This window comes from Coenobita brevimanus, chromosome 55, assembly GCF_032717465.1.
Source record: "Coenobita brevimanus isolate Jiangsu-jjx chromosome 55, ASM3271746v2, whole genome shotgun sequence".
Taxonomy (NCBI): domain Eukaryota; kingdom Metazoa; phylum Arthropoda; class Malacostraca; order Decapoda; family Coenobitidae; genus Coenobita; species Coenobita brevimanus.
Window position 1 is genome coordinate 19,095,905 of NC_137008.1, and position 144,179 is coordinate 19,240,083.

Here is a 144,179-nt window from a genome sequence, read left to right on the forward strand (position 1 = left end):
TTCACCCGTGTGTTGGTGGATATTGTGGGCCCTCTTCCTAAGACTTCTTCAGGATTTTCTTATGTGTTGACCCTGATTGATATGGCTACTCGTTATCCTGAAGCCATTCCACTTAGAAATATCTCAGCAAAGAACGTGGTTAAGGAAATGCTAGGGTTCTTCACAAAGTTTGGTCTGCCCAAGGAGGTACAGTCAGACCGGGGAAGTAATTTCATGTCAAACGTTTTCAAGCAGTCTCTGAAAGAGTTGGGCATCACTCAGATCACGTCTTCAGCTTACCATCCCCAGACTCAAGGAGCGTTAGAGAGATATCATCAAACACTCAAGTCGATGCTCAAGAAATACTGTTTGGAACATCAGAAAGACTGGGATAAAGGTCTTCCATTTGTTGTATTTGCCGCAAGAGAATCTCCAAATGAATCACTGGTCTTCTCACCTTTTGAACTACTGTTTGGCCATGAAGTAAGAGGACCCCTTAAGCTACTCAAGGAATGCTGGTTGTCGGAGGAAGATGACGTCAACCTGCTGGAGTATGTGATGAAGTTCAAAGAACGGCTGTCCACTGCTTTACAGCTGGTGAGAGAGAATTTAGGAGCTGCTCAGGAGAAGATGAAGACTTGGTATGATAAGAAGTCCAGGTTACGCCACTTTCAGCCAGGAGATCAGGTTTTGATTTTGCTACCGGTGCATGGGCAACCTCTTCAAGCCATGTTTAGTGGTCCTTATTTCGTGGAGAAGAAACTCAGTGATGTCAACTATGTCATCGGCACACCAGATTGTAGAAAGAACAAGCAACTTTGTCACATCAACATGCTAAAGTTATATCACAGGCGGGACGAAAATAACCCAGTCTACACTGTAGCTGTTCCACCCGAGTCTGCAAGTGAAGTTCTCCCATGCAGCATGAGCCTGAGTGGTAGTTTGGGGAAGAATCCTGATATCATGAATGATCTCCAGACTAAGCTTTCTCATCTACCTCCCGAGGAAAGGCAGGAGTTTTCGGCATTACTGCAGGAGTACCCGCAAGTGTTCCATGCTACTCCAGGAAGATCCACAGTGTTGATGCATGATGTCGATGTTGGAGATGCAAAGCCAATTAAATTGCCTCCTTACCGTGTGAACCCAGTGAAAGTTCCTCTCATCGAGAAGGAGCTTGGCTACCTGTTGGACCACAAGATGATTGAGCCCTGTCAGAGCGAGTGGGGTTCTCCTGTCACTCTAGTCCCTAAGCCAGGTGGGTCACAGCGGCTTTGCATCGACTACAGACGTGTTAATCAGATAACCAAAACAGACACTTACCCTCTCCCTCGCGTGGGAGATTGCATAGACCAGATCGGAAAGGCTAGGTACATAAGTAAGTTTGATTTGTTAAAGGGATACTGGTAAGTACCTATGACTGAACGTGCTAGGGAGATCTCATGTTTTGTAACACTAGGAAAGACTTTTGCATGTTCTGTAATGGCACATGGTATGAAGAATGCACCAGCCACATTTCAGAAGCTCATGAATGTTGTAACAGAGGGTTTGGCAGGGTGTGTTGTTTATATTGATGATGTATTAATCTTCAATGACAACTGGAAAGATGACCTATGCCATGTCAGTAAATTTCTTGAGCGTTTGGTTCAGGCTAAACTTGTAGCTAATTTATCAAAGTGTGAGTTTGGTCAAGCTAAAGTTCAGTACCTTGGGTACGTAATTGGTGATGGACACGTTGCACCACCAGGAGCTAAGGTTCAGGTTATAAGTGATCTTCCCAGACCTAAAAGTAGGAAAGAGCTACAAAGATTTTTGGGAATGGTAGGTTATTACAGATTTGTTCTTAACTTTTCAATTCTTGTATCACCACTTACAGACCTACTGAAAAAGGGAGTTAAATTTGTCTGGACCGATAACTGTGAATCCTCTTTCAACAAACTTAAAGCTATCCTATTAAGTCAGCCAGTGCTCGCTACTCCAAATTTTGCTAAGCCTTTTGAGATGGCTGTTGATGCAAGTGATACAGGAGCTGGGGCCGTTTTGCTGCAAGAGGATGATCAGGGTATTGAACATCCTGTATCTTATTACAGTAAGAAGTTCACTCCACCTCAAAAGAACTACTCAACTATTGAGAAAGAGCTTTTGGCCTTGATTTTGGGTTTACAGCATTTTTCATTTTATTTGTGTTCTGGTTTTGACCCCATAGTCATTTATACCGATCATAACCCACTGAAATTCCTTAGTAAGTTTAAAGATAAAAAAAAGAGATTGACAAAATGGAGTCTGCTTCTTCAGGAGTATTCATTAGACATACAACATGTCAAGGGGAAAGAAAATGTTATTGCAGATTGCTTATCTAGACTTTAGACAGATTGTTTTAGAGTAATAAGAAATTTCCTTTGTAAATTTCTTTTTCTTTGTGGGGAGGTGTTACATAGCCTATGATTTCATCATCTTTTGTGTAATTCCAAAGTACAGTATGCTGCATGTTTGATCACGAGCGTGTTCTACCTCACTCCCCCCTTCTACCCTTATAGTAAAATAAGTCGTTCTTTCTGTTGTTCAGAGGAGGATTGTCAACTCTTTGTCCCCATGGCTTCATTTGCGCGTCCTTCTTACAAGTTGTATCAAGCTCTGCCGGCCCCTATATAATGAGCTCAGTCTCTACATTAATTGCCACTTAGATCTACTCCTCATTTTGCTCACATCTCTGTCCTCCCCTGTATAGTTGTTATTATTGTGAGTGCTCAGGAAGTCTCCAGCCATCTAACTGCTGTGTAATTTGAGTATGAGTGTTATTACATTTTGTTCTTGTACTGTATAGCATAAGGTGTTAATCTGTAGGCCTAGTGAGGTTTTTGTGATTAATGTAAAGTTTGGATGTCAGTCATTATTCATAATATTTTGTATCTGTAATAATATATCTTGCATTCACTGAGTATTATCTGATATTTTCATTTTATCAGGGCTGACTTAGATAAATTTACTCTTGCTAATTTCGTGTTAATAGAGGCTATTGCAGTTAATCATATATTTAACCTGTTTTTTGCCATTGCATTATTCTTATGAGTCTTGAATGTTTTGTTGTTAGTTTGAGCATTAAACTTTAACTTGTAATTTTACCTAACTCTTTTTTTGAACCTGGAACTTTACGGGACAGTAGTGATTTTTAGTATTCTCACTTAGAGTGTACATTATCTTTCTCTGTTCCGTAACAATATATATATATATATATATATATATATATATATATATATATATATATATATATATATATAATGTGTTGCACGGCAGACATGAACCACACCGGTGGAATTGTCAGCAGGCGGGGCATCAAGGCTGAGCAGGACGCTGTGGTGGTGGCCAGGCTTAGAATGGCAGGTAAGGCCTCACTTACCTTTGGTTTATTTTCTCCTTGGCTTAACAGACTTAGGCCAGTATTTTTGACAGTAGCCTAAGCCCTTTAGAGCCAGGTGATTTCCGATTTTGTTTATTTTTGCAGTTACTAGAGGAAACAGGCATTTTAGGAGTTGCCGCTTATGTTATTTTTCGTTTATAATGTTTAATTTACCTCCCCGGCTCTAAATGTCTATCTTTATCCGAAAATATTAAATGCCGGGATGGATAGGATAATCTGGAGATGTTTCGGGATTCAACAGGCCATGAAAACACGGTATTACCTCTTCTTTATCATTATTTCTATCTCGAATAATTAATATTTTCTTGTACGCAGTGTATGTAATCTGTGTGTACGGTTTAGAAAAATTATGTGAATATCACGGGAGATAATGATGAGGGTTGGAATGCAAAATAAATCGCTACAGAAAATAAGATGACGGGGATTATGGCTCCTCTTCTCTCTGACTTACCAGAGTTTGTAACACTTCGGCCCCAGTTAATATCTTTAGACCTTTTCCTTAAAAATTAATTTTGCATATTCGCCATAAAACTAGATTCTAAAAATTTTCCACTAGGCCCACCCATGTCATAAAAACACTGTCGTTAATACCATCACCCCAGTTTTGAACGAGACAGCCCAGTATATATTCGGTATGAATGGCAGGTAGACTATTAGTGCCGAAGTGGTGAATCTGAGAGTATGTCGGACGAGGACTACTGGATCTGAGTGAACGAGCTATCAAGTATATGACTAAAGTTGGGCAAATACAGAAAAAAAGAAAAAGAAATCACCGAGGAGGCGGTGTTTGGATATCATCAGCCAACGAGAATAATTGATCCTAGCACATCTTCATAAAGTAAGAATCACCTGCTTTCATTGTCAGCCTCATCAGCTCTGTGATGGGGTTTATTTTTCATTCTTGCTGCTACCAAACAACTTCCACAAGACTAGCGGAGGACATCTAGTAGAAAAACTTATGAAGAGGGCTGCATCTAACCCGTCCAGTTGGAATGACCTCTACTAACCGGATCCAATAAAAGTAAGAAGAATACTGCACACACACACACACACACACACACACACACACACACACACACACACACACAACCGCTGTGAAAGGTTTATTTCTGAGAGGAGACAGTGTTACATAATCCTGTTGTTTTGCACCAGCTGCAGTTCTGAGGTTACTGATTTTGCAACAAGTCCAGTTGGTTGCGAGTGTTAGCGTTACTGCTTATTCTATACTCAGGGTGGACATAAATAATTTGTAAAATCCGAGGTCGAAGAAAATCATTGTCATTATATCGTTCGTTCATGTCCTCTGCCAAATCAGTGCTTTAGCAAAAATAACAACAACATTTGTATTATGGCCCTTCTCAGTACTCAGAGTTCTGTTCTGGTCATCATCAGCGGTATAATCACCATTGTCTTCTGACGGTTCATGAGACACATCACACAATTATTTGAGCGTTACACCCAACAAAATGTAAGTAGAGCTGGCGTTAATGTGGCCGACCTTATGACATCATGTATGTTACCAAGTGATCTTTTGGATTTCATGAACGGAACGTGTCACTTGGCCATATTATGATTACAATGATCTTTTTAACACTAAAACTAGTCATCCAGCTCTTTTGGAACTCGATTTATGGCAAATTCTGTACTTGACATTAATACTCCGGTTAATCTTGACCTTGAAATATTTGCTCTTAAAGATTAAAAACTATTTCCATAAGGTTCCACCACCATAATACCAAAGTTCAGGTTTTTGTTCACAACTGCAGGAAAGTCGCGAAATTTGAGTTTTTCCTCTGACTTTTCAAGCTGATGTCATGGTGCACTTTGGCTAAGCTGAAAATAGTGTACCACCCTGGTGTTTTGTTCCCTCAGGAGCTATCCCACTGGGTGTGAGCAATGTGCCTGAGCTGGGAATGTGGTGCGAGACATTCTGCACTATGTATGGCCGCACCAACAACCCTACGACGTCACCAGGACACCAGGGGGATCCTCCGGTGGCGAGGTACTGGTACTTTTCTTCATTCTGTTATTCATACTTGGGCATCATGCTATTAATTTTCTTGTAGCATACACGTAGCCTACATTATATCATGAAATATACATTAGGCAAGCAAGTTTATTGTTACCCATGGTGGTGTTAACTCCTTAAATCCGTTGACGTATTTTACATTCTGTTCCTGCAAAACCAATTCATATTACTCAGTTATGTAAAGACTTTCTGAATTGTTTGAGTTAGCTGGATATAGTCATCATTAGCCCCATTCTCAAAAGGTTTCTCCAGTAACGTATATTGTTATTTACAGTTGATCTTTTAGTCATATTCTGAACATTTTCCCGTAATTCCAACTATCATATTTGCTTTTTCATTTTGATGATGATGATGATGATGGTTGTTGTTATTATTATTATTATTATTATTATTATTGTTGTTGTTTTGTTGTTGTTGTTGTTACTGTTATTATTGTTATTATTATTATTATTGTTATTATTATTATTATTATTATTATTATTATTATTGTAACTTATTATTAATATGTATTATTATTATTATCATTATGATTACTATTATTATTATTATTATTATTATCTGAAACTATATTTACCAGTTTTTCTTTTCTGTGTCATGTGTAAAATGGTCATGAAAACAACAGACAATAGTGTTCACAATAATCTGCAAGTGGGAAAGAACTCAGTGAGAGATTGTAACAATGAGGTTCACATGACCAGGCTGCCTTGTTAAGTAGCTGCGGAACTGCTCTGTCCATTGGCGCTGATGTGGGTGGCGCTGTCAGAATTCCTTCCTTCTGCTGCGGCACCTTCGGCCACAAACCTTCTTCTGGTGAGTAAAAAACTTCCATTGATGCAAGAGGGACTGTGTAGCCTTGCTGAGGTGCAGACGCATAAGTCTTCTAATATGTCTGCTCTCAACCAATGTAGGCCAAAGATTTTTGGACAATATCAATTAATAGTACTGTGTTTATGGGCAGGGTGGATGTCATCAGAGGATGTTGGTGTGTTAATAAGTGCATATTTGTGGGTGGGATGAATGCTGTATAAGGGTGTGGGTGTGTTTAATATTGACGTGTTTGTGGGCAGGATGGGTGTCATTGGAGGGTGCAGGCTTATTCCCTGATGCCCTGAATGACAGCATCGGCATCCTGAGTGGTGGGTCCAATGTGTCGTTGCGCCCGTGATCTCACCCTGGCGCTCCAAGTGATGGCCCCTCACGCAGCCAAGGATCTCGCAAGCAAGGTACAACACACGGACCTCAGGGACTTAAAGTTCTGGTGAGTGTTTTCTTGTCTCTTGCAATGATGTATAGCAAAATGGAAGTGTATTGAATAACGCTTCAATTTTTAATTGGATAATTATGAATTTTCTAAACAATATTCTGAAAAGAATGTTTGGCTCCTAAGATTGCATAGGCTAATTGGGTTTCGAATGGCATTGCTCACTGCCTCACTGCTTGTCATGATAGGGTGTAGTGAAATCTGGGACTGTAAGCTCTAAAAACCAGTAAAGTGTGCTTTGTGAGCACGGGACGAGTGAGAGTCATAATAATAACTTCACCTTGGTGTAAACTTTTAATATTTGTGGATAGGAATTTGAAGAATAACAGAAAAATAACTGAGCTAAAATATATGCTTTCTCACGTCGCATGTTTTCGCCCTCTCTCACATTTTCTCTCTGGATGTGAATATAGCGAGGAATCGCAGCATTAATTACATGCACAATGTTCAGTTCTCTGCCCCTGACTAGCCATGTCAAACAGCTGTGCCGGTAAACGCTTGGCTATCTATTGAATGAGAAAACCCTGAAATGGGGAGAGTGGCCTTGCTGATTTCACCCCCTAACCATTCAAAAAAGCGTTCATGTAATGTTATGAGCGTAATATCCGATATTTAATTGTTAGAACTCATGCAACAAAACAGTGTTACAACAAGAAATTTTTTCTTAATTCAGTTTCATAGTGGAGCAGTCAATTGGAGCCCTTGGTACATTCCCTTGGAAACATGGCATTCCAAGGGGTTCCTTTGGTCTCATGAGTAAACATATAGCCCAAAATAAAATTTATTGAATGTATTTACTACCTGCCGAAAGAATCTCCTCTCTATCTCACATAGCAGACAAGCTATTAGACTCTGAAAACCATTGCAGTCGGAATGGGCTGGGTCGTGTCGGTCTCATCATTTTTCATCTGGACGTAAACATTGCTTCTCGAGCATTGAAAGAATTTCATCTCTATCTCATATGCTAGAAAAATTATGAGCCTCTGAAAACCATTGCTGCTGTGCCGGGCCAGGTCGTATTGGGCTGCTCATTCCTCTGCTGGACATATCTGAGTAAACATCACTTCATTCGCTGTGCTTGCTCACTCATAATAAACAAAATATTAATCACAGGAAGGAAGAAATGATAGAAAAGTCTTCTGTGATGCCAAGGCTCAGTCTGACTGGGCTGTGTGTGAAATAATCTGGGGCATGTATGTTAATTCGCGGGCAGAGAGAGGGAGCGCGACTGAGTGGTATTTTTTTTTTTTTTTTAGGTTCTTTATTTACCATTCATTACAAGCCCCAACACTCTGGGAAATATATATATATATACTCATGAAGCCTCCGTGGTACAGTGGTAGAGTGTGCGTTTCGTACACGGGTGAGCCAGGGTTCGCACCCCGCCAGGGTAATAAACTTTGGGAGTGTTCACCCGGCCACGTACTGCATTGGCGGACATGAGGGGTGCTGTGGTTGAACCAGTGTCGCTTACTGTAAAAGTATGCTCGTACCCAGTCGGCTTGTGTGGGCTGATTACACTTGGTTCACAGACTACACACACATCCAAAGCCACTCCAACACTACAATTACACTTACAAGCACTTCTCACCCTACATACAATCTCTACCAGACAGCCTAAGCCACTTGGTTGAGATACATTGGCTGTATCGTCCCGACTTCGGTCGGGATAGGCCGGTCCTGCAGTGGATACTCAAACGGCTGATGATGATGATGATGTATACTCAAATGTTCCATCATTGCCCTAGTGCCAGGTCATTACAATGAATGGAATTCAGGATGAAGGGTGAGGATGTCTTCGAGTACATCAAGATTTGCGATGAATTAGGTACACAAAGCAGAAAACAATAATTCGGAGGGTCTGAAGGAGGCAATAACTTGACTGTTAACGATGTGATGGGATCATGCTTCATCCATGGGATTATGACAGAATTTACATGGCCTGTTGGCGGCTGGTTGTCCAGTGACTTCCCCTGAGGAGTGATACACTAGGCGAATGTGGGCGACGGCCACACCACAGGAGCAGGTGAGGGTGGGGTGTTTGCCATAGGTGTGTCTCATGCCACAGTAGTTGTCATACTGCTGGATGGTGACACTAGTGGGACGTTCAGCATCAGTATGTAGGGCAAGGTCCTCCCTGGACTCCTTGAGAAGGACTCTCTGGACAATCGTTTTGGACACTGAGAGGCGGATGGCAGCTAGGGGTAAGTTACAGGCAGCTTGGGTCAGACAATGTGCCTGGTCGTGGTGCAGATGTGACCAGGATGGGCTGGGATCCAAATGAAGGAAACCATGATACCAAGAGCATGTGAGTAATGGAGGGGGAATAAAGGAAGGCGAGGAGAGGGGAGGGGACTCGAGGGGGAGGCTGTGAATTAGGGCAAGGGCATCTTGGGAATCGCTCAAGATGAGACCTGGTAGATGTTGAGAGGGCAGAGCGTATAGCAAATAGTTAACACCGCATACTACTGGCCCAGTTGGGAAGGTGGTGGGAAGCGGAGAAGATGGGGTAAGCAGAGTTAGTAAAGGCAATGCAAGTTGCTCCCTCCCGGCCTTTAGCGAGGACAGAACCATCAGGGCAGATGTGGATGGGATGGGAAGGGTATGTGCGGGCTATGGGGTTAGTGGTTTCAGTGATGGAGGGCTGTGAAGAGACTTGTAAACGGTCAGAAGCAGTGGCAGAAGGCGTGTCGTACACAGCAGGAGTTGTACATGTCCAGGTTTTTTTTTTTTTTTTTATGCGAGGAAGAAGGAACCAAAGGCCATGAGCCCGCAGTAACAGTTCCCTCCAAGAGAAAAACAAAATACAATATAGAGCCAAATTCAAGATCCGATCATTTTGAGATGTCTGGACACACTGCGTTTGAAAGACTGGAGATCATAGGCAGCAGGAAATACAGACAGAGGGAGACAGTTCCAGAACTGACCTGTTGCATAAATGAAAGACTGGGAGTAACGGTTAACTCTTGCATTAGAGAGTTGGACAGAAAAAGGATGAGAGTTTGCTGCCAGACGGGTGCTACGCACCCGTCATAGAGGTGGAGGAATGCAAGCAGAGAGTTCAGAGGAGCAGTGACCATTAAAGTAGCGATAGAAAAGAGATAAAGATGCAACAGTGCGGCGAAGAGACAGAGGTTGAAGGGAGTCAGTAAGAGGAGGAGAGTTAATGAGACGAAAAGCCTTTGCCTCCACCCTATTGAGAAGAGCTGTATGTGGGGAGCCTCCCCACACATGAGAGTTGTACTCCACACAGGGCGGATAAAACCCCTGTATAGAGTCAACAATTGTGCAGGGGTGAAGAAAGTGCGGAGTCGGCTTAGCACACCCAATCTCTTGGAAGCAGATTTTACAAGAGATGTAATATGATATTTCCAAGATAAGTCCTGAGTAAATGAAACCCCAAGCATGTTCAAGGATGATGCAGGATTAAGCTGAATATTATTAAACATTAGTGGGTATACCTGTGGAAGATTTTGTCGGGTTGATAGGTGTAAGAACTGAGTCTTAGATGCATTAAAGACAACCATATTATTTTTACCCCAGTCAGAGATACGAGCCAAATCAGACATTAGGTGTGCCACAGCCTCATCCCTTGCTTGTTGAAGTAACTGTTGAGATGGGTGTTGCGGGAACCGAATGGAAAGGTGAAGGGTGGAGTCGTCAGCGTATGAGTGGATAGGGTTAGATGTACAGCTTAGAAGATCATTGATGAATAAAAGGAAGAGAGTTGGTGATAGGACAGAGCCCTGAGGAACACCACTGTTGATAGATCTAGGAGAAGAACGATGGCCGTCTACAACAGCGGCTATAGAACGACCAGAAAGGAAGCTAGCGATGAAGGCACAGATAGAAGGATAGAAACCGTAGGAGGGCAGTTTGGAAATTAAAGATTTATGCCAGACTCGATCGAAAGCCTTTGAGATGTCAAGTGCAATGGCAAAGCTTTCGCCAAAGTCCCGAAAGGAGGATGACCAGGAGTCTGAAAGGTAGGTGAGAAGATCGCCAGTGAAGCGTCCCTGACGGAACCCATACTGACGATCGGAAAGAAGGTTGTGATAGGAAAGATGCCTTAAAATTTTTCTATTAAGAATTGACTCGAAAACTTTTGAAATACAGGACGTTAAAGCAATTGGACGATAGTTGGAGGGTTGGGAGTGGTCACCCTTCTTTGGGACTGGCTGAATGAGAGCAAACTTCCAGCAAGAAGGAAAGGTACAAGTTGACAGACAAAGGCGAAAGAGTTTACCTAGGCAGGGTGTAAGCACAGAAGCACAGTTCTTGAAAACAACAGGAGGGACCCCATCAGGCCCATATGCCTTGTTAGTACTGAGGCCAGTGATGGCAGAAAATACATCAACTGAGGAAATTTTAATGTCAGCCATGAGGAAGTCAGAGGGGGGAAGTGATGGAGGAACAGCACCGGAATCGTCTAAGGTAGAATTGGAGGAGAAAGTCTGTGCGAAGAAATCTCCTTTATCAGTAGAAGAAGTAGCTACAGAACCATCAGAGTAGAAAAGAGGAGGGAAGGATGATGAGGTAAAGTTGTTAGAAAGATTTTTGGCAAGATGCCAGAAGGAGCGGGAAGAATTCGAGTCGGAGAGTTGAGAGCATTTAGTATGGATGAAATTATTTTTAGTAGAGCGAAGAACAGACTTAGCACGATTCCGGGCAGAAACGTAAAGATGGTGTGATTCAGGGGTGGGTTGGCTCCGGTACCTTTTGTAGGCCCTCTCCTTGTTGCGGACAGCATTAGAACAAGCGTGATTAAACCAAGGCTTTCTTGCATTAGTCAAAGGATATGAGAAAGGAATGTATGCTTCCATGCCCGAGAGAATAACCTCTGTAATGCGCAAGGCACACTCAGATGGCTCACGGCCATGGAAGCAATAATCATTCCAGGGAAAATCAAAGAAGTACTGCCTGAGGGCCTCCCAGTCCGCGGCTCCAAAATGCCACAGACGACGTTTCACTGGAGGGTCCACAGGCCGTACCGGAGTGATAGAACAGGTTAAGGTAATAAGGTTGTGATCGGAGGAGCCCAACGTAGAGAAAAGATTAACAGAGTAAGCAGAAGGATTAGTTGTGAGGAAGAGGTCAAGTATGTTGGAGCTCTCTCCAAGGCGGTCAGGGATACGGGTAGGGTGCTGTACAAGCTGCTCTAGGTCATTAAGGATAGAAAAGATGTAGGCTTGTTCACCAGGTGGATCCGTGAAAGGAGAGGAGAGCCAAAGGTGGTGGTGAACATTGAAATCTCCAAGAATGGAGATTTCAGAGAAAGGAGAAATGGATAGAATGTGTTCCATCGTAGAAGTAAGATAGTCGAAGAATTTTTGATAGTCATTAGAATTAGGGGATAAGTAAACAGCACAGATATATTTAGTCAGAGAATGACAGGAAAGCCAAAGCCAGAGTTTGGAGAATTCAGAAGAATCAAGTTCAGGAACACGAGAGCAAGATAAGTCGTTGCGTATATATACACAACAGCCACCTTTGCCTTTGAAATGAGTATAGAGAAAGTAGGAGGATACAGAAAAGGGTTTGCTGTCAGTTGCCTCAGACAGCTGAGTCTCCGTTAGAAAAAGAAGGTGAGGTTTAGAGGAGGAGAGGTGGTGCTCAACAGAGCGAAAGTTAGAGGAAAGGCCACGAATGTTGCAGAAATGAAGAAGAAGAGAGTCAGACCGTGGTTCCAGGCACCTTGAGTCGTCACCGGGAGACGGGCAGATGGTGGGGCATTTATGGTCCCCCTGGGGACTCCGAGGCTTGATAAGACGACGCCATTTTGGTAAATTTTGAATAGGAAGTGTAGTGTGTACTGTCCATGTAGTTTGGTGTAGATAGTTAGAGAAATTTGTACTGGAGAGCATGCTGGCCTACTCTCTGTGTAACTGAGACACTGAAAAGTTCAGCAAAGGGGGATGGTCAGGAACTAGTCCTGAGGGCTGATGAAACGGGAGCTCCAGCACTCCCTGTCATCAGCTTTCCATCCACCTCGGGAGTACTGCCCTGCTCGACTGGTGCTACAGGTAGGAGACAAAAGGTCAGTAGGGATGGGAGTGACAAGATCAGCAAAGATACTGGTGGGATCTCAACCAGCAAGCTGGAGAGGACAGTTGAGTGCTGGATGAATTCTTTTTAGCAAGGATGCCAGGCCTGGCACGTGAGTGTGCTGGATCCGGGCGAGGTGAGTGGTATCTGAGAGAACATCAACCAGTTAGGAGGAAAAGGATGGAGCCAGAGATGGAAATGTGGTCAGACAGCAAGTGGCAAAGCAGACTCCAAGTGTATGAATGCAGTCGGTAATGGGACACAGATTGAGTTCTGGGAGAATGTTGACTTCTCTGGCAGACCTGGACCAATGGAGAATGTGACACACTGCCTGATTTTGTGCCATTTCAAGTGGTAGGAGCTGTGCTGGGGGGACAAGAGAGAGAGGGATAGTATGATAATCAAGAAGAGAGCAAATATACAACAGGTAAATTGATTGAGTGATTGGGATGCTAACCCCATATGAGTCACAAGTGAGCGTGTCAAGAAGTTTAAGTCTGCAGTGGAGGAGGGTGCAGATAATGGCGACTTACTGGGAGGAGTTAAAGAGAGAAGAGAGAGGAATTCCAAGATATGTATAATCCTGTACTACCTCAAGATGAGAGCCAGGAGGGTTATGATTGTGCAAGCAATCTTAATAGTGAGGGATCGGGCAAACAGTTTGGTTTTGGCAGTGTTGATAATCAACCCACAATCAGAAGTAGCCTGGCCAAACTTAACTAGGAGACATTGAATAGAGACGGGGGACAGGGAGAGGATGCAGGTATCATCAGCATAGATTAGGATCAGAGGGAAGTCAGGGATAGGACCTAAAAAATGGAGGAGTTTATTTATGACAAGACTGAAGAGAAATGGGCTAAATACCCCACCCTAAGGTGTGCAGAGATTGAAGGGTCAGTAAACACTGACTACCCCACAAAACAGAACCCAGGAGTGGCATTCGGACATGTAGCTTTCCAGCCAGCAGAACAGGTGGCCAGAGACAACCAGGTGGGCAAGTTCGTCAAGGATGACGTCCTGGTTTGTGGCATAAAATGCAGCTTTGAGGTCAATGAAGGCTGTACAGGAGGAGGATGTGTGGTGAGTGAGTAATTCCACAAGGCAATTTTGTATGCTTTGGCCTGGGAGGAAACCAAAGGGATGGGAAGAGAGCTGGTTCTGAAGAAGATCATGGAGCCTTGCAAAAAGAATTTTCTCAAGGACTTTGCACGTGCAGGAAGTTAGGGGAAAGGGACAGAAATCAGAGAAATTAAGCTTAGGGATGGGGATGATGGTGCTACGGGTCCATTCTGCAGGAAGACTGCCTTCAGAAATGCTCAAGTTGAACAGCGTAAGGAAAGGATTGCCAGGGACTTGAGCAATGAGTCTTAGTGTGGCATAGGTGATCCCGTCATCACCCGAGGCAGTTGCCATGCCTTGCAACAGCACAAGGCACAACTCATCACTGGTGATGGGATGATCATCGAGGGGAGAGGGCATGGAATGAGCCTCTACAATGAGTGCTAGCTTGTTGCCGCTAGCGCCAAGAGGCAAGCCCTGATGGGGGGAGGCAGGGATGTCATCTGAGATTGGGTGGACCATTTATCGACTAGGTTGTTGACATATTCCACAGGACTGTGGTGGAAAGGAGGGGAAGGGGACTCACGTGACTGAACAATTGTTAACAAGCCTCCAGTTCCTAGATTGAGGAATGTGTGCATTAATATGCTGGAGAAAGTCACGCCAATACACGTGGCGAACTCTGTCTTTGAGGTTGCAGGAAGACTTTGCTCCAGTGAGATAGGAGTGGAGGTTGTGAGCCATGCAGTCAATGCAGTGCATGACCACCACTCACCGCACGTTCTCCTTGCTGCCACATAGACGGCGATCCTGTACCCACTCCCCAGCCTGGTGGGCAGAGGATTTTGTGTGGTTGACTTGCAGCACATAATGATTATAAAAGGTCTGTACTATGGTAATTAGGGAGGTGTAAAGCCCAGTTGATTGTGGTGAACGAATGACTAGCAAACCAGGTGGTTAGCATGTCCTTGAAAGTGGGTTGCAGCGGGATAGGGGTATAAATCTTTTTCCTGACATGGCAGTGTTTAATGTTTAGGATGGGAATGGGAATATGTGGCAAGGATGGCATTGTGGTCGGAGATAAGAGTAGAGACAGTGTCAACAGTGACAGCATGTTGTACCACTTTGCTATCTAGGATGAGATTGAGATAACCTCCCCCAATATGAGTGGGATGAGGAGTGGGGGAAGGATGCAGATGATGGTTATTGACAATGTGACGGAGACGATGACCAGCAGGAGAAACACGGGAACTGCCAAATGACGGATGAGATGCATTAAAATTGCCTAGGTTAAATATAGGTGAGGAGCAGTGGGTAGGGAAAGTGGTGGGGTCACCCCATTGGACTGAGATAGACGTTACATATAGACAAAGATTCATCATTGACAGTGAGGTGTAATAAGTGAAAGAGGGAGGAGCATGAAGAGAATGGTGATTTGGCAATAAGAGTGTGAGGAACAGAGTTACGAATGTATGTAACCAGGCCTTGGCCAGAATGGGTATGATACCAGTTTACCCCTGAAGCCTGGGTGGGGGTCTTGGTCAATTTGAGTGAAGGAAAGCTTCCTGAAGGCGGATACCAGCAGGGTGAGGAGATGAAGTATAATGAGGAAGGTCAGCCAGGAGGAGATGGACACTTTGTTTGTTCCAAGATAACATTTTGTATTGTCTGGGTTTGGGAGCCATTAAGACAAGAGGGGAGATGGAGAATTATCATGAGAGGGATGGGGAACACATGGTTGGGAAAGTGGAGGAAAGGTAGAGTAGGGTGGGTGGGGAGTTAGTAGAGAGGGGGGTCCCATATGTGCAGTTGCTGTGAGAGAGGGAGGTAGGGGGAGTGTGGAGGAGAGGAGGGGGTGGCAAAGAGACGAGGATGTGTGGGGAAAAGAAGAGGGTGAGGGAACACAAACAGAGGAGTCTTGCATGAAAGGGTGAGGCTAGGACACAGGTGGAGGGACAAGGCTGGATTGAGGTGAGACGGGAAGGAGGGAAGGAGCAGGGATACCAGCAGGGGTGGTTGTTACATTGGAATTGGTTTGTGGGAGCTGTGATGTTGGCAGAGAAGGAATATTAAGGTAAGAGAGTACATAAAAAAGGAGACTGCGTAGTTTATCGTACTGTTGTTGCAGAGTTGCAGCTGAAGGTCTGATTGGTGGGTCAGGGTGTGAGAGAGGGAGGGGTGAACAACTTGTTGTTGGGCACGGGGAGGGGCAGAGGCTGAGGGGGAGGAAGGAGGGGGCATGGTGTTGAACCAGCGGAAGAAGGGTGTATCGGCTGATGATCATAGGAGCAGGGGTGGTGGTGGGGGCAGGGGCAGGGTGGACCGAGTGATGACTTGGGCAGTCCAGGTGCCATGCAGTTACGCCCTCACGCCCGCACCAGGGACGCTGGAACTGCAGTGAACATAGGAGACAAGGATGAGCAGCCATAGGGTCAGTGGGGGGCTTGCAGTGCAGGGGGTGGGGGCAATTCTGGGAAGTCAGGTGAGTGGGGATCAGGTGCACAGAGACTGGGAGAGGAAAAAGTGGCGGAGTGCCTGACAGGGCAGGTTGTGGTTGAATGGAAGGCACTGCACATACCACGCAAATCTGCAGACCAGCAGTACCTTGAGATGTGGCTGGACTCATAACAGCAATAACACAAAGGCTGTGAGGGCATGGCTTCTACAAAGGTACAGGGTCGAAGGAGTAGCTCATAGCAGAATTCGGGAGAGGGGGAGTCCTCTCCCTCCCATACAACAATGGCACAGTTGATGGGTTCATCCAAAGAGTTGTACAGGCAATGTGCTCGCTTGACACCTAGTGTGTTGTGTAGGACATTAACAGAACTATCAACTGCCAGGTGTTTGACTAGGCACTCCGGGAATTTGTGTGTTCGAAGGAGTGCATCATGAAGTACAAATTGGATGCCAAAAAGCCCTCAGTTGTTAGGGTCTGGATGAGATCAGGATAATTCATATAGACGTAGATGATAGGAGGTGCAGGGGGCATAAAGTGAACAACTTCTGGATGTCGAGTGATGAGGTAGTGGATGGAAGTACGTTGGCCCCAGGCATTATAAACAACAGGCGTGCATGTGTAGGGGAATGCCAGAAGCACATATTGGTCTTGTGGTATGACAGAAGGGAGCCTCGGGCAGGGAGCAGGATATGGGTCCACAGGACAGGTGCTGGTGGTGAGAGCAGAGGCAGTCATCAGGGCTGGAGGAGTATAAATTTATGGCAGAGGGCCGTTCTGGTTGGTTGACATTCGGCGGCGGGGTGCTGAGGTTAGTGACCACAAGTTCAATATGCTCCATTGTTGGGAAACATGAGGCACTATCATCATCATCACCACGAGTACCATCGAGCTTGATGCATTTAATTGTTCCAGTAATAGGTTTGTTGGATGCAACAGGATGACCAACAGCCAGGGCTGAAGTTTGGGGGAGTGTGTGAGATGGTGCACAGCAGCCAAGGGGGCCAGCACTGGTTGCAGTAGCAGTTTGTGTTGTGGCACAAGGGGGGATGGCACCATGCTTGAATTTTGCATTGATTTTCCCTTACCTGTAACCCTGATCTTGCCGGGTATTAATGATACTAACACTACACAATGGGGAGGAAGAATAATCCAGAAGGCCACCCCAATGTCTGGGGGTAGAGAGCACATAAACGTCCGCATTCAACCACGGTAGGGGTAAGACTGAGAGGTAAGGGACTGAATATTTTATCATAATTTATGGCAAAATTACATTTTCAAGTAAAATATAAAGAAATTGATGCCAAAAGAATATAGGGGACACACATATATTCCAAACACTGCTGCTCTTAGTAATAATAATCTTTATTTCACCCCCTCAGCATAGAAAAAACGTTCATTTAAAATCTTGAGCGTAATATCCGATATTTTGTTAGAATTCATGCAACAACACATAGTGTTACAACAAGAAATCTTCTTAAAATCAATTTCATAGTGGACCATTGTTAGGACTCCATATTATAATTACAAATCATAATAGATAAATAGATGAACAGATAGACAGAGAGACAGATAGAAACAGGAAGTCAGATGATGAGAAGGTATTGTTTCTGCGAGAATCGAGCAATGCTAAACATACTTACACACTCTTAATTCAAGGAATGCTTTATAGGCACACGACAGCACCTCGTGACCATACACACACATACATACATACTCACACACAGGCTTCTAGAACTTTCCAACCACAGTGTAACACACGTGACACGACCCCTGCTACACCAGAATTTAGGAAGCAGAGGCAGAAAGAGACAGGTCATAGAACAGGCAGGTACAAGGGAGAAGGGCTTAGGAACATGGAAGAGAGAGAGAGAGAGAGAGAGAGACAGGGAGGTAGCTCGCGGGACTCTACTTAACTTCACTCGTGTGTGAGAGACTTTGTTAATATTTCCAAGACAAATAAAAATAGTCCCATACTATTCTTTACCTCTCCTGTCATTGCATGACAAATGGGAATGAAGATTATCTACATACAAACTACTCACGTATAACAACCGCTCGTCCACAAGTCAAATATATCTATAACTTCTCTACAAGTTTATACAGTCTTTTTATGACACCATGACAACTGAAGCCCTGGCACATTTCGTTGGAATGCTGGGATTCCAAGTTTATTGCCTCATGACTAAATATATAAGTAAAAACAAAATATACTGAACGTATCTACTGCTTGTTGAAAGAATCTTTTCTCTATATCACATAGTAGAAAATTTATTAGCCTCTGAAGACCATCGCGATCGGGCTGAGCTGGGTCGTGTCTGGCCACTCATTTCTCAGCTGAACGTTGAGTAAACATCGCTTCACTTGCTGCACTCACTTGCCCGTAAATAAGTATAAAGACACTGGAGCACAGACTGTTGTAACCCAATAACATCACTCTAAAGGATGAAGTTTTGGTTATCCTCTGATCATACATGTATAATAACGTGCTGGAGGTTGAAAATGAGGTGTCTGAAGCTGTACTGTATATTTAACAGTATTTTTTTACGTACACCCGAAAGCACTAATTTCTCCCCCCCCCCCTAGCAGCCGGAGGCGCGGCCAGTGAGTGACCAGGCGATCGAACACCCCACATTCTCCGCCCCTCCCCCGACCCCAGTGTATGCGTTGTTGGATAGATGTGGAACGGCCAAAGCTGGTGATGTTACAGTTTGTCATGATTGTTTCTATAGACAGTCAGAACCAGTAGGGATAAGTATATAAAGGCGTATAATGTGTAATACTGTGCTGTTATCCACAACATATGAGAAAGGCACAAAAATGAAAGAAGACGTACAATGTACTGTGTTATTGTCTATATACTTATGCCCTATATTTATAATGTTACAGATAAGTATATTATAGTTAAAAGCATCTGTTGAAAGATATGATGTCTTTTTTTCATCCATTCTCGCTCCCACCTCCACCTCCTTTCTCTCTGGGTTCCTGTCTCGTTCTCCACCAAACGCCTCTTATACCCTGTCGTCCCCCACTCCCATCTATTGTTAACTAGCATAAAAAAAGATATTGATGAAATGATCCGCCACGTATCGATCATATTAATATTATCATACACCTCTGTGGTAAACACCAACAAATCAATAACATACAATACTTCGGTATACCTGCCAGCTGCTTCATCTTGTTGTAATCAGCTAAGTGATATAGGCACTGCAAGTTGAGCCTTGTGTTCGGAGAGACGTAGGCCTACGGTTGTTTATCGTTTATATACTTGCCCCTACTGTTCTGATTGTCGATTAAAACAATCATGACACATTGTACCATCACCAGCTTTGGCCGTTCCACCTCTATCCAAGAACGCTTACACTTGGGGCCGGGGCGAGAGGGGGTGTATGTGCGGTGTTCGATCGCCTGATAGCTCACTGGCCGTGACTCCGGCTACAAGGGGGGAGGAAAAATTAGTGCTTACGGGTGTACCTCAGTGTCTGTAAGTGCAAATTCAGTCGAGGAAGAGCTGTCATTGAAATTTCTTGATCATGCTGAAAGTTTTCTTGCGAATGTTTGTGAACAGTGAACTAGAAGAAATCTTGGAAAATCAAAACTTCAAACAAACAACATTGCTCAAATAATGAGTATTGTGATATCCCCCCCCCCCCTCATTACAGTGTTCGTTCTGTTGTAATTTGTTACAGTATGAAAGAAATCAATGCATTACCAGTTATAGAAGGATGAGATACAAAGAACTACAAGTAAAAGTATCTGACTCTTTTACATATTCCTTTCAGCCTTAGTAATGAATGCCATGGATAGTCAGCTGAAGGGGAGGGAATCTGGCCCTTAATCCCTACCGGTTTGCAGACCTTATAGTTTCGATGCGGTATAATTACAAGAAACTTATGATGGATAATTATATATGGAGTTTGCACACTGATCCAGCTGTGTGTGATGAAATATATATGGATTATGATCAAGTTGCCACCTCAGGATTTTTTTTTTTTTTTTTTTTTTTTTTGTGGCTGCCTGATTGCCTGATTGCTCACATGTGATGATATGATTGCCTATAATTTACTGTGTGTGGGTGTGTGTGTGCATAAAATTTTGAGTGAAAGGTGAATATACTGATGCCTTTTTTGAGGTGGTGTGAGGGTCTGGACACGCCCCTGTACTCACCACTGGACCCTGCCCTGCGCCGCGCCCTCACCGCCGCTACACACTACCTCAGCACCACCTTTGAAGCCCCGCTAGAAAAGGTACGAGATGAACAAGTGATGTTAACAGATTTGCACTCAGCACTTAATACTGATTATTTGTCTCAGATTGGGCACCTGTTCCATTATTATTATTTTTTAAAATCATCGAAGTACTTTTTCGCACTAAAATTTACAGTATGTCTGTGTCTATCATCCAATCCTTTTTTCCCATTAGTAGCGTAGGGGCCCAAGGCTAGGTTACCATTTCTGATAAGGACTTACCAGCCACGCTCGCCTCTGGGTCGAAATATGTGAGCAATAAACCCGAACCACCCTTCACATTAAAACCCTGACGGGCCCTATCCGGTCGGAACGCTTTAGCTCACCAGACCAGCAGGAGTCCATTGGTTTCTATGGTTATCATCGAACGTAATAAACGATTTCCTGAATTACGACAAACCAGTTAACGTAAGAGTAACCTAATGGTTGCACTACATGGAATCGACGTTTGGAAACTACTCAGTTATGGAATAGAGGCAGAGTGATTCAAGGCATATCTTTCTTCCCTAATAAAATTGCTTGCGCATTAACAGCTAATATTTCTACAACAAATATGACACCAAGAACATTGTGTGTACTTTTTGAGTATTAAGTATGTATTTATGCATCAGCTGTAACCCATCTTAAAATGTATTAATTATAGAGTTGGTTTACGAAGAAAACTCCACAGGTCCAAGGGATTATCTGAAAGAAAAGTCTTTCAGAACTCAAGAGAAGTATTTGATTTAATTATTCAAAATGCATTTATCAGTTTGAATTGAAATTAGAGCACTCAGTGAGGGCATACCATTGACAAGGCAGCATTATACCCTCTTCATCTTACTCCATTCATTATATTCACAGACATAAGTATTTGAGAAAGTTCAAAAAGGAAGAGTCAGTATTGTGTCTAAACTCTTGGCAAAATTTAAAGGTCACACATTAACAATTTGGATTGAAATAAAAATGCTTTCAGTGGGTTACACTGTCCTTGGACACCATGTCTCTATATCGGTTCACTGTTTGCTGATATTCATGGTTTTCTTGGTCTTGACCAGTGACCATCTCCCTTCCCGAACCAAAAAAGTATCGTTAGTTCCTATGATAGCATGTAATCATTATTCGAGATTTGGTACAGTTTCATTCAGTGGCCCTTCCACATCGTTGCAGGCAAACAAACAGACAGATAGATAGAAAGACAGAAGATTGAAACAAAAGCTATTCTACTTGGTAGTTATTATGGAGGCGTAATTACAGAGTTAAAGATGCTTTTCACCCATTCAGGTTTTAAGTAATGCATAAAAAAAAAGTATATAAATAAATAAAAAAACGAAGAAGAAAAGATAAAAGGTCTATATATATATATATATATATATATATATATATATATATATATATATATATATATATACAGTATATATATATATATATATATATATATATATATATATATATATATATAGTCCGCTTTTTTTATCCAGCAACTTTTTACTCTAACGTGACGTATAATTGCCATCTCTCAATCTTGAACGCTGAAATATAACAACAAATTAGCACAAGACTATGTTGCTTGTCAAAAAGCGTTGTGGAAAGAATGGAGGGCCGTAGTATTGTCTTTTTCTGCCACTGACCTACGCGAAATAAGCTACAGAAGGCCAAATACATAGACCAAGTTAAAAAGGTTTACTTTATTTTGTCTGCTCCCAAAGTACTTTAATCAATTTAGTAAAGGTTACGAGTATCGGATGAGTTAATGGGAACATATTTATCCTCACCGATTAAAGAAGCTCTGTAACAGCTTTTCCCGGGGTGGTGAACAAAGATAATAATCCTTCGCTAAGCGACTTCTTTTGTTTATAACACCTTACTGAACATTTCTGTGTTACTTAAGCCCATAAATTTCCTTTGCGCTGGCGGAGGTAGGCTATACGCTATCTGAGATTGTGTAACGGGTCAGACTAAGACTGTAAAATTAACTGACTATAGAAAGAAGTAAAAGTATTGGTCTGGTAGGAAAGAGGATTTATTGCAGTAAATCATTAATTTATTGGTGATGATGGAGGTATGCCATTTGTGACTGTTTTCTGGTTTATACTTTTGCCATTATTCGTATCACAACCAAATACTTCAAACCAGAATAAAAAAAAAAAAAAACTATATGTCTATCTATTGCCCCTCTCGCATCTCCACTCCTCTCCATCTCATCCTTGGTCTCCTCCTCCCTCTCCCCCCCTCCACGTCACTCAAATACATTCTCTAGTCAGTCTCTCGCTCTCCATCCTCTCCACATGGCCAGACCACCTCAGTGTGTTCCTCCTAACGCTTCCTATCATATTCACATCCACACCACAACGCTCCTTCACTTCCGCATTTGTCAGTCTCTCCATGTGCCTCCACATGTTCCTTTCAAATAACTCGTTTTCATTGCCCTCACTCTTGACTCGTGTCCCTCCAGCAAGGTCCAAGCTTCACTTCCATATGTTAGAGTTGGTATCACAATACTGTCATGCAGTAAGTTTTTCACTTCCATGCTCACTTCCTTGTTTCTTATCATTGCATTCAAAGAACCAGGAACCTTTCTTCCTTGTTGTACCCTATCAAGTATTATAAAATAGAATTATGAATGATAGCTATCTTAAAAGTGCTACGGAAATTTGCTTCTCTTAAAATTGTTGTTAGCGTAAAAATTGGCTAGGATACTTTATAATATAAAAAAAAAATCGAAATTATTCATATTACCTATTTGCCATGGGTGCTTGTGTCTAGTTATAACTGGTTAGGATCTCTTGTACACTTGGCACCTGATTTGTTGCATGTGGGTGTGGTGGCAGCTGGAGTGGCCGCGTGACATGAGCATTGCCTTCCTCATGTGGAATAACAAGATGAGAGATGACTACAGAGGCCAACCCCCCTTGACCGTTAACATGACCAACAGAAAGGTAAGGACATCAGACACTTCATAATATTCAGCCCTCGTATCCTACAAATACCGTTCACTTGAGAGATTTTCGCCATTACACAGGTTATATGTAATTCAGTGGCAGTATAAAGCTGGGTTCCGGCTCTGTATCCTTCCCATACCACGTCTTCGTGACCTTTTCTTGATGAACAAAGGAAGGAAAAACAAATTAAATGCGTTTAAAAAAAGCATAAACCAAACTACATGCATTCTCAAATATTAATGTGTTATACCTCAGCATTCAAAATGGAGAAACAGTAATTTAAGCCCAAGCTAAACTGAAAACAGTATACCCTCAAAATGTTCTATTTACGGTATCCTAGCCTTGAGTGGGATTCGCAAAAATATTTGCGATCGATCCCCTGTCGTAACTGAGATTATGTTTTTACAGGAAGAACTAGACAAGGGAAGATCTTGGACTCTTTTCCTTGATCGTCCTGCAGAAAACAGTTATAGCCTGCAATAACTTTCGTCTCGCAAATATGATATATTTGTAAAGTCAGAACAAGAGACGAAGGAAGATTCTAGCCTCCATGTCCTTCCTGCTAATCAAAATCAGGATTACGGCAGGGAACTGATCGCAAGTGCGTTTGTCTGTCCCAGTCCTGGCTCCCTAAACCATGATGGGATTGCCTTTGCTTTACATCCCAAATAATTAAAGTTGAAAGTTAAGTGGCCGGGACTAGGTGGCCATCAAAAATAAATACATATCACAATGCATAATGGAATTTTTTATTATCCTATTACCGTTTATAACAGCAAGCACAAGTTAGTGTCTTTTCAGACCACATACATGGCAGTTTCAGGTACATGGTGGAAAAAATCATTAGGAAAGAATTTAATAACTACTTTGCCTATAAACCCCTCTAAAATGATAATCAGCATGCTCAGTCAGTTCGGTAAGAATGAAGACAGATATATAATAATTTCCCTTTTGATAAGCCAACAGATTTGCTGAGAATACAACCTACACTTAGTTATAGAGAAAATGAAGATAATTTTGGCTTTTTCTCTATTTTTTGAAATAAAAAGGTCAAACAACGGTAAGGATGGCATGTACTCTCGTATTATCGTCTACAAAGGCCAGCGGTCCTGGTTTAGAATAAAACAGCCAGGGATAATTAAGTGAAAATTTCGAGTGGATGTCACTGGGTGGTGTTACATAATCGAAAAACCTTGAAATACTTATTTATGAATCTAACTAGGAATAGCACATGACTCGGACAAATTTGGGCATCACACCATCAGATCTTTTAATTCGGCAAAAAACGAGCGAGCGAGCGAGCGAGCGAGAGAGAGAGAGAGAGAGAGAGAGAGAGAGAGAGAGAGAGAGAGAGACCGCCACTTAAAAAAAGAAAAAAGAAAAAGTAATTCCAGTTGGGAGAATAGGCTCTATATAACATAGTATTTCCACTTGACAGGGGGAAGTGAGTCTGCTGGTAGAAGGGCTGCGGTGGTTGTGTGGGAGAAGACGCTTCACCTTACCCCTCTTGATGATGGCCACCATCCGAAAGCTCCTGGCAGTGAATCAGGACCCTCAAGACTCACCGCACTACTGGAAGCCAATGCAAGAGTTCCTGATGGTAAGTCGGCACGAACTAAGGAACCTGTTTAGCTTGTTTCAGGTTTTTCCCTTTTACGGAGTTGAACTATATTCAGTGATATTACGTATGAGCGATGTTCCTTTATCGGGTTTGGAATAGCTGGTAGTTCTCATTCATGAAGGCAGGCTGATGCGAAGTTTTTTCCTCCCTTAGCCGAAGCCTTAAAAATTAGAGTGCATTATAAGGACAGCATGTCAAGTAGAGAAATAAGAAGCATCCGCCAGTTCTTTGCTGCCTCAACGTCGATGCTTCCCTTGGTTGCAAATTTATTTATCGGAATTGTTTACTATGGATTGATCTTCCATGCTCCTGTCTTACATAAAACTGTCATATACCGTATACAATATTCACAACAGCCCTTGTACCGTACTTTGCCACAGCCTCTCAAGCGATATCTCGGGACTTTACAGTAGTGTCACCTAAATACTCCTGTTTAGGGCGGGGACAGATTATGGAAAGTAGCACTGTATGTATTGTATGTTTGGTTTGGATAGCACTTAGTTAAATGCAATTACGAGCTTTCATGTACGTGTGTGTATTACGGAAGTTAGATTCAGTATTACTGTGCGCATAATTATAGCTCCTGAAATGATAGTGAAATTGATAAATGATAAGGTGGGCTGCATGTTACTTTTAAAATATACAAGCGTGTTTCTCGTTCATAATGAATGGAACTTTGTATAGTGGTTAAGCTTATGACAAATGATTTTTGGCGACAAAATCTGAAAGTATGTTAGGATAAGAGAATGACCGTTGTCAGGAAGAGAGAACGGGACTCGCAGTTTTTTATGCTAGTGAATGGGTTATAAAAGAGATGCAAGGTAGGGCAGTGGATGTTGAAGCGTCCCTAATGAGAGAGGGCATGTTTGGAAACACCCTGTACTGTTGTTTGCAGATGATACTGTGTTGTTAAGTGAAGATGAAGGGGAGTTGCAAGGCTTGGTGGATGAGTTTGGGAGAGTGTGTAAGAAACGGGATCTAAAGGTGAATGTAGGGAAGAGTAAAATTTTGGTCTTCGAGAGAAATGAAGTAAGTGGATGTACAGTGAGGTTGGATGAGGAGGAAATGGAAAATGTAAATGTGTTTAAGTACTTGGGTAGTGTGATGAGTAAGGATAGAAGTTTAGAGGGTGAAGTGCTTGAAAGGGTACAGTAAGAAAGAAAGGTTGCTGGTTCCTTGATAGCACTGATAAGAAACAGGGAAGTGAGCATGGAAGTGAAAAAGTTACTGCATGACATAATTGTGATACCAACCCTAACGTACGGAAGTGAAGCTTAGACCTTGTTGGAGGGACACAAGTCAAGAGCGAGAGCAGTGAAAATTAATTATTTGAGAGGAGCCTGTGGAGTCACATGGAGGGACAGACTGACAAATGAGGACGTGAAGGAGAGTTGTGGTGTGGATGTGGATGTGATAGGAAGCGTTAGGAGAAACACACAGGTGGTTCTGGACATGTGGAGAGGATGGACAGTGAGAGACTGACGAGGAGAGTGTATGTGAGTGAGGTGGAGGGGGGGAGAGGGAGGGGAGGCCAAGGATGAGATGGAGGGATGGAGTGGAGAGGTATATGAGAGAGGGGGGTGTGAGATGGGAGCAGGGCAGTGAAATGGTGGGGGACATGGTGACATGGAGGCGATTTGTTTGTGGCCACCCCTTACGGGATTAAGGCTCTGGCACTAGATAGATAGAATGGGGGACTCTGGAGATCATCTGCCACAGATGTCTCTCACTGTTAACAGATTCTTTGTCCTGAGCACTTATTCAGATACCGAGATTTTTCTCTGTTGCTGTGAGAACTTGTGTGGCAAAATACCATCATTCACTAATGAAGTATTGAAAAAGCTTCGTAACAGATATATGACAGAGGAGGCTACATTGCTCTCGTTGTTTTATTTCCCCCAAAACTAAGCCAGAATTTTGAAAGCCTGGCACTTATATATTTCGTATCGTCGTTTGTAATGATGTTGCTCTAAAGCTGAGTTAAATCTGGCCTCCTGAAATGTTCAATATATACTGTCGTTTTAGCCAAGCACTTCCTTTGTGTCAGTCTCTCTTTTGGCGGAAGTTTAATGATGATGTAATAAATTATTCTACATCATCCATCCGAACTCAGAGACAGTCCCCATTCCAAGATTTGATCATGACGTATCCGCTAGGAAAACACGCTATCACAACTTTCAAATAAGTCGTATCAAATCTTGGAACGGGGACTGTCTCTGGGCTCGGATGGCTGATGTAGAATATTTTAATACATCATCATTAAATTTCTGCCAAAAGAGAGACTGACACAAACAAAACAAGTGCTTGGCTAAAACTACAGTATATATCGAACATTCCAAGAGACAATATTAACTCAGCTTTGTAGCAGCTTCATTAAAAACGACGAAAAGAAACATGTATGTGCCAGGTTTTTAAAATTCGGGCATTGTTTTCAGGGAAATAAAACAACGAGAGTAATGTATTCTCCCCTGTTATATTATTGTTACGAAGTTTTTTTAATGCTTCAGTAGTGTATGATGGTATTTTGCCACACAGGTTCTGACATCAAAAGAGAAAAATCCCGGTAATTTAACATGTACTCGAGGCGGACAAGCTGTTAACGGTGGTGGCCCCTAGCGGTAGGCAGCTTCACAAGTTCACCATTAGGAAGGACTGCGTGAGATAGAAGAATTCAGGTGCTTTACCCTGGAATGGAAACCCTTAGTTTCCAGAACACCATTACCAACCCATGGTGAAGTATACCCATTTTTAGGAAAGTAATATAAAATACTTCTAATAAACTTTTATTAAATTTTACAACATGCAATGAAAGTAGACCTCTTCTACTTTAATTTCCCCCAAAAAAACTGCGCTGAAACTGGAAATTTAATGGGGTGACTTGAAAAAAGTAGCTAAATATACATGATTATTCTAGTGACTTGAACAAAAAATTCCAGAAATTGGCTAATACTGGACATGAAGAGTTGAGCATTCGCACACAAACTTGGTGCCTAGGAGCCTCAGCAAGGATACCCAGTGTCTTCCTGCCTTCAATCAGCACCGTGCTGGAGACAGACAAAAAAAAAAAAGTATATTTTTTTAGTCAAAAATGACATATATGCAAAAATATTTTTTTACAGTTATTTACCCCTGTACATGAACAAAAACCGCTATTTCATCATAACTAAGGCTTTGCCTATTCATTGAAAAAATAAATCCATGAATTTCTATTTTGTTTTTTTTTTCCCAAAGGGTGTGTGAAAGGAGGAAATTGAAAGTAAATGAGAATAAGAGTAAAGTGATGAAGTGTACGAGGTTGATAGATGGTAGGGGGTTGAATATAGTTTTGAATGGTGAGTTGCTTGAGGAGGTAGAGTGTTTTAAATATCTAGGGTCACATGTTGCTGTGGATGGAAGAATAGATGCAGAAGTGAAGTTTAGAATAAATGAAGTAGGAAAGGTGCTTGGAGGAATGAAAAAAGTGTTTAAATGTCGTTCGCTTAGAATGGATGTAAAGAGAAGGCTGTATGAGGGTGTTGTGGTACCGACTGCGTTATATGGGGCTGAAACATGGAGTATGGGTGTAGCAGGAAAAGTTTGAATGTAATGGAGATGAGGTGTCTGAGGAGTATGTGTGGAGTGATGCGTATGGATCGAGTGCGAAATGATGAAGTGCGAAGGAGAACTGGAGTTGTTCAGGAGATGGCTGGTAGAGTTGAGCAGAGGGTGTTGCGATGGTTTGGGCATATGGAGAGAATGGATAATGAGCGATTGGTAAAAAAGATAACTAGATCTGATGTGAGAGGTGTAAGGCTGAGAGGAGGACCACGAATAGGATGGATGGACAGTGTGAAGAGAGCGTTGGATGCGAGAGGGATGTCTGTTGAGCAAGGAAGAGTGGCTGTGCGTGACAGAAATAAATGGAGAGAAATTGTGAATGAATAAGTGATGACGCAACCCTGAGGGGATATTCTCCCGCATTTGGTCTGATCAGCTCGTCAGGTTAGGTGCGGGTAAGGGGATGGGTCTGTTATGATGTGGCAGGGGTAAACCAGTTCTGCTGTCGGGCCCTGCTGCGGATGTCACTGATTGCATTGCGCAGCTGACCCTTGTGCAGTGTGGTGCGGTGAGGATCTGTCCGTTCTCCCCTCTGGGGCTAAGATGCGAATGAATGTGTTTGAATGGATGAGTAAATGGGGAGTGTGTCGTCCTGTCTTGGCTACCTCCCTTTTCTTGGGGGAAGCAGCCTAGGTATATAGATAGAGATAGAAAGATTTTCCCAAAGAATAAATGCTCCTAATTTTGTTTGACATTACTTGATTTTTATTTATTCCTAGTCTAAATAAGTATTGCTGACAACTTCCCAGCACATTATCACTTACCTGGAGAGATACGCAGTCAGTGCAGACATGGTGGTAGTGGCAAGGGCACACAACCTTTCTGGTATACACTGTCGCAAACGGAAGGTTAAAATCATCCAAAACTGTCTGTATGGAAAAACCCGGCCTGCTTCAGCCACAGACCGCATGATGCTCAGGTCATGTTCATGTTCCCAGGTGATTTCCACCTGGGGTTTGCGTTCCATGGTTAAGTAAAGGGAGTTCAGAGCAGAGTAACCCAAAGAAATAAAGTGTAATAAAATCCTTGTATTCAACGGAAGTCTACACTGGCAGGAGGAAGCAGAATATATGTGTATTAGCGCTGTCATGAACATGTCGATGTGAGACCTTGGCATAGCGTATGAAAAATCAAAGCTGAGAACAGTAGGAAGTGGACTGTTATTTAGTGCTTAGGATGTGTGTGTGTGTGTGTGTGTGTGTGTGTGTGTATGTGTGTGTGTGTGTGTGTGTGTGTGTGTGTGTAGATAGAATAAAATATAAATTCATAAAAGATATGGAGTTGGGAAGTAGAGAATGTGCGTTGAGATGGTATGGTCATAATGAGATTATGGTCATGAATACCCTTCAGAAAATTTTGTATATGACTGAGTTTTAGGGAAGACAATATCATGGAAGATCAAAAAATGATAAACAAATATGATAAATGAATCTGTAACTAAGGGAAGCATCGATGCTGAGGGTGCAAAGAACTGACGAATGATTGAAATGTATAGAGGAAATGTGCACGGTGGTGGTGCACATAACAAAAACTGCCATTTATGATGCTGAAATATATGTTGTGGTTCTGAAAGGATAAACTGGAGGATGTTGGTATTGTGTGGAAACATGTGGTTCTTTCAATGGTGAGGGTAATAAAAGTGAACCTGGTATATGGCGCTGAAATATAGGTTTTGGTTCTATGATTCTGACAGGATAGACTGGGTAAGATTAATATAGCGTAGAAATATATGGTTCTACCAGGGCAGACTCAGTGAGAGTGGATAAAACTGTTAATATGCTGAAATTATAGGCTGTCCTGACAGGGTAGCCTGGGTGAGACAGGGTTGTTGCTGACGGGGTACTGTGTGGATATATGTGCTTCAGATATGATAGGCTAGGTGTTGCTTAGGTGCTGCTGCTGGGGTATGGTGATGGATTATACAATATTGTTCTGAGGAGATGGGCTAAATGAGACTGGGTCGCTTCTGCTGGGACGCGGTGTCGATGGAAGTACAATACTTCTAATCTGGTAAGCTTGGTGATATTGGGGTGCTGTTGCTGGGGTATGACGCCGATATGTTTTGTTTTAACAGGGCACCCTGGGAAAGACTGGGGTGCTGCTGCTGCCAACACTACCACAGCTGGCCTTCCTCCACCACGAGTTCGCGCCCAACATGCTCGACATCGGCCACACCTGCATCTTCAACGCCACGGAGATGCCCGTCACTGCGGTGCCCCTCGGACTTTCCAAGGATGGGCTGCCTCTCGGACTTCAGGTGGCTTTCGTGATCTCGCAGCACCTGTTCCTTTGCAATATATTCTCTCCCTTACAGCTTAATATCCTCTTGTATGCTAGTGGTGCTAAGTATGTCGATAACATAACGATATACTGTACCGCAGACAACGGACAAGAGTGTGTTAAGGTGTATACGCAAAATAAAACGCTAAGGAAGAGGTGCTATAAAGCTACTATACCATATCTGTCTATCTATCTGCTTATTTTTGTCCATATATCTGCCTCTATATCTACTATCCATTTTTAATACTCTGGAACCGTACTCCATTTACTTTATAATGTGGAGAAAATGTTTCTACTGTGGTCACTAAACTATATATTTTAGAGAGAGAGAGAGAGAGAGAGTTTAATAAAGAGATTAATAGATAGATAGATATAGATAAAGAGATAGGTAGACAGGCGGATTAATAGATAGAAAGATAGATACAGATATAGATAGATAGATAGAGATAATAGGAATATTATTTTATATAAGGGTCTTTTTTCTTGCTATGGGTGGCCGATTTTGTTCAGCATAACAGAGATTTCCGAGATGGAGGACTCAGAGATTCCAGTTATTCATTAATCCTTTCATTATTAAGGTACTCCTATAATGCTGGAGAAAATCGTTTCAATGTAGAAAATAAAACTGAAAAACGCCTCCATCTACAAAAGACATCACCATAATTGCTGATTCGTGCATTAAAGATATTCGTATAAGCTTGCAAATGCCATACAATCGCTGGGGAACTCTACAATCGAAAATATTTAAAAAATTGTTTTACGCCAGGTATCCCTGAAGGGGTAAGGCGTTGCCCCTGAATAGAGGACTTTTGGAATGGAGCGTGCAGCATTTTATGACCGGATACCCTTCCTGATCTCTACCAAGGACCTTTGGGTGGATTCGATCCTCCGACTCTCCGGTCTGAGCAGAGCGCTCTACTGTCTGAGCCACGGCTGCTATAATTAAGAGTATGAAGAGGGAAAAAATATGAACTTGGTGGACAGAGATTACTCGGAGGCTCCTATCTAACATGTGTCTCTCAAAAATGAAGTAAAAAAAAATCTGGAGGTAACAGGAATACTGATTACCTCTTCAGCTTGAAAACGCCCTATTATTAATGTCTACCTGTTCAACAACCGTCAGTGTACACTTGTCTGGATTTACCTCCATGAAACAACGTTAACAGATAATATAAATATATATATATATATATATATATATATATATATATATATATATATATATATATATATATATATATATTGTTACGGAACAGAGAAAGATAATGTACACTTTAAGTGAGAATACGAAGAGTCACTACTGTCCCGTAAAGTTCCAGGTTCAAAACAAAAGAGTTAGGTAAAATTACAAGTTAAAGTTTAATGCTTAAATTAACAACAAAACATTCAGGACTCATAAAGATAATGTAATGGCAAATAAACAGGTTAAATATATGGTTAACTGCAATAGCCTCTATTAACACGAAATTAGCAAGAGTAAATTTTATCTAAGTCAGCCCTGATAAAATGAGATACCAGATAATACTCAGTGAATGCCAGATAAATAATTACAGATACAAACTATTATCAAAAATGACTGACATAAAGAACCCCACACGAATTACAAAAACTTCACTAGGCCTACAAATTAAACTTATGCTATACAGTACAAGAAAAAATACAACAACAGTTATACTCAAATTACACACAGCTGCTAGATGGTTGGAGACTTCTAAAGCACTCACAATAATAATATCTGTACAGGGGAGGACAGAGATGTGAACAAAATGAGGAGCAGATCTACGTGGCAATGATGCAGAGACTGAGCTCATTATATAGGAGCCGGCAGAGCCTGACACAACTTGTAAGAGGGACGCGCAAATGAAGCGATGGGGACAAACGGTCGACAATCCCGCACTGAATAACAGAAAGGACGACTTACTCTACTATAACGGTAGAAGGGGGGGACTGAGGCAGAACACGCTCGTGATCAAACATGCAGCAACTGTGCGTTAAAATTACACAAAGGATGATGAAATCATAGGCTATGTAACACCTCCCCACAAAGAAAAAAGAAATTTACAAAGGAAATTTCTTATTACTCTAAAACAATCTGTACATGGCATTACAGACCATCCAAAGGTCTTTCCTAATGTTACAAAAAATGAGATCTCCCTAGCACGTTCAGTCATAGGTACTTGCCAGTATCCCTTTAACAAATCAAACTTACTTATGTACCTAGCCTTTCCGATCTTGTCTATGCAATCTTCCACACGAGGGAGAGGGTAAGTGTCTGTTTTAGTTATCTGATTAACACGTCTGTAGTCGATGCAAAACCTCTGTGACCCACCTGGCTTAGGGACTAGAGTGACAGGAGAACTCCACTCGCTCTGACAGGGCTCAATCATCTTGTGGTCCAACAGGTAGCCAAGCTCCTTCTGGATGAGAGGAACTTTCACTGGGTTCACACGGTAAGGAGGCAATTTAATTGGCTTTATGCGTCTCCAACATCGACATCATGCATCAACACAGTGGTTCTTCCTGGAGTGGTACGGAACACTTGCGGGTACTCCTGCAGTAATGCCGAAAACTCCTGCCTTTCCTTGGGTGGTAGATGAGAAAGCTTAGTCTGGAGATCATTCATGATATCAGGATTCTTCCCCAAACTATCACTCAGGCTCATACTGCATGGGAGAGCTTCACTTGCAGACTCGGGTGGAACAGCTACAGTGCAGACTGGATTATTTTCGTCCCGCCTGTGATATAACTTTAGCATGTTGATGTGACATAGTTGCTTGCTCTTTCTACGATCTGGTGTGGCGATGACATAGTTGACATCACTGAGTTTCTTCTCCACGAAATAAGGACCACTAAACTTGGCTTGAAGAGGTTGCCCATGAACTGGTAGCAGAATCAAAACCTGATCTCCCGGCTGAAAGTGGCGTAACCTGGACTTCTTATCATACCAAGTCTTCATCTTCTCCTGAGCAGCTCCTAAATTCTCTCTCGCCAGCTGTAAAGCAGTGGACAGCCGTTCTTTGAAATTCATCACATACTCCAACAGGTTGACGTCATCTTCCTCCGACAGCCAGCATTCCTTGAGTAACTTAAGGGGTCCTCTTACTTCATGGCCAAACAGTAGTTCAAAAGGTGAGAAGCCCAGTGATTCATTTGGAGATTCTCTTGCAACAAACACAACGAATGGAAGACCTTTATCCCAGTCTTTCTGATGTTCCAAACAGTATTTCTTGAGCATCGATTTGAGTGTTTGATGATATCTCTCCAACGCTCCTTGGGTCTGGGGATGGTAAGCTGAAGACGTGATCTGGGTGATGCCCAACTCTTTCAGAGACTGCTTGAAAACGTTTGACATGAAATTACTTCCCCGGTCTGACTGTACCTCCTTGGGCAGACCAAACTTTGTGAAGAACCCTAGCATTTCCTTAACCACGTTCTTTGCTGAGATATTTCTAAGTGGAATGGCTTCAGGATAACGAGTAGCCATATCAATCATGGTCAACACATAAGAAAATCCTGAAGAAGTCTTAGGAAGAGGGCCCACAATATCCACCAACACACGGGTGAAAGGCGCCTCAAAAGGGGGAATGGGAACTAGAGGTGCAACCTTTTCGGTCTGATTACACTTCCCCACAACTTGACAGGTGTGACAAGACTTACAATACCAGGAAACATCCCTGAAGATACCTGGCCAGTAGAAGTGTTTCAAAATGCGTGCCACAGTCTTCCTCACTCCAAGGTGTCCTGCCAAACTGGAATCATGAGCCACTCGAATGATATCCTGCCTACAAACACGAGGGATAACAACTTGATGTACAACCTCCCATTCACAGTCGGCTGATGCTGTTGGGGGTCTCCACTTCCTCATAAGTACTCCTGACTTTACATAATAACAAGTAGAAGCACCGGCTGACTCTTCTTCACTGTAAGCAGAGTTAGCTAGACCTTTCAACTCAGGGTCAGCAACCTGCAACTCAACCAACTCTTGACGAGACAAATTATCAACACTACGGGGTACTGCCTCATCTGGTGAGTGGTCCAAATTAGCAAGAAAAGTGTCAGCTAGGGATAACATCATCATCATCATTATCCTCTAAATCACCAGTAACTTTAGACTTAGCCCTAGTGACAGCACATGCAGGGAACACATCAGGGACATCACAATCCTGGGACGCAGCCACTGGCTCACTAGACAACTGAGGAGCTGGACACACTTGACTTCCACCAATATCATTTCCAAGTAAGAAAGTTACACCTGACATTGGGAGTGTCTCAACCAACCCAACCATAACAGAACCATTAACAAAACCAGACTCTAAATTCACTCTGCACAGAGGAACAGAGAAGTAATTATTCCCTACACCTTGTAAGATTACAGTTTCATCAGAGGAATTAAAATTAGAGCCTAGAACACTGGTCAGCATAAGGGATTGGCAAGCACCTGTATCACGATATATTTTAACTGATTTCCTGTCATTACTGTCCAGAGGACTGACAAAACCATCAGACAGGAAATTAGCACATGAACTCTTGAGAGTGTCACCCACGTTACTGCTCAAAAGAGGAGCTCCATCATGAGAATTTAAGTTACCCCTCAAAGCAGGTTCAGTTAACTCAGTTAAAGAATTCTGGGAACTCTCAAGAGTGGACACTAGACCAATTGACTGAATATTTAAAGACTCCTTTTTGTTCACATCACGCTGTCTCCTGAAACATCTCTCCGTAGTATGACCAAGCTTACTACAATAAGTACATTTACTTTTCTGAAATCTAGAGGTGAAGCTGGTATTTACTTCCTGAGAAACATCATCTTTATTCTCTTTCCTGTTACCTGTACTCTGAGTAGAGGCAACGTACTTACTCTCAGCTTTCCCTTTTTCTCTAGAATATCTCTTGTGAGTGAGAACATATTCATCAGCTAAAACTGCAGCATCAGACAAATTATCTATTCTTTTCTCATCAAGATATAGGCTTACATCTTTATAAATACACCTTTTGAAGTCCTCCAGCAAAATCATCTGCTTAAATTTGTCAAAATCAGAATCCACATTCTTAGAATTTAACCACTGCTCTCACAAATCTTCTTTGATTTTTGCATACTCAACATGGGATTGCTTATCTTGCTTGTAAGTTGTCCTAAATTTTACTCTATAGGCTTCAGGAACAAGCTCATAGGCCTTAAGAATCAAGCCCTTAACTACATCATAATTATCAGACTGATCCTGAGGCAAAGATGCATAAGTCACTTGAGCTTTACCGGTGAGAACAGTTTGAAGGAGTACTGGCCAATACTCCTTAGGCCAATTAAAACCTGTAGCTACCCTCTCAAACAACTGAAAATACTTTGTTAAATCAGATTCATTAAAAGGAGGGACAAGTTTAACATTTTTAGCCACATCAAAATCATCAGAGCTAGATGATCCAGTTCCACCTTGTTTCATGCGATACTCATGGTCTGCCTGAATCCTGGCAAGTTCAATTTGTGCCTGAGCCTGTACCTGTGCCTCTTCAATACGAGCATTTGCTTCCTTAACACGAGACTCCGCCTCCTTAGCCTTAGCCTCCTGCAGAGCTAGCTGTAACTTAGCTAATTCAATCTGCGTTTGCTCATTTGGAGGAGTTACATTAAACAAGCTTTTATTAATCATGCCAACAATTTGATCTTTAGAATGATGAGAGTGAACTGCAATTCCCAATTGTTGAGCAACAAGCTTAAGTTCATTCTTTGTTCTGTTTTCTATATCACACACTGTTTGCACATTTGACAAAAAATCTTTGGCTTCATCAAGTGTAGAAATAGTAGCCATCATGAATAAGTAACAGTCACAAAATATCAAGCAATATCCTTATGATAATATCCTGAATATCCTGATATGAGGTCGCCAAATTTATGTTACGGAACAGAGAAAGATAATGTACACTTTAAGTGAGAATACGAAGAGTCACTACTGTCCCGTAAAGTTCCAGGTTCAAAACAAAAGAGTTAGGTAAAATTACAAGTTAAAGTTTAATGCTTAAATTAACAACAAAACATTCAGGACTCATAAAGATAATGTAATGGCAAATAAACAGGTTAAATATATGGTTAACTGCAATAGCCTCTATTAACACGAAATTAGCAAGAGTAAATTTTATCTAAGTCAGCCCTGATAAAATGAGATACCAGATAATACTCAGTGAATGCCAGATAAATAATTACAGATACAAACTATTATCAAAAATGACTGACATAAAGAACCCCACACGAATTACAAAAACTTCACTAGGCCTACAAATTAAACTTATGCTATACAGTACAAGAAAAAATACAACAACAGTTATACTCAAATTACACACAGCTGCTAGATGGTTGGAGACTTCTTGAGCACTCACAATAATAATATCTGTACAGGGGAGGACAGAGATGTGAACAAAATGAGGAGCAGATCTAAGTGGCAATGATGCAGAGACTGAGCTCATTATATAGGAGCCGGCAGAGCCTGACACAACTTGTAAGAGGGACGCGCAAATGAAGCGATGGGGACAAACGGTCGACAATCCCGCACTGAATAACAGAAAGGACGACTTACTCTACTATAACGGTAGAAGGGGGGGACTGAGGCAGAACACGCTCGTGATCAAACATGCAGCAACTGTGCGTTAAAATTACACAAAGGATGATGAAATCATAGGCTATGTAACAATATATATATATATATATATATATATATATATATATATATATATATATCTGTATATATATATAGTGTGTGTGTGTGTGGGGGGGGGGTCTGCAAAGCCCCTATTCATTTTTAGCAAGCAACACAGTCATGCGCGTGCATCGTAGCTGAGATAGTTCACCCCTCACCAGCGATTACTCTTTTCATCCCCCTATCTGTAATACGTAATTCAATTAGTTAAACATGTGATTAATGACGAAATTTTGCAGTGAAAACCCAGCTTTGCCAAATTTCCTGATGAACAGCCGAATGATGTTAATGGCTTCTACCTTTGTAAAGTTTATATCATACTAGCAAATCGCCCAATAACTGATGGTAAAATCATTATTTAAAACGCAAAGTGGTTTACGAGGGGAAGAAGCAAGAACGATTGCAGTAGTATACAAATCTCGAATAATATTCTGAAGAGCAACATTGTTCATAACAACCAGAGTTGAGTGGCGTAAAAAAAAAAAAAAAAATGTATCTCTACTACCAGACCCCTGAATCCCGTAAGGGGTGGCCACAAACTAATCGCCTCCATGTCGCACTGTCCCCCGCCATTTCAATGTCCTGCTTCCAGCTAACACCCCCATCTCTTGTATACCTCTCCACTTCATCCCTCCATCTCATCCTTGGCCTCACCCTCCCTCTCCCCCTCCCTCTACTTCAATCACATACACTCTTCTCGTCAATCTTTCACTCCCCATCCTCTCCACATGGCGAAACCACTTCAGTGTGTTTCTTCTAACGCTTCCTATCACATCCACATCCATACCACAACGCACCTTCACTTCCTCATTTGTCAGTCTGTCTCTCCGTGTGACTCCACATGCTCCTCTCAAATAACTCATTTCCATTGCTCTCACTCTTGACTTCTGTCCCTCCAACAACGTCCAAGCTACACTTCCATACTTTAAAGCTGGTATACAATACCGTCATGTAGTAACTTTTTCACTTCCATGTTCACTTCCCTCCTTTTTATCACTGCTTTCAAGGAACCAGCAACCTTTTTTCCTTGCTGTACCCTTTCAAGCACTTCACCCTCTAATCTTCCATCCTTACTCATCACACTACACAAGTACTTAACCCGTCACGTCCCGAGGCTTTCCGCACCTATGACATCCCCCAGTCCCGAGCCTTTTTGGAATTTTTTTTTTTCTGCTAAAACTTCCGCTTAGGTCGAGAAACAAAGGAAGATCATAAAGAAAGTGGTCCCTGCGGTCTATAAGTGGTCTGTACAGGTGCGGTTTCCCCCCGCAGGTATCGTATTCTGTAATGGGCTGGATATGCGTTTACGTTTTCTATGGTAAGGAATAATGGGAGAAACAACACACAACACCTCTACATTTATTGAATTTGAACTAATAAACAATAACAGTAACAATATAATGGATTTCAGATACATATATATGAAAAATAAGCATTGTACCATCGCGCGAGCATAGCGAGTTTGGTCCGAGTCGTAACATGCTATATGCTAAGTGTCTGGTATGAGTCAACCTATCATTTTTTCTACTTGTATACTTGTGTTTCAATGACAATTGACCAATTACAACTGTTTGTAAGTGTTTTCAGATGTTTTCATTCATTATGATGACATGCAGCATAAGTTTAGCGCACATCAGCTTAGTAAGCGCACTCGCTATGACTCGTATTTCAACATACCAAATTGTTTTATCACTTTCCAATTATTTTCCCCTTTACATAGAACCTTTCCTCCACCACTGTAAAGGTTTTCAATTATTTTCATTCATTACGAGGGCATTTAGCGATATGCTAGCGCATATTCACGTAGCAACCACGATCTCAAACACTCGTGTTTCATCATCTACTTTATTTATTCACTCCAATTATATTTTCCCACTTACATTACACACGTTTACACCCCTAGAATGCACTGTACATACTTACTGCCATTATTTATTCAAGTGAGCGTGAGAATATCGCCTGAAAATACCCTCGCAAGGAATGTTTCGTCATACATAATACTCACACACTTATATACTAATTCACTCACACACTTATTTACTAATTATTCACTTTATCACTTGCTGACTTTTATTTTGACTAATACGTGCCTTATTCATTCGACTGAGCGTCAGGAAATCTTATCTTTATACACACGCTATGAATATTTGACTTAGAATATACATCATCATATACAATAATTTGAACTTATATTATACCCGTAAGAATGTCACATAATAATAATTATATAATTACGGGCCGTATTTATTGCACTGAGCGACAGAATATCGCATCCTACAACCCTCTCTATGTAAGTTTCAACTTGGGGCAGATTTATATACTTACACCCAATGTTTTCACTTATGTTCTACCCGTAGGCACTTTATACTAATATTTGGAGATCCACATGACTGATAATTTCACTGAGCGTCTGTCTGTCGCATTTACCTCATAATTTCAGCGTCCTTTCGCATTCACACCATGCTAAAATTGCATCAACGTGTGATATTCACTAAAACATGGGTGAATACACAGACCCACGTCACACTGCACGCACTCATAGCGGGTGTCCTTCCTCTGTGTCGTGAGTCTCACCTAGGAATTACTGCACACGTGACACCTGCGCTGGGGCCTAGGTCTGTTGGGCTGGGGAGGGATAGGAATGGGGAAATGGCGGCCGGATATTCTCTGGGGAGTCTGGGTAATAGGGGCAGTGCGGGGGCGCTGCTGGAGCCTTTCAACAGCATACTTAGCAAAGATTTCTCTTGTGAGCTCCCTCACAAACCCTTCAAATGTTTCCTGAACTCCTGTGGTCATGGCGTGAAGGTGGTGGCAATTCGGAGCAGTGATATCTAGTAAGTGAAAGAACAGTTTCTTATACCACTTCATCGTTGTCCTGGCACACTCTACCGTCGATATCATGGAGTCAGACTGGTCCACGAGGCGCATGTTTATACGAGTATTGTAATCCATTACACACTCAGGTTTCCAAACACGACGCCTGCTCTCGCTATGGTAATCTACAGAATCAGTACGGTGCATCAAGGGGCGGTGAACCGTGGACAAGAGGCTTACTTCTCTGTTGTGGTTCCACATTGTTGCAAGGATGTTGTTGGCTTTGAAGAAGACAACCTCACTCCTTGCAAGTTTCCGCCCTACCTTGACCATGTGACGCCGGTTCACCTTTATGGTTCCACAGACTTCCGTTTCATGTGTGTGAAGATAACGAGCGAGAAGAGGGCTAGTGTACCAGTTGTCGAGGTAGAGAACGTGACCGCGATGAAGGTAGTCTTGTATCATCGTCTTTACCACTGCTCCCGAAAGTCCAATACTTCGATCTTCTATTATGTCTGTCTGTGCACCGGTGTACAAGACTATGTCTTGCACGTATCCAGTCCTACAGTCACACATAACAAAGATCTTGAACCCAAAACGGTGCCTTTTGCTGGGTATATACCGTCTGAATGAAATATTGCCTCTCCACAACACGAGACTCTCGTCTATGACGAGATCTCTATAGGGATAAAATGAGGATCGAAAGGTTTGCCTGAGGTGATCAAAGACCAACCGAATTCGCCTCATTTTGTCAGTGTTGTTTGCATTTGCAGGGTCATGAGCATCATAAAAATGGAGGCGACTTAGAATTTGTTGAAACCGATTACGGCTCATCATTTGACCAAATATGGGGGTAAACATAACAGGGTCCTTAGTCCAGTAAGCAGGAATTCTATTCTTTCTTATAATACCCATCAAAAGGACAAGGGCAAAAAATAAGAACATTTCTGGAAGGGAGACAGGGTAATCATAGATCATAGAATGCCTACTCCTTGTTCCCAATCTTTCACTTTCTAGGCGCTGGGCGCTTGCAAACAGGTTTGTTTGATAAATGATCTGATCTACGAATGCCTCACTGAAAAACAGGTGGAAAAAATCCAACCTGGTGGAATTACTGTGAATACCTGGTGCAATGCAGCCAGATCGCCCTTGCTCAGTGAAGGGGTGAATGAGGGGAGAAAAATCACTCCCATCCTCCCAATCCCACGACACAAATCCCTCGTCCCCATCACCGCCTTCGTCTGGGTGGGGAGGAGATCCTGGTTGGGGAGGTGGGGGAGAAGGAGTACGGAGGGCTTCCCCACTGTCACTCCTCTTCCCTCTGCCTTTACCCTTTCCCTTTCCCTTACCCTTACGGCCTTGAGGAACATTAGGGGGCTGTGGGGATGAAATAGTTGAATATTGGGGAGCAGAAGACGTGCTGGGGAGTGGTTCCTCCCCACCTTCCCCCTCCATTACCACACCACGTGCTCTCTCACGCAACCTAGCTCGACCACGTGTTAGGGGATATTGGGGAGCATAAGACGTGCTTTGGAGTGGTTCCTCCCCACCTTCCCCCTCCCTCACAACCCCACGTGATAAGGAACGCACCCGCACTGGCCCACGTGATCCACTCTGCCGCCTCACATTACGTAGGGAGAGCAATGACTCACTCACGTCACTCTCACTTTCCCTAATCCCAGGACTTTCCATTTCACTCCCCACTCCCTCCACTTGACTTCCTAGCCCCCCAAACAGAATGCTAGGCCCATACCTGCTCATACGACGTGGTGTGCGCTCTGGGCCACGATATGTTATGACCTCCCATCCATACCACGTGGCAGCACGTCCCACGGCTCCGTCCTCGTCCTCGTCCTCGTCCTCGACCTTGAATTCTCCTTCCAAAGCACGCTGGGGATAGGGATAGGATATACCATGTGCCTTCTTTGCCTCCTGCCCCTCTCTAGCAGCACGGTAAGTCACGTACTGCCGCTTCCTGGGTGACGGAACTTCCTCGTCACTGCTGGTGGTTTCTTCCTCCTCTGGCTGCACATAATCTTTGTCCATCTCCTCGTCATCCAGTGGGGAATCACTGTCGCCGGTAAAGGTGTCCAGGGCGACTTGAATCTCGCTCTCTGAGAGACCTCTCTTAGCCATGTCTGAGCAGGACCGTGGCTACCAGGTGAGTGGACGAGTGGCGGGCTAGCGCGGGTTGTGCGGGGTCGCTGAGTGTCCCCGCCTGGTGGCAGGTAGGGGAAGGTCAGGCGAGGGTACGTACCGCAAATCAAGCGCGAAATTTGAAAATTGTCGTAATTATGCACATTGCAATTGCATGACGTACTGGTACATCGCCGGGACTGGCAAATGCAAATCGTTCCAACGTACCCATACGTCGTCGGGACGGGGCGGGTTAAACTCACTCACATTTTCTATTTCTTCCTCACCCAACCTCAGTGTATAATCACTGACTTCATCACTCTCGATGACCATAACTTCACTCTTCCCTACATTCACCTTTAGTTTCCATTCTTACACACTCTCCCAAACTCATCCACCAAGCCTTGCAGCTCCCCTTCGTCTTCACTTAACAACACAGTATCATCTGCAAACAACAGTACAGGGAGTTTCCAAACACTGCCCTCTTTCATTAGGACCGCTCCAACATCCACTGCCCTACCTTGTATCTCTTTTCCATCCCCATCCAAATACAGATTGAACAACCATGGAGACATGGCACATCCCTGTTTCAATCCAACATTCAAATAGAAAAATTCACTCAGTTCACTATCCACATGCACTGCAGCCTTAGCACCCTCGTACATACTCTTCACGGCATTCAACAACTTCCCATCTACTCCATGTATTCTTAATACTTTCTATAATCCTTGTCTATTCACCCTGTCACATGCCTTCTCCAAATCCATGAAGGCCACATACAACTTCTTTCCCTTCTCTAGAAACTTTTCAACTAAAGATCTAAGAATGAATATCTGATCTACACAACCTCTTCCCTTCCTAAAACCACCCTGTTTTTCTCCAACGAATTCCTCTGTCATTTCCATAATTAGGTCAATAAGTATCATGCCATATACTTTTCCTGTTACACTAAGAAGACAAGTGCCCCTATGATTACCACACACTTCTTTTTTCCCTTTTCCTATGTACAGAGGATTAATCAAACCTGACTTCCAGTCCTCCAGGACTTTACCTTCCTCCCAGACCAATCTCCACATCTTCCACATCCATTCTACCGCTATCACTCCCCCATGCTTCAGCTTTTCACGACACGCACGCCACCAATTCACGGAGCTTTCCCCATTTTGACTTTTCTCATTGCTTCTGCAACTTCCATTCAACTGATTTCTTCCTCTCTTCTCACATGCCTCCGTCTCGCAGGCATTCCCCTGCCATATATATATATATATATATATATATATATATATATTCATTCATTCATTGCCAGACGCCATTTATCCCACACGGGGTGGCCAAGGGTTTAGAGTTAATTGTTTTACAGGGAGGGGCACTAATCCTCCACCAACCCCACTTGACACGTAGGGATGCCAACAGCATCTGGTGTTCCCAGGTGGTCACCCATCCAAGTACTAACCAGACCCAACGTTGCTTAACTTCGCTGATCGGACGGGAAGCGGTGTACTCAACGTGGTATGGCGATATATATATATATATATATATATATATATATATATATATATATATATATATATATATATATTCACCATCATCTGAACCTCCTTTCCCACCCTAGAGCAGGGTCAGGAGTTGCAACGTCCAGACAGCTTAAGTCTGTCCAGTTCAATGGGTCATGCTTCCACCCACTCATCATTCAAGCCCACGGATTTCTGGCTCCATTAGATAGGCCAAAATACTTTCACCACATTCTGTAGCTTCACATATACCAGTCTGATAGAGTCAATCCGAACGCTGTCACGTAAAAAAGGGGTGCCAAATCCCTGGTTATGCACTTCTCCGTACAAAAGTCATCCAGCCAATTCGGTCTCTTGTCAGTCCCTTAGCCTTACCAACTCCCATACCTCTATTCCTCATACACTCATCCACCATATCCCTCCACCTTCTTCTTGGCCTACCTTACCTCCTCCCTCCTTCAAATTCGCTGAGATATACCTTTTTCTCCATTCTATTGTCATTCATTCTCTCCACATGACCTAACTGTTTCAGTACACTCTCTCCGATTCTGGTGTCCACACACTTCCTCACTCCTCATCTTTCACGAATCACATTATGCCGTATCCTATCCACTCTCTGTACTCCGCATACATTCCTCAGCAGTCCCATCGCTACTGCTCTTACTCCTGAATTTTCATTTTCATGCCACACCATAGTTTCACATCCATATGTTAAAGTTCTCAATACCACTCCATCATGTAAGCCTCCAGCTGCAACACCAAAGCTTTTTTTTTTTTTAAGCTTTCATAGCAACAGCTACTTTCCTTTTTCCTTGTGTCACTCTAGTTTCCACTTCTTTTGCACGTTTTCCTCTCTTTTCTATCACTGTACCCAGATATTTGATCTCTCTTACCAATTTCAGTCTCTCTTTATTCACTGTAATATTACACTGGGAGTAACCTTCCCTCTCATTAACCATCACTTCACTCTTTTCTTCATTTACTCTCAAGGCACGACGCTCACAGACATATACAAAACTCTGCACCAGTCTACCAAGCTGTTGTCCGGTATCTGCAAGTAGCACTGCATCATTAGTATACAACAAATTTGAGATAATCCATCTATCACAATTCATTACCAGCTCCACTCCTCCTTCCATTACTTGTGTTTTTACTTCTTTCATCATCCCATCCATATATATATATATATATATATATATATATATATATATATATATATATATATAATAAAAAAAACATGTTTGAGTATCTACTGCAGGAATGGCCTATCCCGGCCGAAGTCGGGACGATACAGCCAATGTATCTCTACTAAGTGGCTTAGGTTGTCTAGTAGAGATTGAATATAGGGTGAGAAGTGCTTGTTAGTGTAATTGTCGTGTTGGGGTGGCTTTGGATGTGTGTGTTGTCTGTGAACCAAGTGTAATCGGCCCGCACAAGCCGACTGGGTGCAAGCATACTTTATTATAGTAAGCGACACTGGTTCAACCACAGCACCCCTGGTGTACGCCAATGCAGTACGTGGCCGGGTGAACACTCCCAAAGATTATTACCTTGGCGGGGCACGAACCCTGGCTCACCCGTGTACGAAACGCACACTCTACCACTGTACCACAGAGGCGCTCTCTCTTTCTCTCCCTCTCTCTCTCTCTCTATATATATACACTCGTATGTACTGAACAACCATGGGAGTGTGTGGTGAAATGCTGAAGCATGGGGGAGAGATAGTAGTAGAATGGATGTGGAAGATGTGCAGATTGGCCTGGGAGGAAGGTAGAGTCCCGGAGGATTGGAAGTCAGGTAAAATTATTCCCTTGTACAAAGGAAAAGGGGAAAAAGAAGTGTGTGGTAATCATAGGGGCATTTGTCTTCTTAGTATAATAGGAAAAGTGTATGGTAGGATACTTATAGACAGAGTTAGGGAATGAACAGAGAAATTAGTTGGAGAAGAACAGGGAGGCTTTAGGAAGGGAAGAGGTTGTGTAGATCAGATATTCATTCTTAGATCTTTAGTGGAAAAGTTTCTAGAGAAGGGAAAGAAGTTGTATGCGGCTTTCATGGATTTGAAGAAAGCATATGACAGGGTGGATAGACAAGGATTGTGGAAAGTGTTAAGAATATATGGAGTAGATGGGAAGTTGTTGAATGCTGTGAAGAGTATGTACGATGGTGCGAAGGCTGCAGTGCGTGTGGATGGTGAACTAAGTGAATTTTTCTCTTTGAAAGTTGGGTTGAAACAAGGATGTGTCATGTCTCCAAGGTTGTTCAATCTGTACGTGGATGGGGTAATAAAAGAGGTACAAGGTAGGGTAGTGGATGTTGGAGTGGCCCTGGTGAGAGAGGATAGTGTTTGGAAACTCCCTGTACTGTTGTTTGCAGATGATACTGTGTTGTTGAGTGAAGACGAAGGGGAGCTGCAAGGCTTGGTGGATGAGTTTGAGAGAGTGTGTAAGAAACGGAATCTAAAGGTGAATGTAGAGAAGAGTAAAGTGATGGTCTTTGAGAGAGGTGAAGTTAGTGAATGTACAGCGAGGTTGGATGGTGAGGAATTGGAAAATGTGAGTACGTTTAAGTACTTGGTTAGTGTGATGAGTAAGGATGGAGGTTTGGAGGGTTAAGTGCTTGAAAGGGTACAGCAGGGAAGAAAGGTTGCTGGTTCTTTGAAAGCAGTGATAAGAAACAGGGAAGTGAGCATGGAAGTGAAAAAGTTACTACATGACAGTATTGTGATACCAACTCTAACGTACGGAAGTGAAGCTTGGACATTGTTGGAAGGACACAAGTCAAGAGTGAGAGCAGTGGAAATGAGTTATTTAAGAGGAGCCTGTGGAGTCACGTGGAGAGACAGGCTGACGAATGAGGATATAAAGGAGTGTTGTGGTGTTGATGTGGATGTGATAGGAAGCGTTATGAGGAACACACTGAGATGGTTTGGCCATGTGGAGAGGATGGAGGGTGAGAGACTGACGAAGAGAGTGTATGTGAGTGAAGTGGAGGGGGGAAGAGGGAGGGGGAGGCCGAGGATGAGATGGAGGGATGGGGTGGAGAGGTATATGAGAGAAGAGGGGGTGGGAGTAGGGAGCAGGGCAGTGAAATGGCGGGGGACAGGGCGACTTGGAGGTGATTTGTTTGTGACCACCCCAAACGGGATTGAGGCGTCTGACAATATATATATATATATATATATATATATATATATATATATATATATATATATATATATATATATATATATATATGTATATATATATATATATGTACTCGTATGTACTGAGCAACCATGGGGACATCACACAACCTTGTCACACGCCCACAATGATCGTGAAGCTCACATGCCTCAGTACCACCATAAAAACTTCTGACGGCACCTAGCAGCTTACTGCCTACATCGTACATATGGAAAACCTTCCAGAATCCTTCTTTCTCGTATGCTTTTCCCAGATCCATAAATGCCATAAACACCTTATATATAGTCCTCCTAAAGTGCCTTCTCCACTATCTGTCTTACTGCAAATATTTGATCCACACATCCTCTGACACTCCTAAAACCACCCTGTTCGTCACTCCGTAGGACTTCTAATCTCTCTCTTACTTAATTGTAATTCTTCCATATACCTTCTCTACCACAATCAATAGACTTATGTAACGTTGATTCTTGCACTCACTCCGCTCACTTTTATTTTTTGTATTGGGGTACAAGCACTGCCTTTTTCCATTCTGCTGGCACACTTTCTCTCATCCAAGCCTTCTTAAAAATCTTAAACAAGTATATATATATATATATATATATATATATATATATATATATATATATATATATATATATATATGTATATATATATATATATATATATATATATATATATATATATATATATATATATATATATATATTGCCAGACGCCATTATTCCGTAAGGGGTGACCATTTGACTTTGAGTTATTTGTTTTACGGGAAGGGGCACTAACTCTCCACCAACCCACTTGTTGACACGTAGGGAGCACATTTGATTTGGTTATATGGTTACCACACAGCGTTGTAAATGGTTTCTCGTCTTACAGGAAACCATTTAGCTTGTCACTCAGTGTAAAGCAACTTGTAAAGGAAAGAAAAACAATAAGAAGTGACAGGAAAGATGAAAGAAATAGGAAGAGAGGAGGGCAGGCACAGAAAAAGAATGATAAATGCTAAGGAAGAAGTAGGCAGCACTACATCAAGTGAGTTATATATATATATATATATATATATATATATATATATATATATATATATATATATATATATATATATATATATATATGTATATATATATATATATATATATATATATATATATATATATATATATATATATATATATATATATATATATATATATATATATATATATATATATATACTGTATATATCTTTGGCTCCCAGGTTTCCTATGTGAGAGACTGCTGGAAGGGTGCTAATGTACAGCCCTTCGCCTGTCGGCTCATAGTCGCAAAAGCTCATTGGTCCCTACCCCGGGGTTCCCTTCTCTATTGAAATTAGAAAATGCCCAGTTCCGTTCTATATTGAGGACACTGGGTGCCAATGGGATATATATATATCTATATATAATATATATATATATATATATATATATATATATATATATATATATATATATATATATATATATATATATATATATATATATATATATATATATATATATATCCCATTGGAGCCCAGTGTCCCGAGTACTGGACAGAACTGAAATTTTTCAAGTCTTTATAAAATAGGGAACCCCCGGGTAGGGACCTATGAGCTTTGCGACTATAAGCCGATAGGCGGAGGGCGGTACGCTTAGTACCCTCCCAGTGCAATGCCTCGCCCAGCACTCCTGTGATCACATATATTTATATATATATATATATATATATATATATATATATATGGTAGATGGGGGCGCTCACCATCCACTTACTCGATATAGTGATGCCCTCGGGTGTCTGCCCTTACCTCTCCTCCATCCTACTTTCCTTCCATATTCTGTCTTTCCATCATTCTTTACTCGTCCTTCTGCCTCCGGTTGACTTTACACATCCTCCTCTGTCTTGCTTTCCTTCCTTCATTCTTCTTCCTTCTGCCTGTGGATGACTCTACAGCGAGTACCGTAACCAAATTTTGGCGCCTGATGGTTTAGTGGGTGATTACGGCGCTCCAATCGGATTGAGCCGGTGAAGGTTTATATCCAAGGGGTGGTTGGGATTTATTGCTCTCATGATGCCACTCAGGAATGAGTGAGGCTGGTCACTGTCATCTTAAATGTCAGGACCAACTTGCCTAGCCCCGGGCTCTATTCCTCATGGAACAACGTAGGATTGGATGATGGATATATATATATATATATATATATATATATATATATATATATATATATATATATATATATATATATATATATGGAGAGAAGACGATGAGAGGTGTGCTGGCAAAAAGTGGGAGAAACTGGCTCAGTGAACAAATTCGTGGGGAAGAATGGGAAGGGCCTTTGTTTAGCAGTGGACATGCAAAGGTTGATGATATATATATATATATATATATATATATATATTACCCCTCTCCATTGGGAAAGACATAGGACATTCATCTGAGGGACCCTCATTTTGCTTCAAAATACAGTTGAATTGCCCCTTAGGTAGGGGGTTCTAAATGGGCATTTGTGCATCAAGCTTCTTGTTGAGCCAAATGCAAGCACAGTTCTGTCTACTGCTAAGTTGTATATTTCGGAGATTATGAGCAGCTGTACATACTTTAGGCTCCTGAATGAGCATGTGGAAATAAGCAAAACTAGCGTTCAGCCATTGAATCAGATTAATAATATGCTGATGTTATGATATTACTGCGTTTGGTAGTGGAGATGATGATGGCGGTTGTGCTATAATTGGTAATAATGGTTAGTGACAGCAATGACAGTGGTTGTGGTTAATGGGATATTTTTCCTAGTAAGTTCTGGCGTAAGATAATTATGTGTCCTTGCCCCCACACTTTTCAACGCATATATTGACTGGGTACTGGACTGGGCTGTGAATCAGAAGTCACTGTGGGGTATCAATTGGCACTGATGATGCAGTTATCCTAGCGGAGTCGCTGGAGATACTACTGAGTGACCTCAAGAAAGAAGAGAGAAACCTGTATTTTACACAGGAAAAATCATCTGAGAAATTACCAATATGCCGGGAATCGAACCCGGGACTCTCATGTGAGGGACGTTGGTTACAAGATTGTGACAACGTGAGTTAACTTTTACCTGGTCGTGGTGTAGTAGTATGCTGTCTGGCTCTCACCTGAGAGTCCTGGGTTCGATTCCCGGCATATTGGTAATTTCTCAGATGACCTCAAGATAGTTCACAAGAATGCGAAGACATTCGGATTGAAGGTCTTTTGGGCCAAGACCATGGTCCAGGCATTTTGTGGCTTGCTGAATGAAGCAGTTCAGTCTGTCCAAGCATGTGATGAGGATATAGAAGTCTTGGAAAGATTCACTTACCTTGGTAGTGTGGTCCAAAGCAACGGTTGATCAGACAATGAGATCTGTTGTCGGACTGATCTGGCTTACGAGGTTACGGATTCACTCAATTCGGGTTTTGGGAGCTGTCGTTATTTGTGCTGAAGGACGAAAGTTTACACCTACAAGGCGCTGTTGCTCCTTGTCTCATTTTATGGCTGTGAGATATGGACACTAAACAGTGACTTGAAGCAACAAATTGACTCCTTTGGTACTAAGTATCTTACCAGGATCATGGAATATCAATCATACAACCAGATGCGTAACAAGTTACTACTGCATGAAACTGAATCGAGGCCTATTACCCAAATAATACGTCAATATGGGCACGTGGCCCACTTTCCTGAGGCTGATCTGCTCGCAGGGTGATCTCAAAACGAGTTAACCCAGGGTGGAGGAGGCCAAAGGGAAGGCCACATAACTCATGACTGGAGCAGTCGATCTTTCCCGCCGGGAGATACTTAGAAGAGGCAGAGTCGTAACCTGGAGGATTTCACAGAGGTACTTGCGTGGGTAGAGTCGGAGGGTGAGTTAGGTTATGCACCCAGCGGTGTTTGTCCCTTCTTGATTGATTTTTTTAAAGGGTAAAATACAAAGGACGCAAGCTTGCCGTTAGCTGGTTTCCCGCACCTGCAGTCAGTGCACAGGATGCAGGTTTATCTGCTAGGTATGGCCCAGGTTTCGTACAGTAAAGGTGTAATGTTAATCGTCTGATTTTCTCTCATCGATAGTCTATCTATTGTTACGGAACAGAGAAAGATAATGTACACTTTAAGTGAGAATACGAAGAGTCACTACTGTCCCGTAAAGTTCCAGGTTCAAAACAAAAGAGTTAGGTAAAATTACAAGTTAAAGTTTAATGCTTAAATTAACAACAAAACATTCAGGACTCATAAGGATAATGTAATGGCAAATAAACAGGTTAAATATATGGTTAACTGCAATAGCCTCTATTAACACGAAATTAGCAAGAGTAAATTTATCTAAGTCAGCCCTGATAAAATGAGATACCAGATAATACTCAGTGAATGCCAGATAAATAATTACAGATACAAACTATTATCAAAAATGACTGACATAAAGAACCCTACATGAATTACAAAAGCTTCCCTAGGCCTACAAATTAAACTTATGCTATACAGTACAAGAAAAAATGCAACAACAGTTATACTCAAATTACACACAGCTGCTAGATGGTTGGAGACTTCTTGAGCACTCACAATAATAATATCTGTACAGGGGAGGACAGAGATGTGAACAAAATGAGGAGCAGATCTAAGTGGCCATGATGCAGAGACTGAGCTCATTATATAGGGGCCAGCAGAGCCTGATACAACTTGTAATAAGGACGCGCAAATGAAGCGATGGGGACAAACGGTCGACAATCCCGCACTGAATAACAGAAAGGACGACTTACTCTACTATAACGGTAGAAGGGGGGGACTGAGGCAGAACACGCTCGTGATCAAACATGCAGCATACTGTGCGTTAAAATTACACAAAGGATGATGAAATCATAGGCTATGTAACACCTCCCCACAAAGAAAAAAGAAATTTACAAAAGGAAATTTCTTATTACTCAAAAACAATCTGTCTAAAGTCTAGATAAGCAATCTGCAATAACATTTTCTTTCCCCTTGACATGTTGTATGTCTAATGAATACTCCTGAAGAAGTAGACTCCATCTTGTCAATCTCTGATTTTTATCTTTAAACTTACTAAGGAATTTCAGTGGGTTATGATCGGTATAAATGACTATGGGGTCAAAACCAGAACACAAATAAAATGAAAAGTGCTGTAAACCCAAAATCAAGGCCAAAAGCTCTTTCTCAATAGTTGAGTAGTTCTTTTGAGGTGGAGTGAACTTCTTACTGTAATAAGATACAGGATGTTCAATACCCTGATCATCCTCTTGCAGCAAAACAGCCCCAGCTCCTGTATCACTTGCATCAACAGCCATCTTAAAAGGCTTAGCAAAATTTGGAGTAGCGAGCACTGGCTGACTTAATAGAATAGCTTTAAGTTTGTTGAAAGAGGATTCACAGTTATCGGTCCAGACAAATTCAACTCCCTTTTTCAGTAGGTCTGTAAGTGGCGATACAAGAATAGAAAAGTTAAGAACAAATCTCCTGTAATAACCTACCATTCCCAAAAATCTTTGTAGCTCTTTCCTGCTTTTAGGGCTGGGAAGATCACTTATAACCTGAACCTTAGCTCCTGGTGGTGCAACATGTCCATCACCAATTACATACCCAAGGTACTGAACTTTAGCTTGACCAAACTCACACTTTGATAAATTAGCTACAAGATTAGCCTGAACTAAACGGTCAAGAAATTTACTGACATGGCATAGGTGATCTTTCCAGTTGTCACTGAAGATTAATACATCATCAATATAAACAACACACCCTGCCAAACCCTCTGTTACAACATTCATGAGCTTCTGAAATGTGGCTGGTGCATTTTTCATACCATATGGCATTACCGAACATGCAAAAGTCTTTCCTAGTGTTACAAAACATGAGATCTCCCTAGCACGTTCAGTCATAGGTACTTACCAGTATCCCTTTAACAAATCAAACTTACTTATGTACCTAGCCTTTCCGATCTGGTCTATGCAATCTCCCACGCGAGGGAGAGGGTAAGTGTCTGTTTTGGTTATCTGATTAACACGTCTGTAGTCAATGCAAAGCCGCTGTGACCCACCTGGCTTAGGGACTAGAGTGACAGGAGAACTCCACTCGCTCTGACAGGGCTCAATCATCTTGTGGTCCAACAGGTAGCCAAGCTCCTTCTGGATGAGAGGAACTTTCACTGGGTTCACACGGTAAGGAGGCAATTTAATTGGCTTTGCGTCTCCAACATCGACATCATGCATCAACACAGTGGTTCTTCCTGGAGTGGCACGGAACACTAGCGGGTACTCCTGCAGTAATGCCGAAAACTCCTGCCTTTCCTTGGGAGGTAGATGAGAAAGCTTTGTCTGGAGATCATTCATGATATCAGGATTCTTCCCCAAACTATCACTCAGGCTCATACTGCATGGGAGAGCTTCACTTGCAGACTCGGGTGGAACAGCTACAGTGCAGACTGGATTATTTTCGTCCCGCCTGTGATATAACTTTAGCATGTTGATGTGACATAGTTGCTTGTTCTTTCTACGATCTGGTGTGGCGATGACATAGTTGACATCACTGAGTTTCTTCTCCACGAAATAAGGACCACTAAACTTGGCTTGAAGAGGTTGCCCATGAACTGGTAGCAGAATCAAAACCTGATCTCCTGGCTGAAACTGGCGTAACCTGGACTTCTTATCATACCAAGTCTTCATCTTCTCCTGAGCAGCTCCTAAATTCTCTCTCGCCAGCTGTAAAGCAGTGGACAGCCGTTCCTTGAACTTCATCACATACTCCAGCAGGTTGACGTCATCTTCCCTCCGACAGCCAGCATTCCTTGAGTAACTTAAGGGGTCCTCTTACTTCATGGCCAAACAGTAGTTCAAAGGTGAGAAGACCAGTGATTCATTTGGAGATTCTCTTGCAGCAAACACAACGAATGGAAGACCTTTATCCCAGTCTTTCTGATGTTCCAAACAGTATTTCTTGAGCATCGATTTGAGTGTTTGATGATATCTCTCCAACGCTCCTTGGGTCTGGGGATGGTAAGCTGAAGACGTGATCTGGGTGATGCCCAACTCTTTCAGAGACTGCTTGAAAACATTTGATATGAAATTACTTCCTCGGTCTGACTGTACCTCCTTAGGCAGACCAAACTTTGTGAAGAACCCCAGCATTTCCTTAACCACGTTCTTTGCTGAGATGTTTCCAAGTGGAATGGCTTCAGGACAACGAGTAGCCATATCAATCATGGTCAACACATAAGAAAATCCTGAAGAAGTCTTAGGAAGAGGGCCCACAATATCCACCAACACACGGGTGAAAGGCGCCTCAAAAGGAGGAATGGGAACTAGAGGTGCAACCTTTTCAGTCTGATTACACTTCCCCACAACTTGACAGGTGTGACAAGACTTACAATACCAGGAAACATCCCTGAAGATACCTGGCCAGTAGAAGTGTTTCAAAATGCGTGCCACAGTCTTCCTCACTCCAATGTGTCCTGCCAAACTGGAATCATGAGCCACTCTAATGATATCCTGCCTACAAACACGAGGGATGACAACTTGATGTATAACCTCCCATTCACAGTCGGCTGATGCTGTTGGGGGTCTCCACTTCCTCATAAGTACTCCTGACTTTACATAATAACAAGTAGAAGCACCGGCTGACTCTTCTTCACTGTAAGCAGAGTTAGCTAGACCTTTCAACTCAGGGTCAGCAACCTGCAACTCAACCAACTCTTGACGAGACAAATTATCAACACTACGGGTACTGCCTCATCTGGTGAGTGGTCCAAATTAGCAAGAAAAGTGTCAGCTAGGATAACATCATCATCATCATTATCCTCTAAATCACCAGTAACTTTAGACTTAGCCCTAGTGACAGCACATGCAGGGAACACATCAGGGACATCACAATCATGGGTCGCAGCCAGTGGCTCACTAGACAACTGAGGAGCTGGACACACTTGACTTCCACCAATATCATTTCCAAGTAAGAAAGTTACACCTGACATTGGGAGTGTCTCAACCAACCCAACCATAACAGAACCATTAACAAAACCAGACTCTAAATTCACTCTGCACAGAGGGACAGAGAAGTAATTATTCCCTACACCTTGTAAGATTACAGTTTCATCAGAGGAATTAACATTAGAGCCTAGAACACTGGTCAGCATAAGGGATTGGCAAGCACCTGTATCACGATATATTTGAACTGATTTCCTGTCATTACTGTCCAGAGGACTGACAAAACCATCAGACAGGAAATTAGCACATGAACTGTTGAGAGTGTCACCCACGTTACTGCTCAAAAGAGGAGCTCCATCATGAGAATTTAAGTTACCCCTCAAAGCAGGTTCAGTTAACTCAGTTAAAGAATTCTGGGAACTCTCAAGAGTGGACACTAGACCAATTGACTGAATATTTAAAGACTCCTTTTTGTTCACATCACGCTGTCTCCTGAAACATCTCTCCGTAGTATGACCAAGCTTACTACAATAAGTACATTTACTTTTCTGAAATCTAGAGGTGAAGCTGGTATTTACTTCCTGAGAAACATCATCTTTATTCTCTTTCCTGTTACCTGTACTCTGAGTAGAGGCAACGTACTTACTCTCAGCTTTCCTTTTTCCTCCAGAATATCTCTTGTGAGTGAGAACATACTCATCAGCTAAAACTGCAGCATCAGACAAATTATCTATTCTTTTCTCATCAAGATATAGGCTTACATCTTTATAAATACACCTTTTGAAATCCTCCAGTAAATTCATCTGCTTAAATTTACCAAAATCAGAATCCACATTCTTAGAATTTAACCACTGCTCTAACAGATCTTCTTTGATTTTTGCATACTCAACATGGGATTGCTTATCTTGCTTATAAGTTGTCCTAAATTTTACTCTATAAGCTTCAGGAACAAGCTCATAGGCCTTAAGAATCAAGCTCTTTACTACATCATAATTATCAAACTGATCCTGAGGCAAAGATGCATAAGTTACTTGAGCTTTACCGGTGAGAACAGTTTGAAGGAGTACTGTCCAATACTCCTTAGGCCAATTAAAACCTGTAGCTACCCTCTCAAACAACTGAAAATACTTTGTTAAATCAGATTCATTAAAAGGAGGGACAAGTTTAACATTTTTAGCCACATCAAAATCATCAGAGCTAGATGATCCAGTTCCACCTTGTTTCATGCGATACTCATGGTCTGCCTGAATCCTGGCAAGTTCAATTTGTGCCTGAGCCTGTACCTGTGCCTCTTCAATACGAGCATTTGCCTCATTAACACGAGCCTCCTGCAGGGCTAGCTGTAACTTAGCTAATTCAATCTGTGTTTGCTCATTTGGAGGAGTTACATTAAACAAGCTTTCATTAATCATATCAACAATTTGATCTTTAGAATGATGAGAGCGAACAGCAATTCCCAATTGTTGAGCAACAAGCTTAAGTTCATTCTTTGTTCTGTTTTCTATATCACACACTGTTTGCACATTTGACAAAAAGTCCTTGGCTTCATCAAGTGTAGTAATAGTAGACATAATGAATAAGTAACAGTCACAAAATATCAAGCAATATCCTTATGATAATATCCTGAATATCCTGATATGAGGTCGCCAAATTTATGTTACGGAACAGAGAAAGATAATGTACACTTTAAGTGAGAATACGAAGAGTCACTACTGTCCCGTAAAGTTCCAGGTTCAAAACAAAAGAGTTAGGTAAAATTACAAGTTAAAGTTTAATGCTTAAATTAACAACAAAACATTCAGGACTCATAAGGATAATGTAATGGCAAATAAACAGGTTAAATATATGGTTAACTGCAATAGCCTCTATTAATACGAAATTAGCAAGAGTAAATTTATCTAAGTCAGCCCTGATAAAATGAGATACCAGATAATACTCAGTGAATGCCAGATAAATAATTACAGATACAAACTATTATCAAAAATGACTGACATAAAGAACCCTACATGAATTACAAAAGCTTCACTAGGCCTACAAATTAAACTTATGCTATACAGTACAAGAAAAAATGCAACAACAGTTATACTCAAATTACACACAGCTGCTAGATGGTTGGAGACTTCTTGAGCACTCACAATAATAATATCTGTACAGGGGAGGACAGAGATGTGAACAAAATGAGGAGCAGATCTAAGTGGCCATGATGCAGAGACTGAGCTCATTATATAGGGGCCAGCAGAGCCTGATACAACTTGTAATAAGGACGCGCAAATGAAGCGATGGGGACAAACGGTCGACAATCCCGCACTGAATAACAGAAAGGACGACTTACTCTACTATAACGGTAGAAGGGGGGGACTGAGGCAGAACACGCTCGTGATCAAACATGCAGCATACTGTGCATTAAAATTACACAAAGGATGATGAAATCATAGGCTATGTAACACTATCTATCTATTGCCAGACGCCTCAATCCCGTTCGGGGTGGCCACAAACAAATCGCCTCCACGTCGCCCTGTCCCCCGCCATTTCACTCTCCTGCTCCCAACTCACACCCCCCTCTCTCTTATACCTCTCCATCCCGTCCCTCCATCTCATCCTCGGCCACCCCCTCCCTCTACCCGCCTCCACCTCACTCACATACACTCTCTTCGTCAGTCTTTCTCCCTCCATCCTCTCCACATGACCAAACCACCTCAGTGTGTTCCTCCTAAAGCTTCCTATCACATCCACATCCACACCACAACGCTCCTTTATATCCTTATTTGTCAGCCTTTCTCTCCATGTGACTCCACAGGCTCCTCTTAAATAACTCATTTCCGCTGCTCTCGCTCTTGACTTGTGTCCATCCAACAACGTCCAAGCTTCAGTTCCATACGTTAGAGTTGGTATCACAATACTGTCATGTAGTAACTTTTTCACTTCAATGTTCACTTCCATGTTTCTTATCACTTCTTTCAAGGAACCAGCAACCTTTCTTCCCTGCTGTACCCTTTCAAGCACTTCACCCTCCATATTTCCATCCTTACTCATCACACTACCCAAGTACTTAAACGTACTCACATTTTCCAGTTCCTCACCATCCAACCTCGCTGTACATTCACTGACTTCACCTCTCCCAAAGACCATCACTTTACTCTTCCCTACATTCACCTTTAGATTCCGTTTCTTACACACTCTCTCAAACTCATCCACCAAGCCTTGCAGCTCCCCTTCGTCTTCACTCAACAACACAGTATCATCTGCAAACAACAGTACAGGGAGTTTCCAAACAGTACCCTCTCTCATCAGGGCCACTCCAACATCCACTACCCCACCTTGCACCTCTTTTATTACCTCATCCATGTACAGATTGAACAATCATGGACACATGACATCCCTGTTTCAACCCAACCTTCAAAGAGAAAAATTCACTCAGTTCACCATCCACACGCACTGCAGTCTTAGCACCATCATACATACTCTTCACAGCATTCAGCAACTTCCCATCCACTCCATATATTCTTAATACTTTCCACAATCATTGTCTATCCACCTTGTCATATGCTTTCTCCAAATCCATGAAAGCCGCATACAACTTCATTCCCTTCTCTAGAAACTTTTCCACTAAAGATCTAAGAATGAATATCTGATCTACACAACCTCTTCCCTCCCTAAAGCCTCCCTGTTCTTCTCCAACTAATTCCTCTGTTATTTCCCTAACTCTGTCAATAAGCATCCTACCATACACTTTTCCTATTATACTAAGAAGACAAATGCCCCTATGATTACCACACACTTCTTTTTCCCCTTTTCCTTTGTACAAGGGAATAATTATATCTGACTTCCAATCCTCTGGAACTCTACCTTCCTCCCAGGCCAATCTGCACATCTTCTACATCCATTCTATTACTATCTCTCCCCCATGCTTCAACATTTCACCACACACTTCATCAATTCTTGGGGCTTTCCCCAATTTAACTTTCTTCATTGCTTCCACAACTTCTATCCTACTGATTTCTTACTTCTATCCAGCCATTCCCCAGCCACTTACAATATATTCGCATCACGTCCATTCTCTATGTTCAACAATTCCTTAAAGTGTTCTCTCCATCTGCTCACTTTTTCTCCCTTCTCCACTAGTAATCTACCATTTTTATCTTTCACTCCCCTGCTAACTTCGCTTCCACCCTGTCTTACTCTCTTCACCTCTTTCCAGAACATTTTCTTACAGTCCCTCCACTTTACACTCAAAGTCCTTCCAAATTCCTCATCCACTCTCTTCTTACTCTCTCTTACTAATCTTTTTACCTCTCTCTTTCTTTCTACATATAACTCTCTCTTCCGCCTCTCAACTTCTTCCACGCCCCTATTTCTCATCCATTCATCGATAGTGCTTGTGCTAATATCGGGAGGAGAATAACTGGAATATATAAAACACAGTATAGAGCATTAAGGTGAATAATACCAATTACTTGGTGAGTAAAATGGGGACCCTAGGAATTTCCTCAGTATTACTACTAAAGATATACAGGCACTGATTTAGGGGGTTGGGTGTAAGAATTGTATCCATGCCTGTATTCCGAATTTTCGGCAGACGAATGATTTCTCACAATAAAAGCATTTTTTTAAAACCAAAATATAAATTTTAAATATTTTACGTAAATGTTATCATATAATTATTTCAAAGAAAAGAGAGACTTGAATAGATTTTGAGGAATTTGGTAATGAGACATCATGAATTCAAACTTGAGGTCATTCTGTATGGAATCGCTTCTTCCCCTCCCCTCCCCCGGTTTTCCAAAGTGTTAGATCCTGCCCTGGATTTAGGTAACATTCCAAGGAGCATTTAACATCGTCTAACAATAACATGATGTAAACGTCCAGAACAATAGATCCACCCATGTCGGTGAGATGAAAATGTTTTCTTCATTCCAGTACACTTGTTAACCTGGGTAACCAATGCGGGAAGGTTTGAACACGATTACACTTTATGTGGCTGCACTTGAAATCATGGTCACATCCATGATGCATGTCAGCACCATTTAGTATTGGTAACCCACAAGCGGGTAACCTGCTTTCTTTCTGTTCTTATACCTAGTGCTACATGTACCATGGAACGCAGGGTACGTTTAGCAGCGCTGAATACACTGTTGAAATTTGATTTTGACTAGCTTGGTGTGAAATTTTCTTAAATATCTTCAGTACAGTGATGTATTTCATATATTTCAGATTATGTCATATCCTGCATGGCTCAGATGAGACCTCTTGTATTGAAGGGGTGATATTTAATCTTCATTAACACCTTCCAAATCATGGCATCACTGCTACCTTCAGGAGAATTTACTTAGTTCATGAGAGATACCTCACAGGGGTTTGGAAAATTTAGAAATATTCACATGATTGGCCTGAGCATTATTTAGACACACCCATATTAATATGGAAATTATGAACATCTGTATCTGGGGTTTGGTCAGGTGGTGGTGTCGCCCGGGCAGGACCACGTAAGCCTGGCAGTGGCTCAGGCCCTCGAGGACAAGTTCGGCGGGTGGGTGAGCCCAGTGCCGGTGGCAGTGTAGTGGCTGGGACATCGCTTCACTTGTGTGCACTCCACTTCTCACCAAACCTGGGAGCAACTTTATAAGAAAATTATGGCTATAAGAATGGTAACTAAACCATGATGATTTCACTCCTCAAGATAACTCAGCCATAAGTACACCTATCCATGTTCAAACTACACTAGATGCACACACTATTACTTCATTGCTCATTTCATTCAACTGTGTCATCAGTAAGGTAGCAGTGTTTTTTATCCATGGGGCTGGATGGAGGAGGGGGGGGGGGCAATAATACCCACCGATTCTCTGTGTCACGTGGCTAAATAGAGGGGGTGGTGAGAACTCAACACATTAGGGGAAGAACACGTGAAAAGGGGAAGCCTGGATCTGGTCCCATGCCTGCAAAGAGCCCAGTGAAATCAATCATGCTAGTATGGTTATGTGGAATACTGCAGATATAACTGAAGAATTTAAAGACATGGAAATTGTGAAGGCGTTGAAGAAATCAATGTATGGTGTAATGGTTTTGGGCAAGATCTGGTTGAGGTAAGATTAAAGTAAATTAATGGGGAGGGGTGAGAATAATGAGCATGCACAAAAAATTAGACAAAATTAGTGTGCATCGGAGTAATGGAGAGGGATGAGTGAATATCAATAGGATTCAATTGAAAACAGAGACTGATAAATAGTGTGTGAAAGATCGGGATGTGATCTAAAACATGTGGGTAGAAAGGTAAAATATATACTGTTGTGAAGCAGGAGTGCTAGCTAGGTGTTAGGGCAAAATTCCTGATAATTTTCGCATTTTTAGTTGCTAGTCGGAGTTGCCAGGTGGCCTACCGAGGGGTGCGGAGGTATTTTGTAAAGTTCTTTGTTAACCTTTACTTTCTTCCCATAATGTTTTATTTGGATGTTTGTTAAATCATGTAATATCCAGATTAAATTTCAGTTTGTATGATGAAGTATTTAGAGTGCTAAGCAGTGTAAGAAAGCTTTCTAATATTTTGGATGTCTCCAACTTGGAATTGTTGCTAGGGGTACCTAGAACTTTCGAGTAGCAAGGAAAGTTATAACAGGATGGGGGAGATAATAATGGAGTCAGTTCACTTGTGGTCTTGTGAAGTTAGTGTACCCTGGTGAAATTAGTTAAGTTTAGTTGGCAAGCATACAGTTTAATTACTTGGAAAATAAATACTATGAACGTGAGAAGCCTGTGTTATTATGACACATGAGTTGATCTTATGTACATACAAAGGCTGACCCAACGACGAACGATTCACTGGGCGACGTCTTTCCATCCTGAACTACTGCTGTTGGAGCCTGTGGCATTGGGATGAGGATGTAACAATACCACGAAATTATTAAATGTCTGTGATCAGTGACAAATGGAAGAATTGATACAGATCCTATGCATGATGTAATGGGTACGCTTGCTTATCGGCTGAATAGCATGTATAAAAAGAGCATTGTGTGATTCGTGATTATACTCTTTACTCTAACCTTGCCTAAAAGTGCCGTCTCTTCATCTTGATTGCTGAGGCGTAACGAGAGATTAACACTAGATTATGGTGCTAGTTAAGAGGAAGTGATATGGAAAGGATGTAGAGACACAGTATTGTCATATTCTCTCAGTGACCTACAGGAAATTAGCTGCTAAAGGACAAAAAGATCAGCCGAGTTAAAGTATATGAGAGTACTATACTGATTCATATTTTAAACACAAAGAGGTAAAGCCACAGTCCTTATTTGCTTAATAACCCCTCCCCCTCTAGCGAGAGGAAGGTGAAGATACGGTTAAAATTAAGCCAGGGAGACAGATATTGGTGGTACAACAGTGTTTATGTACTGTACGGTATGTGAGAGCGAAACTGATGAGACGCCAATATCTGTTCTCCTGGCCTTTCTCACAGTTTGTCCTCCACTTCCTTCTTAACATGGGGGTAAAGGAATTAGGATGTACCAAAAAAAAAAAAAAAAAAAAAAAAAAAAAAAAAAAAAAGACACGGTATAGAAAGGCTAAAGGCAAAGGTGGGAGAAGCCTAAAGGTTGTGTTTGTTGAAAAGATGTTTGACTGTGCTCCTGATACTGAAGTTGAGAGGACGCTGCAGATAATGCTACTTAAGTACTTATGATTTCCTAATCTTTCACTTCTAGGACCCATTTTCTCTATTTTTTCCGAAGCAAGTGGAACAAGCAAAAATAATGATGAATTTTAAAATATTTCCCTACTAATTAGATGTCTAAGTAAGGCAGATCAAAGACAGTGACAATTTTTATGCAGGTAGTCTCATTAATAATGCAGTTGTCAGTGTCGTCGTCTTTTTTGCTGTTCCTCCATCACTTCTCCCCTCTGACTTCCTCATGGCTGATATTAAAATTTCTTCAGTTCATGTATTTTCTGCCATCACTGGCCTCAGTACTAACAAGGCATATGGGCCTGATGGGGTCCCTCCTGTTGTTCTCAAGAACTGTGCTTCTATGCTTACACCCTGCCTGGGCAAACTCTTTCGCCTTTGTCTGTCAACTTGTACCTTTCCTTCTTGCTGGAAGTTTGCTCTCATTCAGCCAGTCCCAAAGAAGGGTGACCACTCCCAACCCTCCAACTATCGTCCAATTGCTTTAATGTCCTGAATTTCAAAAGTTTTCGAGTCAATTCTCAATAGAAAAATTTTAATGCATCTTTCCTATCACAACCTTCTTTCCGATCGTCAGTACGGGTTCCGTCAGGGATGTTCCACTGGCGATCTTCTCACCTACCTTTCAGACTCCTGGTCATCCTCCTTTCGGGACTTTGGCGAAAGCTTTGCCATTGCACTTGACATCTCAAAGGCTTTCGATCGAGTCAGGCATAAATCTTTAAATTCCAAACTGCCCTCCTACGGTTTCTATCCTTCTATCTGTGCCTTCATCTCTAGCTTCCTTTCTGGTCGTTCTATAGCCGCTGTTGTAGACGGCCATCGTTCTTCTCCTAGATCTATTAACAGTGGTGTTCCTCAGGGCTCTGTCCTATCACCAACTCTCTTCCTTTTGTTCATCAATGATCTTCTAAGCTGTACAACTAACCCTATCCACTCATACGCTGATGACTCCACCCTTCACCTTTCCATTCGGTTCCCGCAACGCCCATCTCAACAGTTGCTTCAACAAACAAGGGATGAGGCTATGGCACACCTAATGTCTGACTAGGCTCGTATCTTTGACTGGGGTAATAATAATATGGTTGTTTTTAATGCATCTAAGACTCAGTTCTTACACCTATCAACCTGACAAAATCTTCCACAGGTGTACCCACTAATGTTTAATAATATTCAGCTTAATCCTGCATCATCCTTGAACATGCTTGGGGTTTCATTTACTCGGGACTTATCTTGGAAAGATCATATTACATCTCTTGTAAAATCTGCTTCCAAGAGATTGGGTGTGCTAAGCCGACTCCGCTCTTTCTTTACCCCTGCACAATTGTTGACTCTATACAGGGGTTTTATCCGCCCCTGTGTGGAGTACAACTCTCATGTGTGGGGAGGCTCCCCACATACAGCTCTTCTCAATAGGGTGGAGTCAAAGGCTTTTCGTCTCATTAACTCTCCTCCTCTTACTGACTCCCTTCAACCTCTGTCTCTTCGCCGCACTGTTGAATCTTTATCTCTTTTCTATCGCTACTTTAATGGTCACTGCTCCTCTGAATTGTCTGCTTGCATTCCTCCACCTCTACGACGGGCGCGAGCACCCGTCTGGCAGCAAACTCTCATCCCTTTTCTGTCCAACTCTCTAATGCAATAGTTAACCGTTACTCCCAGTCTTTCATTTATGGAACAGGTCAGCTCTGGAACTGTCTCCCTCTGTCTGTATTTCCTGCTGCCTATGATCTCCAGTCTTTCAAACGCAGTGTGTCCAGGCATCTCAAAATGTTCGGATCTTGAATTTGGCTCTCTATTGTATTTTGTTTTTCTCTTGGAGGGAACAGTTACTGCGGGCTCATGGCCTTTGGTTCCTTCTTCCTCGCATTAAAAAAAAAAAATCAACAAAAATGACAACAAGGAAACCATCACCAGCGTCAAGAATTTGGTGGAGGGTTGGGAGGCTCATCAGCCACTCTCTTCATGTAATGGCCCCTACATTTTCCTTCACCCTTATCATTCGTTTTCTGTGTCTGCCCTCCTCTCTTTTATTTTTTCCCCCATTCTTCCTGTCACCTTGTATTACTATTTTTCCACTTCAGGTTGCTACAATGGGTGACAACCCTAATGGTTTCTTGTAACCCAGGGAACCATTTACAACGCTGGGTGATTAACATGTAACCAAATGATGGGGCGGTGTGGAGCTTGCAGTGGTGACCCTGTTGACTGGCTATAAAGACGCAAATATGGCGTCTATCCAGGAACAAATTTCCATAATCCTCCCAACACCTCGCTTTGATGAAGCGCTGTTTGCAGAGAGGGAATATCGGACCTGCAGGAGCAACTGCTTCCTTGCACCTGATAGGCTGGCTTGGCAAGACAGGCCAGGGTAACACAACATTTTCAGGAGTTTTGAATTGGGGGACAAGGGGTCCGGAGATCATTATTTGTGAGTGATAGAATCACTGAATCTTTAAGTGTAAATGTGTACTGTTACATAATTCTTTTAATTTTACATTTTTCTCCATTATAACAGTGTCGTCACTTTAATAACTATTTGAGAAAGCCTGTATAACGTTGTCACATTTTTCTTTCTGTCCATACTTTTTGGATAACTGTTTAACAATACAGAGAAAACCCACCGAACGGCATTATACAAAATCACAAATGGGAGCAGAATAAACTGGAGGGGACACTCATTGGAGTGCATCTTTCCAACAAGGGCGACGTAATTTCCAGACCAGTCCATCACAATGGGGTAGGTTTTCTCATCATTGATTAGGGTTTCACAAAAAATGTTTTCCGGATACAGAATCTGTAATACGATCAGGATCGGTCCCAAAAATTAATTGATTGTTCCCTTGGGATGTGGCTTATCTACCTGCCAAATTTGGTCCGAATCTCTCGTTTAGTTTTTGAGTAATCCTGCTAATAAGCAAACAAGCAAACAAGGGTGAAAACATACTCTCCTTGTCGGAGAGATTTATGGCTTCATCATTTTTTTTTCTGTTTTTTTTTTTTTTTTATGTGGCCGACTTTGGGCATAGGCTTCACAGCCTGCTCTCAAAGCCCAGTAGTCCTCCTACATTCCATACACCTCTACATGTCACCACTTCGGCGCTAACACCCACCGTCCATATTGAATACATGCTAGAGCTGTCTCATACAGGACTGATGTATTGGTATTAGCGGGGGTATTTTTACGACGTGTCGGCGGGCCCTTTGGTAGATCAGTAAAGTCTGATTTAATATAATTCAAATCCATAGACTGTTCCCTGCCCCAGCGTGGATTTGAACCTGGGTCCGGCAGGACTACAGGCCACCTCTCTACTGATTGAGCTACCATCCATTCAGTTGATATAGTGCTGCCCACTTCTTCCTACACCTTTATCATTTTTTTCTGTCTGCCCTCCTCTCTCTTTCTCCCATCTTTCCAATCATTTTTATTACTCTTCTTTACATTTCAGGTGGCGTTACATTGAGTAACAAACCTAATGGTTTCCTGTAAGCCAGAAAAGCATGCACAAAGCTGGTTGGTAACCATATAAGCAACCCATACATGTCCCTTACGCGTCAGCAAGTGGGCTGGCGTACGGTTAGTGCCCCTTCCCAAAAAACAGCTAACTCAAAGCCAAGCGGCTATCCCTTGCAGAGTTATGGCGTCTGGCCTTAGATAGACAGATTATTTGTATTATGAGATTTTTAACACAATGTTTTTAAAATTTCTTTGAAAATATAGTGCATTGACTTGCCACGTTTTGCCTTATCTGTTTATGTGCAGTGTTTAGCCTTGATTTGCTATTATAAATATATACACGTGTTAAAAGAATGTATTGCTTCATTTCTATTTTTCTGCTGTAGATGTTTGGAGAATGAATTTCATTGTGTAATATAACGTGAGTACTATAGTTTCTTCGGGATATATCTACTGCACAACTGATGATTTAAAAACATACACAGTACAACCACGCCTAATTATTTTCCAGAGGTATGTAGAGAGTTTCCGAATTACAACAGGGTATATACACAGACGTTCTCTCATAGTTAAGGAATATTTTACGATGGTCAAGAGATAAAATGGAGAAGAAATAATGTAACTGTGTTGCAGAATTATACAACATGGCATATTTTTCACTGTTAGTAACATTGATGAACTAGTATTGTGAACTTACCGAAGGCCCATGTTTCTGATACGTTTTAAATCGCAAGTGTGTTGTTTAGTCTTGAACTTTGCTGTGAACTATAAAAAATAGTAAAATGGTCGGTGAATGTGGGAGTGATTAACACTGAACATCGAGATAACACTAATAATACACCAAGCACAAGGTGAAGGAAATGATAAAAACAACGTACTCTAGTTACAAATAAAATTTTGTCTTAACTGCAAAACACATAAAATGCCCACCAAACATAAGCATTTTCATATAGTTCCTGTAACTTTAAGATAACTTATGAAGCCGACAAACCCTTCCAGAAAAAAAAAAATGTTAATCTAGTGATTTATGAAATAATAACTAGATAATGGAGAGCAACTGAATGCAGCTTCACAAATCAGGTCAAAGGGGTGGGGGGTCATCATATGATCACTTATATTGGAACTAGATTTTAACATTAAGGAATATACGTAGAAGAATCTTTTAATCAGCAATTGCTTATATAACTTTGATTATGAAACAAAACACCCAGCGAACTATTCCTATACATGCACGAACGTGTAGAGCTGCAGGTAAAGTATGTAGACTTGTAGGGTCCCAAACTACAGTAATAAGTTTGTTTATATGCAGCAAAACAAGAAATTCAGATGCTCTTTGTAAGTGCAATTAATGTTTCTCACGAGTGGTCAGTCCAAATCAGCACGACCTATTCGGTTTTGGAACCAAAGTGATTGGTGAAAATCCCTTACTCTAGCATGGTATGTTAAACTCTATTGTAGCATGTTGAAGGATAGCTAAATTCAGCAGATTCGATGCTGTTTCACAAAATGTAAGCTCCAGCGTCCAAAAGCAAGGGATGAGGATATGGCACACTCAATGTCTGACTTGGCTGATATCTCTGGTTGGGGTCAAAATAGTCTTGTTGCTTTCAAAGCATCAAAAACTCAGTTCAAACATCTCTCAACCTACAAAATCTTCCACAGGATTACCCTCTAATTTTTAACAATATCCAGCTGAATCCTGCATCATCTTTAAACATATGTGGGGTTTCATTCTCTCGGGATCTAACTTAGAAAGAACATATTACCTCTCTACTAAAATCCGCTTCATGGAGACTGGGTGTTCTAAGCCGACTCCGTACTTTCTTTACCCTTGCACAGTTATTGACTTTATACACAGGTTTTATTCACCCCTGTGTAGAGTACAACTCCCATGTATGGGGAGGCTCCCCACACGGCTCTTCTTAACAGGGTGGTCAAAGGCTTTTCGTCTCATTAACTCTCCTCCTCTTACTGGCTCCCTTCAGTCTCTGACTCTTCGCCGCACTGTTGCATATATATCTCTTTTCTATCGCTACTTCAAAGGTCGCTACTCCTCTGAACTGGCTGCTTGCATCTCTCCATCCCTACGGCAGGCACGTAGCACCCGTCTAGCAACGAACTCTCATCCCTTGTCTGACCAACTCTCTAATGCAAGAGTTAACCGCTACTCCCAGTCCTTCCTATATGCAACAGATCATCATTTGGAACTGTCTCTCTCTGTTCGTTTTTCCTACTGCCTGTGAACTCCAGTCTTTCAAACGCAGTATGTCGAGGCATCTCGTAATGAATGGATCTCGAAGTTGGCTGACTGTTATCTTGTTTTTGTTTTGTTCTTCCTAGAGGGAGTAATTTGCAGGCCCCAGGCGATTGATTCCTTTTTCCTTGCATTAAAAAAAAAAAAAAAAAAAAATCATTCCGAAACAGTGAGGCCTGGGTAGTCTCGAAACACTTCCTGGCATTTCCATGGCACAGCAGTCAGGTCAGTTCTGCTGTTCAGTGGGAGTGTTTTTCTGGCATTTCATTCCATGCATCCTGATTCTCTCTCCAGTTGCCAACATTTTCTAAGGTCAGACGGCAGTCTTCCTCTTTCACCACCTCTGAACAGGACATTGCATATGTAGAAGCACGAGCTTTTTTTTTTTTTTTTTTTTTTTTTTTACTGATTTTGGTGGTGATACAGACTCTTTCATAATGATAAGATGTCAGACTCTATGAGCTTTTCTCCAATCAGATGTAGTTACTACATGTTTTACGTAAGTTAACCTTTTCCTTCTGTGTATGGTTAGTAGAGTTTGGAGTGGCTGTCCATAAATGGGTAATAATACTAATACTCGGCAACTTGCTTGTGAAAAAAATAAAACGCTCTCTAGCAGTTTCTCCGGAGTCACACCAAAAATTCAGCCTTCTCTGGGGTGACTGGAAATTTTAATGAATAACATCCCAACTGCTAGAAATCTTCAGACACATAGGGCAGTAACCTTACAATATAGCCTGGCCAGATCCATTGTAGTTGGACAGTTTCAAAGGACATTACTTCCTAACCAATACCAACTTCAACTGGAGAGTAGCCAAACAGATTATCTGGAGTCTCTCTGATACCGAGCAACACAAAAGGAAGTCTTTTACCCCAAACTTATTCCACTATGGAAGTGCTTACGGACAAACTCCACTCTTTGAATTACGTTTTTTCCAACAAAGTGCAAGGGCATCAAAGAAATTTACAATTACCGATCAAAGAATAATGTTAATAAGTGGTGGAATTCTGGGGCCAGCTAGGTGGCCTCAATTAGCCTTGTTGAGGGTATTTCTGGAAAAATTACACCCAGCAGAAGTAACAGTTGAATATGAAAAAGAAAGTCTCTCTCTCTCTCTCTCTCTCTCTCTCTCTCTCTCTCTCTCTCTCTCTCTCTCTCTCTCTCTCTCCACAGAGGTTTCGTGCCTTTTACGATCCATGGCCCCCGGAACCAATTACGCTAGCATCCGTGACACCGTCGGCGTTTTCATGCAAGAATCAAACAGAACAATTTTGCTTGAATGAGTATGCTGGAAATGAGATTATAATAACTCGAGTGATAAAAAACAGAGATGAGGCACATGCACATAAAAGAACACTTGGAATCTGAACTGGAAACTCACTGGTACGGTTGAATCTGCATTTTTTCCACCCAATGGAATGTCGGCTTATGAGTCATAGAAATGTTACAGACGACATCCTCTGTGCAGAACTGATAATGTTCTTTCAGTCTGATGTTTAACGTCTCGTACAACACTTCGCAGCGAAAAAAAAAATAAAATAAATAAACGAGACTGACAGGAACACCCGGGCAAACAAATTCCTGATTCTTGGGTGGCATCCTATTCTCACCCAATCTGGGCCAAGCTCCTCTGTGTATCATTAGCTACTGATTTACAACTTCGAGGAATGCATCTTTCACTACCTCTAGTTATGTGCCGTACAAAATGATTGGCAGAATAATACCTCAAAATTAAAGCTTCAGGAAAGTGATCATGACTTTCCGTTACTAGTGACTCCTGATTCTTGAGGCTGCATTAAGCCCCCATGAAAAATATACCATCGCCCCGTTGGAGGGAATTACGGTACTGTCCTATACATTATTTCCGCTTCTTTCTCTCTCCTTCTTCACTCCAAACTTTCTGCGACATTTTTCTCCTCTCTAACCTTTTTACACCTCTCCCTCCCTCTCACACCTTTCAACGCCTTTCTCTCTCTCTCTCTCTCTCTCTCTCTCTCTCTCTCTCTCTCTCTCTCTCTCTCTCCTCGATCTATCTGCGTTCATTCTCTCCCTTTCTCCAACCTCGCTCTACACACACACACACACACACACACACACACACACACACACACACACACACACACACACACACACACAAATTGATATGTACCCGGTATCTATCTATATACATGTATCTGTTTATCTATTTGCCTATCTATCTATCTATCTACCTATATATCTGTATCTTTATATATCTATATCTACTGTATATCTATCTATCATCTATCTGTCTATCTATCTATCTATCTATCTATCTATACAGTATATATATATATATATATATATATATATATATATATATATATATATGTGTGTGTGTGTGTGTGTGTGTATACACATCAAAAATGAGTTGATGAGGAGGTTGTATACGATAATCGAGTTAAGTCTGTTTCCTGACAATGCATTCTGTGACGGCTAAGCTTCTTAAAATGATCTATATGGGCTTCTGTCCCTATTCATGAATAACTCTTCTTCCTGCATAGGGAGTGAGAACCTGACTACAACGGTATGGGAGCTCGAAGGTGTGGACAAGTTCCTGGTTTCTTGGAATAATTTCTGAAACATAGGATGATGAAAAAACACGCCTGAAGTTTCCGCAGCGTTGTTGGCTGGATTATAAAAATATGGGATGCAGGCTGATTACATCTAACAGTTACAGGTATCCCAAAACTGGTCGCCAAAAATAATAGACTTATATTCTTGTACTCGCAGTTTTCATAGTTCGGCTATAAGATTGCTGGGGGAAAAAGATGAAAAAGAAGAGCGAGGTGGAGAGAGAAGATGGGAGAGCACATAAGGAAGTCTGACGTGTTGAAGGAAGGAGAGGCAGATCAACAACGAGGTGGAGAAAGAAGGTTGGAGGGTACATGAAGGAGGGTGGTGTGTCGTGGTACATGAGGTTGTTACTGGGTACGGATGAAGATGACGAATTGTTTTGTTGAGGCCAAACGTTACGAGAACAACGGATAGATACATAGATAAAGTGGCTACAGAGCATGGATGGATATATGGATAGGGAACATGGATAGGTACATGGATAGATATATGGATACGGAACATGGATAGGTACATGGATAGATATATGGATACGGAACATGGATAGGTACATGGATAGGGGACATGGACAGATATATGGATACAGGACATATATAAATATACAGATGCAGGACACACAGGTACCTGGACACAGGACATGGACAGATATAAGGGATACAGGACACGGATGGGTACAGGTATGGGACATGGTTAGGTAAATACATATATGGAAGTCCTTGATACATAGTGTACACAAATTCAGAACATGGATAGATACAAAATTACACACATGGATAGATACAGAGATTAATGATGTGGACAGAAGCTTGAGAGATACCGTGCCTATTGTCCATGCCGTCAGTCAGGCCCTTGGGCAGGCGCGAAATCGGCAAACCCGATCAATTGATTCATCAGAACACACCCATTGTAATATGACGGACGAGTGCGGGGGTAAACACTAGTTAATGAGTGAGGAGATATAGGCTAAGGAGTAATGCCTATCGACCACTCGTTTGTCATTAACTCATTCAGCCTGGTGACGTACAGTAATTTACAGGATATTCTTGGAACTTCAGAGGGATTTTATTCTGCTCATAGTGGTTTTTTGTACTGGACTGACTGATTAACCTAAATAAAAAATGGCAGCACTGAAAAATATGAAAATGAAAAGGATAAAACGAGATAAGACGATAAGACATATTATGGAGGAAAGAAAGCCACTAAAGCCACTGAACACTAAATCTTTCAGCGAAGTCCGGGTGCCTCCACAAACGATGAGATCCTCCACCCATCGCACAGCATCGAGCTGGAAGGATTCTAATTTTGTCCCATGAAATGCACCCTTCCATGAAACTTCCAAGAATAATTTAGTCAACTTGATAATGCTAAAGTAGTTACCCGTTCATTATAACGACAAGTAATTCTGTCTTACTCTTGCACCAAAATCACGATTTTATTCTACGTCATAAAAAGTTTTTGATAACTAATGGGTTAATGAAGACGGTGTCCCTGCTAATGGGCTAATGAAGGCTGTATCTAATGCCTGCTAATGGGCTAATGAAGGCTGTATCAAACCCGTTAATGGGCTAATGAAGGCTGGGGCCACTGCTAATTGCTAAAAAGGGTTGTATCAAACCCCTGCGAATGGGGTAATGATGGTTGTATTTAATCCCTGTTATTTATTTTTTTTACGTGTCCGACCTTGGGCAAAGGCTTCAGGGCCTATCCCCATGTCCCAGTAGTCCTCCCTGGGGCCCAGTAGTCCTCCTACATCTCCACAGGTCACCACTTCGGCGCTAACACCCACCATCCATATTGAATACATGCTAAGGCTGTCTCATACAGGACTGGTGTACTGTTAGGCTATTAGCGAGGGTACTTGTAAGACATGTAGGCGGGTCATCTGGTAGATCAAGAAAGTCTGCTTTTGCTGAAATTCGAATCCTTAAACTGTTCCCTGCCCCAGCCGGGATTCGAACATGGGTCTATTAGGACTGCAGGCCGTCTCTCTACCGATTCTGCCACCGCCGTATCAAAACCCTGCTAATGGGCTAATGACAGTTGTATCTAATCCCTGCTAATTGCTAATGCAGGCTGTATCTAACCCCTGATAATGGGCAAATAAAAGCTGTATATAACCTCTGCTAATGGACTAAACAGGGTTGGAAACACGACATGACTGATCTAACCCCTGCTAATGGGCTAATGAAGGCTGTATCTAACCCCTGCTAATGGGCTAATGAAGGCTGTATCTAACCCCTGCCAATGGCTTAATGAAGGCTGTATCTAACCCCTGCTAATGGGCTAATGAAGGCTCTGTCTAACCCCTGCTAATGGGCTAATGAAGGCAGTATCCAACCCCTGCTAATGGGCTAATGAAGGCTGTATCTATCCCCTCCAGGAAAGAAAGTCTCCCCTAAGCTTATTCTTATCTTCCATATGTAACCTAATGCAATACATAACTTGATTTGAATTTACTGGTTAATGAGGTAGATGTGTGTGTGTGTGTGTGTGTGTGTGTGTGTGTGTGTGTGTGTGTGTGTGTGTGTGTGTGTGTGTGTGTGTGTGTGTGCCCTGGTAGTCAGCAGGAATCTTGATGTGGAAACACACTTGAGTAGTGTTCAAGGTGGCACAGGAAGCTTCGGGGCACATTTTTCTTAGCGATTTATTTTGCATAGTACACCTTATTATGTAATTTCAATAATTTTAATAGTTTGGATCACTCACGCAGAAGAGGATATTAAGCTGCAACTTGCAGAATATATCGTTAAGGAAGGGGTGTTACAAAGCCTTCTTTGCCACCTGGGGTACGGCCTTTAACTTCTACATGATGTCGAGTTCCTATTTTACACAGGTCACCAACAGACGATTTTGTTCAGTTGAGTAAAATTTTTTATTCGTGTAATGGTTTTTAAGGTCACGTTCAGTCTTGTACTTCAAACAATTGTCCGAGCTTGAGTAAAAATTTATGGTGGTTGTACAACGAAAGATCTTGGGATTAAGACTCTAGGACAAGTGTTTGTGTGTGTGGAGGGGAGAACAGAAGTTGAGTGACGTCAAACAAACCCAAAAGAAACAGTTGGGAAACCTCGCCACGATGCCTTCACAGTATATTGGAGATGTCAGCTACAACACAACTGAAGACATCCCATTGTCAGGGCATCTCTTAGGCTGCTGGTCTGAGTAATCTGTATAATACTATGGGCGTGATCATGGAAGCAGGCCATAGGTCGAGCACGGCCTGATCACGTTTTGTTGACGCTTGACTGACATGCAGTTACTCTGATCTGGTCACAACAGGCTCTTAGCAGCAATGCTGAGCATTCCTGCCACTATATCGTACAATAGCCATACATCAAGGTATATTCATTATAATACAACTAATTATACATCAAAAGATAAACGTAACAATTCTCCTCCGAGTACACGAAATGTCTCCCGATGTGATAGACGCAGTTATAAAAAGATAAGATACTATAACAATATTAATAATAAAAAGATAACACGAAGGTGATATAATCGTATGAATGGTGGGTGGCCACGATATTAATAATAAGAGTATACTAGTTAACAGGGAAATATACAAGGTAAAGGCAATGGTAAATTAATGAATTAATGGGGAGTCATTATGGGGTTTAGTATCATAGAATAAAAGAAATGCAGTTAATGTCCATGTAGAAAGAGGGTGGTTATTTGATCAGTAACTAATATGCTGGAGAGAGTAAATAACTATAAACTCGGTGACAAGAAAGATTAGTGAGTATACGAGTATATTATAACTGATTAAAAATATTGATACATTTAATGACAGGGTGGATAGACAAGGATTGTGGAAAGTATTAAGAATAAATGGAGTAGATAGGAAGTTGTTGAATGCCGTGAAGAGTATATATGAACGTGCCAAGCCTGCTATGCGAGTGGATGGTGAACTGAGTCAATTTTTCTATCTGAAGATTGGATTGATACAAGGATGTGTCATGTCTCCATGTTGTTCAATCTGTATATGGATGGGGTTATAAAAGAGATACAAGGTAGGAGTGGCCCTAGTGAGAGAGGGCAGTGTCTGGAAACTCCCTGTACTGTTGTTTGCATATGATACTGTGTTGTTAAGTGAAGACGAAGGGGAGCTGCAAGGCTTGGCGGATGAGTTTGGGAGAGTAAGAAACGGAATCTAAAGGTGAATATAGGGAAGAGTAAAATTATGGTCTTCGAGAGAGGTGAAGTTAGTGAATGTATAGTGAGATTGGATGGGGAGGAAATGGAGAATGTGAGTGCTTTTAAGTACTTGGGTAGTGTGATGAGTAAGGATGGAAGTTTAGAGGGTGAAGTGCTTGAAAGAGTGCAGCAGGGAAGAAAGGTTGCTGGCTCCTTGAAAGCAGTCATAAAAAGGAGGGAAGTGAGCATGGAACTGAAAAAGCTGCTACACGACAGTATTGTTATACCAACTCTAACGTATGGAAGTAAAGCTTGGACGTTGTTGGAGGGACAGAAACCAAGAGTGAGAGCAGTGGAAATGAGTTATTTGAGAGGAGCCTGTGGAGTCACATGGAGAGACAGGCTGACAAATGAGGAAGTGAAGGAGCGGTGTGGTGTGGATTTGGATGTGATAGGAAGCGTTAGGAGAAACACCTTAAGTTGGTTTGGTCATGTGGAGAGGATGGAGAGTGAGAGACTGATGAGGAGAGTGTATGTGAGTGAGGTGGAGGGAGGGAGAGGGAAGAGGAGGCCGAGGATGAGATGGAGGGATGAAGTGGAGAGGTATATGAGAGAAGGCACTGTGAGCCGCGAGCAGGGCAGTGAAATGGCGGGGGTCAGAGCGAGATGGAGGCGATTTGTTTGTGACCACCCCTTACGGAATTAAGGCGTCTGGCAATAGATAGATGGATAGATAGCTTATGTAGAACTTTCAATGACTTCGCGAAAAAGTAAGGTGTCATGGTAAGAAACACTACATGTTCAGAATGCAGTGAGTCTTTTCCAGTTTATACTGTAATGTAAACAAACCTAAACTCGTCAGATGTGTTTAGTGCTGTACTTAAATAATTGCAGTGAATGTCCACAGAAAAGAACAACTCACGTCTGAACCCAAAGCAGCACCGCACAGGTTGAGGTGGAGTTGACGGTGGTTTGGTTGGTGGTTGCCTGAAACGCTGAAACAGGTGACACGGTAGTGGGCAGTGGGCTGTCGCGTTCCCATTTAAACCACCTCAAATTCAGGATCAGGCTGTGTAGTCTTCACATCGTTTCCAGATTTAACAAACTTCAGTTTTTCCTGGCTTAACTAGTTTCTTTTCAACTCATTGCTCGTAGAGTTTTTTTTTTTTTTTTTTTTTTTTTCATATTTTTGAAGCAACAATGAGTAAGATCCGCTATGATCAAGAATCCTACCAGGGTGAACGTAACAGGAGGATACACAAAATGAGGGCTCAAGAAAGAGTGATGAAGGAAATCAGGCATCTGAACATTCATAAATTTATAACTGTTTAGGTAATCAATCATGTCCAGCTGAGCAGAGGTGATATTTACATCATGAATGGGGAATACGGAAGAGGTATTTATAGGCACAATGATATCAAAATTATGAGAACGAATGGCACTTGTTAGCGTGTTTGGTATGCAGAGAAAGAATTTGATTTGATGAAACAATAGTCTGGGGCAATGGATAGACCGGAAGCGTCGAGTGACTTGACAGGATAGTTCGGACAGGTAACAGTAACAAATGACGGTGTACAAAAATACAAATAGTGCACATGGCCAAAGTGAATGTGGAAAATGGGAATGTTTGGAGCAGGTGTGAAGGAACATGCAAAAGAAATAATTTGAACTGAAAGGTTACGGACTAGAACAATTCTCACAGTGAGCAGCTCTGGTAAAAAGGACACTAAAGAGAAATGTAGGACAAAGATGAAGGGACTGTACAACTGATGAACACGAATATAAGACATCGGATGGAACAAAAACAAAAGAAGACAAAAGGAAGAAAGATTTCATAGTACATGGATGAAATGTATGACAACCACTGGAAAACAGAGGAAAAGGAAAATAGGATCGAGACTGAAGTTAGTGCGAGCTCATTCCAAGACTAAACGACAGTATGAGATAGGAACAAGGTCTAGGGTAGCATGACCACTGACAGCATCTACTAACAGGTGAACAAAGTCCTCAACATACAATACTAATGACTGGAGACACAGAGGACAATGAGTCAAAATGGAAGGTGATATACAATATTTCTGTGACAACATTAACCTTCCGAAAACTTATTCGACTGATGTATAGCTGTTGCATTCCTACCAATACATCGTACAACAGATATACACCAAGGCATATACATTATCGTAAAACTATTATACATTGAAAGATACACGTAGCAGTAGTAAGAATACAGCAAAATGTTATTTTAGTGTAGAAGTTAATATCTATAGCTATCTATCTATATGTATCCGTCTATATGTGCTTGTATTATATGGAAGTAGTTTTAGGCACATTCATACTCATACATACGTACATACATTCATTCATATGTAAACGTAAACATATCTAAATACGGGTGTTTATCTATGATCCTGGATAAGATAGATGCTTATACTTGGATAATTATACCCAAGTGATCCCTGTCATTACCTTCAGGAAAATAATTAAAATAGTTATAAGAGCACATAGGGCACAGAACTCCGCCCGAACGATATAAAAATAAGGGAACTTTCTGTATGGAACAATATAAGTCTGGTGCCATGTCTCTGTCTTGTTTTATTTATGAAATATTCATAATTTAGTGATTTTCATGTTTTTCCTGACCCAAACCTTAATCTTTGAACATATGTAACCCATGATGTAACTACTTATTCTGCTAATAGCCCTCAATAATCATTTCTTGATTGGTGCACGGACAACTAGCAGATTTGTCATGACTGTGATGAAGATGAAAATAGTGATAATAATACTATAATAAAGATGGCACGAAATATTCCGAAAATACCATTGTTACTCCTGAAGCTGTTTTGTTTAAAGCCTCTTGTTATGGTGAGGCTTCACTTAAAGCCAACTCTTCGTCTGCCTGGAGAAAGCCCGTGTATCTTCTACACTGAGGAGTGCGAAACGTATGAATAATGTTAAGTAAACTTGATGTGCAGTTTATTAGTGAGCATTCAGAGAAAATATGGGCACTGCACACCCAGTCCTGCAATATTCATGCTGATTTCGCAGAAATCCATGTGCTCACTTTCCCCTATTTGTGACAGTTTTCATTTTGTGGTCGTGCTCCCCAAATATTGTATTACAGACAAGCATCAATTGTACAACATGTAGTAAGATGTTAAAGTCATATCTGGAGTCCTTTCACACATTTTTATAGTTTTTAATTTTCTGAGAAGGGCTAACCCCAATAAAAATCATGGTTGGAAAACTGTATTTCGTGTAACACCTTCCCAGTGACCAAACGAGCTCACCTGGGAAATACTATTTGAACCTCTCCACTATTTGTGATCATTTTCGTTCTTGGTATGGTGAATAGCCCTTCCTAAGAATCATTCAGGGGCTCACGCTCCCCAAAAATCGCAGTAGGGATAAGAATCCCTTGTTCAACATGTACTAATATATCAACGCCGTATCTCACCCTTTTTTAACTATTTCTGATAAATTTGGTTTGGTGAGTGGGCTGAGTTCCCTAAAAATAATGGCTGGTAAATTTTATCAATTGGAAGACCGTCGGAGTTTCCAAACATCTCACCCGGGAAAGTTTTATTCAAACATTTCTCCCTTTTTTTCTTATTCTTATTTCAGGGTTGACCCCCCAGTAAGCACTGGGAGAGAATCATCCCAATTATCGATGTGCAGTTACTTCTTTTGCATTTGGAGAAAACATGGAAACTGCATACCTAATCATCCGATATGGATGCTGATTTCATAAAAACCCACGAGCTCACTTCCCCCCCCCCCCATTTTTTTTAACGTTATTATTTTTCGAAGTGGTTTGACTTCTCCGGGAATCAGTGGGGGTTCATGCTCTCCAAATATTGCATTACGGATGAAAGTCCATTAAAATACATGAGCTAAAATATCAAAGGCATATCCGTCCTCCTTTCACTAAATCTGAGAAGTCTGAATTAAGTGAGGGGGGGGTTGGCCTCCTTAAAAGCCAGCGTCGGAAAAGTGTATGTGGTGGAAAACCTTCCAACTAAACAAATGAACTCACCTGGGAAATTTAATTCAAGTATTATATGTATTTCTAATCGTTTTCTTATGGAGGGGGAGGGTGACCCCCCAAAACCATGGGGGGGGGATCACTATCCCCAAATATTGAATTATGGATGAGAGTCATTTGACCAATATGTACCAATATATCAATATATGTGCCCTTGTTCCCCTACGTTGTATCCCTATTAAGTTTTGGAAAGGCCTAACCCCCAAAAATACCTGTAATGGTGAAAATTTTTATATAGTGGAGGATATTGTCAAGTATCCGACTATACTGACTTGTGAAGTTTCTCTGGAATCCAGCCGCTCACTTTCCCTTATTTCTGGTCTTTTTTTTTTATTTTTGAGAAGAGGGCTGGTCCCCGAAGAATCATTTGTGGGTCACACTCCCCAAACATTGCATTGCGGCGAAGAATCAATTGTACTGAATTACTACTACTGTATATCAAAGCCATGTCCGCCTTGCTTTCATTACTTTTGAGAATTTTAAATTTGGCTTCCGGGTCTGATCCCCATCTCTCCAAAAATCATGGTTGGAAAATTGCACATAGCGTAAGACTTTACAGGAACCCAATGAACTGACCTGAAAAGTTTCATTGAAATCCATCTGCTCACTTTTCCTTATATCTGATTTGTGTGTGTTGGGGGCGGGGGGGGGGGGGGGGCTGACCCTCAAGAATCACTGGGAGGTCACGCTCCCTTAAATATCACATTATGGATAAAGTTCATTCTTCTACATATACTACTATATCAAAACTATATATGCCCTTATTTCATTATTTCTGAGAGTTATGGCAAGGGGGACTGATCCCTCCTAAAGGTATGGTTGGAAAATTGTATATAGTGGAAGACCTTTCCAGGAACCCGACGAACTCACCTGGAAAGTTACAAATCAACAAACAGCCAAGGAGGAGTTAAAGCATACACACACACACACACACACACACACACACACACAGCCTGTGTACAGAGCATCAGTATAGGGGTGCGTTGCTGAACAAGATACCTCAAAGGATTTTTGAAATCATATGAGTCTACAGTGCTATTTAAGAATTATGATTAATAATAACGTATAAATTAAACTAGTCAAAATGGTTCATCCCAAAAGAAATGGAAATAATAGAAAGTTTGTTATGTTATGGATTTATGTAACAGCTCGACCGTAAAGTAGGTAACAAACCAAATATTCCTCCAGTGTTTTTTTTTTTTTTCTGAGTATAAAACACATATTCTTAAATACTTTATCTTCGATCGCTATTTGGAAAAGCACGGAAATCTTGGTCATTCTTAACCAGATCTGAAGAGAACATCCTTTTTTTTTTTTTTTTTCCCTAGAACTAGCACATAATCGAAGCGTATGATCGTTATATATCTAAAATTGTAGCAATATCTAGGACCCTGTACACACAGTCTTAGATTCTACTGTCTAATCACATACAGTTGATTTATTTTTCTATTTAGCCTTAAGATTCTCTTGTACATTTTCATATCATTTTACATCATCGGAGATTGCATAAATAGGATTAAAAAATTATTAAATTGCTTTCCTAAAAAGTTTACTGATAACCAAGAGGTACTAGAGGCAATCCAGAGGCAGTACCAGAAAAGTTTATAAATATTATTAGAAGTCTGCATGAAGGTACTTTTTGTAAGGTAATGGTGGGTGGTTCTTTGAGTGATCCATTTCAAGTTAGGTCAGGAGTGATTCAAGGAGGAGTTCTTTCGCCTTTCCTGTTTGTTTTGGTTATGGATTTTGTTATGAAAAAGGTTGTAAGGAGAACAGGTGCAGGAATTAACTGGAAAGAAAATAAGAAGCTGATGGATTTGGACTATGCTGATGATATTGTACTGATTTGCGAAAGTGCAGAGGGTGCTTGATTGTCTGGTGGAGGAAGGAGAAAAAGTGGGATTGGTAATAAATTGTGGAAAGACTGAAATTATTAATATGAACGTGGAGAACCAAATCGATTGTGTAATTGGGAATAATGTAGAAAACTTTAAATATCTGGGAACGATTGTATCATCTAATGGATCAATAAACAATGAAATTGAGGAGAGGATTGGACACGCTTGGCGAGCTGTTGGAATGTTGAAATCTGTTTGGAATATTGATATGCTTTCGGTACATACTAAAGTGAAAATTTACAAGTCCATGGTTAGACCAATTTTAATTTACGGGTATGAGTCATGGTACAGTACAATTGCAACAGATCAGAAAGTATTAGGATTTGAGAATAAAATACTGAGAAGGATTCTTGGGGTAAAGTGGCAAGACAGAGTTACAAATGCAAGAGTAAGGGATATTACGAGAGTGGAACCAGTTAATGAATATGTGAGACTGTCTCGCTGGAAGTGGCTGGGGCACATATACAGAAAAGAAGGTAGTTTAATACAGGATGTGCCAGAGTGGACTGCTAGAGGAAGAAGAGGTAGAGGTAGGCCGAGGGAAACCTGGTTGAGGACAATGAAAAAAGAAGCAGGAGAGGAGTGTTGGTGGGACCTGTAGGAGATGGCAAGAGACAAATATTAGTGGAGAGAGTTCATTGAGGCCCTATGCATCCCGTGGGGTGCCACAGGAAGTGATTGATTGACTAGAGGCAATCGTAAGGTGATCAAAATACGGCCCTACAAAATGTTAGCAAAAGATGTTTGCTATAATTACTGCCTTTTTTTCTTGAATATTACTTATACCTTCGACGAAGCACACAGCGCTGTTATTTGAGAAGCATAACTACTAAAGTAACAAATGAATTATTCAGTAGCAGTCGTTGTGTAGATATTACACAAAATATCACATGACACATTACCATTTTGAAATTCTTCTGGTGGAAGTGGTTGAAGATTTACCATGTTGAGAAATACTTATAAGAATGGCATGCACTGTGTGTGGAGTGATGGTTCGGGGTGCGGACAGACATACAATTTGCAAACATAACCTGGAAGTGAGATGAAAGGAAGAAAGGGACCGATGTGGTGAAGAAAGAATTTGCGTGAGACGAAGATAATGGGAAGTTGGAGACTGAGTAAGAGATAATGAGAGGTGACGCAGACGACACGAGAAGAAAAAGAAAACAGGGTCTTGGTACACGCGAGGCAGAGCCAGTGCTAAAGAAACCAGATATCTGGGCTAGAGACTTAGAGAAGAAAATGATAATAGGAAAAAGTGAATTAGAGGAAGGGTATGAATAGTTTAAGCTGAGAAGTACTATGAGGGAGAAGATATGAGGAAAGAATGTAGATGAAAGGGTAATGGAGTAATGTGAAGAAATGTGGTGATGAAGTAGAAAACGCAGAGAATGAAGTAATACGAAGTAAGGGTACAAAGAACGAAAGTGAATGCCATGGAAAAACTGATAAAGAAAAATACTATATGAATGAAAGAAAGTAGAGGGCAACAAGAACCTGTGGAAGTAGAGAGAAAGGAACTGACTGGTGAAAGGAAGACAGTTATTTCAATGATGCAAGAAGAACATTAAAGAAAGAAAGGAGAATAGCGGTATCGTTGTGCTAAGTAAAATATAGTATGGGAAAGGACAGAGAATTGCCTGTAATCTGAAATAAGTGTCAAAACAAAAATTTGGCTGAACTTTAAGACTGATTTCAAACTTCTGTTACAGTCAAAGATCAATTAGAGCGACTGCTGCAGCGTGTATTTCCCAACAGCTGGTGACCAAACTTCTGAGACAGAACCAGGTTAATCTCGCTGTAAGACCATCTGCAATGGAAGCGTTTCTCGGCCGAATTCAACTGTCTCCACGATCTAACGGCATGCACAGCAAAAGGCAGAACTACGATATAGGGACTGAATGGGAAAACAAGGAGGGCAAGTTGCACAGAGGAATGATAAATAAAACCAAACAATGACATTTAAAGAATGATAAAAAAAAAAAAAAAATAGAAGGCATAGAGGAATGCCTAATTAAATGCAGTGGGAAGGAGTGTGAAAAACTGGAGACAAAAGAAACGGGAGGTGTGATGAATGGGTAAAACATGATGCGAAGGGTTTAGTAAAAGAGCATAAGGATGATTAAGGGTAAAAAAGGCAGAAAAAAAAATGAGGGAAGGTTTTGTCATGGCTGACTTGTGATATGTAAACCCCTCCCAAAAAAAAAAAAATCAAGCTGTGTATATGTGTGCGTTTGTTCGTTTCCTTCATTAGAGTGACAATGGATATTGACCAATTCTTTTTTTATTAGTTCCGGTTAAGTCCAGGGAGTGTCAGAAAAATATCAAACAAAAAAATGGCGATAGTGCACGAAGATAAAGCGGAAAATTGTCCAAAATAGCAAACAAATTAAAACATGCGGAAATCATTTAGTTGTTGTTGAGAATTGGTCATTTCCGGCTCAATAAAGACATGGAAACAAATATAACGGTATCTGCGATCATTGTTTGATGGAATGGCTATTAGTTAGTCCAGGAATTTTTTTCAGGCAAGCACTTATGATATATATATATATATATATATATATAGAGAGAGAGAGAGAGAGAGAGAGAGAGAGAGCATGTGCTTCTTAACCTTTTTCGGCAGTAATCCAGATTTTGGAAGTGAGGCAATCTCGGTGAACCATGGAGTCACACGGATAAATTTCAGGGGTGATACATCCAGGTCAATACAGGGGATGACAAAAGGATTTATCGGTAATATAACTTGCTTACCATAAACTTACTTTAATATCATGATTGCACGAAAACATAACTAAAATATTCAAATGATACTACATATTATTTTCGTGGTGATTTATTAATCTACGTTCATACAAATGTCTATAGATATTTTTTGGCTTATGCTTAGAGTTTAGATATGTATAAAACACACACACATACACACACACATACCGCCACCATCACCACCTCCACCACCGTGTTCAGGCAAAGCCCAATTGTTCCCGTACGACTTAGCTTGACATTCAGGTCGTAGTTGGCTTGGAAGTCACTGATAACAATTATATTCTGTTTTAATTAAACAGTTAGATACTCTATAACATTAAAAAAAGAAGAATACATTCAATGAATGGTGAATCAGTCAATGACGAATGAAGATATTTTGTTAAATGATGTATATATATATATATATATATATATATATAACAAGAGAGAGAGAGAGGGGGGGGGTCACTAAAGTAGACAACAGATGTATGGGTTTTCGAACTGAGGAGAGAAGGTTCAATTATCTCAACTTCTTTCTCCCCAGTACAGCCTGATTTGAACCTGAATACACTGCTGGTATCGCCGATCCTCGTTGCAGTCACTGATGAACTACAAAGGAAAGTTGACGGATACTACAGATCCTTGCCGACCCACTTTATATGACTAGGCGACCCAAATTTGTGTCGCGGCCCAGGAGTTAAGAATCACTGATATAATCTATCGGGTTCCGGATGTGAGGAAATGGTGATGGGATACAGGAAATATAATTAAGGAGAGGGAGGAATGGAGAGAAAAGACGGCAGTTTAAGGCTATGAATATCGAGAAAAACTGCAGTGCTAAGAAGAGAAAGTGTATGATGAAATGAAAATAGGAGACGGAGAAAGTAAAAAAATAAATAGATAAATAAATAAATAAATAAAAGAAACAACTGCAGGGGAATTGTTGAGGAAATATTTGAGGAAATATTTACTAGGGGTAAGGGATTTAAAGGGACTTCAGTCGAGGTGGAAAACATGTGGACTACCAGGTAAAATGAAGAGAATATAACATTAATGGGAAGCAGAGAGAGAGGCAGACTGAGACTCAAGCAATGGAGGGAATGAAACAAGGTGAACCAAGGGCAAGGGGCTGTGAAAACAAAAGGTCAGATTAATGGGAGACGCCAGGTTGGAAGAAATTAGAATTTGTTGGGAGTGTCATTGGCTCATAAGTCCATTCGGCTCTACTGAACCATCATCATCATCATCATCATCATCATCATCAGACCGATTTAGTCCTCTGCAGAATAAAGGCCTGCCCATCTTTTTGCACTTTGACCAGTTGACTGGTAATTTGTTCCATTCATTTCTACCGAATGTTTAAACCTCATCTACCTGCGTTATTCTGTTTCGGTGGTTATCAATCTTTTTGACTTGCTACCCACCAACAATGTTAGTGGAGGCTTGCGATCTCAACCCTTCCCAGAATCTATCCATCCATGTCATTTATTCCCAAATTTCTGACACACACACACACACACACACACACACACACACACACACACAAACTGAAAACAATACCAGCTTCGCTATCGAGGCTGATAAAGCTAGAGTAGCACCGTGCATTATACCGAAAGTCATGAAATCTGTTTTATGGCATACAGTAGATTTATTTTGCGATACACCTGTTCATATCAAATAAAGTGTATGTGGTGAATAATAACAACACAGTTTCTCATAAACAGGACGATTAGTATCATGAAGCATGGATTTTATTGTATATTATCGCGAAAGTCGTTCGGAAAAAGAACATGGCATTGAGTATTTATGGATATCGGGCTGACTGACCCATGTCGATGTTTATCACACATGATGAGGACATTTCTAATCCAGTGACTGGGAGTGGCTAAAAATTATGGAGAATACACATACCATTATTATACTGTATGTATGTATGAGCGCAAATACATGAATATATATAAAAAAAAAATTGAGTCGGGAGAAGACAGCAAATTAATGAAATATTCAGGAAAGACTGGCCTAGAAAAAATTTCAAAACTCCTTTCGAAATGTCTGAGAAGAGGAAAATGTCCAGCAGTCTGGAAAAAAACAATAATGGTTTTGATGCAATAGAGAGAAAGTTCCGAAAGATCTCAAAAACTGGCAACTATTGCCATTTATACACAAATTGTTCACGAAGATTATCTCAAATAGAATTTCAGACCTACTGGGATTTATTCAGCCTATGGAACAAGCTAACTTTCGAAGTGGATAATCAACCACACGCATACGATAAACCAGACAACGGAAAAGACAAACGAGTACAGGAAAGCTTGGTGTGTGGCGTTCATTGATTGCGATTAAGCCTTCGAGCCGGTACAAAATGCAGCGATTTTTACTGTAATTCGTAGAAAAGGTGTTGATGAGATTTTCTGTACAATACTGTGAAGCAGCGACCAATAATCTCCAACCTTATACTGAAAAATCCCAGTAAACAATGTTTAAGACAGGGCGATACTATTTTGCCAAAACTGTTTACAGCATAATAAGAAGCCTTTAGAAAGTTTACTTTGAGTAACAAGAGGGATTAAGAGAGGAGATGAACATCTCAGCAATCTCAGGTTCACAGTTAATTTCGTTCTTTTTAGTGGTCCAGGTGAACAACTGCAATTGTCGATAGGAGACTGAGAAAACCTTTGGATAGGACTGAATATGAATAAGAAAGAACAAAGTCATCCTTCATAACTAGGCACAAAATGAAGACATAACAACAGAAGATGAAGATTTAGTAATTACCTGATGAATATAAACACCGGGCAACAGAATAACCCGTCATTCGAACTTTAAACACGTAGACGTATAAAGCTGGGTTACTGCGCGATAGGTAGACAAAGTATCAAGTTAAACGGCACTTTACCATCGTTTTCAAAACTAAGTTTTTCAATCAGTGTGTGCTCTCCATAATGATGTACGGTTCAAAGACATTGACAATGAGCAAGTCTCTGGAATGAAGTTACGAAGTATGAAATGGCCTCCCAAAACCTACAAACGTAGGAAAAATTACAAATTCTGATTAGTTAAACTAAAGCATATAAAATGAAACAAGTACTGTATTTTTAATTGCATGGTAGTCTTCAGGTACTTCTGTAGAGAGTACATATTTGTATATTGTTTGTAAGTAATCATTTTTTTTTTCTCCGAAATTTTGTCTGACAACACTGTTCCTCAACCGACGAGTTGCCAATTGTTGCTCGATTTTATTTAATCATGTTTCAAAGAGTGTCCTGTAGCAAGAAGCTTCTCTATTCTAGCTTGTGTGCAAATTTTATTATATACAGAGTACAATCTCAATCTTTATTTCCCAGTGAGACGGAGTAGGAGATGACAATGAAAACTAAAAGGAGGCATTATGTAGAGGTGTATGGTGTGTAGGAGGACTGCTGGGCCTTGATAGCAGGCTGTGAAGCCTATGCCCAGTCAGACACATAAAAAAAAAAAAAATGGGGTTATGATTATTTTAGTGTATATATTTTGAAAATTTAAGAAGATATAATTAAAGGCATAGAATGCATAATGTGAGGGAAACTTAGGTGGCAAGGGGAAAATGATGAGGAAATAGGTGCAAAAATAACAAAGAAAAAGAACGAGAAGACTGGAGGTGAAAGAGGACAAAAACACAAAGGAAAGGCCAAAAGTGCAAGGGAGAGAGAGAGAGAGAGAGAGAGAGAGAGAGAGAGAGAGAGAGAGGGAGAGAGAGAGAGAGAGAGAGAGAGAGAAGAAAACGAAGGTAGGTTGAGAGAGGTAATTAAATTACAGCATGTGCAGTACAGGACACGGGAGGAAAAGTACTGGCAGGGAAAAATATATAATTAAGAGTTCCAGTAGAAATATCTTGTCACTCACCACAATTGATTTTCTCCACACAAGCGTACCTATAATGCCTTCACAGGGCATAAGCGAGCATATCCACCATCTGGAGCGGAGAGGAGGTCTTGAGGGAAATGAAGAAAGAGGTGAGGTGGAGCCATGGAGGAAGAATTTAGTAGTGAAAATTCAGAACACGTTAACGACTAGCGTGAATTACGGGATCGGGTGAAAAAATTTTTGAAGATGACCACTAGAAGGAAGAAGGCGAATATTTAGGAAAATATTATTGCTATGGATGGAAGATCAGGTCTACAAAAGTAGGGGAATATGAAGAGACTTTGTCCGAGGCATGAAAATTAGAGGGATGAATGATGAAATAGTTGTGAAATGGGGATAGGGACGAGGTTGTGTGTCCAGTGTACTGGAAGAAACCTCAAACTGTCAGACGAAAATTCATTCTGAACAGTTCTGTCGATAAGTTTTATCTTTCCCATTGAACAAAGTATAGTGGAAGAATAGCTGCTTATCATCTGAATATTTTATTCAGGTATTTATATGTGAGTGAGTAACGTTACACTAACGCACGGCACTTAAGCATGGACTGTTTCTGGGAGTCATACTTTAAAGTGATGCAAAATATTACCCCAAAAAGTGTCTACGGAGCGGCACAGAGGGATAGATGGACCAATATAAGGATTCATTGAGTATTTGGTGTAGAGGGTTATGCTCAAAGGAAAATTTAAACACTAAGTTGGTTTAGTCATGTGGTAGATAGCTAGAACGAGGGGCCTACGAGGGGTACGGATGAAAGTACTCTGCATGAAAGGAGGATAAGGAGGCCGAACACGATGTGAAAAGATCATGTGGGAGAGTATAAAGAAGACGATGCTATATCGTTGTAACAGGAGTTGCAACTGAGTTGGTAGATGAACGAGAATGCGGAGTCAGGTAATAGATTGATTGGCAGAGTGTAAAGCTAGGTGAGTGGAACATGTGGAACATGTGACTGAATGTAACACGAATCTGAGTGTTAATCGAATCCCTGAATATCTGAGGGATAACATTAGGCAATGTTGAACCTCTGGGTTACATTTTTCCCTTTCCTTTTCTGTACTAGAAATGTTTGACAACAAACACTGACATGTGTTACACAATCACTAAAAAGGATACTTTCACACGAAAAATTATCTCAGAATGACGTAGAAAATTAAGTGTTCAAATCGTGAAACAAAAACACATAAACAAAATGCGTGTAACTTTTGCCCATCAACCCAGTCTATTTTTTTTCCATACTGTGCGTCTAATCAACCTTGAGGAATATCTTAAAGAAAGAAAGAAAAAAAAAAAGACTGCTGTGCAACACTGAAACACCAATTCCTCTACTCAGATACACCAGGACACCCCACAGAGGCCCACACCTCACACCCACCCTGCCGCCCTCACCACAGCCTAACAGGGTCGTGCAGTCATATCACTTCTTTATAGCGTCCCTGTCAAGTGCTCTTGCTCTCAATTCACCCCCTTTGAAACTTGGCGCTCCTAAATTTTTCGCACTAACAGATGAACCAGCGGTGCGGAAGAATGCTGATGACCCCCTAGGGCCTGGTTGGGTGATGGAGGTCTGAATAGGCCGTTAAGAGAGTTTTGCTTGTGGCATAGATGACATAGCCGGAGATGGAGACAGACGTGGGTATCAAGTGAATGGATGTAAAATCAATAATGAGCGACAAAAATGCGACAAGGTATTTTGTCTATGGAAAGCATTTATACCAATGTGAGAGCTAGAAAAATTTACAGTTGAGAAATGTGTGGTGCGAAGAAAATTGCAGAAACACAAGAGAGAGAGAGAGAGAGAGAGAGAGAGAGAGAAGGGAGGGGTTAACACAAATTCACTAATTTGAGGGACACAAACTGCAAACTTTTCTTTGCAAAATTTTAACATACTAAGTGTCAAAATAACAGAATCTTCATAGTTTCCTAATCACAGCACTTAACGTAGTTGAAGTTCAGGTAATGAGAGTTAGATGGGAATGAAACTGTCACAGACTTATTATGAACGCAGTTGTAGACAATTATGTAAAACTTTTTCACAGTTGTCTAGAAAGGATGAGCAAGACGGGCTATATAAGGAAGAACATATGTATGTATGAACAGTGTAATATAGGTACAAGTCATTTTCGATAAGGGGAAGGGTGTACTATTTGACGTGTCATTTTTTGATAGTCAGGGCCAGAATCATTCCCACACTGTACTAATGAGATGATTGGAACATGCGATACTAACACAGTGTCGTTTTTTTACTTTATTTTACTGCATGTACTCCGTACTTGTGTCAACATTAGGAAACAGTATTACAATATGAATAAGTAAAGGAGTAGACTGTAGCACCAGTCGAGCAGGGCAGTACCCCCAGGTTGGATGGAAACCTGATGACAGGGGGAGCTAGAGCTCCTGTTTCATCAGCCCTCGGGACTAGCTTCTGACCATCCCGTTTTCTTGAACTTTTTCAGTGTTTCAGTAACACATAGAGCAGGCCAGCATGCTCTCCAATACAAGTTCCTCTAACTGTCGACACCATAGTACTGTTCATGCACATTACACATTACACGTCCTATTTAAAATTAAACTAAAATTGGCATCAGTTGACAAAGACTCGGAGTCCCCCCGAGGGAGGCATCAAAGCCCCCATCATCTGCGCCGCTTCCAGTGACGACCAAGTGAGATAACTGGAACCACTGTCTCACTCACTTCTTAATTTTTGCAACTTTTGCGGCCTTTCCTCTAACTTTCTCTCTGTTGAGCACCACTTCTCCTCTAAACCTCACATTCACTTCCAAATTAAGCCTCAGCTGTCCGAAACGACTGATAGCAAACCCTTCTCTGTATCCTCCTACTTTCTCTATACTCATTTCAAAACCAAAAGTGCCTGTTGTCTATACATGGGCAAAAAATACCTCGCTCTCGTGTTCTTGAGGTTCAGTCTTCCCAATTCTGTACTCTCTGACTTTGGCTTTCCTGTCATTCTCTGGCTAACTATATCTGAGATTTTTACTTATCCCCTATTTCTACCGACTATGTAAAATTCTTCAGCTAGTTTACTTCGATGATGGAACATACCCTATCATTTTCTCCTTTCTCTGAAATCTCCATTCTAGGAGATTTCAGTGTTAGCCACCATCTTTGGCTGTCCTCTCCTTTCATTAATCCACCTGGTGAACAAGCCTACATGTTTTCTATCCTTAATGACCTAGAGCAGCTTCTACAGCACCCTCCTCGTAACTCTGACCATTTTGGAGAGAGTTCCAATATACTTGACCTCTTCCTTACAACTAATCCTTCTGGTTACATTTTTAATATTTCATCTCCATTTGGCTCCTCGGATCGCAACCTTCTCACCTGACTGTCGTATTGCTCCAGTAAGGCCTGTCGACCCTCCCGAGAGGCAATGGTTGTGGCACTTTGGAGCTGCTGATTGGGAGGCACTCACACAGTACTTCTTTGATTTTCTCTGGAATGATTATTCCTTCCATGGCAAAGAGCCATCCGAGTGTGCCTTGCGCATTATGGAGGTTATTCTCTCAGGCATTCAAGCATATACTGTAGTCCTTTCTCATATCCTGTGACTGAAGCAATAAATCCTTGGTTTAATCACACTTGTTCTAATGCATCCCACAAGGAAAGGGCCTACAAAAGGGACCGGAGCCAACTAACCCCTGAATCTCATATCCTTTAGGTTTCTGCCAGGAATAGTAGTATGTCTGATCTTCGCTCTGCTAAAAATAATTCCATTCCTACTAAATGTTCTGAACTCTCCAGTTCAAATTCTTTCCGCCCTTTCTGGCAACTTGCCCAAAACATTTAAACATTTTTACCTCATCATCCTTCCCTCCTCTTTTCCACTCTGTTGGCTCTGTAGCTATTTCTTTCCTACTGATAAAGCAGAAGTCTTTGCTCAGACTCCTCCAATTCCACCTTCGAGAATTCAAGTACTGTTCCTCCATTACTTCCCCTCTCTGGACGTTCTCATGGCTGACCTTAAAATTTCTCCAGGTGATGTATTTTCTGCCATCACTGGTCTTCATACTAACAAGGCATATGGGCCTGATGGAGTCCCTTCTGAGGTCTGGAAGAACTGTGTTTCTTTGCTTAAACCCTGCCTAGGTTAACTCTTTCACCTTTGTCTGTCAACTTGTACCTTTCCTTCTTTCTGGAAGTTTATTGTCAGCTTGTCCCAGAGAAAGGTGACCATTCCCAGCCTCCTAACTAACTCCCAATTGCTTTAACATCCTATTTTTCCAAAGATTTTGAGTTTATTCTTTAAAAAAAGCACCTTTTCTATAGAAAACCAGTGGAGCATCCGCTAGGGACGCTCCACTGGTGATCTCACCTACTGTATAGAATCCATGTCATCCTCCTTTCTGGACTTTGACGAAAGCTTTTTTATTGCACTTGACATCTCAAATGCCTTCGATCGAGTCTGGCATAAATCTTTAATTTCCAAACTGCCATCTTAATGTTCTTATCCTTGTATCTGTGTCTTTATCTTTAGCTTCCCAGCTGGCTGTTCCATAGTCGCTGTTGTAGACGGCCACCATTCTTCACCTAGAGCTGTCAATAGTGGTATTCCTCAGGGTTCTGTCATATCACAAACTCTCTTCCTTCAATTCATCAGTGGCCTTCTATGCTGTCCGTCAATGCCCTATCCACTCATACGTTGGTGACTCCATCCTTCATCTTTCAATTGCTTCCAGCAGCATCCATCTCATTAGTTCCTTAAACAAACCAGGGCTAAGTCCATGGCACATCTAATGTCTGACTTGGCTCATGTCTCTGATTATGGTAAAAGTAATCTTGTTTTTTTTAATGCATCAAAAACTCAGTTCTTACATTATTCAACCCGAAAAAATCTTCCGGGGAAGTATCCTTTAAACTTTTAACAATCGGCAACTTAATCTTCCACCAGGTTTAAACATACTTGGGGTTTCATTCTCTCGGGATTTATCTTGGAAATAGGATATTACCTCTCTTGTGGAATCTGCTTCCAAGAGATTAGGTGTGCTAAACCGACTCACTGTCTTCTTTGCTCCTGCACAGTTGTTGACGTAATACACGGCTTTTATCCACACCTGTGTAGGATACAACTTTGAAGTGTGGGGAGGCTCCCCATATACGGCACTTCTCAACAAGGTGGAGCCAAAGGCTTTTCATCTCATTAATTCTCCTACTCTTACTGACTCCCTTCAGCATCTGCCTATTCACCGTATTGTTTCATCCTTCTCTCTTTTCTATCACTACATCAATGACCACAGCTCCTTTGAACTGTCTGCTTGCATCACTTTACAATTACCGTGGTCTTTTCACACTCATCTAGCAACAAATTCTCATAATTTTTCTGTCTAACTGTCTAATGTATGAGTTAATCGTTACTTCCAGCCCTTCTTGTATTCCACAGATCAACTCAGAAACTGTCTCCCTCTGTCTGTATTCCTACTGCGTATGATTTCCGGTCTTTGAAGCGCAGTGTGTCCTGACATCTACGTATGAACGGATCTTGAATTTGGCTCCTGGTTATCTGTTTTTTTTTTTTTTTTTTTTTTTTCTTGGAGAAAACAACTTGCAGGCTCGTGGCCTATGGGTCCTTCTTCCTTGCATTAAAAATTAATAAATAAATAAATAAAAGCTGATGACTTAGTGTTGACTGCACGGAATGAAATGGGGTGAGAGGAAAAATTTAGGGAAGTGAAGGGAAGGAACTGGGCACAGTTGTTTGAGAGTAAATAGGGATAAAACATAACTGCTGATATCTAAGGCTGGTTGCAATACTGTTTAAACAGAGGGAGTGTGGCCATGTGCAGTTTGCCACGTGCGTGTGGGAGGTAACTCGATCTTGTGCAGTGTTTGTGATGAGTGAATGTACAAAAGATGTAGTGGTATTAGAGGTTGACTGCAATATAATGCAGATTCCATGTGTGGGGTGTGTAGGGGAGAGTATGTGGAGATTGTCAGGCGTGAAAGGACTGACCTTGCTGGAAAGTCTCTTGAGTGTGTGGAGGAGTTCTGACATTTGAGGGACATCTTAGTGCTGCAGCTGGGACTCGAGCTAGCTCTGTGGCTTGGGTAAGGAATCGTTGGAGAAGGTTCAAGAAGCTATTGCCTCTCCTAACACTGTAAGGGTGCTCCCTCAGTTCTAAGGGATGTACTCGTATGTATACGACTCGTGTCAGGAGTTTAATGCTTTATGGAGAGAGATCTGGACGGTAAAGAATGAGGCTAATCATAGGCTCAAATGAATGGAAATGTTAGAGACTAAATGGTTGTGTAGTGTCACTGAATGGGAGGCCTGGGGGGGGGGGGCTAAGAGTGTGTTTGACAGTTTGGGAGGAAGTATGGGACTGGAATGTATTGGTTTAGTAGGATGAGGAGGTGTAGATTGAGATGGTTTGGCCATGTTGAAGGGATGGAAGATGACAAACGGGTGCAGAAGATCAGACGTGTGAACGTCGAGGATAAGGTTGAGAGAGGCAGGCCAAACAGACGAGGACGAAGTCATTCAGACTAACATGAGGGATAAATGACTGAATAGTGAGGGTGCCAGAGATCGAACAGAGTGGGGAGCCGCCATTAGGTGGCCAAGGTCGATGCATGCAAGCATGCTGGAGCCTTTATATATATATATATATATATATATATATATATATATATATATATATATATATATATATATATATATATATATATATATATATATGACTGCAGGGCATCGGCCTCTCCCAGACGTTTTCGGTTTTCCCGGTGTTGCTTTTCATCATATTTCGGAACACTAATATTTCGAACGAATATTTATGTCTTCGTGTCATGCTTTTTTTTTTTTTTTTTTTTTACTGGGACCTTGTATCTCCTGATGGGATATATTGTTTCACTAAAACGGCTAGTTACAGGACCTTCCTATTGGTGTTTTACAGTCAGTTTTTACCCAGTATGTTGCTTTCCTTTTCCATCTGTTGCCGTGGCTTCTTCAAGTATGTCAATGCCCAGTGTCATTTATTATTTTCATTGGATTCATTACGTTCCCTGCTTCAGTCCGTTTCTTGATCCATGGAAAGTTTTTCTCTTCTCTTAAACTAACTCCTAGCATCGGCCTTTCCATACGTCTCTGGACACTTCACAACTTTTTTCCAGGGGCATGGTCATAGACAATGTCTCTGAATCGCACATCATTATATGGAGAACACACTGATTAATTTTTCGTTTTAAACACGATTGTAAGATTACGTTTAACATGCTGCTTTGTCTACCGAATGGGCACTAACCCAGCTTTATACGTCTACAAATTTCAGGTTCGCATGACGAGTTACTCTGTTCCGCGAATTATTTAAATCCATCAACTAATTCTTAAACTTCCTCTTCGATTACTATTTCTTCATTTTGTGCCTGGGTATTAAGATTGTCTTTGCTTATTTCTTTTTACTCAACTTCAGTCCTATGCAAAATATTTCTCTGTTTTTCTTCTATCAGCTGTTGCAGTTGTTCACTTGACTCACTAAAAGATCGTTATCAACTTCAAGCCTGAGGTTACTGAGCTATTCATCTTATTTAATCCCTGTATTACTCAAAGTAAGCTTTCTAAATATTTTTTATCATGCTGTAAACAGTTTTGGAGAAATAGCGTCGCCCTTTCTTTAACATTATTTGTTGGGATTTCCCAACGTATAATTGGAGATCCAAATATCGCCGCTCCCCAATATTCTACAGTAAATCTCATCTACACCTTGTCTACGAATTTCACTTAATATCGCTGCTGTTTCTACCGTGTCAAAGGCGTATTCGTAATTAGTGAACGCCATGCACAAAGGTTTCGTGTACTTTTTTGTCTTCTAAGTTATGTGGTTTATTGTATGCGTGTTACTGAGATACACTTCGAAAGCCAGTTTGTTCCCTAGGCTGAATAAAGCCTAGTTCATCTGGAACTCTTTTCATGATAATCTTCGTGAATAATTTGTATATATCAGACAATAAGCTAGTTGGTTGCCAATTTTTTAGATCTTTCAGATCTCTCTTTCTTTTGTATTGAAATTATTACTGCATTTTTCCAGACTGTTGGACGTTTTCCTTTTCTCAGTTATATAGTAAAGAGTTTTTATATTCTTTTTAGGGATAACTTTCCTACATCTTTCACTCAATCTGCTGTCTTCTGATGCTCTTTCTCTTTATATCTGTGCATGTATTTACCCACATACATACATACTGCATATTAATGCACCGATTATTCTCCGTAATTTTTGGTCCCTCTCAGTCGTTGGATTAGAAATGTCTTCTTACTGCGTGATAAACATCTCCATACGTCAGCCAGCCCGGCACCCAGAAATTCTCCATCCCATTTTCTTTTCCCGAAGGACTTAACACTTGTGACTGTATACAATGCAATATGTGCATCATAGTATTAATCTTTTTGTTTATGAGAAATGATGTTTTTATCATTCAACAGAAACACTTTCTTTGATATGTATTGGTGTACGGTAGAACTGATCTATTGTCAACCGTAAAATTTATAGCATGACTTTGGTATCTCACTCTTATTTGGTATGATTTTTGGTAATATATTTTTCTTCTTGTGAATAAATCGTAATTTTGTTAATTAATCACCAGTATATTTTATTTCTAATGTAACGCAAACGAATAACGTCTGACACTTTTAATTCATTGATCTTGGTGTCCATGATTTTCATTTTTATGATTTCATAGTATAAAAATGTTAGATACAAACGATGGTCTACTTTGTAATTCACAAAGATCTATCTTTCTATCTACAGCCAGACACTTTAATTCTTTAAAGTGGTGACCATAAACAAATCGCTTCTATGCCACCATGTCCGTTGCCATCGATCTGACCTCTCCATCGCACACCCCCTCCCTCATATGTCTCACCACCCCATTCCTCCATTTCATCCTTGGTCACCCTCTCCTCCTTCTCCATCCACCTCACTTACCTACACTCTTCTTGCCAATCTCTCATTCTCCACCCTCTTCCACATGGCCAAGCCATCTCAACTAATGCATCACATCTACATTAACACCACAAGACAACTTTACTTCATTTGTCTGTCTGCCTCTCCTTGTACAGTAACGCCACATCTTCCTCTCAAATAATGCATTTCTACTGCTCTCACTCTTTCAGCAGGTCCCAAGATCACTTTAGTACAACAGTTTAGAGATCACAGTACTGCCATGCAGCGACATTTTTACTCATCCCCACCCCGGAGGGGCTCAGAGGCGGGTGTTATCATCACTCGGTTTGTCTGTCTGTCTCTCTGTCTGTTTGTCTGTTAACAACTTTATGCAAAAACTACTTTTTTCTTATGTAAGGAAGAAGGAACCAAAGGCAACGAGCCCGCAGAATTGTTCCTTCCAAGAGAAAAACAAAATACAAGAGAGAGCCAAATTCAAGATCCATTCATTTCGAGATGCCTGGACACACTTCGGTTGAAAGACTGGAGATCATAGGAAGCAGGAAATACAAACAGAGGGAGACAGTTCCCGAGTTGACCTGTTGCATAAATGAAGGACTGGGAGTAACGGTTAACTCTTGTATTAGAGAGTCGGACAGAAAAGGGGTGAGAGTTTGCTGCTAGACGGGTGCTACGCGCCTGTCGTAGAGAAGGAGGAATGCATGCAGACAGTTCAGAGGAACAGTGACCATTGTAGTAGCAATAGAAAAGAGATAAAGATGCAACAGTGTGGCGAAGAGACAGAGGTTGAAGGGAGTCAGTAAGAAGGGGAGAGTTAATGAGACGAAAAGGCTTTGACTCCACCCTATTGAGAAGAGCTGTATGTGGGGAGCCTCCCCACACATGATAGTTGTACTCCACGCAGGGGCGGATAAAACCCCTGTATAGAGATTTTGACTAAAATTACAGGGATAATGGGCTACGACCTGTTCACCTAATTAAATTTTGGTCCAAATTTAGCCAAGGCACAGGCTCTAGACCCAAATAAAGTAAAAAAGAAAAATTGTTTTTTCGCCATAACTCCTTTCAAAATTGTCATATCGACATGAAACCAAAACCTAGATGTGCATCTTTCAAATGTGCAACATATAACATGCTTCATTATATCAGGGGGGTCATCCCTCTGTTAGCAGTAGGGGGGTCAGTGTCAGTGGGTCGGGCCTAAAATTTCAAAGGGGCATAAAATCGTAAATTTTTACCCGATTTACTCCAGATGTGATATGTGACATCCTTGACTAGATATTCTGTTGTGTTCATAAGTCAGCACTAAAATGACTGCCAGGGACGGGTTTGCAGTGCCTTGCCATAGCTTCTTGTTTTATAACTTATAACTTCCCTGTTCCTTATCATTACTTTTAGTGAAAAAAAACAACCTGTCTTCCCTGCTGTACCCTCACATGCTTTTCATCAGTCTAAACGTTCATTCAGTTTCATCACTCTACTTACAGTAAAATGTTTCACGGCGCTCTCATGCTCCATATCATGACCATACAGCCTTACTATGCTTTCTGTCACAACATATCTGTAAAGAAATAACGTTTACTACATTCACTTTCATATTATGCTTCCTACACAACCAGCCAAGTTTATTCACCAAACTCTGCAACAACCATTCAACATTACGTACTGTTGCTGTATCATCAGTAAACAACAGTACAAGCAGTTCCCAATCCATAAATATTTTATTTTATCTTATATATAAAGAACAATATATCCTAAAATATACTGTATACCTTATATCTGTTTACCATTGCTATCTAGAATAGTTTGAAGGCATCTTAACACTGGTCATTCTGTCCCTCTCTCTATATTAAATTCAATGTATTTTCATCCAATGTATTATGACTTAAGAAAGAAATCCTAATTCTTTGGGTTATGTAGTCGCTGAAGAACTCCTATTATTATTATTATTATTATTATTATTATTTTTTGTTACCTCTGCCTCCAAAAATCTACAAGAATGTAAAAAATTACATATTCTGATTTAGTTAAGCTGAAGCATATAAAATGAAACTATTACTGTCTTTTTAATAGCATGATAGTATACAGCGTTTGTTTTCAGGTATTTCTGAAGAGATCACTTATTCCTTTTTTGTTATTTAATTAGGTTTTTCGAAATTTCGTGAGAAAACACTGCTCCTTAACTGACGAGTTGCCAATTGTCCCTCGATTTTGCATTTCATCTTGTTTTAAATAGTGTCCAGTAGCAAGCACCTTCTCTGTTCTAGCTTGTGTGCAGATTATATCATACACAGAGTACAATCCCAACTCTTATTCCGCAGTGAGACAGAGTGGAAAGAGACAAGAATGAAAACGAGAAGGAGGCGTCAGATGGTGTCGTGAATTTTTTAGTGTATATATTTTGAAAGATTCAGAAGGAAAAATTAAGGGAATAGAATGCATAATGTGAGAGAAACTTAGGTAGCAGGGGGACCATGAGGAGGAAATAGGTGAAAAATTAAAGAAGAAAAAAGCTGAGAGTAAATAGAACGAGAAGACTGAAGGTGAAAGAAAATGAAAATACAAAGGAAAGGTCAAAAGTGTGTGTGTGTGTGTGTGTGTGTGTGTGTGTGTGTGTGTGTGTGTGAGAGAGAGAGAGAGAGAGAGACAGAGACAGACAGACAGACAGACAAACACACAGAGGGGGGGGGGAGAAAATGAAGGTGAGCGGATAGAGGTAAGTAAAGTTACACAATGTGCAGTACAGAAGGACACGAGAGAAGAAGTACAGGTAGGGAAAAACAGATAATTAAGAGGTCCAGTAGAAATATCTTGTCACTCACCACAATTGATTTTCTCCACACAAGCGTTCCTATAATGTCTTCAGGACATAGGCGAGAATATCCACCACCTGGAGTGGAAAGGAGGAGGTCTTGAGGGAAATGAAGAAAGAGGTGAGGTGGAGTCATGGAGGAAGAATTTGGTGGTGAAAATTCAAAACACGTTAATGACTAGCGTGAATTAAGAGACTGGGTGAAAAAATGAATGAAGATGACCACTGGAAACAGGAATGTGAATATATAGGAACGCATTATTGCTAAGGGTTGCAGAGCAGGTCTGCAACAGTAATGGAATATGAAGGGATATCTCCGAAACATGAAAATTAGAGGGATGAATGATGAAACAGTTGTGAAATGCTGAAGGGACGAGGTTGAGTGTCCAGGTAACCTTCAGTGTACTGGAAGAAAACTCAAACTGACAGACGAAAATTCCTTCTGAATAGTTCCTCCGATAACTTTGAACTTTCCCATTGATCAAAGTATAGTGGAAGAATTACTGCTTATCGTCTAATTATTCTAATCAGTTTTTTATATATGAGTGTGTAAAATTACACTAACGCACGGCACGTAAGCATGGATTGTTTTTGAGAATCATAATTTAAAGTGATGCAAAATAATGCCCCCAAAAGTGCCTACGGAAAGAAAAGGAGAGATAAATGGACAAATATTAGGATTCATTGAGCATTAGGCGAACAGGGTTATGCTCAGAGGAAAATGTAAACACTGAGTTGGTTTAGCCATGTAGAAGATCGCTACAGCGAGAGGCTTACGTGGGGTACGGATGAAGGTAATGTTAGTGAAAGGAGGACAGGGAGGCAGAACACGAGGTGAAAAGATCAGATGGGAGAGTAGAAAGAAGATGATTGTGTATCCTGTTAATAGAAGTTGTAACTGAGTCAACAGAGACACGAGGATGCGGCGTCAGGTAACAGATTGGTTGGCAGAGAGAAGAGCTAGGTGAGTGGGCATGTGACTGAGTGTAACACGAATTTGTGTTAATCGAATGCCTGGATATCTGAGGGATAGCATTAGGCAATGTTGAATCTTTTAGTCACATGTTTCCCTTTCCTTATCTGTACTAGAAATGTATGACAACAAACACTGACGTGTTACACACATAAAAAAAAAAAAAAACATACAAATACATATCTCAGAATAAGGTAGAAAATTGAGTATTCAAATCGTGAAACAAAAATATACACAATACATGTAACTCTTAGCCATCAAGCCAGTCTTGATACTTTTTTTTTTCATATTCAGCGTCTAATCAAGCTTAAGGAATAATAAAATAAGTAAAAAAAGAAAAATGATCTGCTGTCCATCGACTGAAATACCAGTTCCTCATCTCAGATACATCAGGACACACCACAGAGACCCACACCTCACACCCACTTGCCTGTCTCACCACAGCCGAGCAGGGTCGTGCAGTCATACCACTTCTTTAAAGCGTCCCTGTCAAGTGCTCTTGCTCTCAATTCACCCCCTTTGAAACTTGGCGCTCCTGAATTTTTCGCACTAACAGATGAACCAGCGGTGCGGAAGAATGCTGATGACCCCTTTGTGCCTTGTTGGGTGATGGAGGCCTGAATAGACTGTCAAGAGAGTTTTTCCTGTGGCATAGGTGCCATAGGAGGAGGTGGAGATAGACGTATCAAGCGAGTGGATGGAAAATTAACGATGAGCGGCAAAAGTGGGACAAGGAATGTTGTCTATGGAAAGGATTTGTAGCAATGTGAGAGGTAGGCAAATTTACAGCAGAGAAATGTGTGGTGCGAAGAAAATACGGGAAATACAGGAGAGAGAGAGAGAGAGAGAGAGAGAGAGAGAGGTTAACAAATTCACTGATTTAGAGGGTCACAGACTGCAGACTTTTCTTCGTAAAATTCTAATACACGACTTGTGTCAAAATAACAGAATCTTCATAATTTTCTAATCACAAGACTTAAAGTTGGTGAAGTTCAAGTAGTGAGAATGAAATGAGAACGAAACTGTCACAGAGTTATTTTGCACACAGGTCTAGACAGTTATATAAAACTTCATTGTCTAGAAAGGATGAGCAAGCCGGGCTACATAAGGAAGAACATACGTCTGTATGAACAGCATAATGTAGGTAGGCCTACATGTCATTTGCGTGAAGGTGAAGGAGAGGTTTACTACTTAACATGTCATTTTTGATAGTCTGGACCAGAACCATTCCCACACTGTACTATTGCGATGAGTGGACCATGTGGTACGAACACGGGATCGTTTCTAAATTTATTCCGTACTTTTGTCAACTTTAGGAAGCAGTAATGTGATAGATTCACTTTTCTGTGTTTTGGATAATATCTAGATCCGGTTGATGATTATGCTGCCAGTGCATTATAATGTACAGCAGGTGTTCTTAACGGAGGTGCAAGTAGTTCCAGGATATTGTGCTCAAACGTGCTTTATGTTTTGGAAGTAGAGAATGAAGTGAAGCTGTAGTTTATTATCACCTTTATAATGTGTTGGAAGCAACCAATGAATTTTATGTTCTGAGAGCTAATTCTAGTATAATGTGCTAAAGTAATGGTCTATGTTTTCATACACATTGTTGTATAATATTGTGTGTATTTCGTTTTACAGCGTGTTATGTTGAGTGAGGGACAGCAGGAGACAGCAGGAGAGTACATTGCACCTGTTCGTGCAAGGGGTGGAGGTAGCGAAATAATTTGCTCTCCCTCTGCGTGGGCAGGCCTACAGCTGGGAGTGTTGCCGTGCGCCGAAATGAGATTTCTTGTTAATGTCTTGATTTATGTAATCTTGGTTAGGTCTTGTCATTTTTCTAATTATTTAAAAGTGTTTGCAATGATATGTTCGTAACTCACATCTTGCCTTTCGAGACAAACCGTATCCTGTAAATATTTTTAAATCATTTATTTGTTTACTAAAACTTCCCACGTCCCTGTGGGAAGTTTTCTTGTCTTTTTCATTATTATTATTATTAATTATTATTATATACCTTCGCCATAAAATGACAATGATTATTGTTTTTGCTGTTGTTGTTGTAATTATTATTATTATTATTGTTATTATTATTATTATTACTCTCATCTTAAATTCATGCTCATCTTAAATGTCAGGACCAACTGCCTAGCCCCGGGCTCCTACTCACCTCATGGGGCAACGTAGGATTGGATGATGGATGGATGGATGGATTATTATTATTAATTATTATTATTATATGGCTTCGCCACATAAACGACAAAGCTAATTGTTTTCAAAAGTATTATTATTATTATTGTTCTTTGCACTTTTTTCCTCAGATCTTGAAGATATTATACAGGAAGGTACCCTAGGGTAACTCTTGTGCCAAATATAAATGACCTTGACCTATTTCTGAAAGTTGTATACTCAATTCTGGTGCAAAAACTGCATATTTGAAATTGAAATATCTCAGAAACTAATTGAGATACAGCAACTGTATTTGGTTGAAAATCCAATGATAAAAATGTTTACTGAGAATCGTGGCTAAATATTTTGCCATTTAGCCTAGCAGAAAGTATCGAATTCAAAAATGTTCAGTGTTTTTCTTTGTCACATGTTTTAGAGAAAACCACAAAAGCTGTAAAACTGTAACTTTACAGGTATATAAATGTGGTCTTTCTTAATATCTGAAAGGCATATGGTTACAAGTACGTTTATGGCACGTGCTCAGACGAAACTGCATCCTTTGTGCCACCCCTCCACACCTTTCCCCGAGCTACCCGGGCATTTGTTAGCGCTCATGACAGGACTGTCACACTGCCATACCGCAGAATTTCAGCCTATTAGAATTCTCTTATTCTTCTAATTGCATCACTTTGGAAGTCACTTCCCCAGACAGGTTTCTCCCCAAACATCAACCTACGGCTGTTGAAATCCAACAGTTTTTTTTTTTTTTTTCTTAATGAATGGAGGACACTTGTAACCAGGTGCATGGACTTTTTTATTCTTTTGTTTTTCCTTCCTCTGTTCTGTTATTGTACAAGAAATGAAAAAAAAAAATGTTAAGCATACATTTAGCCAGTTATTGAGACATACAAAAAGTGTATCCATGCGTTCTTCCACAAGTTTGTGTTCAAATATTGTTGATATTACACAAGAAGCTACCTTAGGTTAATCTAAGTACATGTTCCAAATATGAATAACCTTGAACTACCTTTAAAGATCACAGACTTGTTTATGATGCCAAGATTTCATCCCTTATGAACCCCAAATGTTCCTTATTGTGGCTACACAATAAGTATATTGATAATTAGTTAAGCTTCACCATATAAATGGCGAAGTTTATTGTTTTTGTATTATTTTTCTTTGCACTATTTTTTTTACATCTTTATGATATTATACAGGAAGGTACCCTACAATAACCCAAGTGTTAGTGCCAAATATAAATGACCCTGATCTATTTTGAAGATCATATACTCATTCTTTGAGCAAAAAATTCATATCTGAAATTGAAGTACCTCAGAAACTAAATGAGAAACAGCTGTTTGGTTGAAAATCATATGATGGAAAAATTTGCTGTGAATTATGGCTTAATATTTTGCCAATTAGCCTAGTGTAAAGTACCAAACTCAAATTTGATCAGTGTTTTCTTTATTGCACGTTTTAGAGAAAAAACAATAGCAAAGCTGCAGCTTTACAGAAATAGAGCTGATGTCCCCCATATTATGTGAAAAGAATATGGTTACAGTTAAGCATAAAGTTAGTCAGTTACTGAGACAAATGTAAAATGTACCCATGCATTTTTCCTCGCCTTTGTCTTCAGATCTTGTTGATATTACACAAGAAACTATGTTGGGTTATTCTAAGTACATGAATGACCTTGAACTTTTAAAGGTCACAGACTTGCCTATGATGTGAAAATTTCATACATTACATGCCATAAATAATTATGGTGAAGCTCCCTTGCTGTGGCTACACAGCAGGTAAATATGAAACTAGTTATTATCATTATTGCTGTTATAATACCTTATTTTAAAATTACCCTTTTTCAAAAGCAGTCTACACCCTTACAACCTGGTCAGCTTATTCGTACACTTTCCCGGTTCTTTTGGCCAAATATGGTGGCAACCTGTCAACCGGATCTGGATATTATCCAAAACACAGAAAAGTGAATTTGGCACATTATCTCAAGAACCACTTAAGCTACAAAGTTGAAGTTTTACTACAAAATAGCCTTAAGGAGGTTGCAGTGCAAAGAGGAGTATGGTTCCAGTCAGTAAAATATTCTCTGAGACCTACTGGGGTCAAAATTTGGGACTTTTGTGGATATTCTAGATGTCGCTATTTTCCATCAAGGATTAAAGTTTGTGCCACCAAACTTAATGGACTTATAGACTGTGATGACCAAAGGTGACATGCAGAAGATCAGTGACCATGACCTCAGGTTCTCTTTATAGTTTGGCTTCTAGTAGGCAAGGGCTGTGGAAATTTTTTCTTTATCAAATTATCAATGGATAATTGCATGGTGTTCTAGTCAAAGCTTCCCACACTCCTGTGGAAATTCTTTTTTTTTTTTCTCAATATCCTTATTAAAACTTGCCACATCCCTGTGGGATGTTTTATTGATTTTGTTAGTATTCTTATTATTTTTCCTTCATCAGACGTAAATGGCCATTACTTGAAGGATATAGAGCACAGAGCCTTCAAACTATGTCAGTTGAGTCCCTCAGCTATCCGTTTCATCTTGCAAAATTAGAAGGAAATCAGTTAACTGATTCTCCAGATATTTTCTGGAACCTAGAAAGGTCTCCTTATTGCTCGGTTACTGGTAGGCAATGGCGGTGGGAACATTTTCATAATCAAAATTGTCCTTGGACAATTGGTGTTCTAGTTAAAAATTTCCCATATCCCTGTGGGAATTTTTTTTTGTTCTGTCTGACAAGGAAAGTATTTTTTCACCCCTGTTTGTTTGTTTGTTTGTTTACTTGTCTGTCATCAGAATTACTCAAAACCTTAAAGACAGATTTGGACCAAGTTTTGTAGGTAGGGAGCCCATGTCCAAGGAAACAATAAATTAACTTTTGGGACCGATTTGGATAATATTACAGATTCCGGATACAAAAAACATTTTTTTGTGAAACCCTGATCATTGATATGAAAACCTAACCCACTGTGAAGAGTGATTTGGAAATTACATTGCCCTTGTCGGAGTGATGAACTTCTCTTGGTGTCCCTCTAGTTTTTCTCATTATTATTATCATTATTATTATTATGGGCATGCTGGAGAAGGAAATAGTGGTGACGAGGAGGTGATAGGCAGGTACGGTGTCGGGGAGAGGAACGCTGAGGGTCAGATGGTTGTTGATTTTTCAAAACAGATGGAGATGGCTGTAGTAAACACTTATTTCAAGAAGAAGGAGGAGCACAGGATTACGTATAAGGGTGGAGGAAGGAGGACGCTGATAGATTATATTCTAAGTAGGAGATGCAATTTGAAAGAATTCAGTGATTGTAAGGTAGTGTCAGAGGAGAGTGTAGTAAGACAGCATAGGGTGTTGGTTGGAAAGATGAGTTTGAAATGAAGACAAAGAGGAAAGTGAGAGCTGAACCAAGGATTAGGTGGTGGAAGCTGAAGGAGCAAGACATCAGAAGTAAATTTAGGGGTGAGGTGAGCCAGGCTTTCGGAGGCAGGGAAGACGAGGACGGATGGGCAGTTATCTCAGAAGTGGTGAGGGAGAAAGCCAAGAAGGTACTTGGGGTGACATCGGGACAGAGGAGGGAAGACAAGGAGACTTGGTGGTGGAATGAGGAAGTACAGGACAGCATAAATAGGAAGAAGCAGGCAAAGAAGAATATGGATAGACACAGGGATGAAGAAAGCATTCGGGAGTATAAGGAGACGAGGAACATAGCCAAGAAAGAGGTTGCTAAGGCAAAAGAAAAGGCATACCAGGAGCTGTACGAGAAGTTGAATAGCAGAGAAGGGGAAATAGACCTGTACCGATTAGCCAGGCAGAGAGACAGAGCCGGGTGGGATGTGCAGATTGTTAGAATGATAAAGGATGCAGATGGCAATGTACAGACACGTGAGGAGAGTGTACTAAGAAGGTGGAAGGAGTATTTCGAAGAGTTGATGAATATAGAAAATATGAGAGAGGGAAAGTTGGAATAGTTGGAGGTAGTGAGTCAGAAAGTGCAAGAGATCAGCAGTGAGGAAGTGAGGAATGCCATGAAGAGGATGAAGGATGGCAAGGCAGTGGGCCCAGATGGTATACCAGTGGAAGTATGGAGGAGCTTAGGAGAGATGGCTGTGACATGGTTTACCGGATTGTTTAACAAAATCCTGGAGGGTGAGAGGATGCCAGAGGAGTGGAGAAAAAGTATTCTAGTTCCGATTTTCAAGAACAAGGGTGATGTGCAGTGCTGCAGCAACTACAGAGGTATAAAGCTGATCAGCCATGCGATGAAGATATGGGAAAGAGTGGTGGAAGCTAGGCTGAGAAGAGAAGTGAGGATCTGCGAGGAGCAATTTAGTTTCATGCCAGGGAGAAGTACTATAGACGCCATATTTGCTTTGAGAATGGTGATGGAGAAATACAAAGAAGGCCAGAAGGAGTTGCATTGTGTGTTTATAGACTTGGAGAAGGCTTATGATAGGGTACCGAGAGAGAAGCTGTGGTACTGTATGAGAAAGTCAGGAGTGGCAGAAAAGTACGTGAGGGTGGTGAAGGACATGTACTGCGATAGTGTAACAGCAGTGAGATGTGCAGTAGGAATGACTGAGGGTTTCAAGGTGGAGGTGGGATTGCATCAAGGATCGACTTTGAGCCCCTTCTTGTTTGCAATGGTGATGGACAGATTGACAGATGAGATTAGACAGGAGCCTCCGTGGACAATGATGTTTGTGGACGACATTGTGATATGTAGTGAGAGCTGGGAGGAAGCTGAGGCAGAGCTTGAGAGATGGAGATATGCACTGGAGAGAAGGGGAATGAAAGTAAGCAGAAGCAAGACTGAGTACATGTGTGTAAATGAGAGAGATGACAAGGGAACTGTGAGGCTGCAAGGTGTAGAGATGGCAAAGGTAGGTGAATTCAAATTCTTGGGGTCAATTGTACAAAGTAACGGAGAGTGTGGTACAGAGGTAAAAAAGAGTGCAGGCGGGATGGAGTGGGTGGAGAAAGGTGACAGGAGTGATCTGTGACAGAAGGGTCTCTGCAGAAATGAAAGGGAAAGTTTATAAGACTGTAGTGAGGCCAGCCATGTTGTACGGAATAGAGACAGTACCACTGACAAAAAGACAGGAGGCACAGTTGGAGGTAGCAGAATTGAAGATGTTGCGTTTTTCACTAAGAGTGGCGAGGTTGGACAAAATTAGAAATGAACATATTAGAGGGACAGCGCACGTAAGTCAGTTTGGGGACAAAGCTAGAGAGGCGAGACTGAGATGGTTTGGACATGTGCGGAGGAGGGATGAGGAGTATGTCGGGAGGATGATGCTGGAAATGGAGTTACCAGGCAGGAGAAAGAGAGGAAGGCCAAAGAGAAGGTTTATGGATGTAGTGAAGGACATGCGTGTGGTAGGTGCAAGAGAAGAAGATGCTGAAGACAAAGTAAGATGGAGACAGGTGATCCATTGTGGCGACCCCTAAGGGGAGAGCCGAAAGGAGAAGAAGAAGAAGATTATTATTATTATTATTATTATTATTATTATTATTACTATTATTATTGTTATTATTAATCTAACTTTTTTAAAACCGCTAAATTTCAAATGCTATTTGGCTAAGAGCTTTCAACTGGGTCAACTTAGTTGGACAACTGTCCATTTCTTTTGGCCAAATATGGTGGCAGTTCATCAACCAGATCCCCAGATATTATCCGAAACAAAGGAAAGTGTCAGCCACTCTAACCCAAGAGCAGCTCAGTCTAGGAAGCTGAAACTTTACCGCAAAAGAACCTTAGGGTGGCTGCAGACAGGAATCGAGTATGTTTCCAATTAGTTGGTTATTGTCTGAGACTGCTGGGGTCCAGATATTCCGGATATCACCTAATTTTCAATGAACGATTAAAGCTACGGCCACTAAACTTTGTGGACTTACAGACTGTAATGACCCAAGGTAATGTAGACAAGATCAGTGACCTTGACCTCGCCTGGGATGAAAAAAATTGGGACTTTTCCGGATGTTAAGAATGTCAACTAATTATCTATGAAAGACTAAAGTTAGAAACACAAGACATGGTGAATGTATAGAATTTCATGACCTAAGGTGACATACACAACGTCAGTGATCTTCACCTTGCCTGGGGTCAAAATTTCTAACTTTTCTGGGCATTGCATGTGTCACCTAAGTTTCCATGAAAAACTTACGCTAAAGCCACCAAATCTGTTGAACTTATAGACTGTGATGATCAAAGGTAACATGGACAAGAGCAGTGGCCTTGACCTCAAATGGGTAAAAAAAAAAAAAAAAAAAAAGGACTTTTCCGCATATTCCGGATGTCACCTAATTTTCCATGAAGGATTAACCAGCCACATGCTAGCAGACTTTGTACCCTCCTAGTGCTGTGGTGCTGGCCAATTTTCGACTTTTTTTTTTTTTTTTTGCCAGGTAGATTAGAAATGATGAGAAAACATGGAGAACAACCATAAAAGTACTCACAGATGCCATTTAGGTCGATTTTCAGGTCGATTTTCCTTGAGCAGTCGGCTGAAAACTTTGGAGTAACGCCCATAGACACCACCTGCCACCGCCACAGAGCGAGAGGAGGCGGAAGCTTTGGATATTCTTCATCAGTAACTATGTTATTCGAGCCAAGGACACTCTTGTTGGGTATACAAATGATATAGGAAGAGTCCCCAAGCATAGTTATGTATGTTGGTGCATTATGACAAGCCAGTGAGTGAGTTGGATTGCCCATATAATGTTCGTGATAGTTTTCCTTCTACGTTTCTGAGGTAGAAAGGCTGTGCCCACACGTATTATACTGTACACTGAATGTGTTTGCCACGTAACTTATAGCTTTTTTCATAGTCTGTGCACTCTTGGTGTGTTTTTTCTCACACTCAACTCACTACCATATTCTTTTATTGCACGGCAAGATATTCGTGCCGTGTCCTTTCACTTAGTATATTTTCTTGCACGTCCACACACACACACACACACACACACACACATACATATGTAACTAAATTATTTTACTTCACTTACTATTATAATATCACTAACACTAGTTTCTTATGATATTACACTTACTTATGAGATAATTATCAACATATTATTTACAATTATATATATTTCACCTGCTTCTTTTATCGCACACACACCACGCAGTTCAGAAGTGGAGAAGGGTGTGGTATTCTTTGAAGCAGGATGTCTCCTTTCACTGTGTTCCTGGCCATACTGTGCTGTGTTGGCACACGTGACGCCTGCATTGGGGATTCCTCTTCGCACCTGGCACCGTCACTAACTCTGGGAAACGACGTTCACTGAGGTGATGGGGACTTTCACCACCAGTTGAATGCTCTCTAGGGCTACAATCACGACCATGAGTGCCAATCAGCTCCCTGCACAGGTCCCTGATGAAGTCCTCGAAAGTCTTGCTGGATCCTGAGGTGCTGGCGTCAAGGGGTGAGCATTCAAAACTGTTATATTCAGCAGGTGAAAGAACAGTGTCTTGAGCCACTTCATCGTAGGCCTGCACACTCGACTCTCGATATCATTGCATGTGACTGGTCTACTTGACACATATTGATATTGTAATCAGTTAAAGCATCAGGCTTCCAAATATGCACACATTTTTTACTGCAGTAATCAGTGGTCTTTGTGATATGCAGTTTCTGAGAACCAACTCTCTATTTTAGAAGGTTTTGAAGAAATCGATCCTCCTAGAGGAATGGTTCAACTCGGGAACAGTACAGCCTGCCATGTCCCCATGAGTAAATGGTTGGTGAATGGGAAAAAAATTGCTCCCATCTTCCCACTCCCATGACACTTCTTCCTCTGCTTCACCATCTCCACCATTACCACCACCGTCCCAATGGTCAGGATGGGGAGGAAAACTGGAAGACACCTGCGGAATATTTTTCGCATCCTCAACTTCCTCCCGACTATCACCTTTTTTCCCCATACCTTTCCCTTTTCCTTTCCACTTCCCTTTTCCTTTCATCCCCACGGTACCAATGAGGGAGGAGGAAGCACCAAAATGAGGTGGGGAATTTCCATGGGGAAGGTCACGTGTTCCAGAGGTGCTGGGCTGAGGTGACTCAGGCCTTTGTGAGGTCAGTGGGGGCGCGGTCCTCCTCGTGCCATGTGCTTAAAACAAAGCATTACTCACCTTGTATTTTTTTGTTTGAACATCCTCCCTGGCCTGCAGCCCTTTACGAGGGGATCTTACTCATTTTGGAAGCCTGTAGGTAGCACTAGAATCCTCCTGATATTCATCCTCATTAGAGGAATCGTCATAGCATCGAGGGCGGCGGAGGGTTGTGGTCGTGGGGTTGCATGGGAGGATACCATCATCACTTTCATATATTTGACCTTCCTGGGGGATGGTATTTCCTCATTGCTGCTAGATTCTGAAACTGGCTTAACGTAATCCCTGTCAGCCACATCGTCATCTAATGGGGAATCGCTTTCCCCATCACAAGGGACTTCAAGCCTCAAGGAGAGAGTCAATCTCATGCTGGGCTAGGCCACAACGCGCCATGATCCTCACTCACTGACTGTCAAAATCAGACTGATGTGGTGGGCTCTCACGTGGGCCCAGGTGTGTGGTGATGACTCATACCTGGTGTATGATGCCTAGAGAGGCATGGGAATATCCCAGCCGATTTTTTGGTGCCTAATTTGAATGATCGAATTTTGGCAAATATATAAAATCACCGACGTACATGTATGTTGCTGCCACTGTCCAAGCATGTAGGGGCCGACGTACACGTACGTCATTGGCACAGGGAGGGTTAACTCATGCACTGCGGTGAAGGGTTGTGCAAACATCCCCCGTGATGCAGCGAAATGCCACTTTTGGTCATTGTTACAGATTTCCATGAAATGTATATTATAATTAGTTGTTATTATCGTGCCCTGGCAACCTACCAATCAAAAGTGCATCTGATTTCGTGTATAATGGAAGACACATTTGATTCGTATATAATAAGTTCATGTATATTATTATTCATGTATAATATATTCGTGCATTATAATATGATTCGTGTACAAAATTATACAAAATCGGATGCACTTTTGAATGGTAAGTTGCCAGGGCATGATAATTACAACCTTAGAGTCATGCGCCGCAACTATAGTGGTTAGGAAATTGCAATGCACATCTACCCATGGATTTGTTTTCATTGGTGCAGTTTTGGGGAAATAATTGTCAGAAAATGCATTTTTGACAGGAACATGAAAACTATGCTTTGAGAAGGTCAGTTTTCATAAAGAATATTTTTCTACCATCATTTTAGTACGTTAGCTGTATTTAATCACACCAGTGAATTGTTATATTGTTCCTAATGATGTTGTGAGCGTAGTATTTACCTAGTGGAAGAGATAGGCTTTTACCCAGGGTCCCTGCTCGTTAGATGAGTTGCCAGCTCACTCAGCATGCTCCAGTATGAGCTTTACTAGAGAAGCCAAGTCCAAAAACGATGCCTGGATAGAAATTTAAAATCATTTTGGGTTTGAAGCAGGCATCCACCATGGATAGTTAGGCCATAGGATGAGGCATAAAGCCAGGGTGGATGCCACCCTGGAATTTTCCATTAGGGTCGTATTTTAACCCTTTTCCCATAAATTTGCAGTTTTGACAAAATTCAGAACTTTGGGGTATGGGTAATCATAATGTAACATTTTTATAACTGATGGCAAATGAATAAATTATACCTCATTTTGTAACTGAGAATGTCCACTATCATATGCATTGAACATTATTTTGATTAATTGCATAATCAGGTTGCCAAAGGTCAAATGATCAGGTGACCCCTGTCCCCCCTGGAATTTGAGCCTCTGTTTATTCAACCACTCAGAAAACTTTAATCTGTATGACTATTTTGTTTTTAAGACATTTGTCTGAGAGAGTAATAATATGGATTTTTTTTTTTTTTTTTAAAGTTTGATGAAACTACCCTCATTGGGGACCAAGAGATAGGCAGTCAGTCCCTGTCCTCTTTACAAAGAAAAGAAGAAACCATGTCCCAGTAGAAATCTGAGGTGTTGACGCATGGTGATATACCCAATTGCCCATCCTACCTATCCCAGCTGATGAAATGGACACCATCTACACAATCATAGCCCAGTGCAGGTATGGTCAAAACCTTCAACGTTCCCAATACGGTCATAACCTTTGACCAGGCCTATACTGCAGGGCAAAAGAAGTCATCTGGGCAAACCTCTTTGATTTTCAAGATGTTGCTGTGCATCTAGGGCGATTTCATTCAACCATGAACTTTATGAAAGCCGTTGTGCAACACATGCAATGTTCTAGTTTAAAGGATAATGTGTTGAAAGTGGATCATTTGGCGAGTGAATAGCCGACGGCATGATGACAGGCGAATCATACAAGAAAGCAGTTTGGTGACATAAACTAATGTTGGAAGCTCTTTGGAGGAAGCTGTGGCCCAAATTTATAATGTGGGTTGGGGAAAACCTATCCTTGAGCAAGTACAGTGCACAGCAAAGGACTTCGTAGCAGTACTGACATCTCGTGACCAGATAGACAACCATGACTATGAAAGTCTTGTGGAACAGGTGAGAAGGTTGGATTTAATGGATGATTTTGATAAGTCAAATGCAGAAAAAAAGATGTACAAACTTGGATATAATACATTTCCATGGTTTCCAGCCATCTAAGATTCATACATGCAGATCGTGAGGGTAACTGGCAACCTCACCTTGAATCATTTTCAAAGATGTTGCTTTTCTTCTCTCATTATGAGCACACCCAGTTATGCACGAGGGGGCACAACATACCTTGCTGACATCCGACAACTACCACAAACAGCACCTTTATTCCACCAAGAGTTTGAAAAGGGCAAGTTGTTCAAGATATCCAGGCCCAAATTCTGTCATATCACAACATACCAAGCTCAGTAGCAATCAGTTAAGTGGCAAAGGTTAGTGGAGGACTAGTTTGCACCACCAGGACTGGCACGAGATGAGTTAGATACAATGAAGTAGGCTCATGAGTTTGAATGCTTCAGATTTTTCAACAGGCCATCTAATGACTTGGTTGTTATCACAACATCTGATATAACTCCAGAGGACGTGACTGATGACATTATGAATGCTAGGGATTTGCGACAAAAGAAAATTGAGGCATTTGTTGACACCTGACTTAAGCAAATGACTGTTGACTTTCATTCAAAAATACCAAGGCACAATGAGAAGACACTTGAGACCATGTAACGCATTAAAGTATCAAGTGGTGATGGCAAGCATAAGATCGTGAAGGCAGACACAGAACTTCTCAGGCGACTTCTTGTTGCATTACAGGGTGGTCGAGACATTGACATCAAGACCATTTTGGAACATGAACAGAGTCCTGTTCCACTTTCCTTAATAGATACTAAGACGAAGCTCAAGATGACAAACAAAGCTGATCTGGCAGACATTGTCACGAAGGATGTAAATGTAGTGGCTGAGGGAAACTTTCACAACTAGTCAGTGGGATGTCTGACACCTGTGTGCCAAACATTAGGAAGTGGACACTCGCCTTATACATCATGCACAGGATGCCGTTGATCAAGGATTTGATCGGGTTGTCATAGCATGCTGCGACTTGGATGTCCTGGTTATGGCTGTATGTCTTTTATCTAGGCACGCCACAGAAGAGGAAGTACATTCCAGTTTACATGATCAGCATTCCATTGGCTCTGAGACTAAATTTGGTGTTTTTCCATGCACTGACAAGTTGTAATTCAACCAGTCACTTTGGAGGGAAGGGAAAGAAGAGTGCATGGCAGATGTATATGGAATATGCTTACTTGCCCAGTGGTTTGGGGGAATGTGAAACCTCAGAAGAGACTCTTTCTGATGAAGAAATTGTCTGTGTGCTCTAAAGTGGTGACGTTCGTTCGTTTGTAGTTTTCCCCCACCTGTAGTGGGGGCCGAGCCATACATTAGCCCGGTCAGTGGGACTGAGCTTGTCAGTGGTGACAACATTACCTAAGTCCGATATTGTTAGGACTCCATAATATAATAATACAACTCATAGCATGATAGACAGACGTAGGAATCTACATTATCATATCTAGATAGTGTAATAGATAGGAACACCGTTCAAGGTGTGGGAATAGGAAATATGTCAGTAAGAGTTAACCAAAGGAAATGTGTTTGTGATATCAGTGGGAAAGGAAATGTGTCAGCATTTCTGTAAGGAATGCCACACGTGCACTGTGACACTGGAAGCACTACATACACACAGACACACACAAGCTTCTGGAACCCAGACTTATGGGTTGTACACGTGACACAAAGCCCTCCTAGACAGGGAAGGAAGAATTAGAGTCAGAAAGGGGCTAGCCTTAGAACCGAGAGGTTGTGGAGAAAGGAAGAGAGGCGAGGGATCCAGCAAGGACTTAGCTAGTAATTTAAGTTCCTGTGTAATACATACACTACTCAACTTAAGCTTTTCCTTGAAGATAATAAACTGCAATCAAGACCCAGTATTCATCTTTAACTTCTGTCTTCGACTACACGATACCTAAAACCAAATCTCAAGATTTGCATATTATATGGTCAAGATACCATATATCATTGTTGGTGGCAGCAACGGATGACACAACACCTACAAACCATCACTTCTACAATCAATTAAACACAATCGAGTATACAATAAGAAGGACAAGTTACGAGTGAGGAATAACAAAACATGCAAACGAAAAGCAAGTACACAGCAACAACCACCTGACCACCGCTCTCTCCAACCACTGCTACCTGCACCAAGCTGACGCAGGAGCGCAGGAGGTCAAGACGATGGCAGCAAATGCCGAAGCCCATATTCACAACTCATCTTACTCACCTTTCTTCACTCAGGTTACTCACCGCTACTCATTTACTCACCACAGCTACCACAGGGTGGGAAGTCGACATCACTGTGTGTGTTTGCTGAGGCGACGCCACATCAATCAATGTGTGTCTGACACCACGCACCTCTCACCCACTGCTCGTTACTCAGCCTTATTCACACATTCCTACTCATACTCATTTATTTCCTAGAGCTATTGAGTGGCAATTCGATGTGTATGGTGAGGTTCGACTATGACTAACCTGTTGTGCACTAGTCAACATTGATATCACTAAGCCCTGAAAATTCCGGGGGTAATATCATCTCTCAACACAGCCCTAGAATTACTGAGAGTGAGATCTTCTATCAACACTGCACTTACCTTCAGAGGTTGACATCTTCTGTCAAATGCCTCTCCGAGTGACATCATCTGTATCAAGTGGGTGTGATTATACTTTACTTATTGCTTCCCAGTGCTTTAAATTAGATACAATCACCTCCTTTACTTATTTTTTATACTTAATATCTTTCACTTATTGCAGCTCATTTACTCTAACCTCCTTTACTTATTTTTTATACTTAATATCTTTCATTTATTGCAACTCATTTACTCATCTATTCAGTTAAGACATAAATAAAAGAAGTGTTTCATAACACCATACCCTAGCAAAATGAATTCATTTTAGCTGAGTGATATGACCGGGATATTTTCATCACCACCCGTGTTAGTGACAGATGATACACAGTCAGCAGCCACTGCAGATCCACAATTAGTAGAACAACAGGACAACACACCCACCCTACAAAATCTTCACAAACTAAAGGCAAAGAAACAAATACATCATTTCTTGATGATAATGATGATTATTGGAAAACTCTCTCTGATGTAGCAAGTGAGGACTTTGTCTCTGACTTGCATATCTATGAAAATTTTCTTAACAGGGTCCATCGCTCAAGTAAAACTTATTCCATTATTCCTTCACACAACAATAAACAAGTCCAAGTTAACCTAACAAAGCAACCAGTAAAAAAGGAATAACGCAAGCAAAACCACAGATCAAACATCCCCACCTGATGTTTACGTTTATCATGAGGATAAAAACATCCCAAAATTCTCAGGCACAGAAAAAGATCGCAGTGATGAAAGTCTTTGATCAACCAATGTGAACAACTCTTCATAAAGAGGCACGTAACGGATGAACAGGAGAAAATAGAATATTTTCCTCCTGGATTAATCAGGAGAGATGCCAAGCAGGTGGTTTGCTCAGGTCAGATAAGCTTCTTAAGGCTAAAACATATGATGAGTTTAAAACAGAATTCATGAAAAAATTTTCTGGAGGCATAAACTTTTTGCCAGGCATAATCCCAGAATTACAAAAGATTGTGGATCTTGTAAGGGAGCACACTACACATCATGTGCTAAGTGAAATAACAGCAGATGTCTCTACGATTAAAAGAACATTATTAGCTACCTTAGAAAACTCAAACTGAAAAACAGGAGATGGAAAGATGCCACCATAGCTTGTCATAGACATCATTGGTTATGTAGCTGCCTTGTGTAAATTACCTGACAGGATCATCAAAATAGCTAAGATGATTCCTTACACCCCAGGAATGTGCTTGCTAGACTTTATAAATGAGGTAGAATGAACTGTAGCAAAGCAGGGGTGACCGAAACACAATCACATTCTACTAGAATGAGAGTCCCAGACACAACATCAGCTGTAAAAACAGCTACAACTACCCAAAACAAAGAACAAAATTGATCGCGACCCAAAAACAGACAAAATAAACACCCACATGCTTCGAGGCAGCGTCCTCAAACACCAGGTCACAAGCAGTCACACAAGTTTGCATGCAGTCCGAGCAGAATTCGCGCCACAGACACCACTAAATATGGGAAGTCATCTCGAAGATCACATTCGGGAGACTGGTCCATTCTATGTAATTATTGCCCAAACCCAGGACACACAAAGAATTAATGCTATATCAAAACAAAAGAAGATAAACAAAAGGCGCAAGGGTGTGATCCGTACTGTAGGCATCACCAGTCCCAAGGTCATTGTACCAGCAAATGTAAGACAATTGTAAGGAGGCGGTGGCTGAATTGGTAGAGAGGCGGCCTGTAGTCCTAATGGACCCAGGATCGAATCCCAGCTGGGGCAGGGAAGAGTTTAAGGATTTGAATTTCCTAAAAAGCAGACTTTCCTGATCTACCAGATGACCCGCCAACATGTCATAAAATACCCCCGCTAATACCAGTACACCAGTCCTGTATGAGACAGCCCTAGCATGTATTCAATATGGACGATGGGTGTTAGCGCTGAAATGATGACATGTGGAGATGTAGGAGGACTACCGGGCCTTGGGATAGGTCACTGCCCCCAAGAAATAGACCTTGAAGCCTTTGCCCAGAGTCGGACACGTCTATCTATCTATCTGCCTATAGCCCAACGCCCTAATCCCGCAAAGGGTGGCCGCGAACAAAACGCCTCCAAGTCGCTCTGTCACCCACCATTTGACTACCCTCCCCCCAACTCACCCCCCTTCCCCATATACCCATCAACACCATCCCTTCACCTCATCCTTGGTCTACGGCTCCTTCTCCCTCCCTCCACCTCACCAACATACACCCTCTTAGTCAGTCTTTCATTCTCCATTCTCTCCACATGTCCAAACCACCTCAGTGTATTTCTCCTATCTTCTCAACCACATCCACATCCACCCCACAACGTTCCTTCACTTCTTCATTCGTCAACCTGTCCCTCCATGTCACTTCACATGCTCCTCTCAAGTAACTCATTTCCACTGCTCTCACTCTTGACTTGTTCCCCTCTTGCAAGGTCCACGCCTCGCTTCCATACGTCATGGTAGGGATCACAATACTATCATGCAGTGACCTCTTAACTTCCATACTCACCTCCCTATTTCTCATCACTGCTTTCAGTGAACCAACAACCTTCTTTCCCTGCTGTACCCTTTCACGCACTTCATCCCCCAAAATTCCATCCTTACTCATCACACTACCCAAGTACTTGAATACACTCCCATTCTCCATATCCTCACCATCCAACCTCACTGTACATTCTGTGACTTCATTCCTCTCAAACACCATAACTTTACTTTTGTTTACATTGACTTTCAGCTTCCTCCTCCTACACACTGTCCCAAATTCATTTTTCAAACCTTGCAACTCCCATTCATCTTCACTCAACAATACTGTATCATCAGCAAACAGCAACTCCAGAATCTTCTAAATCTCACCCACATTCATTAGAGCCACCCCCACATCCACTGCCCTACCTTGAACCTCCTTTACAACCCCATCCATGTATATGTTAAACAGCCATGGAGACATCACACAACCCTGTTTCAGTCCCACACTGAGATCAAAGAACTCACTCAGCTCACCACCAACTCGCACCGTAGCCCTAGCTCTTTCGTACATACTCTTCACAGCATTCAACAATTTCCCCTCCACCCCATATATTCTTAATACCTTCCACATACCTTGCCTATCTATTCTTTCATACGCTTTCTCCAAGTCCATGAAGGCAGCATACACTTTCTTTCCCTTCTCTAGATACTTCTCCACTAAACATCTTAGAACAAATATCTGATCTACACACCATTTTCCCTTCCTAAATCCCCCTTGTTCTTTTCCAACTAGCTCCTCTGTCATATGCCTAACCTTATCAATGAGTATTCTATCATATATTTTACCAGTCACACTTAGAAGGCAAATACCCCTATGGTTACCACATACTTCTCTCTCCCCTTATCCTTTGTATAAAGGAACAATTATACCTGATTTCCAGTCCTCTGGAACCCTTCCCTCTTCCCAAGCCAATCTACACAACTTCCATATCCACTCCACAACAATCTCACCCCCATACCTCAGCATTTCACCACACTCTCCATCAATTCCTGGGGCCTTTCCCATCTTAATCTTCTTCATTGCTTCCACTACTTCCACCCTACTGATCTCTTCCCCCCTCCTCTCATCTCCTCTTCTCCCAGCCATTCCCCAACCACTTATACTCGCATTGCTCTCACTCTCTACATTCAACAAATCCTCAAAGTGCTCCTTCCATCTCCTCATTTTCTCTCTCTTCTCCATCAACAATCAATTATTCCTATCTTTCACTCCCCTACTATATCTCCTTTCACACTGCCTTACTTTCTTTACCTCCATCCAAGACAATTTCTTATTCTCCCTCCATTTCACACTCAGATTCCTCCCAAACTCTTCATCCACTTTCTTCTTTCTCTCCTTCACCTCTCTTCTCCGGCTCACATATACCTCTCTCTTCTCTCTCTCATCTTCTCCCCTACCTCTACTCGCTAACCATTCATTATATGCCTTCTTCTTTTGTTCCACAGCTTGTTTCACCTCATAATTCCACCATGCTGTCCCTTGCACACCTTTGCATCTCCTCCTCACTCCACAAACCACCTCACACGGTGTGCCTATCTCTTCCATGAATATCTTACATACGTCTTCCACCGCTTCCATCTGCTCTAGCTCATACCTTCCCAATCTTTCTTCCACTATACTCTTATACTCTGCCATTTTCTCACTATCTTGCAAATTCTCCACTCTTCTCACAGGAGTTGTTTCCTCCTGTCTTCCCCTTTGTCTCCTTAACCATTTTATTTGCAGCTTTATCTTGGCCATCACTAAGTGATGGTCCGAGACTCCATTCCCCCACCCTCTCCACACTCATGCATCCAACACTTGTCTTCTCGTTCGCTCATCCACACACACGTAGTCTATCATTGCCTTTCGTTCAACAAGTTCACCATCCATCCTCCTCATTACTCTCCATTTATACCTGTGGATCATCTTATGCCGAAAGTATGTATTGGCTATTGCCAACCCCTTACCAGCACAGATGTCCACCAAAGCACTACCATTCCCATCTACTTCAGCTGGCACACCCCACTGACCAACCACTCCACCCACTCGTACATTCCATGTTGTAATCACCATGTCCTTTGTCCGATCCTTGGTCGTCATCTTTTGGTCAGTCCTTGTCCGAGGCTTCTTGTTCGTCTTTTTAGTTAGTTGTTTTCCAGGGAGGGGCACTAACCCTCTGCCAACCCTTTCAGTCGCCTTGTACGACAAGCAGGGATACTGGGGGAGTATTCTTGAAAACCCCCCTACCCCCAGGGGGGATATCTATAGATAAAAAAGCATAAAAGAGAATTTAATTCACTCAGGTGAATTTGATGAAGAAACTAATTTGTTAAAACTGTTGCAAAAACATAGGCAAACGGTAGCATTACCTGGAGAACAATTAGGGTGTACTAACCTGATTACTCACAAAATTAACGTGCACCCAGACACACAACTGATTTTTGTACCTGCCTATGGGGTCCCACAATCACAACTCACACTTGCAAACAGGTATGTCGACCAAATGCTAAAAATTGGCATTACTGAGCCATCAGTCTCCCCATGGAATGCCTCATTATTTTTCGTGCCCAAACGATATGGAGAAATGCGTGCGGTAATAGATTACCGTAAACTAAACAATCACACAATCCTAGACTGGTTTCCCATGCCATTCCTAAGTGACGTCCTAAAAAATATTGGACCAGAAAATAATGTATTTTCCACGATAGATTTCCTTAATGTATACTACCAAATACCATTAGATGTGGATTAATGTAAATACATTGCCTTCTCCACAAATATAGGTCATTATCAATACAAAAGAATACCAGTGGGATTGAAGACAGCACCAGGCACTTCTCAATGTTTGATAAATTACATATTGTCCAGAATCCTAAGACAAGGAGTATTCGTCTATCTTGATGATATAATTATCACAACTAATGACATAAAGAAACGTCTCGAGAAATTAGACCAACTCATACAAAAGCTTGGTGAGGCTGGTTTAAAAATTAAACTGTCTAAATGCAAATTTTGCTTTAAGGAAATAAAATTCTTAGGCCACAAACTGAATGCAAAAGGCATACACACATCCAATGATAAAATACAAGCAGTGAAAGACTTCCCTGAACCAACTACTATAGACGAAGTTAGACAATTTTTAGATCTAACAGGATATTATAGGGCCTTTTTACAACAATTCTCTTATATAGCTTTTCCTCAATCAAACTACCCAAAAAAGAAGCTACATTCCAATGGGGAGAAGAACAAAAACAAGCATTTAATGAATTAAAGGATAAACTTACAATTGCACCATGCTTAGCCTATTCCGATTTCACAAAACCATTTATAATTGCACAGACACATCTGTTAAAGGATTAGGAGCTGTATTAATGCAAGAAGATAAGAGAGGAAAGAATCAACCAATTGCATTTGCCAGCAGACAAATAATAGACGTAGAGAAAAATTATTGCACTACAGACTTAGAGACACAATCAAGTGGTCTTTGTATTACAAAAGTTTCGAAATTTGGTATATGGTTACGAAATTCACTTATTCACCGACCATAAATTCCTAGTGGATATGTTTAAAGAAAAACTCCTCTCTGGGAAGAGAGCAAGATGTAAATGTACAGTTGAAAACTACAATGTACACATTTATTACATACAAGGCAAAATGAATCTAGTATCTGATGCACTATCTAGGAACCCGAATACACTTCCTGTCGCGGCATTAGATCTCGAAGGAAACATCCCAAACCATGATGAAATTGCGAAAGCACAGTGACTTGATCCAACGTGGTCTAAAGTTAAATACAAGTTAGAAAGTGGGGATGACATACAATTACCCAAGCTACATATACCACTCGAACAATTCACAATAATCAATAACGTCTTATACAGGATCAACCCGGAACAACTGGAATCCCGAAGAAATAATAAACAATTAGTGTTCCCTAACGACATGATACCCCAAGTATTACGAACGATACACGATAGTCCACATGCAGGACATCCGGGAAAAGACAGGACATTTAAACAAGCCCAGCTGTTATATTACTGGCCATCATAATGAAAAGATATAAACAATCATATAGACAGATGAAAATCATGTGCAAAACACAAAGGGTACCCAATCACACCTGCACCTATACTGTAGGTAACTACCCTGTACCACATTAACCTTGGGACGTTGTCGCGGTTGATTTACTCAAGTTGCCGTTATTATAAAATAATAACCAATACCTATTCGTAGCAACAGATCATTTCTCCCGCTATGTAATCTTAGCCGCAGTTAAGGATAAAACAGCAGAAACAGTAGCAAAGGCAATAATAGATAATGTAATGTGTTCCTTCACTACCCCAAAGGTACTAATAAGCAATAATGGAGGTGAATTTAATTCCGATATCTTACAAGAAATATGTAAACAATACAGTATAAAAAAGGTTAACGTTTTAGCCCATCACCCAGCATCCAATGGGTTAGTAGAAGACAAAACGAAAAAGTATTAGATGTACTATGACACATTTTCCATGAAAATTATGCAAGCTGGGATGATTGGATTCCCAGAGTAGAAGCATCAAATAATCGATCTATAAATAAGTCTGTGGGAGACACACCACATGTCATTATACATGGGACAGATAAAAAATTACCATGTGAAATTCTAGAAGGTGAAAATCAGCCCACATACAACTATGATGATTACCCTAAACTCCGTTTACGTGAATTCCAGGATATACACAAAAAAGTGATAAAAAAAACTATTATCGATGTCCAAGGAAGAAATGACGGAGGCATTTAATAAAAATGCGAAAGAATCGCCTATCGGCTTAGAAGAAATGGTCAATGGTATCATTCATACGAGAGACAATAAATTATCCCCGAAATTTGAGGGCCCATACAGAGTAATCAGTAAGACAGGAAACAAAGTTGTAATTAGGTCACTGTCAAGTGGCGAAGAAAAACAAATTCATGTAAAAAGGGTACCAAGGGAATTAGCCAGCAATTATACTACCTCTTTCACCACCGAAAAACCGAAAATTACTCATGAAACCAATCTAGAAGACGACAATTATTACAAAAACAAATTAAGGTCTCAATCCAAACAAACAAACATATGTGCAACTGTTCCTAAAAATGCAGCAGTACAACATTCACATGATTTAGATATCGATTTAAACTCCTATATATGAAATAACAAGCAACTTATTGTTCTCCGTTGGCCAACCGTAACTCATATCATCACTATCATCGACCACAGCAGGACCGGATTAGGAAAACAATGGATTTTTTTTGTTTTTTCGGTAGGTAACGATGAAGGGAGTTATACCATGGATTCTCTACATAGCAAGAGGATATGCTCACTTAGACCCTCAACATATAGCACGGCAAGGATGCCTCATAGCTCCAATGGCCACGACGTCAGTTGTGAAAGATGTGATGAGTACTGAAATAAATAAGCTTAGACTGTTTATATGATATACCTACTTATTTAGAGAACATTGCCATAATAGGGGGACTTCATAATAGGGGGCTATGTTTCACAAACACATAACGCAAAGGAAGTGACTGAAATAGTGAAGTTAGCGAAATGGAAGATAGAACAGGCTAAGTCAATCAAGGTCCAAGATCTCCCATCTCATGGAACTGAGATATTGAGTGACACGAACTTCACACATACTCGCCAAAGGCACGGTTTGTTTGACCTGGGTGGTGCAATTCTTGGGAACATATTTGGATTTGCCAGAGAGGAAAACCTTTAGGAAATAAACAACAATTTTAATAAAATAGCTCAGGTACTAACATACCAAAACAAGTCCGTCGCCGGAGAAAACTCAGCAATGAAGACAATCGTGAAAAATCTAAAAAAGGCAAAAAGTATAACTCACCAGAGTGTAGACAAAACAAATGCCATGGAAGGGAACATAACACTTTTCCAACACTTCTCCATCATCGCGGAATATATTGACACAATTATACTCCAGCCAGATAACACTAGAGTTCGTTAGAGGGCACTTATGAACTGCAAATGCTGGTAATGGTAGGATCACAACTGACCTACTTCCAGTTCATGAGCTACGTCAGATAATTAGTCAAGGCATACATAAACATGGCTTGAAGCCTTTGTTCCGGGGTAGAGATTTCATGTTTATATTATCTATATTTAGAAGCATCACTAACACCAACATCAGGAGTAGTTCATGTACCATTCATAACTGACGACCTGTTCACGGTGTATCAAATTTACCCCTTCCCTTCTAAGAATAATGACATTTTGTTCATCATCAACATCAACACAAACACCGAACTCATCATGGTCTCCAAGAGACGGAACACTGTCACTTTCGCCAGTGAATCAACAATTGAACGAAAGTGCCGTACATCCTTACATGCCGTTCACCTTTGTCATGCATACATCTTCACATTTCAGACTACTGGAACAGTTCCTTGTGAAATGGCTATCATAAGAAATCACGACATTGATCACCATTGCAACTTCACTTTTGCTCCAGATCAGCTTATACACCATCAGCGCATCGGACACTCATAGTTTTTTTACTTCACTCATAACACAGCAGTCTACATAATCTGTCCACATATACCACCATCTCATACTTTAGCATCAGTATTATACATAGCACCAGACTACTGTGCAGAACTTACACCATCCATGTCCACTTTATCCACAATCAATCACTACGCCATCCTCAATCATACACACAGATATATCCACCCTCTACCTAATATGGACTTAATCATGAGCACAAGTATTAAGTTGACTTCAACTAAGTTTGAAACTATGCAACTAATTAACCCGCCCCGTTCCGACCACTTTTTGACCACTGGTACCCCCCAATCCCGACCATTTTTTGACCCTTTTTTTTTTTTTTTGCTAAAACTTTCGCTTTTGGTGAGAAACATCGAAAATTCATAGAGAAATCGCTCACCTGAGGTGGTTTAAAATACTCATTACAGGTAGGAGAGCCTCCTTACCTTACTGGGTTTTCTATCAGGCTGGCACCAAAGAAAACGAGTTCTATGGGAGGATCACTATTTCACACCACTCATAAACGGTATTTATTTATTTACTGTTGCGAATTTATATGTAGTACAAGAGTATATTGGTTTTCAAGCAGTAATATAGGCATTATAAGCATTGTTTCACTCACTAATACCTGACCTTTTTTTGCCACATTACCTGATCATCATTTCTAACTGTTTCTTCCTCTAATGCTATGTAAAGTTTGTCCTCCACATTGTCATTGATTGGGGAATCACTCTGGCCCTGAATTTCGTACCGTGGCATGACATGGCTATACTGTCCAGGTCACTGATAACAGGTGAATTGCTGAGACAATGGCATGCAGGGGGGGGGGAGGAGGTCATGCTGGGTAAGGCATTGTCTCTGCCTGGCATCTTGTTGAGGAAGGTGTCACGTGTATACCTACCAAAAATGACTCGCGAAAATTGAAAATTGTGGAAATTATGAACCTTGCAATTGCAGGACGTTGAAGTACGTCCCCGGGATTAGCTGTGACAAAACGTGAGGACGTGGAAGTACGTCCCCGGGAGGCCACGGGTTAATGAAACATGAAGCCCTGGGAAGATTAGTTTGAGTATGTTCAATGCATATTGTGTTTATAGCCCTACACGTACTGTCCTTATAATCTTCTCTATTGTATTTGCTGTAAGTAGTGCTGTTCGCATTGCACAGAATGCATGCAAGAATTGCAAACTTGGAGTCAGTATTTACTGGAGGAAGCATAAACATTCAAGCGAGACCCCCTCAATGAAGTTTAAATATTTTGTAAATATTGTTATTTTTTTTTTTTTTAATCAATAAAAAGGGGACAACATTTGAATTAATATTATCATTATATATATATATATATATCAAATACAAATTTATTAGTAACTCTAACTATAATCATACATTTGGCTATTTTTGGCATATACCGGGTATGTGCCTGTTATATATACACATTTTACAATATGTTATACAATATTTCATACTCAGTTTAACTATAGTACATTTGCTCCAATATGTATACAGTATGTTTACAATCTTATATGTTTCTAGAATATTATTATGCCATATCAAAACAAAAGAAGATAAACAAAAGACGCAAGGGTGTGATCCGTATTGTAGGCATCACCAGTCCCAAGGTCATTGGATCAGCAAATGTAAGACAATTGTAAGGAGGTGGTGGCTGAATTGGTAGAGAGGCGGCCTGTAGTCCTAATGGACCCAGAATCGAATCCCAGCTGGGGCAGGGAAGAGTTTAAGGATTTGAATTTCCTAAAAAGCAGACGTTCCTGATCTACCAGATGACCCACCAACATGTCATTAAATACCCCCGCTAATACCAGTACACCAGTCCTGTATGAGACAGCCCTAGCATGTATTCATTATGGACGATGGGTGTTAGCGCCGAAGTGATGACATGTGGAGGTGTAGGAGGATTACTGGGCCTTGGGATAGGTCACTGCTCCCAAGAAATAGGCCTTGAAACCTTTGCCCAGAGTCGGACACGTCTATCTATCTATCTATAGCCCGACGCCCTAATCCCGCAAAGGGCGGCCGCGAACAAAACGCCTCCAAGTCGCTATGTCACCCACCATTTGACTACCCTCCCCTCAACTCACCCCCCCTTTCTCATAAACCTATCAACTCCATCCCTCCACCTCATCCTCGGTCTACGCCTCCTTCTCCCTCCCTCCACCTCACCTACATACACCCTCTTAGTCAGTCTTTCATTCTCCATTCTCTCCACATGTCCAAACCACCTCAGTGTATTTCTCCTATCTTCTCAACCACATCCACATCCACCCCACAACGTTCCTTCACTTCTTCATTCGTCAACCTGTCCCTCCATGTCACTGCACATGCTCCTCTCAAGTAACTCATGTCCACTGCTCTCACTCTTGACTTGTTCCCCTCTTGCAAGGTCCACGCCTCGCTTCCATACGTCAGGGTAGGGATCACAATACTATCATGCAGTGACCTCTTAACTTCCATACTCACCTTCCTATTTCTCATCACTGCTTTCAGTGAACCAACAACCTTCTTTCCCTGCTGTACCCTTTCACGCACTTCATCCCCCAAAATTCCATCCTTACTCATCACACTACCCAAGTACTTGAATACACTCCCATTCTCCATATCCTCACCATCCAACCTCACTGTACATTCTGTGACTTCATTCCTCTCAAACACCATAACTTTACTTTTGTTTACATTGACTTTCAGCTTCCTCCTCCTACACACTGTCCCAAATTCATTCACCAAACCTTGCAACTCCCATTCATCTTCACTCAATAATACTGTATCATCAGCAAACAGCAACACCGGAATCTTCCAAATCTCACCCTCATTCATTAGAGCCACCCCCACATCCACTGCACTACCTTGCACCTCCTTTACAATCCCATCTATGTATATGTTAAACAGCCATGGAGACATGACACAACCCTGTTTCAGTCCCACACTGAGATCAAAGAACTCACTCAGCTCACCACCAACTCGCACCGTAGCCCTAGCTCCTCCGTACATACTCTTCACAGCATTCAACAATTTCCCCTCCACCCCATATATTCTTAATACCTTCCACATACCTTGCCTATCTATTCTTTCATAAGCTTTCTCCAAGTCCATGAAGGCAGCATACACTTTCTTTCCCTTCTCTAGATACTTCTCCACTAAACATCTTAGAACAAATATCTGATCTACACACCATTTTCCCTTCCTAAATCCCCCTTGTTCTTTTCCAACTAGCTCCTCTGTCATATGCCTAACCTTATCAATGAGTATTCTATCATATATTTTACCAGTCACACTAAGAAGGCAAATACCCCTATGGTTACCACATACTTCTCTCTCCCCTTATCCTTTGTATAAAGGAACAATTATACCTGATTTCCAGTCCTCTGGAACCCTTCCCTCTTCCCAAACCAATCTACACAACTTCCATATCCACTCCACAACAATCTCACCCCCATACCTCAGCATTTCACCACACACTCCATCAATTCCTGGGGCCTTTCCCATCTTGATCTTCTTCACTGCTTCCACTACTTCCACCCTACTGATCTCTTCCTCCCTCCTCTCATCTCCTCTTCTTCCAGCCATTCTCCAACCACTTATACTTGCATTGCTCTCATTCTCTACATTGAACAAATCCTCAAAGTGCTCCTTCCATCTCCTCAATTTCTCTCTCTTCTCCACCAACAATCAATTATTCCTATCTTTCACTCCCCTACTATATCCCCTTTCACACCGCCTTACTTTCTTTACCTTCTTCCAAAACAATTTCTTACTCTCCCTCCATTTCACACTCAGATTCCTCCCAAACTCTTCATCCACTTTCTTCTTACTCCCCTTCACCAGTCTCTTCACCTCTCTTCTCCTGCTCACATATACCTCTCTCTTCTCTCTCTCATCTTCTCCCCTACCTCTACTTGCTAACCATTCATTATATGCCTTCTTCTTTTGTTCCACAGCTTGTTTCACCTCATAATTCCACCATGCTGTCCCTTGCACACCTTTGCATCTCCTCCTCACTCCACAAACCACCTCACACGCTGTGCCTATCTCTTCCATGAATATCTTACATACGTCTTCCACCGCTTCCATCTGCTCTAGCTCATACCTTCCCAATCTTTCTTCCACTATGCTCTTATACTCTGCCATTTTCTCACTATCTTGCAAATTCTTCACTCTTCTCACAGGAGCTGTTTCCTCCTGTCTTCCCCTTTGTCTCCTTAACCATTTTATTTGCAGCTTTATCTTGGCCATCACTAAGTGATGGTCCGAGACTCCATTCCCCAACTCTCTCCACACTCTTGCATCCAACACTTGTCTTCTCGTTCGCTCATCCACACACACGTAGTCTATCACTGCCTTTCGTTCAACAAGTTCACCATCCATCCTCCTCATTACTCTCCATGTATACCGGTGGATCATCTTATGCTGAAAGTAGGTGTTGGCTATTGCCAACCCCTTACCAGCACAGATGTCCACCAAAGCACTACCATTCCCATCTACTTCAGCTGGCACACCCCACTGACCAACCACTCCATCCACTCGTACATTCCATGTTGTAATCACCATGTCCTTTGTCCGATCCTTGGTCGTCATCTTTTGGTCAGTCCTTGTCCGAGGCTTCTTGTTCGTCTTTTTAGTTAGTTGTTTTCCAGGGAGGGGCACTAACCCTCTGCCAACCCTTTCAGTCGCCTTGTACGACAAGCAGGGATACTGGGGGAGTATTCTTGAAAACCCCCCTACCCCCAGGGGGGATATCTATAGATAAAAAAAGCATAAAAGAGAATTTAATTCACTCAGGTGAATTTGATGAAGAAACTAATTTGTTAAAACTGCTGCAAAAACATAGGCAAACGGTAGCATTACCTGGAGAACAATTAGGGTGTACTAACCTGATTACTCACAAAATTAACGTGCACCCAGACACACAACTGATTTTTGTACCTGCCTATGGAGTCCCACAATCACAACTTACACTTGCAAACAGGTATGTCGACCAAATGCTAAAAATTGGCATTATTTAGCCATCAGTCTCCCCATGGAATGCCCCATTATTTTTCGTGCCCAAACGATATGGAGAAATGCGTGCGGTAATAGATTACCGTAAACTAAACAATCACACAATCCTAGACTGGTTTCCCATGCCATTGCTAAGTGACGTCCTGAAAAATATTGGACCAGAAAATAATGTATTTTCCACGATAGATTTGCTTAATGTATACTACCAAATACCATTAGATGTGGATTCACATAAATACATTGCCTTCTCCACAAATATAGGTCATTATCAATACAAAAGAATACCAGTGGGATTGAAGACAGCACCAGGCACTTCTCAATGTTTGATGAATTACATATTGTCCAGAATCCTAAGACAAGGAGTATTCGTCTGTCTTGATGATATAATTATCACAACTAATGACATAAAGGAACATCTCGAGAAATTAGACCAACTCATACAAAAGCTTGGTGATGCTGGTTTGAAAATTAAACTGTCTAAATGCAAATTTTGCTTTAAGGAAATAAAATTCTTAGGCCACAAACTGAATTTAAAAGGCATACACACATCCAATGATAAAATACAAGCAGTGAAAGACTTCCCTGAAACAACTACTATAGACAAAGTTAGACAATTTTTAGGTCTAACAGGATACAACAATTCTCTCATATAGCTTTTCCTTAATCAAACTACCCAAAAAAGAAGCTACATTCCAATGGGGAGAAGAACAAAAACAAGCATTTAATGAATTAAAGGATAAACTCACAATTGCACCATGTTTAGCCTATCCCGTTTTCACAAAAGCATTTATAATTTGCTCAGACACATCTGTTAAAGGATTAGGGGCTGTATTAATGCAAGAAGATAAGACAGGAAAGAATCAACCAATTGCATTTGCGAGCAGACAAATAATAGGCGTAGAGAAAAATTATTGCACTACAGACTTAAAGACACATGCAGTGGTCTTTGCATTACAAAAGTTTCGAAATTTGGTATATGGTTACGAAATTCACTTATTCACCGACCATAAATTCCTAGTGGATATGTTTAAAGAAAAACTCCTCTCTGGGAAGAGCAAGATGTAAATGTACAGTTGAAAACTACAATGTACACATTTATTACATACAAGGCAAAATGAATCTAGTAGCTGATGCACTATCTAGGAACCCGAATACACTTCCTGTCGCGGCATTAGATCTCGAAGGAAACATCCCAAACCATGATGAAATTGCGAAAGCACAGTGACTTGATCCAACGTGGTCTAAAGTTAAATACAAGTTAGAAAGTGGGGATGACATACAATTACCCAAGCTACATATACCACTCGAACAATTCACAATAATCAATAATGCCTTATACAGGATCAACCCGGAACAACTGGAATCCCGAAGAAATAATAAACAATTAGTGGTCCCTAACGACATGATACCCCAAGTATTACGAACGATAAACGACAGTCCACATGCAGGACATCCGGGAAAAGACAGGACATTTAAACAAGCCCAGCTGTTATATTACTGGCCATCATAATGAAAAGATATAAACAATCATATAGACAGATGCAAATCATGTGCAAAACACAAAGGGTACCCAATCACACCTGCACCTATACTGTAGGTAACTACCCTGTACCACATCAACCTTGGGACGTTGTCGCGGTTGATTTACTCAAGTTGCCGTTATTATAAAATAATGACCAATACCTATTCGTAGCAACAGATCATTTCTCCCGCTATGTAATCTTAACCGCAGTTAAGGATAAAACAGCAGAAACAGTAGCCAAGGCAATAATAGATAATGTAATGTGTTCCTTCACTACCCCAAAGGTACTAATAAGCAATAATGGAGGTGAATTTAATTCCGATATCTTACAAGAAATATGTAAACAATACAGTATAAAAAAGGTTAACGTTTTAGCCCATCACCCAGCATCCAATGGGTTAATAGACGACAAAACGAAAAAGTATTAGATGTACTATGACACATTTTCCATGAAAATTATGCAAGCTGGGATGATTGGATTCCCAGAGTAGAAGCATCAAATAATGGATCTATAAATAAGTCTGTAGGAGACACATCACATGTCATTATACATGGGACAGATAAAAAATTACCATGTGAAATTCTAGGTGAAAATCAGCCCACATACAACTATGATGATTACCCTAAACTCCGTTTACGTGAATTCCAGGATATACACAAAAAAGTGATAAAAAAAAAACTATTATCGATGTCCAAGGAAGAAATGACGGAGGCATTTAATAAAAATGCGAAAGAATCGCCTATCGGCTTAGGAGAAATTGTCAATGGTATCATTCATACGAGAGACAATAAATTATCCCCGAAATTTGAGGGCCCATACAGAGTAATCAGTAAGACAGGAAACAAAGTTGTAATTAGGTCACTGTCAAGTGGCGAAGAAAAACAAATTCATGTAAAAAGGGTACCAAGGGAATTAGCCAGCAATTATACTACCTCTTTCACCACCGAAAAACCGAAAATTACTCATGAAACCAATCTAGAAGACGACAATTATTACAAAAACAAATTAAGGTCTCAATCCAAACAAACAAACATATGTGCAACTGTTCCTAAAAATGCAGCAGTACAACATTCACATGATTTAGATATCGATTTAAACTCCTTCTATAAATGAAATAACAAGCAACTTATTGTTCTCCGTTGGCCAACCGTAACTCATATCATCACTATCATCGACCACAGCAGGACCGGATTAGGAAAACAATGGATTTTTTTTTTTTCCGGTAGGTAACGATGAAGGGACTTATACCATGGATTCTCCTCTACATAGCAAGAGGATATGCTCACTTAGACCCTCAACATATAGCACGGCAAGGATGCCTCATAGCTCCAATGGCCACGACGTCAGTTGTGAAAGATGTGATGAGTACTGAAATAAATAAGCTTAGACTGTTTATATGAAATACCTACTTATTTAGAGAACATTGCCAAACCAATGAGAACCATGGACTTCATGACAGGAGGCTACGTTTCACAAACACATAACGCAAAGGAAGTGACTGAAATAGTGAAGTTAGCGAAATGGAAGATAGAACAGGCTAAGTCAATCAAGGTCCAAGATCTCCCATCTCATGGAACTGAGATATTGAGTGACACGAACTTCACACATACTCGCCAAGGGCATGGTTTGTTTGACCTGGGTGGTGCAATTCTTGGGAACATACTTGGATTGGCTACAGAGGAAGACCTTCAGGAAATAAACACCAATTTTAATAAAATAGCTCAGGTACTAACATACCAAAACAAGTCCGTCGCCGGAGAAACCTCAGCAATGAAGACAATCGTGAAAAATCTAAAAAAGGCAGAAAGTATAATTCATCAGAGTGTAGACAAAACAAATGCCATGGAAGGGAACATAACACTTTTCCAACACTTCTCCAACTTCTCCATCATCGCGGAATATATTGACACAGTTATACTCCAGCCAGATTACACTAGAGTTCGTTACAGGTCACTTATGAACTGCAAATGCTGGTAATGGTAGGATCACAACTGACCTACTTCCAGTTCATGAGCTACGTCAGATAATTAGTCAAGGCATACATAAACATGGCTTGAAGCCTCTGTTCCGGGGTAGAGATTTCATGTTTATATTATCTATACTTAGAAGCAACACTAACACCAACATCAGTAGTAGTTCATGTACCATTCAAAACTGACGACCTGTTCACGGTGTATCAAATTTACCCCTTCCCTTCTAAGAATAATGACATTTTGTTCATCATCAACATCAACACAATCACCGAACTCATCATGGTCTCCAAGAGACGGAACACTGTCACTTTTGCCAGTGAATCAACAATTGAACGAAAGTGCTGTACATCCTTACATGCTGTTCACCTTTGTCCTGCATACATCTTCACGTTTCAGACTACTGGAACAGTTCCTTGTGATATGGCTATCATAAGAAATCACGACATTCATCACCATTGCAACTTCACTTTTGCTCCAGATAAGCTTATACACCATCAGCGCATCGGACACCTACAGTTTTTTTACTTCACTCATAACACGTCAGTGTACATAATCCGTCCACATATACCACCATCTCATACTTTAGCATCAGTATTATACATAGCACCAGACTACTGTGCAGTACTTACACCATCCATGTCGACTTTATCCACAATCAATCACTTCGCCATCCTCAATCATATACACAGATATATCCACCCTCTACCTAATATGGACTTAATCATGAGCACAAGCATTAAGTTGACTTCACCTAAGTTTGAAACTATGCATCTAATTAATGAAACATGAAGCCCTGGGAAGATTAGTCTGAGTATGTTCAATGCATATTGTGTTTATAACCCTGCACCTACTGTCCTTATAATCTTCTCTATTGTATTTGCAGTAAGTAGTGTTGTTTGCATTGCACAGAATGCATGCAAGAATTGCAAACTTGGAGTCAGTATTTACTGGAGGAAGCATAAACATTCAAGCAAGACCCCCTGAATGAAGTTTAAATATTTTGTAAATATTGTTAATTTTATTTAAAAAAATAAATAAATAAAAGGGGGACAACATTTGAATTACTATTATATATATATATATATATATATATATATATATATATATATATATATATATATATATATATATATATATATATATATATATATATATATAATACAAACTTATTAGTAACTCTTACTATAATCTTACCTTTGGCTATTTTTGGCATATATGTGCTTGTTATACATACACATTTTACAATATGTTATACAATATTTCATACTCAGTTTAACTATAGTACATTTGCTTCAATATGTATACAGTATGTTTACAATGTAATATGTTTCTAGAATATTATTAGGTCATTACAGTATTGTCATAAAAATTATCATTTTTCAATATTATAATCAATATTATGTATTAATAGATTAGATTATGTCCATGATGAATGCTGTCGGAGGATCGCCAGCTGGCGTGGCTGAGCGATGTCAGGACTCCATATTATAATAATACAACTCATAGTAGGATGGCCAGATGTAGGAATCTACATTATGTGCACCTTGACTGGTGTTCCTATCTATTACGCTATCTATACTCAGACTCAAATATGATGTCTGTTTGGATGGGGCTCTCATGGGGATTTCCCTCTCTACTGCTCTGCTGCATCAACCTCAGTACCTATCTCTCTCCCTCTGTCATATGCCAGCTATTTACTATTTGAAATTGTGTATTAAATAATCTGTAGTTATTAAATATATTAAATAAGGCTATATATGCTATGAATGTGTCGCTTTTTATGATAATAGCAATGATTTATATAAATTCCACACCACGTGACAACGTCGCTTTCCGACGTTGCCAGAGGTCAAGGACACTATGTATGTCACCACCTCAGACTACAGGTGACAGGTCACTTCCTCCCTGATCCCCACCCACGATGGCAACTACTCCGACTCGATCTCATGTGCTCCACATTAGGGAGAAAGAACTTATTTACAATGTGAACAAGCATTTTTTAGAAGAGGCTATTGGAGACTTTATGTTTCTACCTTCAAGAGCAGTTGCTCACACAGCCAAGGCGACCAACGTTAGCGAAAAAACAGTCCAAAGCATCTGCTCTAAATGTAATAAAGCTTGTGTGAACAAATGTCACCAGAACAGCCTGCATTCTCGTCACCAACAAAGAAGCGCAGTGCAACTGTAACGAATCTCGACGATTTCAACAAGTGTGTAGTCAGAAGAACAGTTACTATCCTGGGATTCTATGAAAGGCATGAAATCCCTACATTGCACAAAATTAACGAAGACCTCAAGGAAAACATATCTTTCAACGGAAGCAACGAGTCTCTTCGTAGGATTCTCTTGCAGATGAATTTCAAATTTGCAAAAGTTGATGGTCGAAAGTTCCTTATGGAAAGGAGCGATGTTGCAGCAGCTCGGACCAGATTTTTTAGAGAAATACGGCAGGTCAAAGACTCTTTCCAGAACACTGTATCTTGACAAAACTTGGATGAACCAAAATTATACAGTTAGAAAATTTTAGACTGACACTGCATCCTCACAAGCCACTGGAATACAGCAACCGACTGGAAAAGGGAGTCGTTTGATTTTTGTGCATGCTGGAATGAGAAATGGTTTTGTTAACAATGCTGAGTTGATATTTCAAGCAAAAAATGATGGAGGACTATCATAATCAGATGAATTCAACACTTTTTGAAGACTGATTCAGGAATCAATTGCTACCAAACATTTCACCAAACTCTGTAGTTGTTATGGATAATGCTTCCTGTCATTAAATCCAACTTGAAAAAAAAAAAAAAAAAAAAACGTCCTAGAGAAAATCGGACATAAGGAACTGGCTTATAAAAAAGGGAGTACAGCTCAGCGACACTTTATTAAAACACGAGCTGTATAAACTTGCCAAGAAGTTTGATACTGGCACAAAGTATGTAATTGACACAACTGCTGAAGAAGCAGGGCATCGGGTCATTAGATTACCACCATACCATTGTCAGTACGGCCCTATTGAGTTCATTTGGGCTCAAGTGAAGACCTATATAGCCAAGGCGAACAACTTCAAAATGGCTGATCTTAAACTTCTTGCTAAAGAAGCTCTGAATCAAGTCACACCGCATAACTGGATGAAAGCAGTGCAGCGTGCTGAACGTATGCAAGAAGATTCACAGGAAGACGTAGCAGTCAACCATTTCGTGGATTCATTCTTAATCAACATATCAGAAAACTCAAATGATGAATTGTCTAATAAAAAACCAGAGAGAGGACTTAGACATACCAGGGAAACCTCTATAAAAGAAACGCGCCAAGACTTTTACCTCAGAGGTGGTATGGCAAAAAAGTCGAAACAGTATAGAAGAAAACAAAATTTATATATATATATATATATATATATATATATATATATATATATATATATATATATATATATATATATATATATTTATATATGTATGTCTTTATATATATATATATATATATATATATATATATATATATATATATATATATATAGAAACTTTATCAGTCAATTCAGTCAGAGAGAGAGAGAGAGAGAGAGAGAGAGAGAGAGAGAGAGAGAGAATAGGTTTACCAGACCTGTAGAGAGGAAAATTCCCATTGCGGGCCCCACCCAGAAGGACTTCATATTTGAGTCTGGGTATAGATATGATAATGTACATTCCTACATCTATATATCATGCTATCTATCTACCTATCTATTGCCAGATGCCTCAATCCCGTTCGGAGTTTCCACAAACAAATCGCCTCCACGTCACCCTGTCCCCCGCCATCTCACTGCCCTGCTCCCAACTCACACACCCCTCTCTCATATTCCTCTCCACCCCATCCCTCCATCTCATCCTCGGCCTCCCCCTCCCTCTTCCCCCCTTTACCTCATTCACATACACTCTTCGTCAGTCTTTCACCCTCCATCCTCTCCACATGGCCAAACCACCTCAGTGTATTCCTCCCAATGCTTCCTATCACATCCACATCCACACCACAAAGCTCCTTTATATCCTCATTTGTCAGCCTGTCTCTCCATGTGACTCCACAGGTTCCTCTTAAATAACTCATTTCCACTGTTCTCATTCTTGACTTGTGTCCTTCCAGCAACGTCCAAGCTTCACTTCCATATGTTAGAGTTGGTATCACAATACTGTCATGCAGTAACTTTTTCACTTCCATGCTCACTTCCATGCTTCTTATCACAGCTTTCAAGGAGCCAGCAACCTTCTTCCCTGCTGTACCCTTTCAAGCACTTCACCCTCCAAACCTCCATCCTTACTCATCACACTACCCAAGTACTTAAACGTACTCACATTTTCCAATTCCTTACCATCCAACCTCGCTGTACATTCACTGACTTCACCTCTCTCAGTGACCATCACTTTACTCTTCCCTACATTCACCTTTAGATTCCGTTTCTTACACAGTCTCCCACACTCATCCACCAAGCCTTGCAGCTCTCCTTCATCTTCACTCAACAACACAGTATCATCTGCAAACAACAGTACAGGTAGTTTCCAAACACTACCCTCTCTCACCAGGGCCACTCCAACTTTCACTACCCTACCTTGTGAGTCTTTTATTACCCCGTCCATGTACAAATTGAACAACCATGGAGACATGACACATCCCTGTTTCAACCCAACCTTCAAAGAGAAAAATTCACTCAGTTCACCATCCACACGCACAGCAGCCTTAGCACCATCATACATACTCTTCACAGCATTCAACAACTTCCAATCTACTCCATATATTCTTAATACTTTCCACAATCCTTGTCTGTCCACCCTCTCATATGCTTTCTCCAAATCCATGAAAGCCGCATACAACTTCTTTCCCTTCTCTAGAAACTTTTCCACTAAAGATCTAAGAATGAATATCTGATCTATACAACCTCTTCCCTTCCTAAAGCCCCCCTGTTCTTCTCTAACTAATTCCTCTGTTCTTCTCTAACTCTGTCAATAACTATCCTACCTTACACTTTTCCTATTATACTAAGAAGACAGATTCCCCTATGATTTCCACACACTTCTTTTTCCCCTTTTCCTTTGTACAAGGGAATAATTATACCTGACTTCCAATCCTCCGGGACTCTACCTTCCTCCTAGGCCAATCTGCACATTTTCCACATCCATTCTACTACTATCTCTCCCCCATACTGCAGCATTTCACCACACACTCCATCAATTCCTGGGGCTTTCCCCAATTTAACTTTCTTCATTGCTTCCACAACTTCTATCCTACTGATTTCTTCCTGTCTTCTCACCTCCCTGCTTCTCCCAGCCATTCCCCAGCCACTTGTACTCACATTACTTCCATCCTCTATGTTCAACAATTCTTTAAGCCGCCCCATCCCGACGTTTTCTGGGCAGTGGTACGCCCCAGTCTCGACATTTTTGGACCTTTTTTTTTTTTTGGCTCAAACATCCGCTTTTGGTGAGAAACGTCGAAAATTCATAGAGAAATCGCTCACCTGAGGTTTAAAATACTGGATCCAGGTAGGAGTACCTCCTTACCTTACAAGGTTTTCTATCAGGGTGGCTGCAAACAAAACGAGTTCTATGGGAGGATGACTATTCTACACCACTCATAAATGGTATTTATTTATTTATTTGGTACGAATTTATATGTAGTATGAGAGTATATTGGTTTTCAAATGGTAATATAGGCATTATAAGCATTGTTTCACTCGCTAACTCATCATCATTCCTGACCTTTTTTTACCACATTTCCTGATCATCATTTCTGACTGTTTCTTCCTCTAATGTTTGTCCTCCACATTGTCATCGATTGGGGAATCACTCTGGCCCTAAATTTCGTACCGTGGCATGACATGGCTTTACTGGCCAGGTCACTGATAACATGTGAATTGCTGAGAAAAGGTCATGCAGGGGAGGGGAGGAGGTCATGCTCGGTAAGGCATTGTCCCTGCCTGGCATCTTGTAGAGGAAGGTGTCCCGTGTATACGTGCCAAAAATCACTCGCGAAAATTGAAAATTGTGCAAATTAGGGACCTTTGCAATGTTGCCGCATTAATTTACGTCTGCGGGATATGAGTGCACATCATGTGAGGACGTGAATTCACGTCTCCGGGACGGGGCGGGTTAAAGTGTTCTCTCCATCTGCTCACTTTTTCTCCCTTCACTAGCAATCTATCATTTTTATCTTTCACTCCCCTGCTAACTTCACTTCCACCCTGTCTTACTCTTCTCACCTCTTTCCAGAACGTTTTCTTACAGTCCCTCCACTTTACACTCAAGTTCCTTCCAAATTCCTCATCTGCTCTCTTCTTACTCTCTCTTACTAATCTTTTCACCTCTCTCTTTCTTTCTACATATAACTCTCTCTTCCGCCTCTCAACTTCTTCCACGCCCCTATTTCACATCCATTCATTGTATGCTTTCTTCTTTTGTGCCACAGCCTGTATCACCTCTTCATTCCACCACGCTGTTCCTTGCACACCCCTCAGTCTTCTCTTCATCCCACACACCACATCACATGCTGCACATATTTCTTCTGTAAATATCCTGCACACACCTTCCACATCCCCCATCTGCTCCAGTTCATATTTGCCCAATCGTTCCTCCACTTCTCTCTTATACTGTGCCTTTTTCTCATCGTCTTGTAACCCTTCCATTCTCCTTACAAATACTCCTTCTTCCCGTCCTTCCCTTCTTCTATTTCTCCATCGTAATTGGACCTTGATTCTGGCCACCACCAAGTAGTGGTCAGAAAGTCCACTCCCCTAACCTCTATAACCTTTTGCATCCATTAAACATTTTCGCATCCTTTCATCCACACACACATAATCAATCATTGCCTTCCTATCATTCAGTTCACGACCCACCCTTCTCATCACTCGCCATGTATACCAGTGGATCATTTCCATGCACACTTCCACATTTGTCCAGAACTCTTCTCTCACTCTGCTTGCACATTCTTGCATTGGTGCATACACACACACAATCGCCCACATTTGTATTGCAACTTTCAATTTACCCACACAATCCTTGACCCAACTGATCTATACTCTCTTATGCTCTTCTTCCATCTTTTACTCACAACTACACATAGTCCTTCTTCTGCCCTCTCATTCTCACCTACTCCTGCACATATACCCCATCCATACTCCCAGTCTCTCACACTCTCACCTCTCCATTTCGTTTCAGTTATTCCGCATACATCAACTTTTGCACCCTCAGGCACCTGGACAATCTCTCTCTCTCACCTCATCATTCGCTCCCCTTACATTCCGCGTTCCGATTACCATGTCCTTTGTCTGGTCCTTGGTCGTCATCTTTTGGTCAGTCTTTGTCTGAGGTTTATTGTTTGTCTTTTTAGTTAGTTGTTTTCCAGGGAGGGGCACTAACCCTCCGCCATCCCTTTTAGTCGCCTTTTACGACAAGCAGGGATATTGGGGGAGTATTCTTGAAAAAAAACCCTACCCCCAGGCATAGGTATTATTATGGTATGTGCTGACAATATCATCTCTTTGTTAACCCGCCCCATCCCAACGTTTTCTGGGCAGTGGTACGCCCCAGTCCCGACATTTTTGGACCTTTTTTTTTTTGGCTCAAACATCTGCTTTTGGTGAGATACATCAAGAATTCATAGAGAAATCGCTCACCTGAGGTTTAAAATACTCGATTTAGGTACGAGTACTTCCTTACCTGACTGGGTTTTCTAACAGGCTGGCACCAAAGAAAACGAGTTCTATGGGAGAGTAACTATTTTATCCTCTCATAAACAGTATTTATTTATTTACTTGGTACGAATTTATGTGTAGTACAAGAGTATATTGGTTTTCAAACAGTAGTATAGGCATTATAAGCATTGTTTCTCTCACTAACTCATCACCATTCACGACCTTTTTTTTCCCACATTACCTGATCATCATTTCTGACTGTTTCTTCCTCTAATGCTATGTAAACTTTGTCCTCCACATTGTCATCGATTGGGGAATCACTCTGGCCCTGAATGTCTTTATTGGCCAGGTCACTGGTAACAGGTGAATTGCCGAGGCAATGGCATGCGGGGGGGGGGGAGAGGTTATGCGGTGTAAGGCATTGTCCCTGCTTGGCATCTTGTAGAGGAATAGAGGAAGGTGTCCCGTGTATATGTGCCAAAAATCACTCTCGAAATCACTCGCGAAAATTGAAAATTGTGCAAATTAGGGACCTTGCAATGTTGCCGCATTAATTCACGTCTCCAGGACATGAGTGCATTTCATGTGCGGACGTTAATTGACGTCGCCGGGACGGCGCGAGTTAAAAGGAACACACTGATAGATCTCTTTCGCCAACTAAGGATGCTCTTCAGCACCATGTTCAGAGGGCAAACTTTCAGAACTATGGATGGAAATAGGCTCTGAGGCCGATCCAGGCACTACCTGATGCAGCAAACTGTGATTGGCAGGTTGACGGAGATTCACTGAAGCCTGTGTTGACAATGCTGGACCCAGTACCAGCTAGATGTCTTCAGCTGGTGACATGTCAGTGCTGGGGAGAATGCCCAAGTAGATGTGATTGTGCCTCTGAAGGCTTGTGGTGCATTCCAAACTGTCACTGTGGTAGGCTGTGCTACAATCCCAGAAACAGAGCCGACAACGATTATGCCTAGTAGTGGTGCATACGACAAACCACCACTGCACGTCGATTAGAAAAGGTTAATTTCAGCCCTTTTTAAACTGGTTCCTTTAAATTAAACCAGCGATAAAACTAATCAAGTAGTAAGTGAGTCTTCTCCTTGCATTGTATTTTAATGAAGTCACAGTAGGTTATATATGGATTTTTTTTTTTTTTAAGGGCAAAGTCTGACCCTCCAATATCTCAGTCCTTAGTCGGAGTAGCTTGATCAAACTTTAAAAAAACTGCCCATATTAATACTGTTTCACATAATCATCTAAAAAGCAAAATAGTTATACAGGTTAAAATTTTCTGAGGGGTTGAACGCATAGTGGCACAAATTCCGTGGGATACAGGGGTCACTTGATATTTTGGCCTTTGGTGACCTAATTATGCAGCTTATCCAAATATTGTTCAATGAATCCAATAGATTATAGTCTCAGTTACAAAATGAGCTATGTTTTATTCGTCTGCATCAATTATGAAATGTTGCAGAACATTATGTTTACCCATATCCCATATTTCTGATTTTTTTTTTTTTTTTCAAAATCGCGAATTTGTGTGAAAAGGGTTAAAATATGGCCCTAATGGAAAAACTGAGGGTGGCATCCACACTGGCACAATGCCCCACCCCATGGCCTAACTATCCACGGTGGACGCCTGTTTCTAACCCATAATGATTTTATATCATATTTTCCTGATCTTGGCCTCTCTACCATTAGCGCGCTCTTTTCACACCTATTATTTGTCATCCTGCCTTTGTTCCATTGCCCCCTATTGACCTTACATAGATTTTATGTTATTCTAAACAAATTTTTACCATAACTTCATTTCTTGGGGTGATAATATTGCGAGAAATGCATTAAGAAGTGTATTCTCTTGTGTTATTGTTGCTGGTGCTACTTAGCAACTGGGCTGAAGCTAAGGTGTGGAAAGAAGAATAAGAAATCTTTCCTTTTTTTAAGATGTTAAAACATCTCGCAATAATCACGGTTTTGAGTGTAGCTTATATCGTATGCCCACCTTCACTGGACTTACCACCAAATACTCATCATTTGTTCCTTTAACTTTTAAACGAAATTTAGTAGTTATCTTAACGTTCAGAACTTATCATATCTGCTTAGATAATTATTTTAAACTGGACGGAGAACTAAGGTTCATACGTAATATGCTTTTTAATAATGGTTTCCCTTTTAGATTTATAGATTCGTGTATAGGTAAGGCCCTTAATAGCATTTTATATAGTCCTGTAATTATCATCTCTTATAAATGTACCCAAGCATGTAATTTACTTTCCAATGGTTTACACTGCCAAATTAAGCTTGACTTTGCGAACCAAGCTAACAAATCTGCTTCGAGTTATTTTTAGACCAAGAAGAAATACTCAAAGTTTGCTTCATTTCAAAGAAGAATCCATAGAGAACTTGCCACTTCGGTAGTTTATCAATATACGTGTTAGCTGTTTGAGGCATCTTAGAACTAAGATATTTGAACATTTAGGTAAATCAGTTAGAACAGGTCATTATGTATCAAGGCCGCTTCACTCAGCAATCCATCATCATGCGACTGAATCAGGTCACCCTATGAATTAGGATAGTTTCTAAGTTTTAGCTATAGTTGACATATATGGAGTAGTTCCTGATTCCTCTGTCTCTTTCATATGTTGATGTCCCCTATATTTATCATTGTGCCTCGACCGACAGTCAGCAGGTGATGAGTGAAGGCGTGTAATGTAGAAAGGCATTACATATCTGCAGTCGAATGTGTTCTGTGTGCCTAGGTGTCTATACCATTAGTGTAGGTATAACTATTTGTATTTTTAGGCTTTAGTATAGGTTAGCTATTTGTCTGCTAGGTTAATTAGTTTTAGGATTTTTAGATCAGTATATTTTTAAAAGGTTTTGTAATACATAGAAATGGAAAAAAATTAAAACACTAAAAATGAATAAAAAATGAATAAATAGAAAATACAGATATGTATATATATGTAAATGTGTATGTATGTGTGTATGCATGTGTG

At 41.0% G+C, this 144,179-nt stretch overlaps 1 protein-coding gene and 1 non-coding gene across 2 annotated transcripts; one reads left to right on the forward strand and one right to left on the reverse strand.

Moving 5' to 3' along the window:
• The first annotated feature begins 17,411 nt into the window (after positions 1–17,411).
• LOC145401268 (fatty-acid amide hydrolase 2-like) lies at positions 17,412–60,740 on the forward strand. Its single transcript, XM_080273597.1, has 6 exons — positions 17,412–17,455; positions 20,379–20,493; positions 23,304–23,411; positions 24,853–25,014; positions 30,707–30,889; positions 60,639–60,740. The coding sequence occupies exons 1-6, from the start codon at positions 17,412–17,414 to the stop codon at positions 60,738–60,740; spliced, it is 714 nt and encodes a 237-aa protein (XP_080129723.1).
• Positions 43,953–44,071, reverse strand: LOC145401439 (5S ribosomal RNA). The gene has a single exon (XR_013897590.1). It is a non-coding gene; the product is annotated as a 5S ribosomal RNA (ribosomal RNA).
• Positions 60,741–144,179: the final 83,439 nt, after the last annotated feature.

Coding starts and splice junctions, on each gene's coding strand:
- LOC145401268 (XM_080273597.1), top strand. CDS start 17,412: ATGTCTGGGGGTAGAGAGCACATAAACGTCCGCATTCAACCACG. Junction 23,412..24,852: donor TTAACATGACCAACAGAAAG/GTAAGGACATCA, acceptor TCCACTTGACAG/GGGGAAGTGAGTCTGCTGGT. Junction 25,015..30,706: donor CAATGCAAGAGTTCCTGATG/GTAAGTCGGCAC, acceptor TTGTTTTAACAG/GGCACCCTGGGAAAGACTGG.